The 137252-nt window shown below is 40.2% G+C and overlaps 5 protein-coding genes across 5 annotated transcripts; 2 read left to right on the forward strand and 3 right to left on the reverse strand.

Moving 5' to 3' along the window:
• The first annotated feature begins 3053 nt into the window (after positions 1–3053).
• LOC146628833 (patatin-like phospholipase domain-containing protein 7) lies at positions 3054–7645 on the forward strand. The gene is made up of 3 exons (XM_085358896.1): positions 3054–3138; positions 3295–3443; positions 7484–7645. The coding sequence occupies exons 1-3, from the start codon at positions 3054–3056 to the stop codon at positions 7643–7645; spliced, it is 396 nt and encodes a 131-aa protein (XP_085215022.1).
• Positions 7646–36938: 29293 nt separating this feature from the next.
• On the forward strand, positions 36939–83514 carry nsmfa (NMDA receptor synaptonuclear signaling and neuronal migration factor a). Its single transcript, XM_085358114.1, has 14 exons — positions 36939–37009; positions 56465–56526; positions 56817–57752; positions 60222–60288; positions 67922–67974; positions 70972–71061; positions 74814–74944; positions 75694–75777; positions 75904–75937; positions 76751–76821; positions 77066–77145; positions 78893–78995; positions 81682–81757; positions 83417–83514. Exons 1-14 carry the CDS (start codon positions 36939–36941, stop codon positions 83512–83514), a joined length of 1956 nt encoding a protein of 651 aa, XP_085214240.1.
• Positions 83515–93122: 9608 nt separating this feature from the next.
• camkk2 (calcium/calmodulin-dependent protein kinase kinase 2) lies at positions 93123–117047 on the reverse strand. Its single transcript, XM_085358115.1, has 18 exons — positions 116805–117047; positions 110764–111076; positions 110222–110563; positions 102888–102935; positions 101819–101872; positions 100492–100543; positions 99903–100036; positions 99571–99607; positions 99415–99436; positions 99209–99297; positions 97467–97666; positions 97228–97281; positions 97069–97142; positions 96837–96924; positions 96363–96494; positions 94965–95068; positions 94774–94827; positions 93123–93866 (listed from the first exon to the last, which is right to left on the reverse strand). The coding sequence occupies exons 2-18, from the start codon at positions 110992–110994 to the stop codon at positions 93794–93796; spliced, it is 1788 nt and encodes a 595-aa protein (XP_085214241.1). The 5' UTR covers positions 110995–111076; positions 116805–117047; the 3' UTR covers positions 93123–93793.
• A 1593-nt stretch (positions 117048–118640) lies between these two features.
• snrpd3l (small nuclear ribonucleoprotein D3 polypeptide, like) lies at positions 118641–121038 on the reverse strand. The gene is made up of 4 exons (XM_085358116.1): positions 120950–121038; positions 120094–120234; positions 119250–119442; positions 118641–118795 (listed from the first exon to the last, which is right to left on the reverse strand). Exons 2-4 carry the CDS (start codon positions 120217–120219, stop codon positions 118731–118733), a joined length of 384 nt encoding a protein of 127 aa, XP_085214242.1. The 5' UTR covers positions 120220–120234; positions 120950–121038; the 3' UTR covers positions 118641–118730.
• Positions 121039–124582: 3544 nt separating this feature from the next.
• On the reverse strand, positions 124583–130164 carry adora2ab (adenosine A2a receptor b). The gene is made up of 4 exons (XM_085358117.1): positions 129869–130164; positions 129588–129719; positions 126005–126108; positions 124583–125541 (listed from the first exon to the last, which is right to left on the reverse strand). The coding sequence occupies exons 1-4, from the start codon at positions 130063–130065 to the stop codon at positions 124583–124585; spliced, it is 1392 nt and encodes a 463-aa protein (XP_085214243.1). The 5' UTR covers positions 130066–130164.
• Between the last annotated feature and the right edge of the window lie 7088 nt (positions 130165–137252).

Here is a 137252-nt window from a genome sequence, read left to right on the forward strand (position 1 = left end):
GAGCATGAAGTATTTCACTATACAGACAGTGGAGGGCAAAATGTCCAAAATGCTTCAGCATGCTGAAGCATTAAGAGTTCCTTTCACTGGAATTAAGGCCGAGTCCAACTCCTGAAAAACAATCCCTCGCTATAATCCCCCTTCCCTCCATCCCTCCACTGCTCTACAGTCCAGTGTTGGCAATCCGTTACATCGTGCTTGGTGATGTAATGCTTAGATGCAGTTGCTCGGCCTTGGAAACTCATTGCATGAAGTTTGCTATGCACTGTTCTTGAGATAATCTGAAGGCCACATGAAATTTGAAGGCCTGTAGCAACTGACTTTGCAGAAATTTGGCAACCTCTGCATACTATACACCTCAACATCCACTGACCCTGTTTTGTGGTTTTCGTGGCAGTTCGAGTTGCTGTTCTTCCCAGTCACTTCCACTTTGTATAATAACACTAATATTTGTCTGTGCAATATTTGGTAGTGAGGAAATTTCATGACTGAACTAACATAAGTGGCATCCTATCACTGTAACATGCTGGAATTCAATGAGCTCCTGAGAGATACCCATTCTTTCACAGATGTTTGTAGAAGCAGTTTGCATGGATAGGTGTTTAATTTTTATACATTTGTGTCCATGGAAGTGATTGGAACACCTGAGCTTAATTATTCAGATGGTTGAGTGAATATTTATGGTAACATGGTGTATGTAGCATGCATTTCCTATTGATTGTGCTTAGTAACAAAGCCTAAAGAACATGAATAACTCAACTGCGTTTACTTTGTTGTAAAACATTTTAACGTGTAATACTCAAAAGTGTTGGGTCTGAAAATTAAAAAGAGTATAAAATCAAAACAATATAATAAAGAGATAAATGCAATTAAATGGAAAATATTCAGAATGAGTTTATGGCCAATTTCTATACAAACATGATGATATTGATCAAATCTGATTCTAAAGTATCTTCTAAATATTTTAACAGGACAGCTAAGTTTTTCTCATATTAAACTCTAAAATGGTATTTTCAACCTGTGTAAAGCAAAGTCACTTGGTTTCACTCACCCACCTCCCTGTTGGCTGGCGTGACTGGTTCCTGTCACAATGCTTCTAATAATACCTGGGTTAATGGATGCTATGGTTACTGTTACCTGGAGGAGAAAAGCTGTCATTGGAGCTTCTGTAATAGTGGCAATAAGATTGTGAGACAAATTTAGTATGGCCGTGTTGACGTCAGTTTTAGATGAAGGGTAGAAGGGTAGAGGTTATTCTTAGCCCCCCCCCCCCCCCACACACACACACACACACACACTTACTGCATCAGTAGGTCTGTGGACTAGCAAGACTCAAAATTAATTAACTTGAATTACGTACTTGTAAGTGAGCTTTTCTTGAAAATCTTAAAGTAAAATGCATTTAGTCATATATGATGTGCCACTGTAATATGTATGTTGTACACTATAAACCCTCTGTATGTGATGTCATGAAACATGGTTGGAAAAATGAGGATGAGAGACTGCAACAATGCCACGCAGACCCATGCCTTTACACACACACACACACACACACATACACACATGATTACTTTGATTCTCTTTTTTTTTTAACCAATTATTAATAAATTAAATAATAATTTGTGACCTCTGCCAGCAAATTTAAAAAAACAGGGTAAATAACTTAGTTAACAAAGATTCTGCAGTTTAATAAAACCAGTTCTGTGTGAAATTGGCAAGTTTGGTACTGGAAGCTTTCTGGTTTCTGTTTTTCTCCAAGTCATTTCTGAACCATCTTTGACTTCATGCAGGAAAGCGGTCCATGTGGAGAAGAACCTCAAAACAATGAGCTTTTTAAAAGAAACCTTTAAAGCACTGATAGACTGTAATTCATGCAGTGCTGAGCCTTTTTTTTTTAGAGAAACGAAAGCTCTTACAGGCAATGTGACATCAAGCATCAGTCGGGAGAATGGGGTGGGAGGGGGTGACTGTGGGATCCTCCTGCCACTCAATAATAATACTTGCTTAAACGTTTTGCTATATTAAAGAACATGGAATAAAAAAAACAGAGATGGTGGCAGATGGGCTAGTCTGAGACTCTGATAGTCAAACATCATCAGCCTTTTCTTTGTGACATAACGCATTAGGGATGTGATTGACCAGGAGATTTGTTCAATGAATGTGCAGCTGATAAATCTGAAAGGATTATGTTGGACAATGACATAATCATGGACCGTAACGTCAAAGGAGTTTTTAAAATGGTGCAGTCCGCTTGTGTAATCTGTCCCTCAGAGAACTGAGGCGATTTTTGAGAGCAAATTGATGTTTGGTATAGTGCTCATGACATGTATTTCATGTATAAAGTAGAAAAACATGCTCTCATTCAAGAACCGAGTTGGTATTTTTGTTTAAAATAATTCTCAAAAAAATATTTTAATCATTTGGGACTCATTTATCTGTACAATGATGAATATAATAACAGGAACCTACAGTTTTGATTCACTTAATGCAGTGAGGTCAACTTGATTACATGAAGTCATGGACTTATTAATATTACTAGTATAAGTATTACACACACACACACATGCACACCCCCCCTCCCCCTTTAACTGAGCTCTTGTTCAGTACATGACAGCAATTATCAGGTGTGTTATCAGGCAACAGTCTTCTTAGAGCAAGCATTTTTTGATGTAATAACTTCACATCATTATGTTGTTGAATAATAGTTCTGCCAAGGGGTTCAATGGTTAGACAAGCTGTGAATGGCTTGTACTGACTCTTGGGGATACAGAAGAAGAATGGCTGTTGTGAAAGAGAGGAGGGGTGTGAGGAAGAGAGCAGAACTTTAAGCAGTTTGCTGGTCTGGATCATTCAGAGGTGATTGTGTTACACATCACAGTGTTCCTCCGCAGTCAACATCACAGCGAATTGACCTCAAGATCAGGCTGTGCTCAGAGTGATGATCTTGCCTTGTTTTGCAGCCACAGTACCCTGGGCACCCTACAGTCCATGGATTGGTCAAACCTGTACTGAGGCCCCTTATGTGACAGCTAACACTTGCCTGAAACTGGGTCATGCAACATGGATTTCACCTTCGTCTGTGTCACCCAAAAGATGGACACCTGCTGATGGATGGAGGCTATATCAACAACCTGCCTGGTTTGTTACATTCAGTTTGTACCTTCCCTTATTAAGTATTAAAAGTAGCCGTACTTTGATGTAGTTGCTCAGCTGTTTGCTTATAGCAATATATTTTTAATTTTACCAGTACTGTATGCTGTTTGTCTTGATGTCTTCTTCCCCTGATTCTCCCAGCTGATGTTGCGCGCTCCATGGGGGCCAAAGTGGCAATAGCTATTGATGTGGGCAGCCGGGATGAAACCAATCTCACTAATTACAGCGACTCACTCTCGGGCTGGTGGCTGCTATGGAAACGCCTTAACCCCCTTGCTGAGAAGGTTAAGGTGATGGATTGATTAGGAGTAAAGACACACCATGCTGTGCAGCAATGTTTTTAATTCTATCAATATAAATCAGGATATTTTTGGAAATCATTTCAGTGATTTATAAGTTAATTTCCACAGGTGGCAGTAGCTAAAACATTATTAAAAAGCGATCTCTAGGTGTATTAGCTAATTGTAGGCCAATCTCCAACCTTCCTTTTTATCCCAGAAATTCTTAAAAGAGTAATTGTAAAACAGCTAATGGATCACCTGCAGAGGAGTGGTTTATTTCAAGAGTTTCAGTCAGGTTTCAGAGCTCATCGGAGTACAGAAACAGCTTTAGTGAAGGCCACAAATGATCTTCTTATGGCCTCTGACAGTGGACTCATTTCTGTGAGTGTCCTGCTAGACCTCAGTGCAGAGTTTGGTGCTGTTATCTATAATATTTCATTACAGCAATTAGAGCATGCTGTAGGTATTAAATGTACTGTGTAATATCTTTCTAACAGACTCCAATTTGTTCATGTAAATGGGGAGTCACACACTAAGGTTAATTATGGAGTTCCACAGGGTTCAGTGCTACGACCAATTCTGTTTATATTATGCATGCTTCCCTTAGGCAGCATCATTAGAAGGCATAGAATACATTTTCACTGATATGCAGATGACACCCACATTTATCTATCCATAAACCAAGATAACACACATGCAGATAGAGTTTATTGTACTCGGCCCTGAAAATCTAATTACATGCTTACTCGGGATGGCATTACTTTGGTTTTCAGTAACACTGAAGAATCTGCATGATGCTGAAAAACGAGTTAATGTGTTTATTACTTCTAGGCTGGACTACTATAATTCGTTATTATCAGGATGTCCTAAAAACACCTGAAAGGCCTTTTTTAAACACAGGGCTTAAATACACAGAGGGAGCAATTAGTGAATGAGAGACAGAAGGGAAAACACTGCTGGGGCAAATCAGGGCTAATGAGAGAGGGAATGCATAAACCGACACAGTAGCCTGAGACACAGACTTCAAAGTAAAACAGGAAGCAGATGCGAACTTGACAAGGGGATACAGCAGACAGGGGAGACAGCAACTAAGGAACACAGACAGAAGCCAAAAGACTAAAACTGTAACATAAACCACACAGAGAACCCAAACTCAGAATAACCCTACAACCCAATAGACAAAGAAAGCTAAAAATATAATAAACCAAATCAAAAAACCAAAAACACAAAACCACTGGGTCAACGATCCAGGCCCCTAACAGAGTAGGCTTAAAATTGTACTTTTTGATAAAGCATATAGTTAGGGTTGGAGCAGGTGACCCTGAATACTCTCTTAGTTATCCTGCAATAGGTCTAGGCTGCTGGGGGATTCCCATGATGCACTCAGTGTTTCTTCTTTAGTCACCTTTTTTCACTCAATATGTGTTAATAGACCTCTCTGCATTTAACCATGAGATATTATTAATATCTTAATATCTAATATTAAAGTGTGGCCTTACTTTAAGTTTGATTCCATAAAAAGTGACAAAAACATTAGCGTCCATTAGCATTGTGCGTGGGAAGAAAACATCTTTTTACAGCGAAAAAAAACCCTAAACTTCCAAGTAAGCGCCGAGTGCGCTACGACGTAATGGGAAATTCACAGAGAAACTGCCGTATCCTTCCACTGACCGCCGCGGCACACCTGCACCAGGGTAAACCTCCGCCTACCCAACTCCTGCTTTACAGGTGAAAATAGAGCAAAAGGACCGCTGAGTCTTTGATGTTATTTATTTTCTGCTGTGTTTTACTTGCATCTATTTGAAAGACTGAGTGTAAACACAAAAAATATATTTTATGTGCTGGAATGTGCAGAAAATAGGTTTAAATATTAAACAAATTTCTTCCAGTCAGAGAATGTTGCATATAATTAAATTTTTGCTTGATGCATAAAGTTAAAAGATTAAAATTAATAAAACTATAAAAGTTTTAAAAAGAGACTTTTCCATTTGATTACATTTTGTATGATGGATTATGCAGAAAAAGTGGAATTGGGCTGAAAGATCTATCGCTTTATCACCTATACAGGTTGTAAATCGTGTTTTTAAAAAGTAACTAAGTAATTAATTACTTTTGAAAATAAGTAATCAGTAAAGTAACAGGATTACTTTTTGGGGGAAGTAATCAGTAATTAGTTACTGATTACTTTTTTCAAGTAACTTGACCAACACTGTGCTGGACTCCCTTGGAATTCAAGGTCTGATCTTCAACACACTCACTCGCTCCTCAATCCAGCCTGGACACTCACTCTGATACTCTCCACGAAGCTTCTCACCTCTTTTTTTGCAGGTAGGGAAACATCCGCCATATCTTTACTCACCTATAGTTCTCTGCATCACCATTCTGATATTAACTGCCCTTTCCTCTGTTTCAGAGCTCTCCTTCAGAGATCCCGCTCCGCTCCTCTCTCCACCTTCTGTATATACATACATATCTCGTTCAGTCTGTTTAAATAAAGTCTTGTTAAGAACCAATTTCGCATTGAGTCTGCTTTTGGGTCTGCAACCTCGTACTGGCCTCCGGCCTTCGATAACAAGTAATTTGTACCACTTATTGGTATACCAGGTAGTCATGCTGCTCTAAGTTCAAAGTACACGCAATATTTATTACTGCAGAGCTTTACACAAGTCAGAGCTTTAAAAAGCCCCAGACATTTAACGACATTTTCACAGTAGTTCAGTTCCTGTTTGGACGTATATATGCTGAAGAAAATTGCAGTAGTGTCTTCTGTGCCAAAAATAATCAAGTTGGACATTTAATTAATAAGCAAAATATTAAATGCTGTAAATTTAAGGCTGATGAGTGTAACTCAGTAATAACAATGGAGGGAAAAACCTACTGTGGAATTACTGAAATATTAGTAAGTAGCCACATTCAAGTCTCACATGCCTGAAATCTACTGTATTGACAAAAAATGAATTTATAATTGCTCATATTACAAATCCCTTAAAAACAATATAATATAATATATAGATAATAGAGTATTTTTAGCTGAACCTCAGGCCTTCAGCCCCTTTTGCTGATAAAGTAATAACAATAAAAATAAAAAGGATGAAATTGTTTGCTCTTAACGTACACAAAAATAGATTTTTGTGTACCAGATTTGTTCCAAGCAATATCACAGAAAGACAAAACGCCTCCTAACCAAGAGATGACGAGAACGATGGAGACAGATGAGTTATTTACTCCCAGATTGAGCAACAACACAAGGATGAAGGGTAAAACAGCAGGACTCACACTGGCAACCTCCCCCTCCCTGATAACAAACAACAAAGGCAACAGAACAATTGCTGAAAACAGGATGGAGCCACTTTTATGATTGCAGATCTGAGGCCGTAATGTTTAAGACTAAATGGCTTCTGTTCTCATTCTTTTAAACAATAGGCGTCCCACACAGTTAATGAATGCATTTCTATTTTCAGATGCTACTGGAGAGTACAACAACCAGGGGATGCAATGCTTCTCCTTCTGTGATACATTTGATACTATTTATTTGTGTGGATGCACAAAATGCAGATCAAGACTTAAAAACATAACCAAGGTTTTGGGACTAGCCGAGCTTAAAAAAAAAAAAAAGGCAAAACCAGATGTGCTTCACTGAAAAGCTGAAATTGCACAAAAGTCTGCAGCAGATTTTTTTTTCATGCAGTTAGTTTCCATTATACTTTGCTGTAATTTCCAACACACAGCAATCTAGATCAGGTCAACTCCATTATAGTGTTTCTTGCAGCCGGCATGCTTTGCACACAGTTTGGAAGCGTATTCAAAGACAATAATTTTTTAAGCATAAGAACAGTTGTAGATTTCTCAAATAGCTTCAAACTTGTTTTTATTCCTGTTCTCTCTATTTATAATGCATTTGTCATCAAAGTCCACCCTGCATGACATTTCTAATGTTCTGACTTATGCACCTGCACACCCACGTGTATTTGTCACCATTCTACACTCCAAATATTCCAGTTTATTCACCCACAGTGTGCTTCCTGTCCCCCACTCTTTCCTTGCATCAGAAGAATCCGACTACCACACTGACTATGAAGAGGATGCACTGGAGAGTGCTCTCTCTGACATGGAGACGTATAGTCGCTATGGAGAGCACACCGAAGGGGAGGAGACGGCTGACACGGTGCGAACTTGTGGTAGTAAGATTAGAAACTGTGGGCTCTCTTTAAAGAGAAGAAGAGCAAGCAACCACAGTGAGGAATTTGTTTTTTACTCATGTCTAAAACAGGCTTTTCAGGATCCATTATAATTAATTGTATTGTTTTGCAACACAAATTTCCATTATTGCAAAGGTTTGTCTGGCTTACAATGACAACACACTTGATCAGTCCTCTCGGTAAAAGGATTTTCATAAATCACTTCTTGGGAAATCAGACCATCCTGCTGGCTACTATTCAAAGTCAGATTGAGGTTCATACTGGAGTCTGGCCAGTTCATGCTTTAAAAGTGATTAATATCATTAAAATTTTGAAATTAATTGGAAGCCATTGCAGGGGCACCTAGTTCAACTAAAGTGATATCATTTAGAAGTTGGGGCTTGAGAACATTGTATACTTTTGTGAATGGTGGCGTACTTAAAGTTTCTTAAACAGGTTAGCACAATGGAAACATTCTGTCTTTAATACATTTTACCCTCCAGACTCTACCTGCAAAACTAGTCATTTTGTCTTCTGTGACATCAAATGATCAGACCTTTAGAAAAAAAAATCTGTAGTATGAATTTCAAACCTACATGTTGTTAATAGAGCAGCTGCATGCCCAATCATTTCACATATTGATATGGATTATTTCTTATAGCTTCATTTGAGTCATCATCAGTGGAACATCCCTTGGACCAAAGGTGAAAACTGCATATTTGCTTTTATTTTTATTTGCGAAATTTCAGCTTGATTTTATACAGCCGAAGGGACCAAATTACAACATATCTTTTTCCATCCTCTCTCTTGACACACAAACAGTTTGGGGATGTTGTTCACAAATTTGAATGTCAATTTCTGAGATCTTTGCCTGACAAAGTTTTTTTTTTAACAGATGACCTAAACAAATCAGCACACTCAATTTTCACAAATTCTGTTGTTTTCCTTTGGAATTTCAATATTTACCTCTGTTCTTTGAACTTCAATTCTTTATTAAATGATTTGATTGAATTACTTGCAGCTAGTCTTAACAGTATTGCTGATACCTGAAATGAGGAATCACAAGTAGAAATGACCTCATTTTATGTGGAACTACGTAGACACAATCCAAAACTGGTCACTTTTTAAAATTCTTTTATTATGAGCACCACGAATACTATTTCACTTATATTTGGAGCAGCCCAGAAACTGGCATGCAAGAATTATAATGGGGTATTAAGGATGTGGAAAATGTTGTTCACCTGGCTGTTGATGTGAACTGAAATCACAACCTGAAAACTTCTCAAAGAATCTGGTTCTGGCTTCATAAATATCCACAAAGTATGAGTAACATGTGCAGAGCAGAAAGCTGGGCAACATAGGATTGACAAGTAATTTCTCAAACACTGCAGAACACCCTTCAGTCACCCTTCATGCAGTCATCTCATTTCCATTTCCACTACACTGAGAGGTTTTATGGCATACCTGCATTGTTTGACTTATGTCTACTTTTTTTTAAAACAAAATCTGAATTATATAAAAAGCTATTTTAAGTAGCCGTTATCTAGACTGTTAGCCAGTGTAATGCAAAAGTGTCCAGCCTTTTTAAATTGCTATCTGTAAATGGCTGACAGTGGTGTTATTGTGTCTGAAACTTTATGCCCTGGTCATGTCGGTTTGGAGCTTAAAATATTTTCATCCTTAAAAGGTCAGGTTGACTCTTGACCTAAAAAGGTTAAGCAGCACTGCTTGAAAGTTTTGCACACTCATGCCTGTGTAATGATCATCACCAGGAGCAGCTTGCCAAACAACACTAATTTAAAAATAGAAAGAGACCAAAACAAGCAGCATACTCTGCATCCATGGCTGTCAGCACAGTTTTGTCGTACCCTGTGTGCCAGGGACATGGATGGATTTAATGATTGCAATCCACTTCAAAGCACTAGTTTCCCCCTCGGCTGGTGAGAGAGCCTCCCCCCATCTGTTTTCTGGCTTGAGTCTATTGGACACAGACTGAGCAGCAGACAGTGTGGATCTGTCAAATGAACTCTGAAGCTCAACTTGTCTCTATAAAGTTTATGCACAGCAGCTATGACAGGAACATGTGCTTGCCCTAGTTTCACCTTTTTTTCCTCAAGTGATATGGAGGTTTGGTTGTTTGTTGGTCTTTTTAATTAAAGATATTCCGGTCATACAGATTTGTTGTATTTAGTATTTAAGGAGTAATAAATATGCATACCTATTTAAGTCAATAATATACTGTATGTTGCCATCCTGTGCTGTGTTAAGTCTGTGCTGTAGTTATAGCATAGCTTTAGCATGCAGCTTTCCCAAAATATAACTACACGTAAATACTATGCTGCATAAAGTGTATTGATTAGCACTAGCATTGATTATTATGGCTGTGAAACAACATGTGATAGGCTGACAGTGTAGACAGCTCAGCTCAGTTTAACAAGTGACTAACCTAATTGGTTATTGGTCGTTTTAAAGGGAAATGGATAAAGATTGTACGTCCTCACTTACTTGTAACAGGCTGGAGCCCAGAATAATTGTCTGACATGCCGGTTCATCAGTGGTCTAACTGAAATAATGCAAAAAAGTCATAATTCGCATCAGAAAAATTCAATTCAATTCAATTTTATTTATATAGTGTCAAATTACAACAGTTGCTTCAGGGCGCTTTATATTGTAAGACCCTACAATAATAGAAAGAAAACCACCTAAAGGGGAAAAACTTCCTTTTAACAGGAAGAAACCTCCAACAGAACCAGGCTCAGGGTGGGGCAGCCATGTACTGCGGGAGGGGGCCGCAGATTAATAATAACTACTGATTCAGTGCAGAGAGGTGTATAAAGACAAAGTGAGTGAAAAAGAAACACCCAATGGATCATGGATTCCTATGACTATACAGCCTAGGACAATTGCAGCGTAACTAAGGGAGGATTCGGGGTCACCTGATCCAGCCTCAATTATAAGCTTTATCAGAGAGGAACATTTCAAGCCTAATTTGAAAAGTGGAGATGGTGTTTGTCTCCCAAAATCAAGCTTTCTTATTAGATTATTTGAATTTCTTTAATATAAGAAAAAGCCCAGTTATATCATTAAATTGCTGTTGTTGAACTTCTAATTGTTTCGGGAGCATTTTCAGTATGAAACCAGAACTCCACCAAGACAGTTTTCTCTTCTTGCTTTTGTTTGCAGCAGATACAAACATAGATTGTGTGATGGTTTAAAGTTGGGGGGGGATGAAAACAAGCCCTTTCAGTGATACCTTTTCTGAACGTAAAAGACTTTCTACACTACCACAAACCCATCTTAAGAATCTCTTTACTTAAAATTGACCCATTGTTTATTAGCTGCACCCTACATCAATATAACAATATCTAACGGCGGCCCCCTCGGGCGTAAATCTAATCAGAACTTTACCAATGCAGCTTTGCTTTCTTCGTCTTTCATTTCCTTATAAACTCTGATGCTACACTGCCTGCAGCCTTACATTATGTGTACACGGCGAGAGAAACCTTGTGATAAACACTATGGGCTCTCATATGATGTTTGGTTAAATGTGGTCTGTACAACAGCTCGAGACAAGAAAACGTTTGCTGTTTACCAATGAGGTGATGGAGTTCGCTCTGATATTCTTTGTACCTAACCCTCTGCACAGGGAATCAATCTTTTCTGGCAGAGTGAACGTCTCATGGATGAAGTGCTGATGTAATGTGTGGAACTGTGCCATGAATTTAATGCAACCTTCGATGACCCACTTTGGGGGGGGTGGAATGTCCACTTGTGCCCTTATTTGGCACACATTCCCATCCCCCCCGGCTCGTCCTGAGCAGATTACTGTGACAGGTAGTGAGAGATTTGAAGAACCATTTATGGAAAAAATGGGACATTTATAACGTTAAACAGAGGGAGAGGTTGATTAATAGAAGGTCAAACACTGACATACTCTTCATCTCTCAGATTGCCGCTCCAGCCATCTATTTTCTCCCTCTAGCTTCATTGACTCCCCGTCTTCTTCCCCGTCCTGCACAGTTTTAGAAAACGGGGACAAAAAGGACCTAAACAGGTAAGTGGGTCACACCTTTTGTTGCAGTAGTGAAAGTACATCTGTGACGTGTTAATGCAAAAATAGACTGCCAACAAACAGAAAGGTTCCCTACATACACAGAAGTGTATCAGCAGGCCTTCTGAGACAGAAATAAAGTCTCACACAGTTAATAGAATCCCTAAAATAACCAGTGGAATAATAGAAATTTAACTATCCTTTTTTTTTTTTTCTGAGAAGTGAAATCATTAACTAAACAGCCAACCCTCTGGAGCTGCAGTGTGTATTTGGTATTAGTACATACATCTCATTTTCTTCTTACCGCTCTGTCGTGTACTTGCCTGCAGCAGCGGTCCGCTGATTCTGGCAGATTAAAAAGTAGACCAAAAAAAGGCAAAGTGATAACAAACAACTTCTAAATTGCTGGACTCATCTGAACTCCAAGCTGATGGACCAAGCTTTAGGTCAGGAATATATGTAAGTATTAACTTACATAACACAGCACAAGGGTATTTGTTATAAAAGTGCAAAAATTCATGCAAAATAAGATGATAACTTGGTAATCTGTATAGTCATTAGTTGTGAGCCTTTTTAAAATTTATTACAAAAATATGTGCAAATGAAAGATATGAAGAAATGGACAGATCAATAGACCTGACCTTAAAAGGTTTAACTTCCACAAACCATAACTAAAATTCTCATTACTGAGAAGGAGACTTTGTAAAATAAGCAGTGAACATGTCACTCGTTTCTGGATTCTAAGGTCATGGCATGTACAAAAGACGAAGGTTTTAATGTCAGTGACAGGATGTTTGATAAATGAGTAATCAGCTATTAACTGTATTATTCATGAATGTTGTGCTGATTAATCAATTATTTAATTTCAGTTTAAGTTCCAACTATATTTACTGAGCTATAAAACAGTTAATGAAGTATGTTAATTTCTGGGCTCTTCCAAAGCCCACACCACCAATGAATGAACCTGTTGATTGCACAGAGTCCAATACAGTTTATATTTATGTAACCACTATTAGCTTTGGTAAATACACCAATTCTACTAAGTATACTTGCATACAGTTTTTCAAGACTCTTGGCAGTTCCTTCTGAAGCTCTTGGAGAACTCATCACAGTTCATGCCTCTCATGTAACCCCAGATGTGACATCAAGGCACGCGCCATCTGCTGCGAGACTCCTTGTTCTTCTTGTGGCTGAAGTAAGTTCTTCATGACTGTGGAATATGTTGAGGGTATGTGTCAGATTGGATGGCTCACTGAGGGGATCGAATCATGAATATGGCATTGTTTTTTTTATTGAATTTAGGTTTTAATTTTCAGTGTCTAAAAATGCTTGCTGGTAAAACAAAGTAGTGTAACAACTGATGATTTTACATCACATTGTAATTCCAGGTTAGTTAGTAATTAGTTGTTATTTATGAAATTCTAGTATAGTTAGTTTGTTTTAAAACCTCCACTTGTTCTCCACTTGTTCTGCTTGTTTTAATCCCCTTTGTTCTGCTGTACCTAAGGGTAATAACTTTTATGTGCTGAAAATGAAACCCTAATTAAACCACAACTCAAAATTTCATGGTAAATGTTGGGATTTCATGATAAGTGTATTATAATATGAAGTGCTACTGAATGTTTTAGTAAAATGTGATCATATGGTCATTACTTCTGCTTCTTCCCTCCACCTCTCATGTTGTAGATGACTTAGATATACTGCTTGGGAAAGGCTGATACAAGCGGTTGCTGCAGGCTGACAGAGCTGTGAACTGGAGGGTGGTGAAGAGAGCTGATTACAGTAGAATGATTTCACCTGAAAGGCTTTATTCTATGATTGCTTCTAAGTTGTATTGTTGCAAAGTGGAAATGTTTAGAAACAACAGCACCTCAGATCTGATAAGGTTACATAGCAGGCTTTCTGAGTGCTTAGACACAATATGCAAAGTGCTAATGCTCTGCTGACTCAGTAACTGCAGAGTTTCAAATCTCGTCTGGCATTAACATCAGCACAAAAACTGTTAACCAGGTGCTTTATGCCATAGGTTTACATGGCTGAGCAGCTACTATAGGTATAATGAGTAGTGCCCAGTACCTTTGTCCATATAATGTAATTTGCTTTCCTATTGAAGTCTGGACAAAGTGTGTAAATATTCAGATATGAGAAGCTTAATATGCAATTTTATTTTAAATATTCACAGAAAACATGGTGAAATGTTACTGAAGCACTCGTGATTCTAACTGTGTCACCATGAACCACTCTCATATGCAGTCCATTATACCTCTTAGATGCCTTCACAATGCGGCAAAATTGGAAACTGCCTTTCTCTCTCTCACACACACACACACACACACACACACACACACACACACACACACACACACACACACACACACACACACACACACACACACGCTGATGATTGAAGCACTCACACATTCTGTCACCTGCCACAGATTAGTTGATTTCCAGAGACAAAATGTGTGTGAAATTTGCAGCCCACTTGTAAGAATTTAATTGTTAGTTAGCATGTCTGAAATATTTCTCTTACAGAGAAAGTGAGATTAGTTGCAAGTGGTGAAAAAGGATGCAAAAAATTTGGCAAAAACAAGAAAACATCACTGTACCTTACTGCAATGGAAAAGCAATGACAAAGAATAAGGATAGGCTCAACCTGATAAGAACAGAAACTAAGCATCATTTCTGAATAGAAATTGTATTTATTTGTCTGTTTGTTTATTTATTTATGTCCTCCTGTGGCAACAATTGATTTGTCTTATTTAAAGTCAACATTGTTTAATAAAGTATTAAACATTTCTGAGCAAAAGCATAAGATACAGAATTTAACAAATTGGCCTCATATGAGAATACAAAGTCTCAAAGAGTTAAAAGGACTCCCCATCAAAGCTGTTAAAGAAATGTACAAAATGGAGAAAACAACTTGAGACTGCAAAATCATTGAAGTGATAATTACTTCAGACTGGGATCAAGGAGGCATGAAGCAAAGTGTTTCATCAGAGTACAACTGAAATGTCCAGCCTGCACCCCAGTACAATGTGTAATTACAACATAAGAAGCGAGCTTAGACTACTCTAACACAGCATGCATGAATAATAATGTGAGACGGACGTTTTTTCTTTTCTTTTCTTTTCTTTTCATGAGAATCCAAAGACTCGGTGGCACTTTAACCTCCTAAGACCCGAACTCTTCCACGGCATGCATTTTTGATTTGTCTTTGATATTTGGGCATATTGGGGCCCGATGAATGTAAAAACAAAGAATTACCAGATTTTTTTTTTTTACCTTATTTTTGTTTTTAAGAAAAATGAGAGCCACATATGAGGATATTCGTTTAAAATTTTGATAGAACAGTAGCAGCATAATGTCCTCGTAAGTGGATATCAGGCCTTTGTAGAGCAAAATTTAGTATTTTGGTCTAAATAACCCAAAACGTGATGTCTACATATGTGGACGCCAGGTCCTAGGAGGTTAAAGAAATACCCACTGGGTTACTGCTTACAAAACTACTCGCTATATGACTCGTTTTTCCTTTCCTTTAAAACTTCCAAATGTTACCTCATTGTTCTATTGCATTTAATAATAAACTACTAATTAAAAATTAGACTACATAAAACTTCCATCCATCCGTTCTCTTCTGGTTATCCTTACCAGGATAGGGCGAGAGGCGGAGTACACCCTGGACAGGTGACCAATCTGACGCAGGGCTCACACAGAGAGGTAGACGTCCATTCTATGGGCAATGTAGAATCACCAATTACTAGTTAACCTGATCCCAGTTAACCTGATCCCACTCCTTCTTGCTGTGAGGCAACATTTCTAATCAAGATGCCACCAATTAATACAACACTTTGATTAAACTCTGAATGGTAGTGACCAGGATTAACTCCTGCCAAATAGATTAAACTAACCAATGGAATTAATTGCTTCATAATCATGGAAAATACAAAGCTGGAACGATCAAATGAGTCAAAAATGATCTTTTATTCATGCACAAATTTGATCTGTTTTTGCAAATAACAACAAAAAAACAACTTTGACACAAAGCTTTGTTCATTTGTTTATTTATTTTTTTGGCCACGCGATTTGTTTGGCATTGAAACGAACCCACAAGCAGGAGAACTATGTTTATTAAAAATGAACAAGCACCGAACAAGTGACGGGCCATTAAGCCATTATTTCTAATTACTTTCATGCAAAATTTGTCACCAGTAATCAAAGATCTTTAATCATAGATCAATAGACATTAATATGCCCATTTAAGTCTCACCAAAACTAACATGAGACAATCAAAATCAGCTTGCAGAAAGGAAAGTGCAAGCACAAATAATATCCACTTTTGGCAAACTGTGTGTGAACGCAGGTCCTGTGTGTTGTATATGTGCAATATGTTAACAAGCACAAAGCATCCGAGGTCAGGATGAAAACAAAGATACACAGTCACAGCTGTTGGTTGATGTAGCATAAGGTCTGAGCAGAGCTGCTGCTTCTCTCAGTTCTGCCAGGCTAATAATATCCTGCTGAAGCTGCTGATTAGGAACACGAGGTGAGAGTACCTCACTGTCCACGCACGTCAGCGAGGTTTGCAGATTCTAAAAGTAGAAGAACTTTTCCCCAGATAGAAACACAGCCATGGGTTTTAAGTATTCTCGGCACAATAAAAAAAAAAACTCCCACGCATTTGCTAAAGTCGAAAAAGCAAATGCAGAAAGCAGTGACGTTAATAATGTATTTTTACAGCGTTTTTTATACCATAGCTGCTTACTGCTGTAAGTTGAAAATACTTAGATCTTGAGACATGCACTCTGACGTCATGACCACCATGGAGAAGTTTAAAAGAGAGGATATTATGTTCTCTTTTTTTCCCATGAGGATTTGTTTTTACAGTGGGACCAGATTTTCTGTACTAATCTTGGATTGATGGCAAAGAATCCCAGGCAGATCTGTAGTCCATTGCTTTCACTCAGATTTTAAGAGCTAATCCACATAATTTATACTGTCTGAACAGAAATCATAAGAAACACATCTAAAAGCATCATACACATCATCAGCCCATCCTCTGTTCTTTCTGTGAATTAATCAGGCCACCAAACTAACCACGAACTGTGAATTCAACAAGTAAAGGCACAGAAATCGGGAGGCGTACATTATAGACTGGAAACGATATATGAAAAAAGCAGGAAGTGACTAATGCAAAAAAAAATAAAAAATTTAAGGGTTTTTGCTCCATTAGGAAGAAAAGTTATTAACTCCCAGATTCAAAATGTCACGTCTAGTATTACATCCATTATTTCCTACATGCTCACTATCATTGAATGTGGCTTTAATGAACAAAGCAAGCACAGGTACCACATCATTGTCCTTCTCCACAAGCCTGGTGTGCGCATCAGTGTCGGGGTCTGCAGCAGTGCATCGTCTGTCAACACCAGGGTCTCCTATAGCTCAAAGACCCAGCTTACCCACGACCACTCATTTATCACTTCCCTCTTTCTCTGATAGCTTGCAGGTTCATTGAAGCTCCAGACGGGGCTCTCATCATGAGCTAACTCTCCTCTTTCTTTTAGTTATGAACTTGCAAAGCTCTTTCTCATTGGATTTTACACTGCTTCCTGTTTTCATCACTGGAAGCTGCCATATAAGATGTTTTAATCTCATTCACTAAGTACCCCAGCTCTTCCCTTTTATATTTGTACCTGTGTCAAACCTGAAATGCCATCATAGGTTTGACACAGGAGAACCTTCCTTCATGCAATAGTCTGTCATCTGTTGTTTGCCATCTCAGAAAGATCTGAGACATTTTGCCAGGTCTGCCCTCTGAGGCATTAGGCCACAGTGAGTGAGAAACCCAGTCAGGAAGTAATGACCTTTTCTCCACTGAGCAACGGGAAAGAGCAGAGAGCTGGGAAGCAAAGGGGTTTAATCGGATCAATGTGCCCTTTGTCATCTCACTGTCTGCCCTGTCAGTCTGTATGTCTGTCTACCCGTTTGTTGTTTGTTGGCTGAGTGTTTATATTTACTCTGCATGATCCATCTGCCTATCTGCTGGCTGTCTGTCTGCCCATCTTTCATTTTGCTTGATCTGTTTTGCTTGTGAAACCAGAACTGTCAAAGCAGCCCCATTTCTACGGTATCTTAAAATGTTTTTTGTATCTCTGCTCTGAAATGAGTCAGCCAACATACAGCATTGTGCAAAGGTTTTAAGGATTTTAAATGGTTAGAGTCACATCCATCACATAATGCCACCAGGGAGATGTTAATTTCAAATTTATTCTGCAATGTGATAACGACCCTGTACATAGAGTCCAGCAACAGATGGTGTGGCCCTTTATCTAACAGAACTGTTGCTGTTTTAAAGGCACAGGGTAAACTCACAGAGTACTGATTTGATTTCCAGTTTTCAGTAAAATCTTAACTGCAGTTTATGTGAAGTGTCTACAACAAGAGTAGCAACTCTGTGAAGCTGCTTTGACCTTATACTACTGTCAGCATGCTCAGAATCACAATGAAACATCTAATGTTTGCTAATTAAGACGCAAATGTTTAATTTAGCCTGATAATGGTGCTCAATTAATAAAAATCAGAGGCTCAGCTATTGCAGTTCAGGCTAAGGGGATGCTTATTTACACTGGCTACCCTCTTCATTAGCTGCTTGTTAATGCAAATATCTCATCAGCCAATCACATGTCAGCAACTCAGTACATTTAGGCGTGTAGATGTGGTCAAGATGATGTGATGAAATTTCAAACTGAGCATCGGAATAGGGAAGAAAGGTGCTTTCAGTGGCTCTGCATGTGGCTGTTTGTGTCCGAGTGACTAGTTTAAGTGTTTCAGCTGATCAGCTGTGATTTTCCTACAACCATTTCCAATCTTTACAGAAAATGGTCTGAAAAAGAGAAAATATCCAAAGGGTGGGTGTTCCCCGAAAGAAAACAACTTGTTGATTCCAGAGGTCTGAGGAAAGTGGCCAGACTGCTTCAAGCTGATAGGAATGCAATGGGAACTTAATGTTCATGTTGAACCTTTAAGGAGATGGGCTGCAGCAGCATAAGACCCCACTGGGTGCCTCTCCTATGAGCTAAGTACAGAAAACTGAGGCTCCACCAAAATTGGACAATTGAAACCTGAAAAGAATCTTCTTTTCTACTTCAACACTCGCATGGTAGAGTCAGAATTTTATATAACATAACAATATGAATCCATTCTGCCTCATATCTGTGATTGAGGCTCCTGGAGGCAATGTGGGATATTTATTTGGCACAGTTTGGGCCCCTCGGTACCAAACCAGAGCCTGCCTGACTACCCTGCTTACAGAAGGATAACACCACATGTCACAAAGCTCAAATCATTTCAAACTGTTGCCTTTAACGTAACAACTGGAGAGTCACATCATGAATGTCAACATATCTGCAGAAACTATGTGATGCCATCATGTCAGCATGGACCAAAATCTCTGAGGAATGTTTCCATCTGAATCTGTGCCACAAAGAGTTGAGGCACCTTGCTAGTGAGATGAGTCCATCTCTCATTAGTTTGCTTTTATTGTTGCTGGCGACTTCAACCACACCAACTTAAAGACAGTCCTCCCCAGATTCCACCAACATGTCTCCTGCCACACCAGAGGAGACAAGACTTTAGACCATGTGTATTCCAACCTGGCTGGAGCCTACAAAGCAACACCCCTCCCCCACATTGGACAATCGGACCATCTCTCCCTGTTCCTCACACCTCGGTATTCACCACTCATCCAACGTGTGAAACCTGCTGTGAGGACAATTAAAGTGTGGCCAGAGGGGACAGACGCAGTGCTCCAGGACAGATTTAAAAACACAGACTGGAATATGTTCACCCACACAGACCTGGACCAGTACGCCTCATCTGTACTGGATTACATCTCCAAAACCACAGACAGTGTCACCACCCAGAAACGGATCACCATGTACCCCAACCAGAAGCCTTGGATGAACCGGGATGTTCGTCTCCTCCTGAAGGCCCGCAACACTGCCTTTAGGTCAGGAGATGCACACGCCTACAGTACAGCCAGGGCTAATCTAAAGAAGGGCATCAAAAAAGCCAAACACCATTACAAAAAGAAGGTAGAAGAACACTTCTCCAACTCCAACCCCCGACGCATGTGGCAAGGACTCCAGACCATCACAGACTACAGGACCACCAAACCCTCCCCCGCATCCTCTGATGTCTCCTTCCTCAACGAGCTCAACAACTTTTATGCTCGTTTTGAGCGAGGGAACCCCACAACCACAACCAAAGCAGACATGACGCCAGACCACCAACCTATGACTCTCTCCCCCACCGATGTAGGAGCGGTGCTGAGCAGGATCAATGTCCACAAGGCTGCAGGCCCTGATGGCATCCCCGGGCGTGTTCTCAGAGCGTGTTCTGGGGAGCTTGCAGGAGTGCTCACAGACATATTCAATCTGTCCTTGGCCCACGCTGTGGTACCGGCCTGCTTCAAATCCACCTCCATCGTCCCGATACCCAAAAACTCCAACCCATCTTGCCTCAATGATTACTGCCCAGTAGCACTCACCCCCATCATCACTAAGTGCTTAGAGCGACTGGTCCTAGCACACTTCAAATCCTGTCTCCCCCCCACCCTGGACCCCCACCAATTCGCATACCGCCGGAACAGGAGCACAGAGGATGCAGTCTCCATCGCAATGCACTCTGTCCTCTCACACCTGGACAACAACAACACCTACGCCAGAATGCTGTTTATAGACTTCAGTTCAGCATTCAATACAATCCACCCCTCACAACTCATCAGGAAACTGACAGACCTGGGTATCAGTTCCCTCATCTGCAAATGGTTACTAGACTTCCTGACCAACCGCCCCCAACATGTCCGGCTGGATAACCGCTGCTCATCTACCATCACAATGAACACCGGTGTACCACAAGGCTGTGTGATGAGCCCTTTCCTCTACTCCCTCTTCACCCACGACTGCAGACCTGCTGATGGTTCCAACACCATCATTAAGTTTGCAGATGACACCACGGTGATTGGCCTCATCAGTGACAACGATGAGGCCGCCTACAGGGAGGAGGTGGATCGTCTGGCTGAGTGGTGCGACAGAAACAACCTGCTGCTTAACACCGAGAAGACCAAGGAGCTCATCGTGGACTACAGGAGGAATGCTGACCCACATCCACCCATCCACATTAAGGGGACGGCTGTGGAGCGTGTGAGCAGCTTCAAGTTCCTGGGAGTCCACATCTCCGAGGATCTCACCTGGACGACCAACTGCTCCAAGCTGGTCAAGAAGGCTCACCAGCGCCTCTTCTTCTTGAGGACTCTGAGGAAGAACCACCTGTCCTCAGACATCCTGGTGAACTTCTATCGCTGCACCATCGAGAGCATCCTGACCAACTGTATAACAGTCTGGTACGGGAACTGCTCTGCCTCGGACCGGAAGGCGTTGCAGAGGGTCGTGAAAACTGCCCAGCGCATCGCCGGAGCACCACTTCCTGCCATAAAAGACATCTACAGGAAGCGGTGTCTGAAAAGGGCTGGGAAAATCATCAAAGACCCCAGTCACCCATCACATGGACTCTTCACCCTCCTGCCCTCTGGGAGGCGCCACAGGAGCCTCCGGACTAAGACCACCAGGTACCGGAACAGCTTCTTCCCCACAGCTGTCAGACTCCTGAACTCTGCCTCCTGACATCTGACCCACGTTAAACTCATGGACTGAACATACACACACCCACAATGGACAACTGTACCCTCAAACACAATAATAACATGGACTGAACCACCACTCACAACCACTAGCACTTTATATAGCCTCTGTAGAAACTATCTACACCCTCACTTATCTTAACTGCACTACTGTATAGCTCTGTGTAAATAATCATTCTGTACATTTGATAATTTTTAACCCTACAACTGTTTACAACTTGCATAGTTCCCATTTCTGTATAGCTGTATATCCCAGATTCTGTAAAGTTATTTATTTCATATTCTGTATAGTTTTTCATATTTATATTCATATCCTGTACATAGCTTGTACTCACTACAGCCTGTACATACTTATAGTTATAGAATATTCACAACATACTTCATACCGTGTACATTATAACATACCATAATAGACCCATTTCTGTAATATACTCACATATCTATATTATTGCTAATATATATTGTAATATATCTATATCACTAAAGCACTTCTGGATGGATGCAAACTGCATTTCGTTGCCCTGTACCTGTGCATGTGCAATGACAATAAAGTTGAATTCTATTCTATTCTATTCTATTCTAAATTAAAAAATGTCAACCCCATGGTGGCACCACTGAAAACTTTTTTAAAACTAAGTTGAAAGACTTCAGACCCCAGGGGGTACCCTGCCTCTTGTCCTATGTCAGGTGGGAAGGGCTCCAGCTCCCCTGTGACCGCGAACTGGATGAATGAATAAATGGATTCAATGAGGAAATGATGGTTGGATACACTGATGTAACATGATAAAAGACTCTGTTTTTTAAAAGATTTTTTTTAACACAGTAAAAACACTGCTGTGGTTAGTGCATGCTTTGTCTACTACAAATATATCCAATTATGCAAGAAGCGTTTTTCATTTCTTTTTCAACAACAAGCCGTCTACATGCAGTGTAATGTGATATGTATGTTAACGTGTCATCTTGTGAGTGTTCTCTGTGTCATTTTAAATTCCTCTGTATCTGCTTTTCTCTCATGTTGTCTCTCCATCTGTCTCTGTTACAGGCATTAAATGATGGAAAGCTGCAGCACAGGGCAGACCGTGCTGTCTATGGGACAGACGGACTCTGTCTGGCACTTTGGCTTCACATTCAGTTTCACCAAGCTGCAGTAAATCACTGTTCTGTTCTGTGACACTGTTCTGTTGTTCCTGCAAAGGACAATTGTTCCTGACGTTCATAGTTTATAGAATAAACCATAGTGCGTTTGCAAATATGAAAAGGAAATCTGTTGTCAGCAGATAGGTAGTTATATCTTGACCTTGAAACTGACAACCTCAATATTTCTCTCTCCTTTTCTCTTTGCAAATAAATGCTGAAATTTGTCTGGGTAAACAGAGATGAACAGGCTTCTATCATTCATCGCTGAGCCTCTAGAAGGATAATGTGTAAGCCGGCCAAATCATTCATTTAACTGCCGTAAAGTCCACAACAACAGAACGACATACATTCATTCACGTATACCCCTATGCTACTGGAACTTATTTACATAACTCTTGCAAACTCTGCAGTTAAGTAAGTCTCCCTGGGGTTAGTGCTCTAAAAACTGGACTTAACACATGGATGGATAAAAGTGCATGGATAAATGGATGGTTGGAGTTGGGTGATCCGCTGACTTTTAAAGGGAAAAAAAAAAACCCATACCCGCTCCTACAGATGATACATCAACCTGTTGTCTTTTGTGATTACCCTAAAATATTTCAGTTTTCCCATGTTTTGCAGTCATATCCACAGGTCTACTCCACACCGTTTCTTCAACCTGCTTCTCCTTTACCTCTCAGAGAATCAAACCACTCTCTCCTCAGCCAACTGGAGAGCACAGGAATCTATTAAGCTCCATATGGGAAATATGTCACCGGAGAACCAGTGTTAGAAGTGATTTAGTAGAGAGGAAAGGGTGGAGAAGAGGAGAAATGGATGAGTAAGGTGTGCTGCAGTTCCAAGGTGAGACAAGGTGGAAATAGGCATGGGTGTCACGTAGGGAGAAGGACTTCCCACTTCTCTCTCTCTTGTATCTACACCACATATACAACCACACAAAGTGTAGTTGAATCTTAAGAGTCGACACGAATGCCATTATTCTCAGGGGTGATTCTGGACCAGTAATGAGATTGTAGGACTGCCCTGTTAGAGTTATATCACCCCTTACAACACCGTAAATCCCCCTGCTTACACTGCAACAGTCAGACTGAATAAAAGTGATCCATTTATTTTTCAACTGACTTGTCCACTGAAAATCCTGCAATTCTGTGCACGGGATTTAACAACATCTAAATCGCCATCGGATGAGAGTTGTGGGGTTGCTGATTATTCACAGGAAAATGCTGATCTTTCTGATGAAACCATAGCCATGCAGAGTTGTTGGAGGCGATAAACTGGCAAATAAAATGCATACCTTTATTGTTGCTACATGTTGGTTTTAGTGGCCTTCTCAGTTTCTGAGATTCAATTCAGTTTTATTTATATAGCGCCAAATCAGGGAGGGGACGAAGGCAAGACAAAAGTAATGCTGTAGGAGAAAGACAGAGATTAATAATAAGTTATGATTAAATGCAGAGCGGTGTATAAAGCATGGTGAGTGAAAAGGAAACAGTGCATCGTGGGGAGCCCCAAGCAGCCTAAACCTATTGCAGTATAGCTAAGGGAGGATTCAGGGTCACCTGATCCAGCCCTAAGTATAAGCTTTATCAAAAGGAACGTTTTAAGCCTAATTTTAAAAGTAGAGAGGGTGTCTGCCTACCAAATCTAAACTGTAAACTGGTTCCACAGAAGAGGGTCCTGAAAGCTGAAGGCTCTGCCTCCCATTCTACTTTTAAATACCCCAGAAACCAGAGCTAAGACAGCATGAAGTGCTCTATTGGGGTGATACAGTACTATGAGGTCTTAAAGATAAGGTTATCTGATTATTTAAGACCTTGTATGGAGGAGCAGAATTTTAAATTCGATTGAAAGCGTTTTATGAATGAGTGCATGTGGCTTGTACTGTAGTGTGGTCAGTAGGACTGGCAAAGTGGTACACGACTGCCAGTCAAAATGTATGAATTAACAGGCTGTCAAAGACCACTGCAGAGGAAGGTGTGACACTTTGACCTTCTAGCTGACGGAGCAATGCTCTGACACTTCTGCGCTTTGCAGTCTGAAAAAAAGAGAGTGCCTGTTTTAGTTCTGGAACACACAAATCAGAGGGTTGATAGTAATAGCCGCCTTAGTAAGATAAAGAGCCGCGCCATCACTGTCAACACCATCTAGAGCTGCGCTATGCAGTGCTCACACTGCTGCTAAAGTGATTCACTGTACCAAGAAAGAAGAAAGGAAGAAAATCTTTGTATGCAGCAAGTGTAGTGTCCACAGCATCTCTGAAACACTTAAAATCATGACTTGCCTGTAGGAATGGCAGCTATGACTGGTGCAAAATTCTCAATCCTGTCTCATTAGTAGGTGCGGGTGATGAGTAGCCTACTGACAAAACACATCGAGACCATAACTGACGGGTGGAGCATGATGTTTTAAATTTTGGCATTCCCTGTGTTGTGGTTCCTCACGTCATATGATTGAATAAAGGCCTTTAATCCTCCCCATCATATCCGGGATTCCATAGCTCATTTATTGCAGCAGTGTGAATGTCACAGGGGAGTGGGTGGATGATGTGTCCACGGGATTCCCGTTATGCATGGTGAATGCAATTACCATCCTGTGATGGAAGAGAAAGGACATTGAGAAATGGTGGGTGAGTCACTTGGAAAGAGACCACAGTTCGGCCCTCTAATGAAGCTCATGTCTACTGGTGATAGATAATAAGGGCTTGCCCTGACTCCCTGAGGAGGAAGTGGAGGGGGGCCTCTGTGTGTGACGCAAGCTCGCTTTTTGAGATGCTGTGTACACATGTAAGAACCTGATATACAGATCCCCTTTGTCAAAGCTAGTAAGAGTCTCTCTATCTTTTTATTTAATGTCTTATTTCATCAGTCAGTTTCATTTCCCCCACTGGTCCTATCTACCTCTATCTATTAAATTCCCGTCTCTCATCTGCCCACTTACTGTCCTCTATTTTAAAGCCTGTTCTCTTTTGTCTGTTTTTCTCCTTGGGCTCATTTAGGGTCAGCCATCTTTTTCCCAGACTCTGCCAAATGCTCTGTCTAGGTCATTCTGAACATTAGTATTCACAGCAGTCATTTTCCTCAGTTAGTTCTCCTTCAAGTCTGGATAGTGTCTGCTGTAAGCAGTATGAAGAGCTGCACAGACTTATTTTCTAAATTCAGGAAAATAAAATTATTCACTATATGAGAACATTAATATCCAGAAATCTTATGTAACTTTATTTTTTTGCAGTTTTGGTGATCATTCATGTAAGTTTTTAGTAAGAAGTCATGTGTGTTTCTGGAATTTTGAGATTCAACTTTTTAAAGGAGATGCAATCACAGCATTTTAACTTGGTTACTAGAGGTGGGAATCACCATACATCCCATGATACGATATTATCACAATATTTAACGCACGATACGATATTATTGCAATTTTTTAAAATATTTTGCGATATTCAGATTCTGTACATAAAGGTAAACTTTATCAATATTCATTTTATCTAATATCAAAGTCTCGCACTCAGTCTTTCTCTCATTTCAGTCAGTTTTATTGTTGACAAACTGAACGGTTTGTATTACAGTCTAGTCCAACTTAACTGAATGCAACCATCTGGTACAATTATAGCTATTCTGAACTATGCAATTTGTGAAAATGCAGCCCCTTCAGCAACTGAAGAATTTGAAAGTAAATTAAAACAAAATATAATTTTACATTAAATAAAAAAGTTTTAAACTTAATTAAAATAAAACATGTCTTAAATGAAAATAAGCAAACTGTCATGTTTATTGCTGCAATAAAAAAAAGTTAAACACATTTGGACAGTGAAGGAATGTCAGGATTCTTGCTCAGAAAAAGGATCAACATGCTCTGAAGTCAGAGCATGTTCCAGTCCACAAAAACTTTTTTTGTAACAAAATATCAATTTCTGCTGTCCCTGTATCGATACATTATTAGCAAACAAAATATCACGATACTACACAGTATCGATTTTTCCCCCCACCCCTATTGGTTACATGGTATCTCTGACTTGGTCAGCCAAAAAAGATGCATTTTCTTATTTTCATTTCCTTTTGTGTTTGCAGTTTCAGCCAGCCTCAAAGTGCAGAGATTGTCTGACCTGTCAGGTCCACACAAAAGTGATGTCAGACTGTGTTTCATGACTGTGCAAATCACATACTTTATACCTATTCTGCTGGATGATTTAATATAAACAGTGTCCCACATCCTCACTTTAAATTGAACAACTTTTTTTTTTAAGCCATTAAGATAATTTACATACTTCAATTACTGCTACTGGCAGTTTTTTCTGTCTAGCATGCAAGGATAACGCACAGAAAAAGTGAAAATTCTTCTGCTTACACTGTGCGAAGCTGAGAAAGTGCTCATAGTGCTTTAATGTTTGCCATTATGATGTTCTCACATGTGCTTCTGTGGCAGACACAGAGGGGGGAAATTTAGGCAGTTTATTTGTCTATGTTAGTTGTAGACTGTTAGATGAAAACGGGTACAAAAATGAGATACTCTACCAGACAAAATGTGTGATTCAGAGTTTTTCCAGAAAGGCTGTGATGCCTGTTGTGTGGTGGAACAATATATCAGACTTGGGTGACAAATAGTTACTCCATGCTACAAGAGCATTTTTTATATATGTGGAGGCTTCAGGATAAAATGTAACTGATTTTAAATACAACAGCACTTAATTTTAATAATAATAGTCAGACTGAACTGAGACCTGAGCTCTCAGTTTAACTTGATACACACACACACACACACACACACACACACACACACACACACACAAAGAGCAAAGTCCCTGCCCACGGATTGCACTATCCATCATCTGCCCATGAAAATCTCTTCTCCTCCACGGCACACTTCATTTCTGTGCCACACTTCCTGTCATTTTACTGCTGCCATCCATCTCTCCTTATCCCCTCCCTTTATCAGGTGAGCAAGGTCCTCACTATCACAGATATATGCAGCAGCTTCTCCAATGCCCTAGACTAGGAAATGTGTAGACTAGAGAGAAAGAAAAAAATATCCGACACACATGTATTTATTAACCCTTTTGTTTGTCTTATTAGTATCGTTCATGCAAATCATTGTAAGCATTGAGGCATCATTTTCTCCCTTTGCATTCCAGTGTGCTGTTACCTAAGCACCATCTTTATTTTTCCTTGACTCCAGACAGCCATCCTGCCTTCCTCAAGAGACAGGGCTTACTGTAAAAGCTTTTGGGGTTATTATGCCGAGAGATACAAAGTTTGTCTTCATAGAAGCATTGGCAAGATTTATGGGCGAGCCTATTAGCCTAAAGAGTTTTCAAAGGCATCTGCACCTTCCCCTAACAAAGAAACCCAAGGCAGCTCAGTCTATGCTAAACTGAGCGGTAGCAGCGATAATGGTGGTTTTAGCAGTATCATCATTTACATCTTTTTAATGTCCCATAATTCACCTGTTTACCAATTATTCTTCAAAGGAGTTAAACACCTTACATTCATGCTAGCTGCTCTGGAATACTGTAACTAGTGTCCCTTTGAAGTACAAGCTTACATCAGCATGCTTACACGCTCAGAATCACAATGCTAGCATGCTACATTTAGCTGGTTTTCGACATACTCTGCATGTTAAAATTGATGCTAACATCAGCAATAACTGACAACTGATTAGGTGGATGGAAACGGCAGTACTTTTGATTATACCTCCAAAGTGCTGGTATGCAAGGAGCTAGATGAAAATGCTAGATGGTAGAAATGCTAGAAGGAGCTAGATGGTTTTTCATTTCTGTCTGTCTTCACATATGTTGTTGGATATTTGGTGGTGATATAAAAAGGAAATGCAAACCTCACAGTGCTAGAGGAAATAGAATAGAGGATCCCTTTAATCTCTGATTCTAGTAATAAACAGGAGCAAAGTAGCGTGCCTACCAATATAACTATTCCGGTAATAATCTAAAAAATATCGGGGCTAGATGGCCGAATGGATGGATAGATGGACCTAACTAGTCCAAAATATTTTTTTTCTATTGATATGCTTATTTTTCTTAAATAAGTGCTCATAGATAAGCTGCTCTGAAGCACAGACCATATATGTTTGTACTAATCGATGTCTGTACCCATATGGAAAAGAAATAGTAAAAACTTATATGGGATTTACTCATGAAAGTGGCCACTTTCTCATTACTTTCATAGATTGTTTTAGTAAGTATCCAAAACATACAAGTTTCATTATATAAAATTTCAAGGGATCTTATATCTGTTTTCACTCTTATATGCTTTTCATACAAGTTTCACACAAGACAGATACAAACTTTGTAAGATTTATATGTATCTTTTCCATATGGGTAATCTTCATAACTGTAGATATTTCAGTCTGAACCAAAGTAGGTGACAAACCAACTTCCCCATACCTAGAGCTTAATGTAGCAAAAAAGCATGCAAATACAGAAGTGATTCTAATGATAGGATAATGGTAGGGTTAGCTTGCAAAAGAAATAGGATTAGCTTTGTTGGTGATCAGTATTTCCTTCCTTCCTTTCTTCTTTGTAATTAAAAATGTCTTGAAAGTATAACTAAAATGCCTGTGTTTAAATATCTGGATATATAGTATAGAAAACTGAAACTGAACAAAAAAGATTAACGCATAGCGTTAGCAACAGGTTTAACATGTTCTGACTAAGATGGTGGCTCAGTGTTCAAACCTTTCCTCATCGCCTCATAAAGTCTCAGAAAGGAAACAAAAAGTAATATTGCCATTTTAAGAGTTGAAAAATCATTTCCATCTTTTTAACTGTTTATCCAGCTTGGGTTTTAAATAATGTAATGCTCAATACAAATTATTAATTTGTCAAGTGTGAAGGAAAAGTCTAAATTTTAGCTTTCACAGTTGTATTCTAGTGCACAGACAGCTGTGTTTTTACAATTTAACATTTATAAACAATCAGATGTAATTCAACTTACTTAGGACAGGAAATGGTGGGTGACACAAGCTGTGGACTACTTTGTCATAAGGGTTTGTGCACCTGTCCACTCTAATGAGCACATGACATAATTGAATACTGTAACCAAAATACACTATCAAAGTTCATTATGACTGGGCAACACTGTCCTTTAATGTGAACTTTACCCTCCTTTCTCCCTCTCCTCACCCCCAACCAGTCACCGTAGATGGCTGGCCCCTGCCCAAATCTGATTCTGTCAGCGCTTTCTTCTTGTTAAAAGGGAGTTTTTCCTTCCCACTGTCACCAAGTGTTTTCTCACTGGAATTTGTCTGATTGTACGGAATTTCTCTGTATTTTTGCAGGATCTTTAGCTTACAATATACATTACCTTGGCATGACTATTATGGTGATTTGGTGCATCATAAATAGAATAGAAGTGAATTGAATAAATGAAACAATGTATGTGAAGATATATGAATTTTACAAGTTATTAATTTTCCTCTGAGTGCAGATTAGCCTGCACCAAGCAATATATATTTGTATCAGACATAAGTCTGCAAGCCAAGTCTATTCCGTGTATTTGATTTGAGTCCTACTGTACTGTCAAGGGGACATCCTGGTATTTCCATGTCATGGAATGGGATGGAAGAAGGCCAGACATTTGAGTTCGAAGGTGAATAACTCACAGGAGGACATATCAGCTTCTGAGGAAACTAAACAGGTACAAAGTGACAGCACCAACTTTCAATGTATAAGCTAGCTGAATTTTTTTTAATGTGTAGAAGAGGAATTAAGAGCATTTTCAGCTGAAATCACACACACACACACACACACACACACACACACACACACACACACACACACACACACACACACACACACACACACACACAAATATATAAATATATAGAAAACATAATAAGTAAGAGTTTAATTTCTTAAACTTTTAACGCAGTTTTATTTATAATTAACATTAGATTTGCCAAAATTGCATTAAATCGTGCCTCTCTTTGTCTTTGTGAATTAACTTTAGCCCCACCTGCTGAACTTGGCTGAAGCTGTTTTGAACATGAAACATGAAAACAGGCTAGTGCGTCCCACAACCAGCGGGGTTGCAGGTGCTCTGATTACATCAAACATAAAATAGGTAACCGGGTTTTTAAAGATGTCAGAGCACATTAACCAGAGGCAGGTGCTCCACTCTGAAGGCAACCCTAAAACTGAAACCCTACCAGATCTGAGGACATTTTTCAGCTATCTGCTCATAGCATGACCCAGATACCCGTGGATACTGGGTCCTCGTAGAACCTTATCACTAGTTCAATAAGATTCTTGAAGATAGGTATGGTGAGATCTCTCTTAAACAGTGTGCGACCAGGCTGCCCCAATCTGCCAAGACTTGGACTCAAAAAAGTTTAATTGGGTGGTGGTGGGCGATATCACAAGATCACGTGAGATTTTAAACCACTGGGGTTATAAAGGCAGAAAAGCATACATACACCACCTATATGCTTTTGCCATTTATTGTTGCTTAATCTGTCAAGGACAAAAATGTAAAGAACATTTTGTAACAAACTGCGGTGGTTACTCTGTTGCCACCCAGCAAGAGTTCGATTCCACCAACTGGCCGGGGCCTTTCTGTCTGGAGTTTGCATGTTTTCCCTGTGTTTGTGTGTCTCTAGGTTAGGTTAACTGATGATTCTAACTATGTAAACAGGCAGAGGAAGTGTGAATGTGGGTGCAAATGGTTTTCTGTCTCCCTGCGATAGACCTGTCCAGGGTGTGCCCCACCTCTTGCCCTACGAAAGCTGCTCCAGGCTCCTTAGGCTCCTAGAAAGCTGGTATGTTGACCTTTCACCTGGCCATCCTAAAAAAAGTATGACTCCCTGTACACATTACTGAGCAAAATCCTTTCTCACTCAGCCTTCTGTCATACCACACATGGTCACGTGTGTGTGAAATGGATGGTGTGACCTATCAACTTAGCTTAAGGTGATAACCAACACATTAGATCACATCATCAAGGTAGAACCGACATCCACTGCAAGGGAAAGAAGATAAAAAAAATAAAAGTAAGAGCTTTGATAAAAGAAATTGCTGTAGGATGTTTCTTTCATCCACAGTACCTACAGTTATCTAAAAGGGTCAAAATATCAACACACTTTTTCCCCCTGGGTCTTAGACGGTTAAAGCACATTTAGCTTTTAGAGTTTTAGTTCACTCTTAAGCTTTACTACATCACGCTATGCTGTCTACACATGCCTCCACCTTCACATCAAAATGTCCCCAGTGTCTCCAAAAATGGTGTATGCTTCACAATACTGATTTGAAATTTGCACCAAAGTATACAGAACATTGTATAGCATAACAAACTGCAGAGTTCGGTTCATTATCACTATTCAGACTTGCTCTATAGTCTTTGTAAATGATCCAACTGCTTTCCCTGTTGGTGTTTTTATCATCTGTTTTCCACACATTTCCTCACTGTCAGATGGACTGATAAAGTTTCAGTTAAAGGACTAATAGCATGTGAGAGTTTAATGCGCTTGGACTGTGTAACTTTGATCATGATAAAATGAAGCGAAACCGAATTTTATTGCCTTTGAAAGCTTCTGTGATCCACCAGAATGTAACAAGACAACGAGCGTACAGTAATGCCGATGGCCCTCTGAGGCCACTCCCAGCACTTTTAGCGGGCATAAGTATATCCAGCTGACAATGCTAGTTGAGCAGCTGAAGCTGACTGGGATTTCATCATATAGGAGGTATTTAAATATAAAACAAGGTATTCTAAAAATGTATTTTTTGACCTATGGGTTGCACCACAGCTACTATAACTCAGTGTTGCATGTGTCAGAGCTGGCCTGTGAAGAAATGGAAAATATGGCCTCAAAGTGTGACTCATCATAAAATACATGCATCACTTTTTCTTGTATCTCATGGCCAGGTGCATGTGCATCATTAGCTGATGGCAGCAAAATGCACTTGAAGGGTGGAGAAGGACAACAGCTTGACGCTCTTGGCAGTTCTCCTTGGGAACACTTTGTTGACTTTCCTTTGACATTACCACCTATCTAATCCTAGCAGCTCCATACTGTGGTGGTTAACATTCACTTGACAAGATCAAGCATCTTTGGGATGTACGTGGAACAAAACAAGCTTGATCGATGGACTCCCCACCCTATCTAAAAGAAGAACACAAACCTAAAGGAGCTTTAGGCACACAGGACACCTTATGAGGTTGATGTCTTGAGGAGTTAGAGGTGTTTTCGAAGCAACGAGAGGAAATTCACAATATTAGAGAGATTCTTTTAATATTGTGGCTGTGGAATTGTATGTGCTGTTTTTCATGGGTACACACCATGTAGTTATATATATTTTACCATCAATCACAGTTATCAACTTTATGAAAGTGCTGGAGAGAATCAGCAAAGTCATTAAGATTCAACTTCTGTGACCCTGTGCAAAATTTCTTGTCAATCAATATAATAGTCATTGATCTATTTCAGTCAACTGAACTGAACGGCTGATATTGCCAGGCTGTTTCTATTTAACAAAATGTGCACTTGTGAAAAATCTAATTTGAGACTGGAGCGTACGTTCAGCCCACACAAAGGGACTATCGGACCACTTGGCTGATTGCTGTTGTAAACATTGCAGACTCAAATATCGATCTGCTTTACAATCAATCAAACGGCGAGTGCTTGTCAGGGTCAGAGGAGACACTAATATCTTGCACAGATGTGGATTTATGGTTTGCGTGTCCCTCCCATCATTGATTTGTCGCCCCTCTCTTTTTTGTTTTTCAACATATTTGGTATCCCGCTGTGTTAGACTCATAGCTGCACCCCTTGGAAAATCCCTGCATCCATTTCCCATCGTCTTCTTACCACCTTTGCCATCTTTTTTCTGGTTTGTTCTTTTTTCATTCATTCACTCACTCCTTCGATAAATAAATGGCCTGTATTTGTATAGCGCTTTACTGGTCCCTAAGGACCCCAAAGCGCTTTACACATCCAGTCATCCATCCATTCATGATGGCAAGCTACATTGTAGCCACAGCCACCCTGGGGCGCACTGACAGAGGCGAGGCTGCCGGACACTGGCGCCACCGGGCCCTCTGACCACCACCAGTAGGCAACGGGTGAAGTGTCTTGCCAAAGGACACAACGACCGAGACTGCCCAAGCCAGGGCTCGAACCGGCAACCTACCGATTACAAGGCGAACGCCCAACTCTTGAGCCACGATTGCCACCGTAAAGAAAAGCACCTCTTGAGGTGCTGTAGGCCATTAAGTAGTAAATAATCCCAGGCAGCGCTGACTCTTGGCGCTTATGTGGGACGACTGCAAATGACCATGAGAGACAGAGGAGTGAATGAATGAAAAAAAAAGAGTTTCTCATACAAATTGGTATGAGAAACTCCTTTGTTCCTTTGTCCTCTTTTCATTCATTCGTCCACTCATCTTTCTCTCATGGTCATTTGCAGTCGTCCCACATGAGCTCCAAGCCTGTCATTAGAGCTACCTGGAATTATTTGCTGCTTAATGCCTCAATGAATGAAAAGGGAGCAAAAGAACAAATGAGTTTCTCATACGTTTGTTCTTTTTTCATTCATTCACTCCTCTTTCTCTCATGGTCATTTGCAGTCTTCCCACATAAGCTCCAAGAGTCAGAGCTGCCTGGAATTATTTACTGCTTAATGGCCTACAGCAGCTCACACAAGCCCAGAGGTGCTTTCCTTTATTTATCGATTTTCATTCCTTTTGTCTTACTGTGTGCTGTTCCCGAGAGTGGTTGCGTGTGCTGTGTGCAGGACAAGTCCACAACAAATAGATAAAAAGCCCAAGGACGTCCTGTACATCTGAGCTACTGGCGAAATGGCCCGTGGATTGAAAGATTGATTGAGTTCATGTTTGAAGGCTAATCGGCTGTTAGGCTGCTTGGTGATTCATCTGCTGCCTGTGCCTGTGCCTCTGCCTGTTTACGTAATTTACAGTATGCATGTGCCACACTATGCATGCATGTGTGCAAACACTGTGACAAACTGCTGTAAGAAATACTCTCACAGTGCCATAGTGTGAGATAGGTATTTTCTACTCTGTTAAATATTTCCTGGTTCCCATATAATATTGCAACCTACTGTGAAAAGAATTGCATTCAGGAGGAGATGCCAGCTTGTTGGTCTTATATTGTTTGTCATCCTATTTACGTTGCACTGAACTGTTGCCATCCTACAATCATCTCACTGAAAGGAATCAGGATTGTGCAATTGTTTTCCACAGAGGTTGTTGTCCAGAGACCCTTACTCTATGTCTATGTGCTTTACAAATTAGACTAAGTTCAAGTCTATTTTCAGTTGATCTGCATATCAGTGAGACACAGATTTTTGTATGTTTCTCTCTCTTTGCATCTTAAACCTTGACTTCATTGCCATGTCATTATATCACAGGTTAACATTTAATAGTAGAATATTGTGTTTTTTAGACAGTTCTTAAAGATGGACAAAAAGTGTCAGGGCTCTGTGTGTGGCAGGCGGAGGTGAGGATCCAAACGCAGGACTCGTGAAGCCAAATTTCAACAGAAAACCACAGCTTTATTGCTGGCAAAGCACAAAACATGAACAGACCAACAAACACTGAGAACCAGAAACACACAGGCACAATCTGATGGTACAACACAACAGAGAGCACAGGAACACACAGGGCTTATATACACAGGGAGGTAATCGGGGAATGAGAAACAGGAGGGAGACACAGCTGGGAGAAATTGGACTAACGAGACAGGGGAGCAGTAGAACTGAACACACTCACATGAGACACAGACCTTCACAATAAAACAGGAAATAAGTAACCACTAAACAAAGACGCAGACAGAGAGGCAGACAGAATATAACACATGCAACTCAAACAATACATGAAACAACAAATCCTTAAACACGGATAAACAGAAACAAGAAACTAATAATAATCTATCATCATCATCACCACAAGCCCTACAAGAGAATAAGAAAACAATCCATAATGCAAAAACACACCAAAATAACTGAAACACAGATTTATCATAAAACCCAACAAAGCACCAGAGAAACATAAAGAACAATCTATCATTCAAAAATAAACCAAACCATAACAACTCAAAATACTGGGTCAAACTGACCCAGAACCATGACAAAAAGGCCAATAGTATATATGAACAAAGTAAGATTCTTAATTGCTGGTATATTATCAAATCTATACATTCTATATCTAATATTTCCATTCATCATGAGAGAAGCTACACCCTGTACACCTCAGACTTTCAGTGTAACTCCAGGTCAGAAATATGATAATATTCTGCAGTATTAGTGATGGATGGTGGTCTGGAAGGAATCATCTGCTTCTGAATGTGAATGAGACCAGAGACGAGACCAGAGACATGGTGATCGTCTTCAGAAGGAAGACAACGGCTATCCTGGGAAAGCATGTTGATATGGTGAGGTAGTATGGCATCCACGTTGAACTGGAAGACCAACACAGTAAGTGAAGTGTATGCAAAAAAAGCAAGCTGACATCCATCAATGTCTACAGTAAATGATGGAGATTTTCAGTCACCCAGGACTTCAGGACTTGTAGCAAGTGCAGTGTACTTTGCTGTTGTCTGCCGTGGGAGCAGATAATATTATCATTATTATTTTTACTATTATTATTATTTCAACTGGTGTAACAAAAGAATTTCCCGAAAATGGGATAAATAAAGTATTTGGGGTATATACGAGTCCAATGGTCAACACAATTCAACTGCTGAATTTCAAAATCATCTAAATGTAAAAACAGAATAAGAAGAAATAGAACAAAGCACACGCTAAAGCTCCAGTGGTATTATTAATTGAAGAAATATTTACAGAGCGCTTGCCTCATCCTGTCTTTGGTTGAGTAGGAGCCAGTTACAGCGTTTGTGTATGTGTGTGTTAGAGGGGGTGGATGGGGCTTTCACCAAAATGACCCTTTATGTAACACCAGGAAATAAATAAGTAAAGATACAGAGATCACAGTCCCCAAAAAGGAGCATTAGATGAATGGCAGAGGTGGAGGTGGATGACACCACTGTTGCAGATACACGGCTCCCCGCCTCCACCTTTGCGAGCACGATGAGGACGATGGTGATATCGCCAACCCAACAATCCTCCCATTGCATTTTTTTTTATCAATGAGAGAGAGAGAGAGAGAGAAAGGGGGAGGGAGAGAGAGAGAGGGGGGGGGGGGGGGGTATTTTCAGCCTCACTCTGGCAGCTGTGCAGCTACCCCACGTACATGCTCATATCCGGAGAGAGACAGACAGAGTAAGAGAGAGAAAGAGAGAGAGAGAAGACTGACTTCCTTCTTTTTTGCTCTGCAGACGCGTGCGTGACCTATCTGCTCCCGGATTTCCCTGCAACTTTTTTATTTTTTCTTGCGATTTTTATACTGTTTTCATCGTCGCATTCCTCCTTCCTTTGGAATGAACTGTTTTCCTGCCTGCATCGTTTCCATGCCAGCATGGGAACTGCTGTGTCCAAGAGGAAGAATTTAAGAAACGATGCGATTTCTTCTGTGGCAGCAAAAGTTAGGTGAGTGACACTCGGAGCTCTCGGCTTATATCTCAGTGTTATAGTACCCTTAGGAAGTCTTGGCAGGTGTTTTAGCCTTCAGGTGCGAGCGACACGAAGTTCCCAGGTGTGACAGTTTTGCGTTTTGATGGATTACCACTGCGCTATCCTGGATATAGCCAGTCTGCCTTGTAATGCGCAGAGAGGCTCTTTGCGCTTTTGGTGGTTGCTGATTGTCCCGCGTCTAGCTCGGAACGTGCACTGGGGCAAATATCGATTAAAGATCTCCCAAAACTGAACCTGTTATCAGAAATCGATTACGTGATTAGGATGGCTTCATGCAATTTCCCCATATCTGTGTTTTATGTAATGTAAACCTGCTGCAAGATGTTTGCTCCTGGCGCGTCGGAGTGTTTCTGGATGTTGTGAATGAAGCATCATTGTATAACCAAAGTCATGCAGAGGCAAAATGGGACTGCCGTGACTCAGAGTGTCCCTGATACATTTTCCCAGTTTGCCACCTCTTATTAGCCGCTATTTAAAAAATAAAAAAAATCCTGCTATTTGATTGTTATTTCAGTTTAACCAAAAGCTGCTTTTCTGTCTGGCCGCAGAGAATCGAGAAAACAGTACAGCGATGAGACGGCAGCCTTCACTCCGGGGTGGGCAAATGAGCCAGCTGTCGATTAATCAGTCACGGCAATCGATTCTGTCGTTGCACTAATCACCTATCACGACCAGTCATTGGGTCAATCACAGAGGGCAGCACGGGAAACGTCCGTTAATTTTTGCAGGCTGGAAAAACAAGACTCAGACTGTTTGGCACGAGTCCAGCCCGTTAAAACCTATTAGGGACTCAGTCTGAGAGCCGTGCGTGTTTTAAACAGCCAGAACCGCATCCAGCTGTTGCAGCACTACGCAGAGGGAGTAAGGAGGCTGTATCAACGATGCTGCCTTCTTCCTCACATCTGCGAGGCTGCAGTTCGCTGGAAAGCACGTGTGCCTGTGTGTTTCATGTGTCCAGGCATCAAGCGCAGACAGGACGCTACAGTCCCACATGAGCTCGGAATACAAAGCAGCTCTCTGCTTCAGAGGGTGCCTCACAGCAGGGCCCAGTGTTTTTAATTCAGTCCGTGAATGACCTTGACTTGTTCAGACTATAGCGTTCACAGATGTGGGCTGATGTGTTGTTACGTCATTCTCTCAGGGTGTGTGTGCCTTCTTTACATTACACAACCATGCTTTTAGCGATGTTGCTTTTAGCGCAGTGTGTTTTTGTGTCTGTGTGCTGCCCTAAAACGAAGATGAGAATGTGATCCTCCTGCACGATTAGAAAATGGACCCAGAGGAGATCCTGAGCAGGTGTTCCACTGTGAGACCCTGTGTGCCCACCGCAGGGCTGCCACTCTTTTTCTTTCCCCCCTTTGCATCTACAAAGGGACTGCACAAACTGTTACATGTCTGACTCAACTGGTAGCCCCCCCCCCCCCCCCCCCCCCCCCACACACACACACACACACCACACATGCTCCCCTCCTTCTTCACTCACATAAGCACAAACACTCAATTTCAGAGCTTATTTATTTATTTTGACTAATAGAAGAATCCACCTCGCCTCCAGTATATGGGAAACAGAGTTGATTCACATCCAATATTTATCAGCCTTTCACCTGCACATAACCTCATGCATGAGGAAGTGAGAATTTAAAAGAATTTAATAAAAGCGCCCCATTTCCATCTCTCTACTTGCACATGCACACGGTTGCATGGATCCCATGTGTGTCTCTTCATACAGCTTTTCTTTTTTTTTGTTTGTTTGCTTGTCTGTTTTTAAGGTTATCTTTTGTGCATTTTGTGCTGATCTTGTATCATGTGCCATGCCAGAATAAGGGAAAGTTAAGCAGCGAGATGCAGATTTGTAACCGTGAGTGGGATTTAATACTTTCTCCCACTAAAATCTGTTTATTGTTAATTTATAGCAACGTCAAGGAAGGAGACTTTGCTTATACATTTTAAGTTACAGCAAATCAGACACGGTAACCTGGAGTTGGAGTCAACCATATGGCATGCCTTTATGTTCCTACATGCTGGAAATGATGCTAGTAGTGAGGCTAGGTCAGGGGTGGGCAACTCCAGGCCTCGAGTGCCGGTGTCCTGCAGGTTTTAGATCTCACCCTGAGTCAACACACCTGAATCAAATGATTAGTTCATTACCAGGCCTCTGGAGAACTTCAAGACATGTTGAGGTGTCATTTAGCCCTTTAAATCAGCTGTGTTGGATCAAGGACACATCTAAAACCTGCAGGACACCGGCCCTCGAGGCCTGGAGTTGCTCACCCCTGGGCTAGGTGCACTAACTGTTCTTATTTTTACCTTAAATCAAGTGATGCTGATCCTTTATGGTTTTCAGAAACTTATAGGCAAATGGCAATACATCTAAACTAAAGTCTGAGTCATTGGAAAAAGTAACTTTAAATATGCTTATTTTTAACTCTTTCTCCAACTCTTATACACTCCCCCACACATCTTTCTGAATTATAAATATCCCCCACTTTTCCTTTTACTATTTCCAAACCATCCCAGATGCCAGTCAGTCTATTTTGACTTCATTAAATGAAACTTCCAGGGGCCTTTTAAGAGCCAGGTATAAATGTCAAGCTTACTTAAACATCTAGCAAACTCACACACTTTTTGTAATACACATAATTATTTATTGTTTTTTATCCTTCCTTGCATACAGCATCAGCGTGATGGAAGAATATGAAATGCCACAAGCAGCGAAAGTTCTGGACTTTAACTTTAAGCTCACACTTGTTAACTAATAACAAGTGTGAGCTTGGTTGACAGTAAAACAATTCCCCACGGCCCCATTTATTAAAACCAAGAAAAGGATCTTTCTCTAACTTAATTATTTCTTCTTGGCAAAACCTGTCACTCTGCTAGTGCTTTACATTGTTCCCTTTAACTAGGAATGCCTTCCAAAGGACTGGCCAAATTAAAAGGTGACGTGGTGATAACAGAAGGACAAAAGAGTGATGACAAATGTTGCAAGGAACCACAATACAAATCATGTACAATATCCAAAATAAAAAACAAAAGAATCCATTGGCAGTGATACCTAAGTGGAGCTGATAATGTGTAACTATGGCGAAAGCTGTAATGCTTAAAGGTCATATGTTATTTTCATGTTATTCATTCCTTATGACTTATGAACTCATTCGTGATTTTTGGAGAATCACATTGTGATAAAAACCTACAAATTTCAAACTCATAGCACCAGAAATCAGTTACAGTTATCCTTAACAAACAATAGATGTTTGCAGTGTGTTTCTTGGCAGTCAGTGCAACAGCTGTTAAGACATTTTAGTCTGTACCAAAGTGGTGGACAGACTGGCATCCGTGTCCTCACAGCCATGCCATTAGCATAGCTAAAAAGAAGAAAAATGTGGTGAGTTTTTAATCTGTTAATAGGTGTGCCTGATTGGAAAGCATGCACAAAGATATTTTCCTCAAGTGATCTCTTTTGTCTTGAGATATGAGGAGGCGTTAGAGGTCTGAATGCTACTGAAGAGACACTGGCTTCTTGTACCCGATGCTCGACAGTGCCTGTGTCATCTTGTGCATGCTTATGGATTTCTGTTATGAAACAGGTCACACTCTCCTCTCCAGCAGCTTCGGTGAGGTAGCTAGTGACAGAGAGTGAGGAGGGAAAGAGAGAGGGGGACAGATTACCTCCTATGTACACACCAGAATTCTGCGACACTGAGCGAGGAAGGAAATGCTTTGATCTGTCGATCAGCCTAAGAGGAAGGCTGTGCTGTGGTTCGGCTGAAGGGCAGTGGACAACAGCTTTCACAGAGCTCTGAGAGTGTGGAAAATGGACTGAAAGATGAAAGACTTTTTTTCTTTTTTTTTCTTTTTTTTTTTTTTCCAGACTGATGCAAATGAAACATTGTGTTTTAGTTTGTGGAGGACAGTCAGGTGGCCTGCAGTCACTCTGTTATTGGGGGCCAGCGATGTTACATAAATGTTAGAATTTTTTTTTTTTTTTTGTAATTTCGATTTATTCAAACGCCATGGAAAGACTGCCTCCTAAATTTTATAAATCTGATTGTGTTTTGGGCAAAATCATGCTTCGTCGTGCTTTTGCTTATGTTTTTCTCATCCGCTATAAATTATGCACTCCGTGTTTTAAATGTATTCTTACTACTTTATTCATTCTCATTTGAGTGAAAGAAATTGCTATAATATCTACTGTATCTTAACCTCCTTTCCCTCCTGCTTTGTTCAATTTGTGTAATTTGTTCATTTAAAATGCTAAATGATTCACATTTTATTCATTACAGTCTGAATAATCATACACACTCCAGCAATGCTGTGTGATTGTTGGTCTGTGACTGCCATTCTGTATTTAATGTTTCTTAATGAATTAGGAAGCTTAATTTGCTTATTATGAAAGTTACAGGTTACAGGGGAATAGCACCAGAACAAGTTTGTACTGTAAATGGACCTCAAGTGAAAATTGTTCAGTATGCCAATAGATTGTAGTAGGGAATTGTGTTTGAGTATGCCTGCTTAATGTCATGCAATCTAGCACAGATTTCAACAGAATTTCCAGAAATTTTGTGAAAGAAAATGCAGTTTTATTTTGAAAAATTTGCCCCATTCTCAATGCTCTGCCTGTTCCAGAGCAGCTTATGTTAAAGATTTGGATTTCAAGCTTTTACTGTGCATACTTTGTCATGTGTTTGGGTCCTCTACTTCACTACTACTGAGTGAGGAACTCCGGTCTTATCCATCCCATGCTGTGGTGAACCTTTCTTTGAAAACATTTATATTTTTATTTTGGTTCACAGCTATTCTTGATCAATCCTTGTTTGGTGTTGGATGTATTCATGTAAGTGGAAGTTGGAAGAGAGGTGCCGTCAAATTAAACTATTTATGATCGATAGATTGCAGATAAACGAGATACAAATGGAACGTGCGTGAGCAAGGGTTTTTCTGTGCTCGATGTCACGTGATAATCCTGGGACTATTTTATAAGAGACTTCTGATTTTGTCTTTTTCGCTTAGCAGAAGATGATTTTAGTTGAATTGTGATTATTTATTTACTTGTTTTTTTTCCCATTTCCGTTCAAGTTTCCTTTTAATGTCATGGCTAAATGAGATACCGAAACATAACATAAGCTTCTGGTGATGTTTTTTGTCTTTTTATTATTATACTTGGTTTTTCTACTGTCACAAGTGAAAATATACAGTGGGAATAAGCTCTCTGTGCCCGCTCTATAAAAAAGATCAGCGTTAAATATGTGTTAGCTGCTGCAGAAAAACACTGCTGTGTGGGAATCAGTGTCATCATTCAACACCGTATGTGGTTGTGGTGCTTCAGCCTCTAGTGTACTGACATTTTAATCAGATCCCTCCTCAATGCTTGGTTCCCACATGTCCCATAAAGCATTGCACCTTTAAGACTGCAATTAACATTCCCATGTCCCTATTGAAGGGATATGGGAGTGTGCAACAAGTTCCTCAACAGGTTCTCATCACCTCGTGTGTGTGTGTGCGTGTGTGTGTGTGTGTGTGTGTGTGTGTGTGTGTGTGTTCTGTGAAACAATTCAATTAGTGCATCTGAGAGGAGGATATGATTAAGAGGCATTAAGGAATCTGTTTCCTTGGCAGCCGATTGCTTACGGTGGATGGAGAGACACCCAGAGGAGACATCAGCTCTGATGATATTCAGACCAGTGGGAACACTGCCAGAGGAGACCTTTCAGCCATGGCAGGGGATATGGTCACTGTGTTAAATGATATCAGAGTCCACAGAGGAACGAGGCACATTAGATATGGGTCAATAATATGAATGAAATGCTGCATCATTGCTGTAAAGAACAGTAAGCAAGTTCTTTAATCTTGTAGGTCCTTAGGGATCCATTTTATAGCCCTGCAGATAAAGGTCAGGTTTATAGCTTAAATATGAGAAAGAACACAATTGAAGGAAATTGTTTCGGTTAATGATCATAGATTTATTTTCTTCTATTTATCATCTTTGTTTTGGATTTTTGTTGGTTGTATTAATTTAACCCTTCATATCGATGTCATTTCGAGATGGAAAAATGAGAAAAGCCATTTTATTAAAGAACAAAGCACATAAGAAGTGTAAGAAGGTTAGAGATATCTCTCAATATTCATTCTATCCTTCAAAGCATTAAATGAATCTCATTAAAAAGCTAGCATTATGTTTCTAAACGATTAATTGGACCATTTGAAAACAGTTTGTAACAAATATACAGTGGGGCAAAAAAGTATTTAGTCAGCCACCGATTGTGCAAGTTCCCCCACCTAAAATGATGACAGAGGTCAGTAATTTGCACCAGAGGTACACTTCAACTGTGAGAGACAGAATGTGAAAAAAAAATCCATGAATCCACATGGTAGGATTTGTAAAGAATTTATTCGTAAATCAGGGTGGAAAATAAGTATTTGGTCAATAACAAAAATACAACTCAATACTTTGTAACATAACCTTTGTTGGCAATAACAGAGGTCAAACGTTTACTATAGGTCTTTACCAGGTTTGCACACACAGTAGCTGGTATTTTGGCCCATTCCTCCATGCAGATCTTCTCGAGAGCAGTGATGTTTTGGGGCTGTCGCCGAGCAACACGGACTTTCAACTCCCGCCACAGATTTTCTATGGGGTTGAGGTCTGGAGACTGGCTAGGCCACTCCAGGACTTTCAAATGCTTCTTACGGAGCCACTCCTTTGTTGCCCGGGCGGTGTGTTTTGGATCATTGTCATGTTGGAAGACCCAGCCTCGTTTCATCTTCAAAGTTCTCACTGATGGAAGGAGGTTTTGGCTCAAAATCTCACGATACATGGCCCCATTCATTCTGTCCTTAACACGGATCAGTCGTCCTGTCCCCTTGGCAGAAAAACAGCCCCATAGCATGATGTTTCCACCCCCATGCTTCACAGTAGGTATGGTGTTCTTGGGATGCAACTCAGTATTCTTCTTCCTCCAAACACGACGAGTTGAGTTTATACCAAAAAGTTCTACTTTGGTTTCATCTGACCACATGACATTCTCCCAATCCTCTGCTGTATCATCCATGTGCTCTCTGGCAAACTTCAGACGGGCCTGGACATGCACTGGCTTCAGCAGCGGAACACGTCTGGCACTGCGGGATTTGATTCCCTGCCGTTGTAGTGTGTTACTGATGGTGACCTTTGTTACTTTGGTCCCAGCTCTCTGCAGGTCATTCACCAGGTCCCCCCGTGTGGTTCTGGGATCTTTGCTCACCGTTCTCATGATCATTTTGACCCCACGGGATGAGATCTTGCGTGGAGCCCCAGATCGAGGGAGATTATCAGTGGTCTTGTATGTCTTCCATTTTCTGATGATTGCTCCCACAGTTGATTTTTTTCACACCAAGCTGCTTGCCTATTGTAGATTCACTCTTCCCAGTCTGGTGCAGGTCTACAATACTTTTCCTGGTGTCCTTCGAAAGCTCTTTGGTCTTGGCCCTGGCGGAGTTTGGAGTCTGACTGTTTGAGGCTGTGGACAGGTGTCTTTTATACAGATGATGAGTTCAAACAGGTGCCATCCATACAGGTAACGAGTGGGGGACAGAAAAGCTTCTTCCAGAAGACGTTACAGGTCTGTGAGAGCCAGAGATTTTCCTTTTTTGAGGTGACCAAATACTTATTTTCCACCCTGATTTACGAATAAATTCTTTACAAATCCTACCATGTGAATTCATGGATTTTTTTTTCACATTCTGTCTCTCACAGTTGAAGTGTACCTCTGGTGCAAATTACTGACCTCTGTCATCATTTTAAGTGGGGGAACTTGCACAATCGGTGGCTGACTAAATACTTTTTTGCCCCACTGTATGAAGACTCAGAAGTAGAGGACCCAAACACATGACAAAGTACGCACAGTAAAAGTCCAAAAGTCGAAATCCAAATATTTAATATAAGCTGAGATCACAAAAAATTGTCAGCAAAAAATAAAAAAATAGAAACAAGCAGAAACAAGAGGAATGCTAACTGGAGAACACTTAGTTACTACAGTAAGGCCAAAGCTGTGGTGTAGATAGTATACACAGGTGAGTAATTGGCTGATTGAGAACATGTATTTGGAAAAAACTCCCTAAGGATGGTAGTAATATCCAAAAGTCTGGGCCACCCCTCATTTTTTTATATTTTGTTTCCAGGGAGCCAGACTTTTTCTGAATCCACAAAAATGGCAAGGATAACACATGTGACAGGCATAAAATAATATGTTTGAATCAGCAAGGTGATTCCCAATGAGCTCTTAGCTGAAAACTTGGTGTTTCTCAGCATGGTGTGCAGTGTGTCCTGCAACAAAACTGAGGAAGCTGGAACAATGTTGGATAAAAGAAAAAGTGATAGGCCTAAAAAAAAAAAGACCCACTGTTCATCTGTATCTGACTGTCAGATACAGAGTGATAGCATCTGAGAGTCATGTCCTCAAGAAGTAGAAAACAATCCACCAAACACCTGACACTGGACCTGAGTAATACATCTGTCGCTGTAGCTAATCCAGATATTGTTCATTGAAGCCTCATCAGAAATGGTCTAGATGCAAGGATACCTCTCTCCAGAAGCTATTCTTAAGGAAGGGAAACAGGGAGGAAAGGCTTAGGTATGCTGGGTTACACAAAAACTGGACTAAATCAGTGGCAACAGATGTTATAGTGAATCCAAATTTGGGATTTCTGATTCAAATTATCATCGAAATGTACAGAGGACGTCAGGAGAGAGGTACAACAGTCAGTGATACCGGGGATATTATCAAAATTAAGAAGTGATCCACCATGAATTACCTCCTAGAAAGCATCTGATTGCCAAAGGCTACTTTTTTCTGCATGCCGGTGATCCCAGACACACTGCCAACCCAGTATGATCACATTGACACACTATCAGTCATGGATTGGCCTCCCCAGAGCCCAGACCTGAACGTTATTGAAGCAGTGTAGCGTCATTTTCAAAGATAACGAAGCAAGAGGCAGCCAACATCCAAAGAAGTGTTTGGAATGTCCTTCAAGAAGCCTGCAGAACTATTCTTCAAGATTGCTTGAAGAAATTAGAAGAAAGGTTGCCTTAGAAAATTCATGCTGTGTTGAAGAATAAAGGTGGTCATACGAAATATTGACTTTCAAGCTCATTAGCGCTGTACAGACTCAATTTGTCTCTTCTATACTGTATATCCATGTATGCTTGCACACGTTTTAACAAATTTCTGCACCTTTTTCCCATTTTCCTAGTAAAATATAGAAAAATAGGGGTGACTCAAGAGTTTTGCACCGCACTCTAATGTAACACTGTTTTTGCAAGTGTTACATTAGAGATGACAAAAACTCTCTGTTCCACACAATCTGTTTATTTAATTATATTACTGAAATACAGCCAGTTACTTGGAAGAGTGTGGATTGCTTGTTTGGCGCCTATCCAAGAGTGAGTGGACATTTTAACTATTGACAGGAGGAACCGAAGCAGGAAAACATTTGACTGACAGCCTTCATCACGTAGGTGTAAGTGCACCCTGAACAAAAAGAAACAAGCCGAGAAAAGAAAAGTCAAACAACAAGTGGATAACGTAGGACTATTATAGGCAGTACTGCTCCTCCAGCTGCACCCATTAGTAAGTGATTACACATTGTTCTCTCTAGATCCATGAAAAGTGCTGAGGTGTATCTTCCTGTTGTTGAGAGTCCTTTTATGTGCCTGAAGTGGTTAGTGGAGTTTCTGACAAAATGTATTCAAGAAGTGGAGTGTGTGTAAGTGGTGTCTGACTCATTCATCTGGTGTAATAAGTACACTACACACGACCTGCTTAGTTCTAGACACAAAGTACAAAAAAAAAATGCTCAGATTCACTCTGACCTGCTCACTCAGAAGAAATTGAAAAGATGACCAGATAATATGGAGCACCTTAAGGTTTCATGTTGTACCCACAGAAGTTTACATAACAGGAATAAAGCTGCTCTTGGAATTGTCTTTTTTAATTCAGAAAATGGCCCCAAAAAGTCCTTACAACAGCCTCCCTAAGTCATTAAGGGTGCATATGAAAGAGATTTTGATGAATGGATCACCAAAATGTCAGTCAGACCTTAACAAAGGAGATTACTGTTTGCCTCTCATTCCCTACGTAATGTTACAGGAACCATGACAACAAATGTCCCCTTTTCTCACCATAGTAGTAATTTTAACCCAAACCAACATGTTTAAACAATCCAAGCTAAGTATTTATTTTTAGTGCAGTTGCATTATGAAAAAGATTTATTGTTCTACTGAACAGAAGAATTGAATAATGAGATCAGAGTACTGGTGTCATGATACGTTGTGTGGCAGGCAGGAGAAGGACCCAATAGCAATATTCACAAACACGGGGATGAACTTAAGAAACACAGCTTTAATGCTGGCAGGACAGAATACAGGACATGCAAAACTAAACCGGAAAAACGTAAACTAATACTCGAAGGTAGACACAGGGAGATCCACACAACATGAGGGAGAACACGACGCCGAACAGAGGGAGACTCAGACAGAAATACACAGAGGGTAAACGAGGAAAGTGGGCACACACGGGGAACACAGGTGACACTGATAATCATAACGAGACAGGGCGGGGTGAACTGAACATGACATGTAGAGGCACAGAGGTTCCGACAGGAGGAGAGAGAGCACGGGGAAAACACAGACATAACGGGCTGGGGAAACATGAAACAACCACAAAGGGAGACGAGGGCTCATCAATACATAGAGGGCACACAGGGGGGAGAGAGCCATGAAGGGAAAACACTTAGGGAACAACACAACAGGGCAACTCAGAAGACATGGCCTAAATAAGGAACGAAATACAAAAATACAAAGAACTAAGAATACTGGGCCCACATGGCCCAGGACCATGACATCACCCCCCCCTAAAGGGCTGGCTCCCGACAGCCCAAACCCGAGAAACAAAAACAGAAAACAACCCACCCAGGGCGGGAGGCGGGGGACCAGGACGGAGGGACCAGAACGGGAAACAAAATAAACAACAGAAAACACGGGAGCACATGACCATAGTCAAAATAAAGTTCAGGGGGCCGACCCAGAGCCCACAGGCACCAGAGTTCACGGGTCACACGGTCGGGGGGCCGACCAGGCGGGTGGCACAGGTGGCAGAGCTGGTCCGGAGGCCGGCCGCGCGGAAGGCAGCGGCGGCGGCGAAGGAGACGACGGAGCAGTTCAGGGGGCCGGCCGCGCGGAAGGCAGCGGCGGCGACGAAGGAGACGACGGAGCAGTTCAGGGGGCCGGCCGCGCGCAAGGCAGCGGCGGCAGCGAAGGAGACGACGGAGCAGTTCAGGGGGCCGGCCGCGCGCAAGGCAGCGGCGGCGGCTCTCCAGTGTCAGGCGTACTGGCCGAGGCCCGGTGGGCACAGGACCAGTCGAGGCGGGACCAGTCAAGGCGGGACCAGGCGAAGCACAGGCTGAGGCTGCAGCAGACGAAGACTCTGAGGCTGCAGCAGACGAAGGCTCTGAGGCTGCAGCAGACGAAGGCTCTGAGGCTGCAGCAGACGAAGGCTCTGAGGCTGCAGCAGACGAAGGCTCTGAGGCTGCAGCTGACGAAGGCTCTGAGGCTGCAGCTGACGAAGCAGAAGGTGGCTGGATGGGCTCCTCGGGCCCTCCAGCTGATGTGGCATGGTGCTGGACGGGCTCCTCGGGCCCTCCAGCTGAGACAGGAGGCTGAACGGGCCCCTCGGACCCTCCAGCTGACGTGGCATGAGGCTGGTGCGGTTCTCCCGAACCCCCAGCTGACGAGGAAGGTTGCTGAACGGGCCCCTCGGACCCTCCAGCGGAGACAGGAGGCTGAACGGGCCCCTCGGACCCTCCAGCGGAGACAGGAGGCTGAACGGGCCCCTCGGACCCTCCAGCGGAGACAGGAGGCTGAACGGGCCCCTCGGACCCTCCAGCTGACGAGGTAGATGGCGGCGTGGGAGCCGCGGAGTCCTGGATGAGCTCATCCGAGCTCCCAGCAGGAGCTGATGCAGAGCCAGAGAGATTTGAGACCCCTGGCTGAATGTTAAGCTGACCAGCGGACCGTACTGCTATCGGGGACTGGGCTACAGGCGGCACTGGAGCTACTGGGGCCTGCGCTACAGGCGGCACTGGAGCTACTGGGGCCTGCGCTACAGGCGGCACTGGAGCTACTGGGGCCTGCGCTACAGGCGGCACTGGAGCTACTGGGGCCTGCGCTACAGGCGGCACTGGAGCTACTGGAGACTGAACTGGGGGTGACACTGGAGCTACTGGAGACTGAACTGAGGGTGGCTGCGAGAGAGCTAACTGAACTGAGGGTGGCTGCGAGGGAGCTAACTGAACTGAGGGTGGCTGCGAGGGAGCTAACTGAACTGAGGGTGGCTGCGAGGGAGCTAACTGAACTGAGGGTGGCTGCGAGGGAGCTAACTGAACTGAGGGTGGCTGCGAGGGAGCTAACTGAACTGAGGGTGGCTGCGAGGGAGCTAACTGAACTGAGGGTGGCTGCGAGGGAGCTGACTGAGCTGGCCTGGGAGGAGAAACACGAGCAGGAAAAGGAGCAGGCTCAGAAAAAACTGTCCGAGAAATGGCAGGCTCAGGGTCGACAAAAATAGCTCTATCAAAAATGAACCCGCCGTCCACTTCATGTTTTGTAGTCTTAGCATTGTCCGGTTTATGGCGGCGGGCACGCCGCCTCCTTCGAGCAGAGGAAGCTGGCGCAATGGGCGCTGATGGCGCCAACACAGAGGGTGACGTAGTGGTGAGTTCCCCGTTGTCCGCCCCCATCCTTGCCAGAAATGAGGCAGGCGAAAAATAGCCTAAGCGGATCGGAGACGGCGAGCGGCTGGTAGGCTGTGCAGCAGGTGAGAGGTCCTCCTCCGGGATGAGCCAGGGTTTCCACCGGAGCTCGTCCTCCCGATAAGCCCGTAACACCTGCTGCCGCTCTTCCTCGCCAAAGTCTATGGCTTCCGTTGCCTCCGTGCGCCACGCCGTGCGGCCAGACCGCGGTGAAGACGCGGAAGCCGGCGGGGTGCGGGCGGAAGGTGTGTCAGTGGCGAGCCTCACCGTTCCAACTCTGACCGCTACTGGCTCATGAGACAGCGGCGATGACACCCGTTCACGGGACGGAGGTGTGGGTGCTGAGGCGGCATTCAGGACCCTCTGGGCCAGCGCACGGGCACGAAGCTCCTCCTTAAGGGGGCCCAGGGAGTCAAACGCCTCGACGAGGTGGGGGAGCTGTCGCAACCGTGGCTCCCGCAACAAAACGGCGTCCACGGCCGCCAATCCTGTGGAAACCACACTTGGATCCGCGCATCCGATGATGCGATCCATAATGCGGCAGAGCCGGTTCAGCTCCTCCCCTACCTCCTCTGAAATGTCCGCTGAGTCCGACATGGTCGCGTCGTCCTGGAGGTCCGCGGAGGGGTTGTGAACTGCTGGGTCCATATCGTGGTCGTGTTCTTCTGTCATGATACGTTGTGTGGCAGGCAGGAGAAGGACCCAATAGCAATATTCACAAACACGGGGATGAACTTAAGAAACACAGCTTTAATGCTGGCAGGACAGAATACAGGACATGCAAAACTAAACCGGAAAAACGTAAACTAATACTCGAAGGTAGACACAGGGAGATCCACACAACATGAGGGAGAACACGACGCCGAACAGAGGGAGACTCAGACAGAAATACACAGAGGGTAAACGAGGAAAGTGGGCACACACGGGGAACACAGGTGACACTGATAATCATAACGAGACAGGGCGGGGTGAACTGAACATGACATGTAGAGGCACAGAGGTTCCGACAGGAGGAGAGAGAGCACGGGGAAAACACAGACATAACGGGCTGGGGAAACATGAAACAACCACAAAGGGAGACGAGGGCTCATCAATACATAGAGGGCACACAGGGGGGAGAGAGCCATGAAGGGAAAACACTTAGGGAACAACACAACAGGGCAACTCAGAAGACATGGCCTAAATAAGGAACGAAATACAAAAATACAAAGAACTAAGAATACTGGGCCCACATGGCCCAGGACCATGACAACTGGTGGGGTGCAAACAAGGCGATTTAGTCATTTACAATTGAGGACAGCTGAAGACAGGAGTTGGTGTCGTGTTCAAGGATGCATCATCATCTTATTAAACATAATTTGACCTTTGAAAATGCTGTTTCCAACATCATCTTTCAAACAACATGGACAACAAGTACTTAAAGAGCTGAAAATATTGAACAGACACAAAAGAATGGCCCATTAGTCCAGGCGATGCTGCATTTTCACGTATCTAGATTCAGTGTATGACAGTCAGTCATAGCTGACTGACGGGTGCTGCTTTCTGGTGTCATTTCGGCTTGCAGTGTGCCCCTTGATTTCTCTAGCCTGGTGTGAGGGGGCAGCCACACGGCCTGATTGGTGACATGATTGTATGAGTGGGTCAATCTTTGTAGCTGTTTCGGTGATACAATAGTGCAGGAGCACAGAGATTTGCAGGTGGTACTGAGAGGAATACTGCAACAGGCTGAAGATATAAGAGATTCAGTAGAAAACTTTGAAGAAAATCTCTGCAATCACTTTGATTTCTGTTTCAATTTTTGCTATTCCCACCCAAGTAATGATTTCTTTCTCTGAGTTGCCAGTCAATGGTTACAGGGTTGTCTTAGTGTGATAATTCGGACAAACAATTGCAAGTGCATCAACCATAATCACAGCTTAAGGTACCAAACGGTGATGTGCACAATCATAAATATGCAAGACATGGTTGATGCAACAGGGAAAACGGACACAAGTGATGCTTTTTGCTTACTTTTCAGCATTGCAGCTCACCAAGTAGGCAACAACATAGCAGGATGTCAACCGTTTTCATGTTGTTGTCTCCTAAGCTGCAGAGTCAATGAAAACAGATGCTCTGACGCTTACCTTAAGCATCTGTACTAATAAACAGTAGCGTACTACATTAGTTAGTATGACAATTGTTGAAATTTAAAGAGTTTTATTGTAAATTAAAAAAAACACTGATGTCCTTTTTCTATCCACCTGTCTTTCCTCAGGTTTAGTCTTCTTTCATTTTTAATATGGTCAAATTTTTCTACACTGCTCTTCCTCTCAGCTGTAATCACTTCCCTGCTCCTCAGAATCTCCCCTCCCTAACTTGTCTCTTTCCCCAAACCCCGGTCACATGGCTGAGAGCACGCAGGACGAATTTCATATCTAACTGTCAAGCTCTTCCTTTCCCTTCCCTTCATCATTTTTCACCGGAGACTATTTATCAGTTGCTACCTCACTGCCCCCGTGCTGTGCTCACGTATCACATATGAAGCTGGTGCAAAACTGTGAATATAAGACGGCACTGTAGAGAGAAAGGTTTTGTGTAGTGGATGATTGAGAGACGTTCTGCTCTATCCATTTCCAGCTCTGTTTCCTCTCATGTATAATGGATGATGCGTGCCTCTTGCACCGTTGTTTGCTGATTCTAATCAGAGTGCCCAGCCTGTTGAATTATAAAACAGGTGGGCCAAATGAAAATGTATCAGAGGTTCTGAGGGACACCTGCTGATTAAAGTATAGACTACATTTATCACAAGTGTCCTTAATTGTGATTATTGTTACTGCAGGCACACACAAACTAAAACATTTCTTTTTCTTAATGCCCTTAAGTACCATTAGACTCACATGTCCGTATGCAAGCACATGCACACGCAGCTTTATGCCCATTACAACTGAAGAAGTCGGGGGTTTCTGAGAAGAAGTTGCTGTAGCAGAACTGCAGCGGCATGGTGAGCTATTTTTAGAAATGTGGTGAAAGGAGCTGGTTGGTGACACAGCACGTGCAGAGCCTTAGTCCTCAACAACACCCCCAAACTCTCAAAGGTTTGGTTTACATTAGCTGCAGTCTTAACCATTGACAGTGAACAGTGTAGAAGCCAAAAGACTCTGCGGTCACACAAGAAACATTTAAAATTACCGGTTAATTTGTTCTGTGTGAGGTTTTTGTTTTGCAGTAAAAACTTGTTGAACTGAGGTCTGTTCATCTATCCATTCATTTTCTTCCATTTATGCAATTCAGGGTTTTGGTTTGTGCTAGAGCTTATCCCAGCTGTCATAGTGCAGACCAGCACGTGGCACAGGGAGAACACAGAAACTACAAACAGCTGGATTCAAATACAGTGCTAACAACCGCACCACCTTTCTGCAAATCCCCAGCGTGGAAAGGTTGGGTCAGAGGCATACACATACTACTGAGCCCTCATTGAGCTGAGAAAAAGTTCACGCTTCAAAATGTTTTTAGCAGTGAACAATACAAAAACATCTAGTGTGAATTTAATTGAGATAAAGATCAGCACTACAGCATCTGCAAACTCTTATCATATAAATTACCTGACCCTGAGACAGCCCTCAGTTATGCTGCAATAGGCCTAGGCTGCTGGAGGTTACCCATGATGCGCTGACTGTTTCTTCTTCACTTAACTCTTTTCAGTCTCTGTGTGTTTATACACCACTCTGCATTAAATTAAAACGAGTTCTTATTCATCTCTGGCTCTCTTCCACAGCATGACCTAGTCCTGTCTTCCTCCCCTCACCATCCCTGAGCCTGGTTCTGCTGGAGGTTTCTTCCTGTTAAAAGGGAGTTTTTCCTTCCCACTGTCGCCAAAGTGCTTGGTCACAGGGGGTCATATGATTGTTGGGCTTTTCTCTGTTGTCTTTGTATTATTGTAGGGTCTTTACCTTACAATATACGACACCTTGAGGCAACTGTTGTGATTTGACATTATATAAATAAAACTGAACTGATTTTATTTTAAAATTGTTAGTTATTATTAATCTCTGACTCTCTTCCACAGTGTGTGGAAGCCCGAGGTTTGTTCCTGTTGAAGGGGAGTTTTTCCTTCCAACTGTCACCAAGTGCTTGTTCATAGAGGGTTGTCTGATTGTTAGACCTAAACAGTATAAAGTGCCTTGATCTTGAATTAAATTGAACTGAATTAACTTCAATTAAATTTACTTACATTTACTTTTGGTCCATGCTCACCTTTAGTGGCTGAATGTCACATTAGTAGGGGCTGCCTCCAATATTCTTATATCATAAGATAAATATATGAAATAATGATGATATAATATATTTAAACATTTTCTCACATTAACACTCAGAAACCTATGCAATTCCAAATAGTGTACTACTTACATTTGGTTCAAAAAAGAGGCTCAGCATTAAAACATGTCTGTTTTTCTTATATGTTACCAGCACAGAAGAGGATTTAGTTCGTAGCACCCAAGGACCAAGGAGATAAGTGATCTATTTGAAAGACAATATCCCAGTACAGGGGATTGGGCTAAACATAACCATTAGGAAGATAACTTATGTCACTTTGGTTAAAGATGGGATTATATGTTGTTTTCTGCTCCCAGTTTTTTAATTGAGGCTCCCAATCTTGTGCTGATCAATGAGTAATGAGGTAATGAACACAAATGTTGTATTTCCCTTCTATCATGTGAAGTTTGGCCATTTAATGACACAATCTTCTTCTTTTGCATGGTTCTATTAGCAATATAATAGAGTACTATCAAAACCCACTGTATGTGGAAAATGTGCATTAATTTGTACAACCACGCTTTATATTTCTTTATTTATTCCAGTATTTGTACATCACAGCAATGGAAGGAGGCTGAAGGGACGTGGATCAGAACACATATTATCACAATTATATGGTTCTATGCTCGGGTCAAACTTAAGGACAAAATTGTTTTATAGTTTTTAAGGTTTACAGATATCTAGAGGTGAGAATATGTACAGGAATATTAACTTCTCTTACTGGACTGCTAGTTATTTCACTTACATTGCTTACATTTCAGTATGGCACATATGACAGGTTGTAGAATATGCCTATATGGACTGCTATAAACAGGTCAGGTTTTATCATTAAATGGAAAAGTCAGGTTTGTCAGTCAGGTTTGTTTTTGTGCATTGTCTCAAGAGGAGCCTTGAGGGTTAAAGGGGTGAAAGAGCACAGAGTGCACTAAGAATACAGAGCTGTGTCTCAATAAGAAACTGTGTGAGAGAAGTGTTTTCACTGCACTCCGGCTCTTTCTGTGATGGAGATTGTGTGAGTCAGTTTGTGTATGTGTGTGTATGCTTACTGTGCTGGACAGGCTTTAATAATTGACGGTGGTGCCGGGCGGAGGTGTACACCCACAGATTCTCCTGCATACAAGGGATTCTTCAGCACAGATACGTCAGCAGTTAGCTGTATTGGGAAAGCATAACCACTAGGAGCATTTGGGCTGCGGTGTTCAATTAGTACTAGTGTAACTAGTATGTTAGTATAACTGATATTGATATTGTGAACACATCAGATTATTATTAAAAATAAATATAATATGCATAATGCTTCCATTTTAGAGATAAACTCAGCATTTAAAGTCTGCATACAGTCAGCTGACAGTGTTCAAGTAAAATTAATACATTAAAAACATTAAGTGTTAAAATGGGCTGAATTATAGATCCCTTAATAGAGCAGTAGGTGGTTTCTTTTTCATCGAGCTTGCTGTTGGAAAGTTGAAACTATAAACAGCATATTTCAAGAGCTTAGCCGGTGGTTTGCTTGTATGGTAAAAACTACTACAGTGGTATTTTCTTCTTACACAGTAACTCATTGTAAGCATACAGTGTTTAACTCACTTCTCATGTCCTCTCCTCTGTCATTCCTTGTAGTTATCACTGCAGTACATTTCTCCAGAGTACCTATACTGACACTGAAAGAACATCTTTGTCTCTCTCATCCCTTTTCCATTACACAGAATCACTAGAGGAACATTAGCAGGTCAGTGTCAATCAACCGTGAGATCTGGGACTATTATTTTTAAAGGAGAAGCCCTCCTTGGTATTTAATTTTTGCTATATGTGGCTAAATGTGTATCTGTAAAGTGTTGTAACCTGCAAAGAGTTGTGAGTAAAAGATTAACCTGTTAGCATCTATTTTTGCTTCTACCAGCACATTAACAATCTTGGTCTGTTGCTGTCAAGGTCAAGTATTCACAGATATAGTAAGTGCAGCCACAAAACAAAAAAATCCCAGCACACCCACAGTCTGCCATCTGCAATTACACCTATCAATGCAAACTGAGGACCCACTGAGAAATTAAGTCGCCCTAAAACAATCCTTCACTCTATCGCCTCCTGTTGTCTCAAACTCTGTCTCCCTCAGGCTGGGGTTGCCTGGAGCGAGGAGATAAAACTGCTCCATCTTAATCTGTGGGTGGCACAAGCCTACAAAGAAGGCAATTAGGATTATAATTTACAATTCCCTTGCCCTTCTCTCCTCTCTCTCCCCTTTCTCTTCTTTCCCACTCATACCTCCTTTCCACCCATGATTTAATGTCTTTATGTGTGTCGTGTATGTGTGTGTGTGTGTGTGTGTGTGTGTCCCCACAGAGCAGCGCGAGCATTTGGAGAGTACCTGTCCCACACACACCCTGAAAACCGAAACGGATCAGGTCAGCGTCTCTGCCATCCTGTCATTTGTCCATCCCTCTATCTCCCCTGTGTGTGTTCCTTTATGCTTTTAGTTCTTTTCTCACCTCATCCTCTGCTGAAATGCCAGGAAGCACTCATTGGTGTGTCACGATGACAGCTGATAACCGAAGAAAGATGATTATCCACTGTGCCAGCTTGTCATTTTTTTTCCCACTCTTTCTGTTTTCTTGCTCTTTAGCACCTTGGTATATTTCTCATTCTTTAGCACTTTTAGTTGTCTTTATAACCATCTTCGTTTTTCAAATTCTAGCTCATCTTCTGTGTGAAACCTTGGTGGGTCCTGACCCGGAGTCGCCAAGTGACACATTTGGCCCCAACAACAACAACCACCTCCATCCCTGTTCTGAAACTAAGGGCTGTGAGGACAAACAGGAGACCAGCCTAGTGACACAGCCACTGGGCTTACTCCAGCCAACCCCATCTTCTATCACACTTTCTAACAAGGCACCAGCACGATTGTCCCTCGAACGCAGCTTCTCAGTGGAGGAAGACCAGCAGAAGTGTGTGGAGTGTACACTGCAGCCTTCACGTGTGTACACCATCACCACCCAGCACGGTATGCTGATGAGCGCCGGCCAGGGCAGCAAGGAGAGCCTCGAACTGGACGTCCTAAAGGAGAAGTCGGGGAGCAGTGGGGTAGGATCTAGGGGTGGCTCGATCCAGCCTTCCAATTCCCCTTCCTCCGCCTCATCGTCTCCAACCCAGTACCATCGCGTAAGCAGTGGCCGTGGCACCAGCAGCTGTGGCAGCCACCATCACAGCAACCATCACCATAGTATGCACCATCATGGAAACCACCACCACCACAATGTCTCGAGCATGAATCCACCTTCCAGCAGCGGAGGAAGTAGCGCGGCAAGTGGAAGCAGCAGTAGCAACCAGCAGCCGCAGCTAACCGCTGCAGGCTCTCACTCTCATCATGCATCACACCACCACACCCACCATCATCATCACCTGTCTCAGCCTCCACTGCAGACCTCGGTCAGCGCCCACAACATTCGTAGCTGGGGCGAAGGTGGAAAAGGGGAGGCGGAGTGTAGCGGGTTGGCTTGTGAGTCGTGCAGTACTGCTCCCTCTCGAAGCCAGGGTTCCCTGGACCTGGAGAGTGCATCGAGAGAGGCAGGCAAGCAGCACCGACGCCTAGAGTGGATGTGGAGTGTGGACCGGATGACTGGGCTGGAGAGAGGTGAGAGGGTTCAGGACACAAAGGAAGGTAGAGGCTCAAAAGGCACAAACAAGTGGGGGGGAGGGTAGTGTAAGGTTCTCCATAAAGCCCTGTGGCTGGAATGGGTATGGGACCAGAGATGAAATAGATTTTGATCTTTTTTCAGTTTTATGTAGTTATTTCTAAATAAATTAAATACACTTTTAATTTGACATACGATGTATATAATTAAGTCAAACTAACAGAATCAATAGAGTATATTTTCTCTGTGAAGCAAATAATTATAATGGTAATTATTAATATTTTACATTTTTAGTAAACTTTAACAGTGATGATGTTTTGTATATAAACCAATAAGAATAGCTACTTAAACATTCACTTCAATTCAATACAGTTTTATTTGTATAGCACCAAATCACAACAACAGTTGCTTCATGGCACTTTATGCTGAAAGTTAAAGCCTCTTTATTAGTACAAAGAAGCAGAAAAAATAATAGAAAATGGCAAAAAGAAACTACAGTACAGTGCAAAACTCTTGAGCCACTCCTCATTCCTTAATATTTTGTTAGGGAAAATATAAAATTGGTGCAACAAGTTATAGAAACATGTGCAAACATACATGGCAATATGGTATATAAGGCAAAAATGTTTGTACAATTCTTGATATGACCGCCTTTATTCTTCAACGTAACCTGAACTCTCTTGGGAAAGCCTTCTTTGAATTCTTTAAGCAGTCTTCAGGAATAGTTCTCCAAGTTTCTTGAAAGACATTCAAAGCTCTTCTTTGGATGTCGGCTGCCTTTTGTTCCGTTCTCTGTCAAGATGATCCCACTGTGTGTCAGTAATGTTGAGGTCCGGGCTCCGGGGGGCAATCCATGACTGATAGTGTTTCATTGTGTGCTTTTCTATCCAGACATTCAGGTATACAGTTTGCAGGGTGTTGGCAGTGTGCTTGGGATCACTGTCATGCGGAACAATGAGGCCAATGCCAATTAGCTTTCCAGATGGTATTGCACTGTGGCTAAAAATGGACTGGATTTCAGAATTCCATCAATTTTGATAAGATCTCCAACACTGGCTGAAATGAAGCCCCAAACCATGACAGAGCCCCCACCGTGTTTTGCAGATGGCTGTAGACACTCCTCTTCTGTCTGATTTTAACTTTTTTCCCCTGCCTGTTTCCATGACTTTAAAATACTGTTGATCTGATTTAGATAGGGCTTTTCTTTTTTTTTTTTTTTTTTTTTAGGCCTCCTATTGCCTATGATGTTCTCCACTTGTCCAGTTTCTTAAATTTTCAATGACACGCTGCAAATTTTCAACAAATTACACTTGTCTCGGTGTACAAAATACTATTTGTAGATCCAATGAAAGAAATGGAAACCAACATGGTCTTTTTGGCAGGCTTCTTGTAATAAAGTGCCTAAAGATTGAAGTTAAAGTTATCTGAATAAAATTGTCTGTTATGTGCAGCTCTGGTTCATTACTTAGGTGCCTTTTAATGTTGGGGTGATAAATAGATCAATGTTAAGTGGCTTAACAAACAACAATAAAGCATTCCTCTGAAATGATCAGGTATAAGCACTGGACTGAAACAAGAGAGAACTATTGTTCAAGACCGCTCTAAAAATTACAATGAATTCTTGGAAGCAAAACATAAAGAAAATGAGGATTGGCTCGAGACTTCTCCACAAAAATTCATCTTTTTAATTCATGACGTTTAAAGGACGGCACAGTGGTGCAGCGGTTAGCACTGTGGCCTCACAGTAAGAAGCTTCTTGTCTTCCCTTTCATGTAGAGACTTGATGTTCCCCCTGTGCCTACATGGGTTTGTATCCAAAGTCCAAAGACATGCTTGTTAAGTTAATTGGTGATTCCAGCTTGGTGTGTGGTTTGATGAATAGTTAAGAAAATGGACGAGTGAATGAAGGATGTTATAGTGATGAAAAATAGTGCAAATGTAGGTTATAAAATCACTAGTAAAACACACCTTTGGTAGTTTTCACGAAAATCTTCTCCATCAGATTACTTTTTTTTAAACTTAAGATTCCATATAAACTCTATTTATAATACCTGAGTATAAAACAAGTAACAAATAAGCCCTTCATAAAATGTCAAGAAATAACACTTATTGCTATCAGTGTTTATCAGTCTAAGGAAACAAAACAAAAATAACGGATGCCTGCATTAAAATAAGCTAATATTATATTTATTACTTCAAATCTATTTCTTCTCAGGTCTGGAGGGGATCGAGAGTTTGATGTTGTAACGTGGTGATCTGTATTTTTGACTCTTCGTCTGCCCGTCTCTTTCCTCTGCTGTCTCTTCCTTTGTGTCTCCCTCTCTCCATTTGTGGAGTGCTGGACTGTGAAGTGCTGGTGCTGGTTTTGTGATTTCATATTTCCAATAAATTTACTACGACATTTGCCAATATGGTCTATTTTTCTCTGTCTATTAAACTCGGAAACCTCATTTTCTCTCTAATTGCAGAGGACACCAACTGGTTCCCCAAGGAAAATATGTTCACCTTTCAAACTGCTACAACAACCATGCAGGCGTGAGTGTCCAGTTCCTGTGCACACACGTACACAAACATGCACAGTCACAATTATGCCAGATCTGCTGTTTGAAAGGTCAGAGTAAACGTACCATGGCAATGTCTTATACAACTGCCTAGAAACAGACCATTACTGGCATACTTAACATTAAGGATTTTCTAATTGATTTATTATCTTCTAGGCTGCCATTGACTTCCCCGTGAGCAAGTTTAAAAATCAACTTGCAAACTATTATAAGTTTTGCTTAAGGAGGACATCCATCATAGTGACTATTTTGTTAATTCTCACATTTCCTTTTGGTTAAAATGTAATCAGCTACAAGTTTTTCTTCAAAGAAGAATAAAAGAAATGCTTAGACTGATCACTCTCATCTCATATGCATCATCATATTTATCGTTGTCCATATTACTAGTCTACACGAAAACCTGAAAACACCCCTTTTGAGGGCCGTAAAATCAATGCTGCATGTGCATTCGAGCTGGAATATTAGTCAGCACGTTTGAATAAAAACGCGTGCACCTATTTGTGTAAGTGCATGAATTTATCTCTCAAAAACACCTGCAGTTGCAGAATATTTCTACTGTCACAACTTCTGATTAAAATATGCAGAATCTCCCACCGTTTCCAGCAAACTGTTTCTCCCCTTCACTGTCATTTTACCTCTTTTTAAGTCATTCACTTTGTGTTTTCGCCTTTCACCTTGTATTAGATGCTTGTTGCACCATCTGTTGAGCCCAAAGTCACACTCAACCACATATCCCGCAAAAGCTGTTTGATTCTATAATTAAATGCAAACCTACGGCACTAATATGGCTTTACTTTATTAGTTTTTACACATGGAGATTAAACATAAACTTCCTCTGTCTCATTCTGATTCTGTTCTTTGCCTCTCTGAGACTCAGTGCTCTCTGGTGCCTTAACTGTTTCTTCTTCTTTCTTGCTTCTCTTCTTGCATGCTAATTAATCTTGGGACCATCAAACAGGATCTCGTGAGTATTGTTCCCTGCCTGATTTCTTTTTTCCTCATCTAAATCCCTCGTCCTTAACTGCTGTTCCTTAACTTAGATGCTATCATTTAACCTTCATCATCGGGCTGCTTGTTGCGCTGAGTTAAAGAAAATAAATCATTACAAGAGAGAACCAAGCAGGATGTAGCGCAGTGCTCTCAAATAATATGAAAACTGAAATACATTTAATATTGCGTGTTTAGCTCTCTGAACAACTATAAAGCGCAGTCAGCACAAATAATGTTAATTCATGTAAAAACTCAAAATGGCTAAAAATGTGACAGAAGGGAAGTCCGGTGTAATCCAGTGCTGCTGAGTAAGCCTGCCAAGCTCAAGTACAGAAAATGTCTGTGGGTTGGCTGACCTAAACCCTGGCAGCTCACATGCGCCCTGCAGTTTTACCAGTTTGGCACGCACACACTCGTCTAGGTCACAGCAATAGAGGGACTTTGGCCATTTAAGATATTTGTGTTAGTTATGTTGGTGCTCTAATCCTTCTTCACAGCCTTCCTAATTATCACTAAATCTGTGCTGGCTGACTTCAGCCATGTTTGGAACTAAATGTGTCTGAGAGATTTCATAAGTACAAGAACAAGTATTTATAGTGCAAAAATTCAATCCAAGTGTCTTCCAGTAAAATGCAACTTTTGGCTGTATTCAGTAAGTTCCATAAAACTTTGATAGATAAATAGCCTGTAAGAAATGTGCGGTGTGCAAAAGCTTCCTAACTAGCTTCAGCGATAAGATAAATGCTAACATATTAACACTGCTTAACCAAGCCAGAACCTTAACATTTCATACTACATACCCCTTCCTGCTGCAACACACTGTGACTAACTAAGCCCAGCTAACCCGAGCTGCTACTTAACACTGAAAACATGTCAGGTTTTTATTAAACAGTCCACTCTTCAGTTGTAAGCACAAAGGTATTCAGTCCTGATGTCAGTATTTGTTATAAAAATATAAAAACCCCAAATTAACTGATTGTACTAAACAGTATGTATGATTAAATATATCATCATTTGAGAGAGAAAGTTTTCAAAGATATCTGTGTAGTCTATGAAAATCTATGTACACCCTTACTGTTTCCATAGAAATCAAGGAGGTAAGTAGCAGGAAAGTGCTGTTAATCACAATTAGATTAATCAGTTAATTAGACTTGTTAGCGTGTTACATGTCAAAGTTCATGAAAGTACAATTAGAAAAAGATTGAACTAGTATGGCTTGTTGGAAGAGTTGCCATGGCAGCAGGCCTAGGTTTGACTCTTGAGATGTTTTGCCATAATGCACAGTGGCACGTGGCACATGTTGGTGAAAACCAAACACAACATACCAGCAAAAACACCTCATAGCAACTGTCAAGCATGGTGGTGCAGGGAAGATGATTTTTGCAACAGGACCTGGGCATCTTGCACTCACTGAGTTGACCATGAACTCATCAGTAAACCAGTTTTCTAGATGTTAGGCCACGTGTCCTAGAGCTAAACCTTAGCCAAATTCATGCAACAAGATAATCATCCCAGGCAAAGTAAGTAGCAATGTTGTGGTAGCACTTTAGAGAGCTGTGCAAAAACAAATGGCTGGTAACCATAACGAACTAAAGCAACCTCGCAAAGAAGAATGGGCCAAAATTCCTCCACAACTCCTTTGAGTCATTGGGGTGTACTTAGCTTTTAAAAGGGCAGCATAGAGACCTTTGAAAACTTTCATTTTCATGTGACTCTGTGCTATTTCTAAAAACCTGTAAATAACATATCCAAGATCAACTCTGTTGTTTTGTATTATCAATACTTGACTAGGTAAACTAGCTAAAATTGGAGATACTTCTGACCAGTTTTATGGCTGAGGTGCCATGAAGTGCCAGTCTGGTGGAAGTGGATTAACACAATATTGTTTTGGGGTTTGTTTTTTTGTTTTCTTAAAATGGGATTTCTTTCCCAAACATAGAAAGTAAAGCCACACCTCTTCATTAAATGGGCATGTTATTTGAGGGGGATTTTACTCATTCATTTTTATTTACTCGAGCAGAATGTGAAGTGCCCACAGTGGGGTATCACTGGTTAAAGGTAGTCTAGCTAAAACTCTGATTTGGACAAATGTTAATCAGTTTCACAGAATTGTTGGGTCACACTTTCAAATGACAATTAAGACTGTTGAAGACATAATCGCACATTGAAAGTGGTACATTTCACACCACGTTTGTACTTTGACACATGGAAGTCCAGTGTGAGCCCAGTGGTATGACTTTCTGCTAGTCAGAACACACTCAAGTTTCTCAGTAGTTCATATGAACGAATGGCATGCCTCCACAAAAAGAAAAATCCTTCTTTTCTAAGAGGTCTTGCTAGGGGAAGATAGTTTTAATGTCAAGAAATGTTTCCATTAAAAATTGATGTACCTCATGTTGTGAATAAATACCCAAAGTACTGAAGAACGTGCATGTATTTGAGTGTAGCTGCTTTTTGAGTTCACATACCTGCAAGAGCTGATTTAAGTATAGTGTATACTCCAAACTCAACATAACATTAAAATGCAAAGAAGGGTGCACTAGAAGCAAAGCGGAACTGATTCTGGGATGGTACAAAAAGTAAAAAAGTATAAAATTCCCCCCAAAACAAACTATTTCTTTAAGAATTGAAAAGTGTAACACTTGAAAAGTCACTTAAGGTGACAAGATACTCATTTCTATGGGATGATGGATTATTATAGATGCAAACTGGCACATGGGGTTATTTACCTTGCTGGTCTTTTTAGTCAAAGCTATCTGCTGTCTACCTACAACAGCATCCTCTTTATAGCCCAAAAACCCCTGCAGCTCAAAGCCGTGGCATCAGCCTCCCTGCACTGTCCTACCCCTCACTATGCCAGCATTCTCCCTCTCTCATCCCTTTAATACTGTGCCACATCATGGCAGGGCTTTCCGGGGATTTGTGCAGAGAAAAAGGAGAGAGAGGGAGCAGGAGTCAGCAGAAGTCATCCAGAGGTACGAAGCATCCCCCCCCCCCCCCCCCCCCCCTCCTCAGGCACAGTTTTTGGCGCTCATTTCTGGCTATGGTTCTGTTATTGCTTATTTACAGCCATATCTAATCTGTGTAAGCCAAATAGTTGGAACATGGCACACGAGGTGTGAGGACATCAGGTTTTAAAAGAACCAGAAAAGGATCGCCTCACAATGCCCCAATTTCAAAGCCAGAATGAATCAAACTTTTATTCCAGTGTAAGGCTGGAAAATTGAAGATATGCTACATGGACAACTTATTTTTGTTTTTGTAGATAAGTTGTATGCAATTTGTCTGAATTAATTTGAGAAATATTTTGTATAGTTGCAAGCACCTAAGCATTTAAATCTGTAGTACACCACAGGCTGCTTTATTAGAGCTACATTTTAAATATGATGATATTGTTTTTATAAATATGTGTTTATTTACCTCAAAAATTTTGATTCTGCAACATGGAGAAATGACTTTAGTTGCAAGTTCAGAACCTGTTTCACCCGGGCCCTGATACTCTGTCACACAGGGGCAGATGGCGTCTGCGACACGAGGCAGTACATCTCGATTCCTTTGACATCTGAGTGTTATCCATCTGCAGTGCCAATGTCATTAAAGCTGCGTGTTGTTTCATCGAAATGTGTGATTTGAGCACAAGGGAAAATAAACTGCAGAACAAACTTTTGGGGGCAGTTTACCTCTAAAACACACAAAAATCCATCCTGTGTCTGTCTCAAAGTGTTATTCTAAAAATATGGATTTTAGCACATTGAGGCTTTCTTTACCCTAAGGCTGTCAAAATATTAAAATGCATGTTTATTTTCTTTCTCCATTGTGGCTTTTTATCCACTCTAACTGGGTATTTGAACAACAGAAACAGATCAAAAACAAAACCAACCTCAAAGTGAATGCATTAGAAAATGCCTGCTTTGTGGACAGGGAACGTTATATATTTTATAAATGAGACATGAAATCTCTTGATGACACAATACTCTTTGTGATTGACTTTGTTCTTCATCATTTCCTTTCTGTAACTCTGAAACAGCTCAGTGAAAGCTTCTGTATGGAGATGTTGCAGTGGTGCTGGCTTAAGAATGGGATTTATTGTATTTTCTTGCCCACGGTGAACTCTAAATAATCATCCATATCACAGTCTGCTGATATAAACAGAATTTAAAAATGTATTCACATTAGGGTAAATCTGGTCTCTACCACAGCACAAAAGAATTATTCGTATAACAAGGCAATTTTCACGCAGGGTTTCTGTTAAAAACCAGTGAAAGCAGTGGATTCAATGCAAATTTTTCCACTTTGTTTGTTATATTATGAGATAATAATAATGAAGATAAAACTATAAACAAAAGCAAGGAAAAGTGAAGGAACCATTTCAATGCCTAATCACTCCAATTTTTACTTTCACTCTTGAATTCTCTCAGTTATTACAGCTGCTTTGTGGCTTGTTTACGTGGGCTTTTTTATACCGTTCCTTATTTTCTCTATATTTTTTGTTTCGTTAAGCAGACAGATCGATAGATAGACATCTGAGACGGTTCTAAACGCTCTGTTTTCTTTCTACTACTAGCTCTGAATATGTGTATAACATGGCCACACAGCCACAGGTGTCTGAGCAGAGCAGTCTGACCCATCTTCTTTTTATAAGAGACAGCGAATCTGATTTTTATTGCGTGAAATTCTCCACATTCACTTTCACTATTAACTGAACTAAAACTGCATCATTATTATGTGTTATAGCAAAAATATCAAAAATATATAGACGTTAAAAATGCCATAAGAGTCTAGTGTTACTTCCAAAACACAGGGAAAAACAAAGCCAGGAAGTCCTTTCCATAATCATTACTAAAAAAAAGTGTTCACTTTATATCTGTGATTTTCATCCCTGTTGTCTGCACAAAATTAAGACACTGCAGGTGTGATAGCATCTATTCATTTTCCACTTATTTAACTAGGTGGTGTGATTATGTTTCTGCTCATTTAATCAGCAATTTAGTCTGCAAATTTTACAGTTTACTACTGCAATAATGAACCACATATCATTTTAATAATCTAGGACTAAAGGAAACAAAATAGTTTTTCTGTGATAAGTATATGCACTATATTTAATTTCTAATTTAGACCATGTTACACTAGATCTAGATGATGAAGTTAGCTGTACAAACATGCAAAATCAAACCATGAATAAGTTATTCTCCTGACATTATTAAAGAAGTAAATCAAGGGAAAGAAGACTCTAAAGACTTCTTTCCCCTTTCTGCTGCTTCTATATTTATAGGCTTTACCAACAGACAATCACGCATATATTTCCCCACACACAACCACACGCTGAGACCATTAATAATGAGTGTTGACTGGTAGCTTAGTGAATCAACACTGAGTGTAGAGGGGACATGGGAGGAGCTCAGAAAGATAAAAGGATGTTTATCTGGGACTCTTGCATAGAACATTATGTCAGGATCAGGCAGCAAGTCACCCACAAAGTCTACACAAACCATAATACTTTGCTGCCATTAAGAAGATTAAACGCTTCCAAACAGTGCATGGTAATGCAACATCTCCAATATTTACTTACTCATAGGCTAGTATGAACATTTATGTGTGTATGATCTGGTTTTAGATGGGTCAAAACCAACACCAGTCACACATTATGTTTCAGTGTACAAGACAGTTTAAATATCAAATATGTGTATCTCTGGTTATTTAATATGACATTTGATTGACAACTCATTTGGCAAATTCTTTGAAAGCCACACTCTGACTCATACCACAGTTTTTATAATATATAAAGCACGCGTTTATGTCCTTTATCTATAGTTTCATGAAAGTATGTACCTTTTTAAGCATTTTATGGTGAACCTTTTAAAATAGATGCATAACTATCATCCTTCTTTCTTTTCAGTGTTAGGGTTAGCAATGTCCCTGCTGTGTGTACTATGCAAGTGTGTTGCCCATTTAGTTCAGTATTACCTGAAATATCTGAGTTTCTTGTCTTTTCATGTGCTATAATTTTAGTCTGATTTGTGTTTTTATTTATTTGATTTTTTGCTTTAAACTTGTTAACAAACTCCACCACTAATATTGATAAACCGGACTGAGTAAAAACCATTTTTGCACCAATCACACACTGGTTGCAGAGGAGGAGTATTTCCTAAAGACTTTAGACATGGTCAATATATGTCATGGACATTATTCCATAAATTGTTCACTAGGTCTATGCTAACTTGACCAAAAAAAGCTACTTCTGAAGCTTTAATGTCTTGTTCAGATGAGAGCTGAGCAGGGTTTCCCTTCTGACTGCTGTTGCATTATAATCTTGTGCGTTTCAACAATCTAAAAAAAAAAAGCATAAAAAGAGGTATTGTCACCATGTGGTAGCCCACATTACTCCCACAGCACTGTTTTGACCACTCACGCTGACAAGTAAATGAATATATATTTACCTAATTAGCTCTTTTTTCAAACCTCTGTTATAAATAGATGCGTGACACTAATGTGTGTGTTTTTGTGTGTTGCCTGACTTTTTTTCTCCCCACCCACCGCTTCCCCTTTCTCTTCTTTACATTTTGGTCCTTCCTCTGTCCTCTGTTATCCCTCCTCCGCTTTGATTTTGCTACCCACAGGAACTTCCGGAAGCATCTTCGGATGGTGGGCAGCAGAAGGCTTAAAGCACAGAGTGAGTCAGATGTGTGTGGTTGATATGTTTGCTCAAATTGACTGTGATGTTCTTCACCCCGCCATCACAAGTGTTTTGTTTTCCTGTTTATTTTGGCGTGTTCTCGCCTGTGTGTGTGGCACCAAGCACTGCTGCTGCTTTGCTGGGATTTTTTTTTTTTTAAATCAGCATATTGTCTCTCTTTGAAGATTATATATTGATCAGTGTGTGTTTGATAAGTCAGCGATATGACTGTGCATGTGTATTTATGTGTGTGTGTGTCTCTGTGCACAGTACGTGCTTTCTAGTTGCAGCACTTTAAATGTTTGTTTTTTTGGTTGTTTTTGTCGTAAAGCACAAACAAAAATAAATTACATACTTTTAAAAAGGCAAAAAATGAGGCAATGGGTTGCGGTGATTGAAAAGTGTGTGTTTTTCTTTTTAAAAATAGTGAGCGGGGCATCACTGAGACGGGTCTGTGAGACAAATGAGATCTTAGAGTCCTGTGACTGCAACCTTTCAAGAAACTTGATAGATTGGATTGACTCATCCAGAGTTTTATTGTCTTTTATGATTTTAGAAAATATGGAAGTACAAAGAAAACACGTACAGTGTGCTCTGCTAAAAATGGTGATCTTTTTATTTCTGTCAGCACTCATAAATCCATGTGAACGTTCAAAATTAATACAGCCATCTTTCTTAAATGAAAATCAAAGAATCTTTAAAGTCTCTGTTGAAGCCATTACTAAAACCTAAACATGACACCATCTCCTGATTCTTTCACTGTAGAAATATATGACATCCCCAAATCTTGATGCTGATGTCTGTAAGGGAAAGTGATCTCACATTCCTACAGTACTGTGCAAAAGTCTTGAGCTATCCCTCATTTCTTTATATTTTGCTCAGAAAATAGGAAAAAGGCGCAACGATTTATTGAAATATGTGCAAATATGTTTCCATTTATATATAAGGCAAAAACAGAGTATTTGATGTGACCACCTTTATTCTTCAACACATAGTGAGCTGCTTAGGAAAACTTTCTTGTAATTTCTTTAAGTAGTCTTCAGGAATAGTTCTCCAGCTTTCGTAAAGGACATTCAAAGCTTTTCTTTGGATGTTGGTTTGCTTTTGTTCCATTCTCTATCAAGTTGATCCCACACTGCTTCAATAACGTTGACATCCGGGCTGATACTATTCCACTGTGTGTGTTTTTCTAACTAGTTATGCTTTTACCGCACTGGCAGTGTGTTTTAGATCGCTATCATGCTGAAAAATGAAGCTGTTGCCAGTGAGATGCTTCCCGGATTGTACTCCATGTTGGCTCAAAATCTGATCATCATACTTTTCGGTGTTCATAGCTCCATCAATTTTCCCCAACAACCCCTCACCTCCTTCACACAGATTGACAATGGAAGCAAAAAATAAATAAATGTAGGGTGGCTCAAGTTCTCTCTCTTCATGGACACATGAGCGTTTTGTTAGGGCCAAGCTAACCTGAGTATAGTTAGTTAACCTGCAGTTTGGTTCTGACTTAAAAAATACACAAAGCTGTATTTGTTGTGCTAAGAATATAGAATAGGACACGTTTAAATCATTACATTAAAAAAGTTGAGCCTCTGAATTTCCTTATAAAAGAAAAGATGAAGACGTTGATGTGAGAAGCAACATGAACAAAGTCAGGATTAGGGATGGGTATCGTTTAGGTTTTATCCGATACCGGTGCCAAACCAGTACTTTTGAAACGGTGCCGTTTGTTAGCCTTTTCTGCAGCTATGGGGCATATATGATATCATTCTTGGCTGGAAGCAGTGCTTAAACAATGGAAAAACCACAAACTTTGGCCAAACACCTCTCATGTTTAACTGTTTTCCACTTTTTCTTTGGTCATTTTAGCCTTTTTGGCCAGGGTGAAGGGAGTATCTGCCATCAAACAAGAGGACAGCCGCATGTAGCTATGATGATGTTTGCTAGTTCAGCTTACATGCATTAATGTAATAACGTGGTTAGCCTACTCAACGTAAATTACACACGAACAACATTAAGCTACTCACGCAGAGAAGAACTGCTGCTGCTGCCATCATCATCCGTCATCATTTCTGCTACACTGGCAGGGCTAGGGGCCAGGACTCTACTCCTCCAGTTTTTGGGGGATGTTGCTAACTCCGGTCCGAGGCACCACACCCGCAGTAGATGTGCACAGCGTGAGGTCTTGCAGCAAGCTATCAAATACGGCACATTTCTCGGCTTTTTAAAAAAACGCTATGCGTCGCCAGGTGTTTCATCGGATTTGAGGTGTTACCTCCTTTGAGAGTTTCACAGTATCACAGTATCAGCTTAAAGCACTTGTTGCAGGCTGCTGAGTTTGCATATTTTGCTGTGAAGTACAGCCAGACTTTTGACCGCTTCGCCTTGGGTATTTTTAATCTGTAGCTCTGCTCTACAAGAACGTACGTACCTGGCCCCGCCTACTATCCTCGGAAATCTAAAATGATTGGCGAGAATCTAAAGTGTATCACAGCTCAGGAAAGAAAAGCACCGAAATAAAGCACTGAAATGTGCGCTGCTTTTCGGTCTGGTTACTACCGTTTATGTCAGAACCGATACCGGTACCCATCCCTAGTCAGGACCCATCGTCCTGAAAATCCACACAAGCCAAAAAATATGATGCCCTGAGGACCACTGTTGATTAACTGTATCAAACACTTTCATGTAGTCTAAAGATATTCTAAGAGCACAGTGATTACTGTTCAAAGCAGAACAGATTTTATCGCAGAGTAGCTCAGTGAAGCTGGTAGGATATAGAAACTGGAGCGAGGAGAGGATGACTGTTTGTCTACTGTACAGTACGTGTTTGTTCGTTTGTACATGTAGGCAGTTTGTGCAGAGGAGAGATGCCATCGTATTTACACTACATTTGTGCACTTCCTCCATCCACCTTTGCGCTTTCATGTGTTGAAGATGGTGAGTGTATAGCAGAAACAGCCAGTTTGCAGGTTTCTCTCTCCCCGCCTGCACTAGCATTCGCTGAACGTAGATCGAAGAGTTTCAGCCGTTCCTGGAGTGATCCCACCCCTGTCAAGAATGACTCTCCTCATGAACCCAGAGAGAGTGAGTTTACGCAGTCTCACACATGTGCACACAACGACAAACAAACAGACACCAACAAAGAGTTGCTGACAGCTGCAGGGAGCAAACGCAAATAGTTAGAGAGAAAATGTTGTTTTTCAAGCTAACCAGATTACAAACACTTAAATAGGGAGGTTTTAACATTCTCTCATCGGGCTTCCAGAGTCAAGTTTTTTAACATATAAGGAAATCTGTGCTAAAATTACTTACCCCACCTTGATAATGGGGGGGGGAACCTTTGCAAACCAAGCTTTCAGCGTAGCTTCAAGTCTGACCCTTTGGGTCACAGAGATTACTTCTGCATATACTACATTTAAGCAACATTTAATATGGACATCCACCTTGTAGTTGGATAAGAAAAATAAGGACAAACCTAATAGGTGACTTTTAATTTGTATGTAGCAAAATTTGCAGTCGTGAATGTTGGGACGTTGACATAAAACTTTGCATTTAAGCAAAGTGAGATGAGCACAAAAACATTCCCTTTTAAAAAGGTTTTAAACCTCGTAGACAAATATTATTAGCACATGCTTGCAAGCAGCGAATGTTTTGCTTGATAAATTTTGTCAGTTTCTATTTCTAGCATTTACAAAACAAAACAAAAAAAGCCTGACCTGGTTCTGTAAGAGTCCATATTTTAAATTAAGTCACGCTGCTTCCCAGCACCATCAGCTGGCAACAACATAAATTAAATATCAACCTGACATCCATATGCAAGAGTGTCTATTACAGATGTTAACCACAAATTAAGTCTGACAGGACAACAGAAATGAAAATTGTGAGAATAAATTTCGGTCAGTGCATTACGTGTGCGGTCAGAAATCATCCATGCGTCCCTTTGAGCAATCACATTTTGACTGTCAGATTGATTACAGCTTGAGTTGGCTTCGTGCCCTGTCATTAATGAATTTCCACACTCAGGTGACTCACAAGAAGTTGAAAGCCACTTAGCATTTCTCATGAAACACTAAAGGTCTGCTATTCAACACTTTGACATAAGAGTATGAGTTGACTGAGGCTAAATCAGACGTATCCTTGTGTTACTTGTATTTTATTAGGAAGTCGCATTGAGATCACAATCTCTCAACCCAAAACATCTAAATAATAATTCTACAAATAAAACATAAAATATAAATCCACAACATTGTCCATAATGTCAAAATACCCATAACATAAAACATTAAATGGCTTCTCAAAAGAAACGCCCACAAGTCTTCTTCACTGCTTTCCTTATTATGTTTTTGAATGCATCAGTAGGTAGTGGCATGTTAAATGGAGGTCTTTCTGTAAAGTATTCCCTGTACAAGGTGCATAGGAACGAAACGCTGTTTTCCCAGATCTGCCAGATCTCATCAAAAAGCAAGCATCTAAAGGAGAGTAGCTGCTATTTAATAGCAGTGAAAGTTCTCTTTCTGTCGAGTGTGACTACACATTTAATCCCTGGATATTAAAATGAATTTTCAACAGTATGTCTCAGTTTCTCTACATGATAAAGAAGTGCTGTATAGGAAAGAGTAAATCAGAATAAATCAAAGTAATCCATCAGCACTACTCTTTGGGCTTAAGTTGTAAAGAAAATAAATGTGTAAATTTGAGGGGTGTAATTATAAAACAGAAGAAAGAAAGGTAAAAAAAAAAAAAAACAGTTTTTCCTTTACTCAGTTACTTTGATGTAGTATGAATGTTGTAAAAGCTGTAAAAACAAAGAAAATACAATTGTAAGTCCATGCGATGGGCCAAATTGGAGCTTTTGCTGGGCCAATTCTAGGCCCTTTGCCTTATGTTTGACACACCAATATAGAACTAAAACAGCTTTAACAGAAAATAAACTAGCGCTGCTTTCTTTGAGTGGTCAGTGATGGCCAACCCACCAAATCCTTAAGAATGCAGTCAGAGACTTTGCATTTGCAATAAAATGTAGAGAAATAAATAAATAAGACCCTACTAAATGATATTACAGTATTAAAGTCTTTATAAAAATCCCCAAATAATCATTTTTACCACAATCATCTCAAGATTTCCAGTATTCAGAACTGAAAAGCGACCTAATAAGATCCACATAAGGTTATCATTGTTTCATTGTTTGTAGTCAGTTGAAAATGAAAGTCACATTTCATGGACAGTACGTGTCACAGTGCTGTCGCGCTCTCTCTCTCTCCCTTGAAATAAGATGACATTTTGTTGCTGCAGTCTTACAGCTCACTTCCTGATTTTGGCAGTTCAAGGCCAACTAACACAGGAAAATCAAATCTGTGGACACTCGTAGAATCGCACGTTCACACGTACAAACTGACTGTCTCTGCTGTCGACTCTGACCCTGTTCATCTGTCTGTGTATGGCCGTGGGTCTTTTTCAACTTTGTGATGCTCTCTCTTTCTGTGAGTACGTCCTCAAAAATGGTGTGTGTCTTAAGTCAAGCCCTGTCAGCTGTCATACGCCTACAACTGTTGTAGGCGTATGTGTCTCAGTGTTTCTGGAAGGCTTTGAATCATTCTAAACTGCATTCATCGTCTTTCTGTCTTCCATAGTCTAATGAAAGATTAACGAGTTGTTTATTGCAGCTTAAAAGTGTGGTTGAGCCCATATTTTTCGCTTTTTTTTGTTGTGGGGAAGAGTGGTGTTAAATCACAGGCGGTTTCCTGGAGACTTTGATGTCAGTCTTGTTTATCATTTCCTCAGTTTTCACGCTGTTTCATTTCAATAGTCTCATACCATACCAACTGGTCACACATCAAAGAAACACGGCTCAGGAGCGAGCATATTCGTGTCTCTCATTAGTGCAGTTAACGTAAATTTCACATCAAACCATGTCAACAAAACAACAAGCAACATAGACAAAACACACACAAGCCTGACTTGATGTCCAACGAATGTCCACTGGTACAAAAATCTCAGATGTAATAAACCAAGCCAAATATTGGGACCTACAAAGGTTTCAGCCACAACATGGGTGGATCAGTGTGAACGAGCCTAAGTGTTTCTGTATTAATAAATATGGAAGATTTTAACCTTCCGAGAAAAGATGTGAGTGAGCATCATTACAGTTATTAACTATTAACCCCTTGTTACTATAGTATAATCTGAAATCACATAAATAAATCCCTCTGTTTGTGAACAGGCAGGTAATTATTTGGCCAACAAACATTACAGCATTGCATTATTCAATACTGTGTTTCACATTTCAGTGGTAACACAGGTCCAATATAGAATTTAATAGAATGAAAGGTTAATATGCTCATTTTTGGACATTGATCAGAAGAGACATGTAACAGCACTGGCCACCAAACATTTGTACGTGGATATTTAGTCAACGGTTTTAGAACTAATTAAACATATGGATAATTATTGTACTCGATATGTGTCCTGTAACATGTCCCTGCTTTACAATAACCGGTCTCCAGACTAAGTTTGATTTTTCTAGCCCATTTTTTGTAGTTGACACCTGAAATCTTGCTGCTATGCTTCCCATCAGTCATTTTCTTTTTTTTCCCCATTGTTTTTGCTACTCTCTGCTTTTTCCTATTCCACCTGCCATTTTTGTATGCCATTGCCATCATTAACAGCTCCATCCTTTCTCTCTCCCCCGCACTCACCTTGCTTCACTTCCTGGACACATCCATCCTTCATTCCCCGAGTTTCTCTTTCTCTGTCACCTTTCTTGCCTCTCACCCAACTTCCAACAACTTGCTTACACTCTATTATCTCAGACCTTCTTTATCTTACATTTTCTGCAGGTGGAGACCTGCAGACCTCTTGTGGCACTCTGGATGAAGGAGGTCTCGACGACAATATAGACTGGGAGGAGGAAAGGGAGATGGAGAGGCTGGCATGTGAGGGAGATGACTTTATACCTCCCAAAATCATGGTAAGAGATCCATAAGGGAACGTTATATGGGTGCATCATCCTTGGTTATTGTTTTCTGTCCTGTTGGTTTTGTTCACAAGGAACTGAATTAGTTATTTTAACCATGTAACTGCCTACATGCTTATTGGTACTGAAACAACAAGCCGTTTGAAACTTTTCTTTGATAGCTTGATCAGTGTTGACATGATCACATCACAATGTTGCTGTAGATTGAATGGCTGCACATCTTTGATGCAAATCTCCCATATCGCCACCACATCCCAAATGTGCTTATTTGGGTTGATGATTTTTGGCTGTGGAGGCCATTTGAGTGAAATGAAGTCACTGCCCTGTTCAAGAAACCAGCTTGAGATGATTTGAGCTGTAGCCATCATCAACATGAGTACGCCTTGGTCATAAAGTGATGGCTATGGTCAGCAACAATAATCGGATAGGCTGATTGGCCTGCCTTGTGATTGGCTGATTAGAAACAATTGAAGAGGAATACAAAGTAGCCAGTGAATGTACATTAAAATTATTATAATCATTCTTGTTTTGTTTTTATTCTCTAGTAATTAAGACATATACAAAATCTACATCTTTATTACATCTGTAGAATATTACCTAGGGCATAGTTGTAATAAAATATAAGCGTACGATAAGAAATTCTGCCTTTTCCTCTTTTCTCTTTGTATTAATTCTTGTACTTTTCCATCTTACATCGAAACTAACAAGTTTCCGCTCCTCTGCTGTTTCTGCTTCATGTTTAGCTGATCTCTTCTAAGGTCCCCAAGGCCGAGTACATTCCCACCATAATCCGTAGGGACGACCCCTCCATCATTCCCATCCTCTATGTGAGTGGAATGCACCGAAACATACAGTAGACAAGAACTACAGAAAGTCACACTAAAATATACACATATATCAACCATGCAAACTGCCTTTGCTAAGATGTTTTGTGTAATTTTCATTTTCTTCAGGACCATGAACATGCAACTTTTGATGATATTTTGGGTGAGTATTTCTGTGGGGTGCGTGTTCTTCTCTGCCATTTTCACCTTCACTATTTCTTCTTTATTATTTTTTAATTCTCACTTTCTTTCTACAATCAAAACTTCACTAATGGAATATAAAACTATGTGTATGAAATACATCTACTGCCAAACATTTTTGAGCCTGAAAGTAAATGTTTAACAAGTGACATGATGAATAATGAAATTTGTATAGATACAAAAGACTTACATAACATCCTGTCAGAATAAACAGAATAAAACATGAGGTCAATTCCTTCCTGTGAAATAGAAAACAGGCATCTTTACTTTATAGTGTTGCCTGTGGAGTTAAAGGTCACACAAATATCTTGTGGATAAACCTTACTTGCTTTCAAATCTCTAGAAATTAACTTAGATTTGGCTAATGTGGCTTATTTATTTAGAAACTGTTTAGTGCTGCAATGGATTTCTCCCCTCTGAACACTGAGGCATTTACAGTCACATTCTCCAGAGTTTCCTAATGTAATAATGATCTCTGCATTGATTAGAGCTCTCATATAGAAGGTACAAGGATGCCCATGGATGTTTTTACAGATACATACAGATTTTCATTTGCCTGAAGAACACAGTGTTGAGTTCAATTTAAATTACATCTTCTGTTTGTGTCTCCGCTGTCTATTACTACACCTGTAGTTGAACTCACCCTCCTGGGATTTTCTTTGTGTTCTTCCTCTCTTCCTACATTCTTACACGTCGCTTCGCTTTTCTTTTTTCTCTCCCTCTCTCGGTCCCTGTCATTCACATCAATCCCTCCCTTTCCCCCTCTTGCTCACAGAGGAAATAGACAAGAAGCTCACAGCTTACAGGAGAGGAAGCAAGTTCTGGAGGATGCTCATCTTTTGTCAAGTGAGGAACAAGAATTTTATTCCTATTAAAATTGAATATTTTACTTATTAACTGTCCTACCCTAAAGCACGCATTTATGTATTGTACATAGTGTATTTTTCCACAACGATATCCCTTTTTGAATGAAATTATTTCTGAAAATGAATTTCATGGATAGTAAAGGGACGATGAATAATATGCATGTATTTGGTTTAGCTTGGCTTCGGTTTGAGGATCTATAACATACTGTATACTTTTTTTGCAGGGAGGCCCTGGTCATCTGTATTTACTGAAGAATAAAGTGGCAACGTTTGCTAAGGTGGAAAAAGAGGAGGACATGAGCCAGTAAGCTAGTTCTGGACATTAGGGTCCATCTCTCCTTAATGAATATTAGTTTATGCCACAGTAATGTAGAATAGTGCAACAATTCCTATTTATTTACCACATCTTATAAAGCATGGCCATAAGCCAGTGCATGCTTTTTTCTTTTAACCTTTATTTAATGGTTAAATACATTTTATCTCCATAAATTGTTGAACAAAGGAACAGTTTCTTTAGTTTTGCCTCTGTACACGACAACAATTAAGTGCAGACTATCAGTTTTAATTCAGGAGTTTTTACCCAAAAAACGTATTAAATTTTTTAGGAATTTGTTCTCCGTTTTCAGAGGATCAAAATTAACGGGACAAACCAACATAAGTTCTAATATAAGGATTGTTTTCAGTACTTTGACGGGAAGTCATTGATTGTCTCTCAGACAGTGTACAGGACATCACCAAATACTGTTTCCTCACTTCGATTTGTTCTGTTACTTGTTGCATGTTTGTGGGTCTCTTTGCCTTCAGGTTTGTATCTTATAACTGAAAACCTGCTATTGAGTAGAGATCAGGTGACTGATTTGGCCATTGAAGAATATCTGATAGCTTTGGGAAACTTTTGCGTTGCCTTTGCAGTATATTTTGGGTCATTATCCATTTGCAATGTGAAGCACCATCTGATCAGTTTTGCAGCATTTGGCTGAATCTGAGCAGAGAGTATAGGCCTGTATACTTCAGAATTTATCCCACTGCTTCTGTCAGCAGTCACATCATCAATAAACACTATTGGCCCGGCTCCACTGGCAGCCATATATGCCATATAATTGCCTCCTCCATGTTTGACAGATAATGTGGTATGCTCTGGATCATAAGTTATTCCTTGCTTCTACATACTTTTCACTTCCCATCATTCTGCTAGAAGTTAATCTTGTTTTTAATCCGTCCAAAGAATTTTTTCACCACTGTGCGAGCTCTTTCCAGAGGTTTCTGGCCAAAACCAGCTCTTGAATGTAACCAGTAGTTGACACCTTGTTGTAAACCCTCTGTATTTCCATTCATGAAGGCAGTGACAAGTGCTGGCTATGAAACTGGTTGTCAATTAATTTTCCAATTAATGTTGAGCCTCTGAAAATGGAGGCACTGTGTATAAAAATGACTGTAATTTCTAAATAGTTAATGCAATACATTTGTAAAAACCCTTAAATTAAAGCTGTAAAGTTTGTACTTCAATTACATTGACTGTTTGATTTAAAATTGTACTCCACTGAATACAGTGGCAAAACTATAATGACTGTTCCAACAAATGATGGGCCTAACTGCACTTACATAAATACAGAAAACATGACAAACAGCTAACCATTGCCATTGCTCTTAAGCAATGCAAATGAAAAAAGCACATAGAGCTCATGATAAGTTAATAACTTTCATTGTGTGTTTAAGGTTCATATAACAAGTATATGTAAATGCTCTTTTAATACTCTTTCTTTGAATGCTCTCCCACTTGACCAAATCAGCGATGTTCCTCTGGGACCATGCAGCACTCTCTCTACAATTTTTTGCATTTATGTGCACCATCTATTGTTATTCTTCTTGTACAGGGGAACATTTTGACTTGATCACATTTGTTTGTTATACAAATCATGTCTTGAATCTGGCTTGTCTGAATGTTGCATTTGATTTTAAATGCTTGCCCATTTTACTTTGCATTTTTCAGCCTGTCTGTGTTCTTTATTAAAGCATTATCCCATGTAACTGTACTCTTTGAATTTGTTCAGATTCTGGAGGAGACTCAGTCGCTTCATGAGTAAAGTCAATCCAGAACCAAACCTGATCCACATAATGGGATGCTATGTCCTGGGTAACCCCAATGGCGAGAAGGTATTTAGATCACTACTACACAAACTCACAGCAAAATGAGTGCAGTAATTGTAGAAACAAATCAATATTATCCATGCTTTCCTCACTTCTAATTAGCAGGTTTACTCGTATAGGCTAGAATACTGTAGAAACGCCCAAATATTCATCTAATACTCAGTCACAGTTTTAATCATTTGTATTGGAATCCATCACAACAGCTCTTACAAATGTATCATTTAAATTTATGTGAATGTAAATGTAAATTACATTTATTTGAATATGTAAAATTTTACTATTGAGCGATAGCAATCTCCACTGACAATGCTGATTTTTAGAAGAACAGAGGATTGGAGATGCTATTGGAGGAAGTCCATCAGCTCTCCAGCAACATTAACTTTTATTGAACTTTGGTCAGGTGGTTTTCTTTATGATTTACAGACAGTAGATAGTAGATAAGAATGTTGAATAAATTAATATTTCACATTGTTACTTATTGAGTGAATAGTCTTGCTAGTAGCAGGTAGTTAGTACCGGTAGTCTTACTAGTCAGCTTAAAGTTTTACTGAAATAACGTGAAATTCTTGCTCCTTAAAGCACATGGGTTGTTAGCTTAGTAACTAATGTCTAATGTGATCAAACAGTTAGTTGTACAAAAAGCACCTTAAAAAACATAACATTACTTAATCACTAATATGTGAGGTCTAGTCCTTTTGTGTATTTAAATACATGCCAAGAGTATTGAAGGAGTCTGTGAAGATAAAGTGAAAGTTCTAAGAACTAGTTCAGCCCAATCACCACTTGTCGACATCAAGGATGTTGCAGAATTCCTTCAGGTATAAGATAAAAACTATGCAACAACGACACTCATCGCATGATTGCAACATCAGTAAAAATCGGCAAACAGCAAATATCGGACGATATATCAGTCAGCTCTGTTATATATAGCTATCAAGCTATTAATGTTATCAATATACGAATGATGTGATAATGCACAACACTTCTGTTAGTGTGAATTTTGGTGAAAAGAAATGCGTAAGATGCAGTGCTCATCAGTAAATCCCAGGCACATCGTGTTAAAGTAGAACCGATCATAGTTATATATATAAATGAGTTCTATATATAAATAGCACTGATTTCATAACTTGGGATGGTTTGTTTCTTACCATTACAGTCACTCCTGCCCAATCTTGTCTCTTCTCCCTCTCTCTGTACTCATTTTCTGTTTGCCGCCCACTGCTTTCATATCTGCTCCTTGTGTCTGTTTATATGCCTCTTTGTCTGATCAGTGTGCAGCCCCGCTGGCTTTCTTGTTTTCTCCTCATCTCCTCTTCCACCTGTGCAGCTATTATCTCATTCTGAGTAATGTTAATGGATAGAGCTGAATAACACAAATGCTGAATGATACCGCACCCCTCTAGCTGATGTGAACAACTAAGACACAAAGCCAGCCATATACACACATATCTCCTCCTCCCTAATAAATAATCACATAAATAATTATTTACACACACACACACACAAATAGACACACACACATACACAAATACAAACATGATGGCATGCACAGATGCAGACACAGATATAAACTCTAACCAGCGGTGTTAGTCTGACCTAACTGTCTGTTCCAGTCATGTCTGCCAAAATGCTTAGTGGATCTCTCCAGTGTTGGACAGTCTGCACAGCGGTGAAATATACACCCTGACAAACAAACAGACAAATATGAACATTGCTTTCACCAGTGTGTGAATTCAAAACAACACAAAGTCCTTTTTTCCAGGGGTTTGGTATAGTTTTGAGATCTGCATTTGCTTCCTGTCTCAGTGTTTCTCTGTTTAAACACTGCCAACATCAGTTGAACACTTTTATTCATTATGCTCTATGATGCTATGAGAGCCTCCAACCTAGCAGCATGGATTTGCTGACACAAAAACATTGATGAGGCTGGGCAGTGATGATGGTTGATGGGAAGGTGGTCAGGTTTTTCCACACAAAACTGTTCATATGTTTGGCAAATCAGAATTAACATCTCATTTACTGTTTTCTGTTCTGTAGCCACTGAACAGCACATCATCCATGCTGCCTGTTTATCCAAAGTTTTAATGGAATTATCTTGGCTCCCGTTTCAGTCCCTTTGTAAACAGCTACATATTTTCCTAGATGCTTCACTCCAGACTGCACAACGCAAACACTTAGAAAAAAACAGAAGTATTTGTAACACATAAATACACCGCATGGCTTCAGTTAGCCACAACACAGGATTTGCACGACAAAATCACATGATAAAGTGATAACACATCATAAAGTGGAAAAGAAATGCTTTTCTTGCTCTTTAAGTTTCTTGCCTGAATTTGGTCATGAAGGATCTCCCGTGTTAGAAAAAGAGAGATTCTCTTTTTCTGAAACAGACAGCAGCACATTGGTGCTATAAGGTAATTAAGGTGGCGACTAGTGATTGTTTTCTTGTTCAGTAATCCATCAGTTGTGATCAAAAATTCAAAAATCTCGTGTAAATTTAAAGCTGGGAATTGATGTTTGTCTTTCTGAGTGTGCATTTGTGTCTTTGGCCATATGAAGCTGAATTTATTGCAATCCTCCTGTTGTTTTTCTGTGTTTGTGAGCTTGTCAGGCGATGCAGACGACCCCTCTGCAAGTGTAGTCAAGTGAAATGCGATTAATTGGTGTTTGCTCTCTTATCTCAACTCAACAGCTGTTCCAGAAGCTGAAGAATCTGATGAGGCCTTATTCTGTTGAGTTCGAGTCACCGCTGGAGCTGTCTGCACAGGGTAGGTCCACACAAACATCCCAACGCACTCAAACGTGTGCTGTAGAGGGACTTGCGCACACACAGAAGTGTGCGATACGTCTGGTAAATATGAAATGATACGGACACGTGCCATCTGTCCTGCTTTAACAACTGCACAAGGAATTTACTCAAACAGCTGTTCCCTCATTTTAAAAATCTGATTTATTTTCACAGTCATCTCCTTTTTGTTTAATTTCTTCTTTAATAATCACTTGCGTTTTATTTATAATCTTCCTCTTCTGTTAGGGTGGCTTCTTGATGTTTTGGTGTTAAAGTGATGTTTAATGCAACTCATTTTTTTAGATTTCCTACTCCAAACTTTGCACAGCACCCAGTCCAGTGCTGTTACTGAGCACTTGGAGACCTGCACATCTCCTTTCTAGCCTCATGTGGGAGTACGGATGTACAGTATTCAGTATCACAATCAGTATTAAAAACAAGCCTGTTCTCATCTCCAGGAACATTTAGAGCGTTTTACTTGCACCCAGTTCCAGATTTCCTTTACATTTGTTCTAAAAAGGCATCAGCATCGGCATATACAAATGTAGAGTACCCTAAAGCAAAGACAAAGAAATGGTTCTACAGCAGAAATCAAAGTTGTGTCCTTGATTGCATTTTGATTATTAGCAAACTCTTAAACTCCAAGTTTTAATGTCTAAGAGCAGCAAATTCTTTTCAGATTGTTGTTTACCACAATTACTGATAGCAAGAAAATCAGCAACAAACAAAGGCTGAGATATAGATTCTCTTTATCTAAACAAATCAAAAACAATGAAAGCATCTGTCATTACACTTCTCCTGCCTCCTTAAAGCCCACTGCTCTGAAAATCCACACCTCTCATTTATCAAACAGGATTTGCTTTTCTGACTAAGGTTCATTTTTATAGTACCGGTAGTATAATGCTGTGTAGAAGTCGTGAGCTTTCCCTCATTTCCTCCTATTTTACTTCCAACGAGCCAGACTTTCTTATCATTTTTAAAGTGGCCCTGAGCAATAATTCTCGAGAGACATCTCTGGCTCTTCAGTTATTCCCACTATTTGCAAAAACCTTATTAGAAGTGGCTTAATGGAAGTGAGACTGCCAAGAAGCCATACTTAAAGAAGGAGGAACAATACAAAAGATTGAAGTATGCAAAATTACACAAGCACTGGATCGAAAAGTCAGTGGAGTGATGAATCCAAATGTGAAATTTTTGTTTCAGATTGTCATTAACAGTAAAGAGGTTGTTAGACGAGGTACAACAGTGAGCGTCTACAGCTATCTATAAAAACACGGTGGAGGCACCGTCATGGTTTGAACTGACTTTTCAGCCACTGCTGTTGGGGATTTTGTCATAATTGATAGAATTATGAATGGAAAAAGGTAGCATTTGTAGAAAGGGTATGAACGGCAGCAGCTTCCTTTCTCAGCATGACCGTGGCCCCGCACACACTGCAGATACTGTCAAAGCATACCTGGCTAGAGAAACACGCAATCCACCTATTTCCTATTTTCATAGGAAACCCAAACCTTATTCTATCCAGATGGACCCCATAAAGATACCTGGCACCCAGTTTTCTAACCCCAAAACAGATATCTTTCTTATAGTATGTTAAACTTCATGTCTTTGTTTTAATGATCCTATCCTATCTACTCAGGCAAAGAGATGATCGAGGCGTACTTTGACTTCCGCCTCTACCGCCTTTGGAAGACGAGGCAACACTCCAAGCTGTTGGACTATGAGGATTTTTTGTGACAAAGACATCTGGATCAATGGTGCAGCGGAGCCCTCCAGTGCCACGAGGAACCTGTTAAAACTGATCCAGCATTTGAACATTGCTCAGCTGTAGTGCTCGGCCCGCCGACTCGACACAAACAGTCATACCCGCGTTCACCCTTGAGAGGCTGGGAGAAGAGGGAAGGCAATAGTAGACCAAGGGGCTGAAGATGAATTAAATTATGCTGTGCCTCCGCTCTTCCTCGTTTTCAAAAAGAAAGGTCACCGACTAACAGGGAAAAAAAGGCCAAATCAACATAAAAGGGGGGGGGGGAGCGAGAGAGAGCTGGATTTGTTTGCATCATGGCAAACAAATCTGTCTGCCTCTTGAGTTTGAAAGCAAAATCCATATGTCAAATGTGTACAAAAGAAATACCATTAGAGTCACACTCCTCTGTTGCAAGGACTTCATTTTTGAAGCTGATGATGCGCGTCAGAAAACTTCCTGAAATTCATTCTGTCATACTGTGGTTCTGTGTTTTGACTGGACCTCCCAAATAATCTCAGACCCCAGAGTAAAATACTAAATAAACCATACGTTGATGTGTGTATATATCACATTAATATATTAGCATAGCTTCAGTCATGCAAATTACTCTATTACAAGAGAAATAATGCATCATTTATTTTTGATGTGCATTGTTGTGCAATTTCATATGGAAATACTTTGGAATAACTCAGGTTTTAGCCATGAAGTAATTAACCTGTTTGTCTATCAAGATATTGTAATCTTCATCGCCATTGCTTGGAATGAATGTATTATCTCTCCAGAGATGCGTCTTTGGTTTGAGGAACTATTCTCATTGGGGGGAAAGTACAATGTTCGAACATCGTGTGGGTGTGGGTGTTTTCCTTGTAAAACAAAAAAAACAACAAAACAAAACAAAAAAACATGCAGATGTGTGTATTTTCTCTTACTGTTCATCCGGTAAAGGAAAAAATATCATTCCCTCAATTATCTTTCTGTCACATACATCCAAACACAAAGACAGTCTAGTATCCTTCATGATGTCAAGAGGGATGTAAGAGCCATGCAAGTGCTCCTACCGCTGTAGTGTAGGAGTTTTCCTATTGATCCTTCCTGCTCATTTGCAGAAGGTCTGGGCCACTTAGCGGGCCCTTGTCAACAGTGCTGGCTGCACTCGCTATCTGCCAAACACACTTGGCTTCTCTTAATGGCAGCCAACCAGGCTTCCGCTGCCTCTCGCTTCGCTGGGCTGTGATCCAGTCCGAGGACCGGAGCTTTCCCGAATTTGCCAGGAGTTTAAATTGTTAACATCTATTTGCTTCTCCTTCCAGGTGCCAGTGAGTTTCTAAGGCTGGCCCAAGTGACCTGAGCAGTCTCAAACAGATTAAGGAGGGTCAAAGCACTCACACAAAAATACAGTACACACACACACACACACACACAAATGCTAGGGCTGGGACAGTAGTTTAAGAAACCATTAAATCAGGACTAAGTTAAAAAGCCATTTCACAGATACAGTACCACATCTGAAGGTCAGCTCGCTCGTAATGAGGAGGAGTGCTCCTGTGAAAATATTTTATAATGTCTTCTGTGGCTCAGGGGGAACATTTTTAGAAAGAAGCTTATATGAGAGAGCTTGCATTACAAACTGGTGCTGCTGTGTTTGAGGGCTGTGGGAGTTTGTATAGAGAGGAAAGCTGCATTAGGGGAAGTGTAGGATTCAGGGTGTTTGGGCATGAATGAAGATCAAACACATGTTTGAAGTAATCAGTTCAGAAGTCGTGGTCATTCCAAAGGTTGACAGACTTTAAAAATGTATTAAAAACAGCTGATTTAATCTCAGTCTGTTAAGTGCCCAAGTCCCTAAAATCTACGTTTCCCATAGCAGCTTTACATAATAAAAAGCAGCAACTCTTGCAAAGCACAAAAATCTCAATTCCCAATTTTTATTTTTATTTTTTGCCATTTAAAGCAGGTAGATTTTGCAAAAGGCTCAGAATATTGAGGTTTTGTGCTTCCTGAGTGCTGCATCAGAGGAAGCGATTGTTGCGAATGTGTTCACGATCTCGAAGGTGCTACACGATGTGCCGTCAAGTCACAGGTCGTCGTTCAGCTCCAGTACGGCGAGAATTCAAAGTGATCGAAACAGTGGAACTTCAAGACTGGTTGCTGAGTGTAGGTGCAGAAAAACTGCAGTCAGCACGGTGAAACCCTTCGGCTTAGAGTGGTCAAGTGGTCCTAGCCCTGCGTAACACAGACACATGCAAATAAACACACGCCAGGCAAAGCTTTTCTACATCAGTGTGTGGTAAATACTTTTCCATTTGTCATTTATTTGCGTTAATATTTGAGCATTGTGAGCAGAACTATTTTTTTTTTTTTGTGTGTGTGTTAAACTCAACCAATCTCACTGGAGTGCTTTTTACAGGCTTAACATTGGTTTTTATTTGCATTTGCCCTCTCTGACTTCGAAATGCTGGCCTACAGTTTGTCTGGCACAGACAAGTGCTCTCTCAGCCTGAGTCACGCAGTACATGTTTTCACTACAGATATAAAATTCCACACTTATGCAACCTGTCATTTTCCTGAGCCATTTTTAATTCCAGCAAAAGCATTACGCTGCCAAATTCTTGGAGAAGTTGTCCTAAACAGCTCTAGGGTTTAATGGAATATTATTTGATGGGTGAATTCAAAAACACCAAAGCAAAAAAGAAAAATATCACTATAATTTAAAATATTCTGAATTCACTGAACTCTGACTCAGGAGTTTGAGAGCACTTTCCTCTGCTTTCAAACAAATAAATAAATGAACAAAAACTAACATTTCACCAGAAATCTAATTAAAGATGCAAATGTGTCTACTTGTGATGCACTGTTTGCCTTTTTTGATAGAAATTTCGGCAGAAAGATATTCGATAGTTATTTAAAGGCTCCTAAACCTAAAACAAACAATACAGCCATGTTTCTTGTGATGGTGTCTCACAAACACAATCCAGCATTTCATTCCCATTTATAATCCTTAAACTTCACAGTGTCAACGTTACTGGACTATCACATTTGCAGAAGACATTGTGATGAGTGAGAGCAGGGGGCGAATGGAAGAGAGCCTGGAGAGGTGGCGGTATGTTCTGGAAAGAAGAGGAATGAAAGTGTGAATGAGACATGGACAGCTGGACAGAAGGAGCAGAAGTAGTGCTCGTGGACAAGTTTATATAACTGGGGTCAATCATCTAAAGCAATGGACAGTGCACGAGAGGTGAAAATTAGAGTGCAGGCATGGCGGAGGAGATGGAGATGAGTGTTGGGGGTGATTTATGACAGAGGGACAGTAAGAGTGAAAAGGAAGGTTTAAAAGATGACAGACTTGCAATGATGTATGTTTTGGAAATCATGGCTCTGAAAACAAAAGGAGGCTGGAGTTATCAGAGTTGAAGATGATCAGATTTTCAGGTTGGAAATGAGTGTGAATGAATGGTCAGGTTAGTTTTAGCGAGACAAAGGTTGAGAGGCAAGGCTCAGATTGTTTGACCATGTGCAGAGGAGGGATAGTGGATATACTGGCAACAGATGTTAAAGATAAAAAGATCACAGAGGAGGTTCATGGATGGAGTGAAGGAAGACATGCAGAGCTGTTATTGTGACAGGGCGAGGATGCTAGGGATAGGCTGAGATGGAGACAGATGAGGGGATGCTGCGACGAACCCTGAGGGAAGTAGCTGAAAGAAGAAGATTAGAAGTTAACTTCATAGGAGATAAAGTAGGATTATGTGGGAAAAAGTCTCAGTGAAATGCCTCGAGACCAAGATTAATATACAACACTCAGCCCAAATGGAGTCACTTTTCTTTCTATGCTGTAGACTGATTAATGGAAAATCCAAGTATAATAGAGGAAAAAATGACATACGGCCTTGCATGACATGCAGATGGGTTGTTACATGGGAGTGCCAGGAAATCTCCATTTGGAAATTCCTTGGCAAAAACAGAGCACTGACAGGTGATTAGATGAACCATCAGTCTATCGCTGTATCATCGACTAACTTCCACCAATTTTAAATCAATGAACCAGAGTACTTAGAGGGAAGCAGGAGGAGTTTCCTGGCCTGAAAAAGCAAGCCACTGTCGAAGTACAAAATATATAAGGAACTAAAGGCTAACTGTAAAAGCAGTAGCTCTTGTCTTTGCACTTCAGACTACAAAAGAAGAATCCAACAGCAAAATCAAGGCATCAAAAGTGAAAACTAATTGGTGGCAAATGGGGAAGAGAAAACAAAAGTCAAAGTCTGAGTAGCTTTGAAAGTTAAAACTCAGTCAATCAAGTTTGCTGTCCAAAAGGTATGCCATAAAAAAGCCCTGCTGTTCTAACCGTAGCTCCCAAACAAGCCTTGCTATCACTTCAGCGTCAGTGCCTGATTAGTATGTGCTTTGAAGTGGAAAAAGAAATTTTGTTACATACCGCAAAAGCTGAATTATTTTGCCTACACATTATCACAACACGCACAAAATTGCAGATAAGGTATTCCTCACTCTCAAAAAGAAGTTTTAAGGTAGTTTATCTCCCTGTTCCTGAAACACCTCGGGTCCCTAATCTTGCCTTTAACACAATCTGCCTTCTGTACACTGCTTTTCCACTTCTATCTCTCTTTTTCTTCGCACTCTTTGAGCTTGAGTGGAGCATTTGCATTGAGTTTGATATGCAAAACAGGGTTTGCAAACATCACAGACAACTAATACTCAACAACAACCTATGTAGCACCAGTCTAAAAGTCCACTTCTTTCCCAGGCCAGCACTGCCTTTCACATATTTCCCTTTTACCTTTAAGTTTCATGCAAAAATTACGGTCAGTTTATTCAAAAAAGCATAACGCAGATGTCTCATGATCATATACATTTGTATTGCCCCAAAGATAATGTAGCACAGTATTTTTGTGTTGTTGTAATCTTCAGACATGCACCTTTTAATATTGCAGCACAATTCTATAATTTATAGCACATTTTTCTTTGGACCACTTAGATATGGGTCGTGGAACCCTAGGGAACCCCTGACATCACTTTGAGAAACAGTGTTTTATGGCACGATTCAAACAGTCCTTTAATCTTTCCAAGAGTTGCTCTGGCTGCAAGTTCAATTCAGTTGGTGTGCCAGAGATGCAGAGATTGCAACCAGCCTCAATTTAGGAAACTAAAGAAAGTGAACAAAGAGGTTGGGAGCAAACATCTCTCATGGAGAAGTAGGTCTCTTATGAATGCCTTTTATTGTATTGAGTGTTTTGTTCGTTGGTGTTTTTCTTTTACCTCCAGCATGTTAACAATTAATAGAGTGTTACTCAGAGTAAAGCGAAGGCCCAGATTCTGTCTCATTCAGCACTTCTCATTTGCTGATATAGGCGTTTTAGGCTTCCTTATGTGCCCCGTGGGGAGTGCAACACACCAACCAGTTCAAGACCTGCAAAAGCCTCTAAGCTGCATTTACACAGTTTGTCATACAGCAAGCATTATACTGTGCTGCAGCGAATTTGTGATCCATTTCAAAACTGCCCTTTGGATACTTATGCATTTATGTTTTGAAGTTCACGACTGCTTGTAGAACGGTCGAAGTTTCACATTTCTTTCTTCTTTTGATATCAACAGTAAAATGTTTTCTAATCATAGTATAAGCAGAAACAATTGATTCTTCTGTTGTTCTAGTTTAATATTTTGTATTTTTAATGTTAAATTGAGACTTTTAGCTAACATTGATCCGAGTGTAAACATCAACAAAATCAGAGATGAGCGTTTAAATAGAAACCTCCCTCGTGAATGAATTTTCACCACCACCTCAGTCGTGACAAACAACTTTCCAAAATAAAGTTTGTCTTTTCACGTGGGCAACTGCAATACAATTAAATTCACACAAGAGGTCAGTGTGACACTTTATTTCCCTAAATGTTTTAAAGCCTCCACTGGAGTTTAGATTCTGAAGGTGAGTTTACACGATAGTGAAACAAGGGTCAGTAACAACAACTAAGTCGATGTCAGGTTTATGATCTGTAATGGAAACATAACTAAAAAAGTTTCACAAAAACTGCAGGTTTGGGCATATATGAATTCTGAAATCAGAGTTATTCATTAATCATATGAATGATGCATCTCTAACTCTGTAAAAGATATCAAATTTTCACACTGGACATTTTCTAAATGGACGCTGGTCTCCAAGCATGGTTAAGTCCAGCAGCTAATTTTACCACTGTGAACAACTACAGAGGATTGTAAATCAGACTGAACAAAAGCATTCACTGTTGAGGAATTGTATCCATTTCTATACAAAGACTCCCAATTTTTAGAGGCTAACAAACATCGTTTTAAATATAAGTATAGTTGGTTACTTGGTTATAGTTGGTTAACGTATACTTGGTTGCTGATTGTTTGTGGGCTCGATCAGGTGACTGATTTGTCTGTTGAAAAATGTTCCATTTCCTTTGCCTTTAGACACTCTTTTGCAGTTTGCTTTGGGTCATTATCCATTCCACTGTCAGATCAGTTTTGCAGCAAGTGACTGAATCTGAGCAGAGAGTATAGCTCTGTACACTTCACAGTTCATCCTGTTACTTCTATCAACATTCACATCATCAATAAACACTAGTGGAAAACAATCCCTTCACGTGCACTGACTCTAATCGGACCTCACATAAAGAGTTACCATAGACAGAAAGGGAAGTTCAATACTTGGAATCAACTGCAGGTCTTTTATCCTCTTAATTTGTCATGAAATATCAAGGCAGCTGGCTTCGCCAGGCCATTAATCTAATCTTTAATTTAATGCCTCAAATTAACGTTCACATCTTGATTTTTTGATCTGAAATATGCTTTGGTGGCGGTGTACAGAGAAAATCACTTATCAAAGTGACTTCTTCGTCTGTCATCTAGCATTACGGTCAATGAAAATGTTTTGTAAACGGTCTTGGACACTTTTAAACCGTAAATCCTGCATAGAATTCCTGAAGAAGTGCCATTTGATCATTTAGCATTTCTTGTTGACATGTTCTTTACGAGGTCAGATTTGTGTTGTTTTATCTTTAGTCTTTTTTTGACAAATAAAGCAGGACAAATTACTTTCAGGATTCACATGCAGATTTCCTATTAACTAAACCCCATTTTTGAAAAATAACCGTCCACGAGCGTGCTGAGCACATGAAATGTGTATACGTGAATTGCTGAATTAAAGCACGACAGTGTTTAAGTGTTTGTAAGGATATGGTAGATGCAGAAATGTTGCTCCCGCTGTGCATTACACACATACAAAGAGCACAATGTGATATTACCGTAAGCCTCTCAAGAATCACAGTATGTTCTGGTGCACAGCACAGACTAGTGGTCTACCTCCGCAACTGCATCAATAACTCAATCCACAACATCACAGAAAGGCAATTATACTTTATTCAAATTATGAACAAGGTACAGGTATGTAGAGAATATTTACTTTAAAGGTCCCATTTGATGTAAAGGACCTCTCATGCTATGACAATACAGTGGTATGTGTTCAGTAGTTAGCATGCATTTAGGAGGAAAAGAGCCCACCCCCCCCAAAAGCTCTTAATAAAATTAATTACACTACAGAATGCAAAATTGTGTGAACAATAAAGGTTAATCACTTAGCCTGACCATTCTGGCAACAATGGGCAGGTCTATTGAAACCAGCTACAAGTTTAAATACTGTATAAAATATTTATCATACAGTTGTTTTTGTGACTTGCACCCCACATTCACACTCAAACAGTAGCTCACTTTACTCTTGTTGGTTATGGAAAATATTCACACCAAAGGAAATGCATCTGTCTTCTTATGTTCATGACAACAAATTAATCTGACAGTTAACAGCAACTTACAGTAGGTGCACTATGTTACAACTATGTGGTAACAGTCCACAATCCAGAGCAAACTGAAGATAAACGTTATTATTTGTTGGATATCTTCACCGAAATTACACTTCAAAACTAATTTTAACCTTATTGGAAGTCTAAAACCAAAGTGCATGTCCCTACGCTCTAAGGTGGATATCTTTTTTGGGGGGAAAAAAAAGATACATGAGCAAAACTAATTAACCACATACAGCCCTCTCGATTCAACTCGGTGGGTGTGGACGGTGTACATGACAGGTATCTGACAGGGCGTACCGTTGCACCATAAAGTTACACCATGTGCATAGTACTCGTCTTAAAAAACAGACATACAGTACAGTTCAGAGTGACATGCAAGAAGAAGTACGTACAAAAAGATTCCAGTCCCTTTCTCATACATTCAACACGTTAGTGCTGAAGTAATTAGTGTGTGGAAGCATTGAATGTAATAACTACTTTCAATATCGTGCTAATACGCTAAGTTAACTAAAGACACACTGATGAGGGAAACAATGATGGCTCAACAAAATGTACAAAAGTGTGGGAGGAAAAAGAAATACTGGCAGTGGCCAGTGGTACCCCTCAGCCTCCTACTAGATGCACCTGTGGTCTGAATTTCAAAATCCTACGTCATCTTGTTCTCGAGTTATCACATTTACATTTCAGAAAACTTGACCTCTGACCTTGAGGTCAAGATCACTGAGATTTAAACCCGTCAGAGATTTTTAGTAGCTACAATCTGAAACTCCTACGTCGCTTCATTCTCAAGTTATCGCATTAATAAACTTGAGCGTCCTGGCAGGGTGACGACAACCCCCATCAGCCTTTTACTGCTGAGGCATAAATAACTTAATGCTTTAGGACCGAAAATGAAGCTCGTTAATAAATAAAAAAAACCAAAAACAAACCTACTTTAAAAGTTGAAATATTTGCAGAGTTGTCTACAGCCCAGACCAAACATGAGAAATGTTTCTAAGTTCAACACTTCGACAATATGCCATGCATAGATTTGTACAAAAAGTCTGCATTTGCACTATGCTTCCATTTTAGACTCACTTCAGCAGCCATTTCTAATAGATCAGCATTATTTATTTATTTATTTCAATTTATCATAGTTTACAAAATGACTTTGAAATGTGCAGTTTTAACATAATATCGGTACCTCCTACAATACAAAAACAAACAAAACTAGTAAAAACATTCACAAGTTTTTTGTTGTTGTTGTTTTAAGCTTGAGGTTCAATTGTGATTTTCTGTTTAATTTGTCTGCATACAGACCTCAACTTGGAGAAGTGAAACAAATACGTGAACACAGTGAAATCATGTGACGCTCGGGATCCGACCACAAAGCCCGTTTTTGTCTAAACAGACCAATTTACAGCTTCAACAACACGTTTAACCTACAGAATCATTTAGAACTAACACGTTGTGTTTTCCCCCAAACACATCAGGTAGTAGCTCACCTTCACCTTCACGCAGGATTTATAGCAAACACCTAAAAATCACATAATTGTACATCTTAAAAAGATTCACCAGAAGCACTAGATCTTTAAAACAAGGAAAGAGGAAGGATGACTTTTTTATGCCCTCTTGTATGCAGCAATGAATGTTATTATTCACAAAGCACTATATCAACTGTATTAAAGCTTTCTGAAAGCTATTGATTGTAGTAAATGAGAAAAAAAAACAAAAGTAATGGCTGTACAACAATGTAACTGTTTAGAAATAGCTTATACAGTGTTTGCATTGGGAAAGTAAACACATGCATTCGGTGAAGTAAACATTTTTTCACTCTCCTTTTTTTCCCCATTTTGGGTAAATTCTATAGATACTTCACTCTAAAATGTGTTACCAAACTGGGCACTGCTACCACGAAGCAGAGTGAACCAGACAATCGTTTTTAAGAAAACTGCTTATTTAATTGTTGGTGGTGATGGTGAAGACAACCATCCTGCCCCCCACCCAAAACCCCCCTCCAAATATTCCTTCGTCCCGTATACCTGAAACACAAGTGGCTAGACTATGATAAAACCCGAAACTGTACAGCTGAAGCCTGAGACAAAGCATGCTAGGACTATAAGAGCATGCAGGGTAGGAGAAGGAGTGGGCCAGGCAGAAGGGGGCGAAGGTTGAAAGTAAAGGAGGATGCTCCACCCTTGGATGGTTTCCATGTTACAGTTTAAGTCCCATAACCTTAAATTAAACTGTGTAAGAGGACAGGACAGAATAAAAGCTTAGAAAGTGATCATCAAAGTGCCTTAGAGCATTATTTCCTCCCTTTTGTTAGTGTCTGCCACACTCGACCACCTCCCAAGAAATGATGTGTGGGCTGCAAGTATAAAACTGTGAGTAAAGGGGTTTTGTGCTGTGTGATTGCAGGCAGCCAGATGCCAGCGTGCATATTAAACCTCCCGCATCAGGAAAGAGTCTCATCCTCTCCCACGTAGGGCAGGTTCATACTTCTCATCCCGTCACCGCTTTCCTGTTTCCTAAGTAACACAGCAGAGAGGCAGCGTTAGTTATAGCAGTGCTGTAGGCTCGCTGTCATTCCTATTTCACTGAACAGAGAAAATAATCAGATACTATTAAGCCCTGTTTACTAAGTCAAAGCAACCATTTAGCTGTTACATGGCAGAGTACACCGAGTTCATTTCTACAGCAGATACGGTGAAAGAGAGCCCCAGGAAAGGTTGAAAAAACAAAAACTGGTGAAAGCGGGGAAACAATATCTTAAAAAAGTAAAGATGGCATTAATTTACAGACATGTCCTTTCATTAAATGTCAAGACTGCTTCATGCAAGGGAAAGTAAAAACACATGAAGATAAATGGATGCTCTTGGCCCATGATGAACTGAGTGTGGACAAAAATGCTTTTTATTATGACTTGACTTTTAAAATGCTTCTTTAATTTGTTTTGTTTTGTGGGTCAACCCAGAAAAAAACCTAATAACCTAATGAACCCTCTGTGATAAAGGACATCGTTCTGTGTATCAGCTGGTCACCCGCTGTTCGCGTAGTTTTGTTTACACTCAGTAGCTTATGTGCGTCCTAATTTATCTTCCATTATATGAATGCCTATTTGAATGACATATTTACAGTATTTCCCCGCTACACAGTTCATACTACACCAAAAGCACCCTCAGACACAGATAACGACAGGAAATTGGATTGCAGGTACTGAAGGTTCTTAAGTGAAGCTCAACATTCCCTAACAAGGCTTCTCCAGACATCCCCAAACCACCAGAGGTTAGTTAACAAATGTGATGCACAGGAGTATTTGACCATCACCACCATACTGGGAGACAGCTGCTTATATCATGCCAGCGGGTCTTAAAATATTCTCTTGACCACTTAAACAGCATTACAGCAGGCAAGAACTATGCCAGCATTATTTACCTTTTTTGGTTACAATGAATGTAGCAGTATCTCACACTGCCTGCTCTGCCTTTCCTACAGGGCAGGAGAAGGGGGAGAGAAATAACACCAACAGTCTTTCAGACAAACTACTCGGCAAGCCTCGGCTGGCTCTGCTGCTGCCTTTTTCTTTAGAGTTTAGAAACTGTAGTGTTTTTGTAAACAGTGCTTACGTGAGGGTTTGCCCTGGAGGACACAAACTGCTGCGGTCCTCCTTCCGGCCCCAGTCAAAGGGGTTTCCGAAGGATCGCTTCCTGAGCATAGTTCTTACCAGGATCTTCAAAAAAGTAAACAGTACTTAGTAATGTAAAGATGAAAAGCTTCAATTTTATACATTTTAAAAATGTCCTTCATTTTAGAGCCCTAACAATGAGAACACAGCTAAAGAACTGATTTCTCCTAGATGTTATTGTCCTACAAAACAGTATGCAGTACTCATCAAAAACCACTATATCATTAATATGTAATTCATATTTAAGAAAATGTTTCTGCTGTGATAACAGATGGCAATGTCGTGGTAGATCTGATGAATTTGGAAGTCAGATGTATTTTCCATTTGTGACTTTTAACTTTTTTTAAGTTAAAAGTCAAACAAAAATGTTAAACAACATTAATTAATGCAGCTAAAGAAAATCTTTTTTTTTAAAAAATGAGTCATGCATCTGCTGTAGCTCAAAGTGTTGAAAGAGGAACTGAGTAGGTGCAGTGCCTCAGCTGTGGGATGGTGCAATGTGACTGAAATTCTTTTTCGTCTTTCGGCTGCTCCCCTTAGGGGTCGCCACAGCGGATCATCTGCCTCCATCTCACCCTATCCCTAGCTTCCTCTTCTGTCACACCAACGCTCAACATGTCCTCCTACATTACATCCATAAACCTTCCCTGAGGTCTTCCGCTTTTCCTCCTGCCTGGCAGCTCCATCTTTAACATCCTTTGTCCAATATATTCACTATCCCCCTCTGCACGTGTCCAAACCATCCCAGCCTTTCCTCTCTAACTCTGTCTCCAAACCACTCAACCTGAGCTCTGCCTCTGATGTGCTTATTCCTATTCCCGGTCTCTCCTAGGGAAAATCTCGAATTTAACTCTGCAAACCATACATCATAGCAGGTCTCACTAGCGTCTTATAAACCTGCCCTTTCCCTCCTGCTGCTATCCTTCTGTCACAAATCACCCATGATATTTATCTCCCACATCACCCTGCCTGCACGGTCTTCTTCGCCTGCACTTTAGATGGTTGACCCCAAGTATTTAAACTTATCTACCTTCACTACCTCTACTCTTTGCAACTTTGCTGGGTTCCATTTCATAAGTTGCTAAAACACTCTGTTGTACTAAGTAATTAAGCTAATTTATACTAATGCAAATTTGCTAAGAAATAATCTTTTGCTCCTGATGGAGCATTCGTTCTCTCTGGTACTTTTTATTACTCTTTCATTGTAGCCGAGTTGCCCATAAATGATACCCAAATGTGATATTTCCTGTTATGACACCAAGAGAAAAGCAAATTAGGGTCTGAAGTGACTGTAATGTTTTTAATGCTTTTGTGAGACAAACATTGTTCACAAACTCACCACTGTTGCCAGGCTGGGGATGTGTTTAACAGAATTCTCCACTTCCTCCTCGGTTACTTCAATAAGCATACAGCAGTTATCGTCCTCAGGGGGAAGTGGCTCAGCACCATGCCTTGTCACCCATGGGTGTACCTGGACACAAGCACAAGGCAAACAAAGGAGTTCTTTGAGTAATCAGATTATGTGCCACACATATAAACTTAGACAGTGTCTTTGGAGGCACAACAGTAAAAATTTACTCAGGCTGAATCTAAGTGCAAAATTATACTTGTTAGATCAACGTAAGCTATTCATTCATATCTATAAATATATGTAAACTGCTATAGATTATACTTCACAAACAGTTGATTTATGAATTTAATGACATAAAAGACTGTAATGTCCAAACAAAAGAACAATAATCCTTTTGACATTTTGTGTGTGTGTGATATTTAAACATGACACACGGCCACCGGCAGCTACCCGTGTGTTTACCTTAATCTGTGGGATCGTTATCCTGGTCTCTGGATTCTTGTCCAGCATTTTCAATAACAAATCCTTGAGATCATCTGATATGTCGGCACTGTTGTAACAAAAACTAATTAGACAACTGAGTAAATATGTTATTGAGAAAGTGCCAAAATTGTGTATTTAATTTAATAAATATGCTATTTATACAATAAACACTGGGAACAGCCATCTGTTAAAAGAGCAAGGCAGAACTTACTGTTCTGGTAACACCACGGGTTGTGTCTTGATTTTTTGATGAAGACTGAGAATGCGCTCATCCATAAATGGACACTGTGAATACAAAAAAAGTGTGTCGATTTTAGCAGGATCACTAGTACCAAAAAAATGTTAATGTTTTTACCATTCCCCAACTCACCTCTCCAAAGACAAAGCAATACAGTGTCACTCCCATGGCCCAAACATCCAAAGCCTTAGCAGAAAAGCAAAACAGGTTTAATTTGATGTGAAAATGATTGTTGGGTAGCTGAGATTCAAAATTTCATAAATGTTTGGAAAGCAGGAACATTTTAATGGAAAAAGAAAATCAAAAACAAAAGTTCTTGCATTTCTGAAAGTCATCCCAAGAGGGCACTAGTTAGCCGAATACTGCTTCACCTTTCCAGAGAAGTTCTTTCTGGTCTCAGAGAGCGTTTCAGGAGCAAGAAAAGCAGGAGTTCCAACTGTGCTGGTCAACAGGGCGTCAGCTCCCTCAAACTGGTTACTAACTCCAAAGTCTGCAATCTTGATGTGTCCATCTTCTCCCACCAGCAGATTCGACGGTTTGACGTCTCTGTGGATGATCCTCTGGTAATGTACTATTAACAGAAAAAACGAACAAACTTTATTATCGCAATCGGGTCACATTCGTAGTATTCACTTTATGGCAGAATTAAGATGTTCTAATGGTGAAAAACGGCTTGACCATTTTTTTTAAATGGCTTGGACTCGTGAAGAAAAATCTCTGGTAGTGTAGTTAGACAGCCAGCAAGACGTTTGGTAAATGATGATAAATTATGTCCACACTACCTGGTTAAGATGTGAAAATGAGAGTTAAGTGTGCCTTAATTATTTAAACTGTTTTTAACTAATCTACCTGCACCATGACTAAAACAAGCCTACTTTCCTTTCCAAATGACTCCAGACTGTTTTTGTGTCCATCCCTGCTTGCACTGATATGCATTAAGAGCCGCTGAAATTATGTGAAATGAACTTTGTGGAGTGTTGCTAGAGTCAAGAGCAGCTCAGACGAAGGCCTTGTGTAAATGGCAGGGAAGAGCTGTAGGAGGACAGCACTTGATTGTACAATCAGAGCTTCATCTTCTTACCACAATCATAATTCTAATGGAAAGCATTAGCAGACTTTTATCTCTATAAGGACATGCTGATACTATGCAACATCACTGTAATGAGCTAATTTTTAAACAAAACTATTAGTATGGGAAAAACATCTCTGGCTGATATTTTTCTCCAAAGAGAAGACTGAATTAAAGAAATGACGCAACACAATTTCAGATCTATGGTCTAAGCTGTATTTGTGCTATTATTAGTTCACCTGGTCAGAAAAACCTGGGCTACCAGAATGCAAAGGTGATGTCATATGAATATATACAAAGTTATATGAGCAAGGAAAAAATAAAATGAAAAACTGAATCTCAGAATTTTGTCCAAACAATAATGAAAAAGATATTCAGCTTTTGAAATTGGTGCCTCTAAATCTGACAAGTATACACTCACCAACCACTTTGTTAGGTACACCTGATAACCTGCTCGTTAACACAAACATTTAATCAGCCGATGGCAACAACCCAGTACTGTTTAGCAATGTAGACATGGTCAAGAAGACCCGCTGAAGGTCCAACCGAAGAATGGAGTCCGGAGACGAAAAGTGATCTGAGTTTAAACGTGGCCTGGTCGTTGGTGCCAGATGGGCTGGTCTAAATATTTCAGAAACCAATGATCTACTTGGATTTCTTCCACACACCTTTATTAATCGCCTTGTTGAATCTATGTCATGAAGAATAAGATTAGTTCTGAAGGCATGAAGGGGTCCAACCAAGTATTAGTAAGGTGTACCTAATAAAGTGTCCACTGAGTGCTTTATTTTGTACAAACTGAAAAAAACAACATTTCAAGACTAGAACAACTGTCACAGTCGGCGTGACCAAGGTAAACTTGTTTAATGAGCCATTTTGATGTTGTACACAGTGCTGGCCATCTTGGTGGGTTAACAACATAAAATCTGTTGAGTAAAATTAATTCACTTTGCAAGTCAGATTAAATCTATCTACACATGCGTAATAAACACTAATGTAGTCACAGGGTAGGTGGAAGAGTAGCAGGAGGTTTTGAAAACTCACAGTACTCGATTCCCCTGAGAAGATCCTGGAAGTAAAAACGTGCCTGGTCCTCGCTGAAAGGCTTATCGGTCGGCACCTCCATCACAGCCCTAGATACACACGGTACAACATCAACAGGTACACACACAAACACACTCAATTACCAATCATAACTAATGAGACTGGGCTCATTCCAGTGTCACAATCATATAAGAGGCTTAGCTTACCCTTGCTTCACCAGCTCAAACACTGTAACAGAAAACAAAGGAGGTTAGTGAGGACAAGCAAACTAAAAAAAAACAAAACACATCTTTTAAAGATGAGGTTAAAATTGACTTTGTTTTATGCTTGCTGTGATGTGTTGTTGTCTGGCCACAACATACCCATGTACAGATGGTCCTCACCGGGGTCATCCAAAACCTGGCACCACATTGAAGAGGAATGGAAATGTGTGAACACAGATACACAACAGATCATCTTTTGATCTTTTGTACCAGGCAAAGTTAAATATACCTTCGGTGGAATTTCTAATAAGAATACATAGAGTAGAAAGATAGCTTTACAGTCTAACACAATTTATGTACATTTTAAGGTTCTTCAAAATGCCATTGCTGTTTCCTTTCCTTTCTTAACTTGTTTAAAATTAGCGTAATACCAATAAGTAATCCTTAAGAGATCAAATGAAAATATCCACATGTTTTACAAGATTACTCACTTCTACTAGTTTGACTACATTAGGGTGGTCAAGCTTTTTAAGGATGGCAATCTCTTGATAGACTCGCTCCAGCGGCCCTTTAGGTTGGGCAGGCCCCTCGGGAGCGGCTCTTGCCCCACGAGGAGGAGGTCTCCCTGATGGAGGAAACAGGGGACAATATGGGAAGGGTAGAGGGACAGGATAAAGATAGAGTCAAATCCTAAGTATTGGTATGTTCTGTTAACATTAACATTATCATTACAGACATTACAGATGCTCTGCTCTGGCCCTGAATCTAAGAAACTTGGAAAGAAGCTGACTTTTTGAAGATGTTTCATCTCTCATCCGAGAAGCTTTTTAACACCTTGGCCATGTGATGAGACACATGATCAACAGCAGGTCAACAACCCTCTTAAGGGAGAACTTCCACTCGGGTTTAAATACCTGGGACGCTCCACCATTGGTTTTGAGAACTGAAGAAGCTCCTCAGATGAGAAGTGACACGTCTTCAAGAAACTTAAAGAAGTCCAGTCGCTTTTCTTTCCAAGCTCTTTAGATTACCATGAACTGGATGACTGAGACCTTACACAGAAATATGGCCCTTACTTACGTGGGAAACCTGCCTGCCTCATCAGCCTCTTCTTGGAAAGCACCTTCATCGCCTACAGCACAGAGAGGGAAACTTAGTTGGGTTGCAACAGGTTAAGAGAAACAGAAAGAGTCCAGCAGCCAAGAAAGCCAAAGAAAAGATAAACAGCAGCATGCTTACAGGTTTCTTACACTTGCACCCTAAACCTAGAAATTCTGTAGCTTGAAAATGCTTGGTGTGTTTGTCACTGCTGTCACTGTAGACAGCTTTCCTCAATCGTGGTGTGAAATGATTGAAATCTGAGCCGTAACAGACACATTTTCTGCACATTTACATTAAACAGCATTTCAACTGCACTACACCGTCTATCAAGTTTGGTATTTAAGTGGTTACATGTCATAAAGAAAGCCCAACTCCATTCACTACACAGTGTTTTCAAACATCAAATTTCGTCTGGAGGTGCCGACAGGGGTTAACGAGAAGTCTGGGTGGCAGGGTGGAGTCATGTGCCTCAGCTGACCCGATAGCGATTGAGAGCGCAACCTCTCTGACCCAGAGGAAAGGAAGAAAGCTGACTACAAGTTGGGCAGACGATAAGAGCACAACAGCTGAGAGATGCCCTGCGATGCGGATACACGCAAGTCTCCCACCTGTGAGCTTTGGGAGCTCTTATCCATGTCTGCATTCCAAGATGTGTGGAAGTGGACCAACAGTTTCTTGTGATTTCCCTTGCGTAAACATTGTTGACATACTGTTGAATTGTACTTTCTTTTTCTTTTATTTGAGAGCCAGTTCTTGACTGTGCAGACACTGACACAACTGTATCTATCCCTGGTCTAGACAGATCTTTCTGACCAATGTCTCTCTCTCCACCAGATTATGTCTTCAAAAACTGCCAAGGTTGACAGGAATTTGTATCAGACTTGAAGAGAAAGCATGGTGTGTAACAGCGGCATTGTTTGGTGAATATTTCCCTATTCTTTAATAACTTAAATGCCCTCAGTTATTATGTCAATGATATAATCACTGAATGCGACACGAGGCCTTTGTCACTCGGGAGGAATATTAAAATAATCCCTTTGTCGTTGTCAATCGCTATCATGCAGCTTAATGTGAACTGCAGCAATAATCAAGAACGGCAAAAACACAAAAGCCTGAAATGATGTGTTATTACATTAGTCGACGAGCTCAATTATCTGGAGACATGTTCACATGCAGAGGCTCCACATCAAATCACACCAGTAAATATTACAAGAGGGGTTGATTATTGCAAAGTTAACCAGCGGTCGCCTGACCTGTGATAAGGAAATAAATCACATCTGGACTCGCATGTGCATTACAAACTCACATAGTATGTGTTGTCATCCTCATTGTAAGCCAACTTGACAACACCATAGGAGCCCTGTCCGGAAACAAGCAAAAAAGAAAACATGAGGGAAAAATCTGAATAAATAAATATATATATGTGCTGTCAGCGTTACTCTCGTTAAAATGACGTTAACCCCATAACCACATTAATGCGGCAAATCTCCATTAGCGAGTTAGCGCGGATCGCCCCGTCATTTTAACGAGATTAACGCTGACAGCACTAATATATATATATTAAGCAGTTAGTTCTTAATGTGACACTAAAAGTGTAACGCAAATGCAAAGGAATACATAGATACACACAGGAATAAATACACAAACACACAAGGGAATTGAGTGGGCTGCTTCAAAATGAGAACAGAGAAATTTCAAATCATCGCTCCTCTCTCTCTTTCATTTTTGATTTCAGGCTAATTAAGGAAACTGGATCTGGTTTATGCTATCAAGCTTCCCTGCCCACACACAGGAAATTCAGGATAAAAAGTAGGCCTAATTACAAGCCTGTGTGTACGAACAAAAACAAACAGAGAGAGAGAGAGAGAGAGAGGGCAGTGTCGGTTCCTGCTGGGGGAGCAGATTGCAGATTGGAGAGACAGCACACAGCTCATCCTACAGTCCCGGAGATAAACTGATAACACAAGTTTCTCCAACAATTCAAAGAGGCTTTAACTGTCTCCACTGTGCTCAAAAGCGCACACATTAAAAGGTCTACCTACATACGGAAATACACACACATTCTGCCTTAACGATGCCCACAATCTAAAACATTCATATAGGCACACACACCCACTCACTCATACACACACACTCTCCAAGCCTTGCACAACCCTTAGAGAGTGCTATTTTTACCAGCCTCTCATCCATCTTCCAACTCTCCCATGGCCTCGTGGTTTACACAGAGTTTGGGAAATGAGGACAGCCGGGAAGGAGGATATCAGAGACTGTCCTTGATGATGTGTGCTACTTGACAGACATGCAGTAGGCGGACGGGAGGAGAAAATGGAAGAGTCAGTGAAAGGGAGCAATCAGTGAGCTGTCTCTCATGGTACCTTTCCAATCTCATCTTTCAGCTTGTACTGGTTGAGTTGAACACAGTCCTTTAAGAGGGAGCGAGAGAGGGGAAAAAAGAAAACAATCGTCACATCATCATGAGTATTCCTACAAAATCTGCCTGAATGTTGTCTTGAACCTCAAATTTGCCTTTGACACTTTCTCTCCATTAACATTTTTTAATACATTTCTTCATACCAGCCACTGATTTGCTGCCCTCTAAATCAGGACAATTACTCATTTTTTATGCAATCCAGTTTAAATCAAATTTCACTTCTAATCAATAATAAATTCAACTGTAATCAACAGGACTCATCAAAGACAAGAATGGATAAATCACAAAGAAAAATGTATATATATTTGAAAACTATCTTTTCAAAACTCCCAAGGACACCTTAAAGTACCGGTACACAATGACAGAATCACAGTAAATTATGGTAGAGCTGCTAATCTAAACATTTTTCCATTTTTTTGTTTTGAACAACAGAGAGGAGCTGACAGATGTGTGAAGGCTTTTCAGTCAAATGCATTGTTAAAGTAGAATGATAAGTGAAAGGGTTAATCTAACATCATGTAGATCTCATGTAGATATCGTCAAGATTTAGGCAGTTGTACTACTCTTCCTGATACTTCTCTTCGCCATTGTCATTAAGAGCTTGGTGTGTGTGTTTGTGCTAGGATATTTTGAAGAGCGTCAAAAAGACAGCTTAGCAGTACAAAGGCTGTGAGAGAGAAAAAAGGAGTAAGAATAGGGAAAAATTCAATAGATTTTCTTCAGTATGAAGGGCAGAGCTAATAAAGTTGGAGCTTATTGATATTACAGTCTTGGCTCCCATTCCAAAGGCTGTCCCACACATCATTAAAACACATTTCTAAATGTCATTTATTTGACTGCTCCTCTCTAGACTGCAAGACATATCTGCAGGATATCTCTAAATATTTCACCTAATTAACCTTTATCACTTTCAATATGTAATTCTGAGAAAGCAAAATGTCTCTTCAGCCTGCTGCTCTGAAAAATCCTAACTACAACTACATGTAACAGCTACACAGCTACATCTACTTGGACTATAAAACCTTACCTTTGTGTCCACAAAGCTTGCTCTTTATCACTTTGCTGCTGATTTTAAGACAAATGCACATGTAGTTCTTACTGTCAGACAGCTGTGGTATTACTTATGACATACTAACATGTGTGGGGCACTTTAGTGCCTCGCTCTGTGTCATTAGTTAGGTTATCCATGTGTAATGGTTTATGCAATACACAATGCTGAAGGGAATACAATGAGTCACATGGTGCAAAAATTACATAATAACCAAAATATTATGGCATATGCTGCAACCTCATTATAACTCATACTGACTTAGCACTCGTGGTAGATATTAAACTACTGCTACCAATATGGCTAACACTTATTATATAGCACGATTAATTTGATTTAGCTATATTTTCTCCATTTAACGCAGGCTGAAACACATTGCAAGCTACAAAATCCTTATACCATTAAAACTGAAACTAGGGGGCGCTAGCGAGCCAGCAATGGAGTAGGACGTGTTTCTGAAGGCTCCCGCTAACAGAGTTTCAGAAATAGTTTTTTTTCAACCTACAAAGTCTCATTTTATGTCACAGGGGAAGCTAACAGTTTTATATACTATATTAAAGCTTCACTCGAGACAAAATGGCATCGAACCTAAGGAAATACAAGTACACCGGAGGAACTGCGGCTAGGCCCGGCGCATCCTCGGGCGAGAATACCAATGGTGGCCCAAGGGCGGCGCCCGGCTCAGCGACCACTGAGGAACGGGCTCAGCAGAGCGATGGGCGCTTTGTGGACACTGATGCCCTGAAATTAGAGCTTCTTCAATCCATTAAAGATGATATCAGCGTGGTGTTAAAAGAAGAACTCAGGAATGCACTGAAAGAAGATTTTGATAACATTAGGGCTGACGTGCAAGAAGTGAGAAATGAGATTGCTAACAATACGGCGGCAGCGCGCGCTGAAATGGATGGAGTTAAGGCCACGGTGAAAGAAGTAGAGGACGGGCTGTCAATGTGGAGCGATGAGGTGGTCACCTTGCAATCTACGGTGAAGACTTTGAGGAAGGAGCTATCTGACCTGAAAGATAAATGTGATGACATGGAAGGCAGGATGCGGAGATCCAATATCCGTATCATGGGGGTCCCGGAGGGCCCGGATTCGAGCTCCACCACGGCCGTATCCGCGCTACTACGTGAAGCGCTGGGTATGGATAAAGATGTTATTGTCGACCGCTCACACAGGAGTCTGGCCCCGAGAAGGCCGGGTGGTAACCCGCGGGCCATCATAGCCAAGCTTCATTACTACCAGGACTGTGTGGAAATTCTACGCCGTGCCAGGACCCAAGCTCCGCTGAGGTTCAATGGACAACCGATTGCAATATTCCCGGATTTTACGACCTCGGTGGCCCGAGCTCGGGCTGCTTTTACAGAAGTCCGGAAACTTCTCCGTGAGCAGGAAGGTATCCGTTTTGGGATCAGGTTCCCAGCGCGACTTTGTATCACGCACAACGGGGAGGAGAAAGAATTTCTGGATGCGGCGAAGGCAATGGAATATGTTAAAGAACATATTATCAACGTTTGAGGAGGCTGCGCCTGTCGCTCTATGTGGGAGCGCCAGTGCTACGGTTGGTTGTCTCAGTTACGGCTGAGTGTACATGACTGTTTGTTGTAGCGTTCGCACGGTGATGAAAAGCTTGAAGAGACACTTCTTGTTCAGACATTTAAACTTATTTCATAAACACATTTTGGTTCATTTTATTTCATGGCAATACCATTGGGTTTAGAAAAGTTCTATACTTTGTTTGGATGTCGATATATGTATGTGTATATATATATATATTTTCTTTTTCTTTTTCTATTTTATTGACTATTTTTCTTTGTAGGATATGTTATGTCAAGCGGCCAGCGGGAGCCTAAGAGTCTGGCTTATAGTAACCCAAACAAGCACTAGGCTATATGTGTGGATCTGTTTGCAGGGGGTTTGGCAGTCACCATGTTCGATCTGGTGTAATTGCTCATTGTGTTCTTGGTTTGGGCTTCAGCCAGATATGTTTATTTTACTTATCAATGTGTTTTTTGTTTTTCCCTTTTTTTTTTTTTCTTTTTTTTTCCTTCTTCTTCCTCCCCTCTCTTTCCTCTTCTCCTATGCCTGTTGTGCATCTGGAGCTTTCATATTTTACTATTTGAGCAGGGATGAGCACAGCGCAATCATTTAGTGATCGGGTGGTAAATTTTGTAAGCTGGAATGTAAAATCACTCAACCATCCAGTCAAGCGGAAAAAGGTTATTACTCATTTACAACGACTTAGAACGGATATAGCATTTCTCCAGGAAACGCATCTGCGTACCTCTGATCATCTTCGAATCAAGTCTGGATAGGTAGGCCAGATATATCACTCTAAATTTAATTCTAAAGCTCGGGGGACAGCAATATTGATAAGCAAAACTTTACCATTTATAGCCACAACTGTAGATGAAGACCCTGCAGGCCATTTTGTTGTAGTTGTAGGACATTTATATGGTTTCCCCTTGATTTTAGCGAATGTCTATGCCCCTAACTGGGACGATCATAGTTTTTTCACTAATGTCTTTGCACGGCTTCCCAACATGGCAACGCATAATATTATTCTTGGTGGGGACCTAAATTGCTCATTATCTGCTATGGACCGCAGCTCGCACAAATGCACGCCTATTTCAAAATCAGCACGTGTTATACAGCGTTTTCTTCATAACTACGGGTTAGCTGATGTATGGAGATTTCGTAACCCAACTTCAAGTCAATATTCTTTTTTTTCTAATGTCCATAAAACATATACTCGTATAGATTATTTCTTTCTGGACAAAAAACTCCTCCCTTTGGTGACAGACTGTGATTACAAGGCCATGGTGATTTCAGATCATTCACCTGTTGTTCTTTCACTGCGTATTCCCAATGCCTACTCCAATTATCGGCCATGGAGGTTCAACCCAGTATTGTTAGCAGACGAAGAGTTTGTTAATTATATTAGGTCTCAAATAGATTTCTTTCTTGCCATCAATCAAACTCCAGAGATGTCACCATCAACTGTTTGGGAATCTCTAAAAGCATATCTGAGAGGCCAGATAATCTCATTCTGTGCGAACAAAAGGAAGAGGGATACTGAGCAACTCTCTCTATTGGCTGACGAAATTACTAAACTAGACGCTGTATATAGCCATTCCCCTGACCCGGTATTATATAAACGTAGGCTGAAATTACAAACTGAATATAATCTTCTATCTACAAAACAGGCTGAGTATCTAATTTCGAAGTTGCGTAGCTACTCGTATGAGCATGGAGAAAAAAACAGGCAAGCTGCTAGCTCATCAGCTACGACAAAGAACAGCTAATCAAGCTATCCCTGAGATCCGGAATGACCAGGGAATAAGATGCACGGATAACCAAGGTATAAATAATAGTTTTTTTAGATACTATCAGACTTTATACAGCTCCCCCCCGGCTAAGGATGACCTGGCTCTAGAAAATTTCTTTGAGAAACTTGATATCCCTTCCTTAGGAGAAGATGCGGCCACCAGTTTGGAGGAGCCCATTTCTGATGCTGAAATTGAAATGGCCATACGGAGTATGCAGTCTGGAAAATCACCTGGCCCCGACGGGTATCCTTCCGATTTTTTTAAGAAGTTTTCTAACCAATTGAATCCATTGTTAAAATCGACTTTTGAAGAATCTTTCCTCTCACAATCCTTGCCTCCAACAATGCGTCAGGCAGTGATCTCCCTAATTCTAAAAAAGGATAAGGATCATTTAGATTGTGGCTCATACCGTCCAATATCTCTGCTGAACACCGACACCAAAATCCTTGCTAAAGTGTTGGCCCGCCGTTTAGAGAAACATCTGCCCTCCATTATCTCACCTAATCAGACAGGCTTTATCAAAAACAGGTACTCGTTTTTTAATATTAGACGTTTATTAAATATAATCTATAGCCACGTCAAAGGTACTGTATTGGAAACTGTTATTTCACTTGATGCTGAGAAAGCGTTTGATCGGGTGAGATGGGACTTTCTTTTCCATACGCTTGAAAAATTTGGCCTCGGGAGTAATTTTGTATCCTGGATAAAAGTATTGTACTGTGACCCTGTAGCGGCCATTCGGACCAACAATAGTCTGTCCCCCTTTTTTCAGCTTCAGCGTGGCACACGACAGGGGTGCCCTTTGTCACCTCTCCTTTTTGCCATCGCAATTGAACCGCTAGCTATTGCTCTAAGACACTGTGTTGAGGTTGAGGGAATACGTCGTGGGGATATCGAGCATAAAGTCTCTCTTTATGCCGACGACATGCTCTTGTTTATTTCCAACCCTTCAAATAGCCTCCCTAAACTTTTAGATGTACTTAAGGAATTCGGGACAATTTCCGGATATAAGGTGAATTTCGGGAAAAGTGAGGCAATGCCTTTAGGTACAATAACCGGGGAACTTTCGTCTATTTTAGCACCTTTCAAGCTCAGCTATAACAAGTTCAAATACTTGGGCATTTGGATTACGCAGAATCATAGAGACTTGTATAAAACTAATTATCTTCCTTTATTGTCTAAACTAAAGGAGGATTTTGGAAAGTGGGAGTCCTTGCCTCTTTCGCTGGGTGGTAGATTAAATATCATTAAGATGACTATATTCCCTAAATTTCTATATCTTTTTCAGTGTCTTCCAATTTTTTTAACCAAGTCTTTTTTTAATAATCTAAATAGTCAAATCTCCTCCTTCATTTGGAACAAAAAACCACCTAGGCTGAAACAGAGTGTATTACAAAGACCGCGGAGCGCAGGAGGCTTGGCACTCCCAAATTTTCTGTTTTATTACTGGGCAGCTAATATAAGAGCATTATTGTACTGGATGAAAGACCATGATAATTTATCATCATCATGGGTAACACTGGAGCGGCTATCGGTGAGTCAATCCTCCCTGGTGTCTTTGCTGTGTGCCAGATTACCTCTGGCGAGACCGATCTCCAGCTTCACCACGAATCCTCTTGTTGTCCACTCACTGAAGTTATGGTATCAGCTCAGACGGCACTTTAAACAGACTGAACTCTCTCTTAATGCACCACCGCATAGACACTGCATGTTCTCCCCATCCTTGACGGACGAGGCATTTAACATATGGACAAAGCTGGGAATAACGTCAATGGCTGCTCTTTTCACGGACAATATCTTTTCCTCATTTGAACAGCTGGTGAACAAGTTCAAGATCCCTCAGTCATACTTTTTCAGGTATCTACAACTCAGGAATTTTGTTGCTTCTAATACTGACTGCTTTCCGTCCTGTCCACCACCATCCCTTTTGGATGATATTTTTGATTTTAAGCCAAATGCTAAGCGGGTTATAAGTGATGTTTATGAGCTGTTGAGTAATTTTAGGCTGTCCACATTGCAATCACTTAGGGAACGATGGGGAAGTGATCTTGGCCAACGGATTACAGATGAGACTTGGCACAAGATAATCAATAGCATTTCTTCATCATCTATTTGCCTTAAACATGTGGTGATTCAGTTCAAAGTTGTTCACCGTCTCCATTGGTCTAAAACTAGACTGAGCAAAATCAAGGATGGGTTTGACCCCACATGTGACCGGTGCAAACGAGAGCCTGCTTCCCTATTTCACATGTTCTGGGCGTGTCCAAAACTGGGTAGCTTTTGGAAAAGCATATTTGAAACCATATCCAACATATTTGGTGTTCCAATTGCACCCTGCCCGTTTATAGCTATTTTTGGAGTGACGCCTTGTGATGCCAGTCTTTCCAAATCACACTCTGATCTTCTGGCCTTCTGCACTCTTTTGGCCCGTAGAATGATATTATTGAAATGGAAAGAGCCACTTCCACCTGTATATGGGCAATGGGTTAAGGATGTCATGTACTATACTCAGCTGGAAAAGATCCGCTACACTGTAAAAGGTTCGGTTCGGCGGTTCTATGACACATGGCAACCTTTTCTTACTTACTTTGAAAGATTAAGTCCGGATACTATTGCTTAATGTGCGTGTGAGTGGGTTTTTTTTTTTTTTTTTTTCTCTTGCTGTTGTTCATTTATTTTATTATTTACTTTGTATCTGTAACTTTATTTTATTTTATGTTATTTTGTCTCTCCTTTCCTCTCTGGCTGGGTTTTAGTTACACTGTTCTGGGGGGGTGGGGGCACAACTGTCTGTTAATTTTGCCATAATTGTTGTTGGAAGCAATTCTTTGTTCAATAAAAAGACCTTGATCAAAAAAAAAAAAAAACTGAAACTAAATTAGCTTTAATGCTTAATCATACCTGGAGGTCTGTGATGGAAACACTGTGGGACTCCACAGTGGGCCGGCGGGGCAGGCGTGGAGAAGAATGAGGTGACGTGATGGGGGAGTACGGTAACGATGGATAAATATAGCGCCCATTAAGTCCCGGTGAGCTACAGGGTGAGGTTGCTGTTTGTGAGCGCTCCTGCAGAGAGAGTTTCCTGTCTGAAAAGTTTAACCTTCCCCTTTGCTCTTGGCTTCCGGGTAGTAGAGCTTCTGGCCGACCAACTGTATGAGACAGAAGGTCACAGGATGGAGTCCGGAAAGGTGCTGCCACAGAGGAAGCTGGCTCCGGCGTCTCTGAACTGTCCATTTCTTCTACCTGACATGAGATGGATTTGAATGGTTTATACTTCTCTTACTTACTAATCATCCACTTCATATCCTCTATTCACCTGCACCTTGATGTACTTACGGTTCTACTAGACAAAGATTGTTATATGTAAAATCCTGCTAAACCTTACACTTCATACAGTAGACATCAACATCTCTAGCATGAACCCTTGCCTTTGTTGCTCTTACCTCTTCCTCCCCAGCCTCTCCAGGCGGTCGGCTGGGTTCATACTCTGTTACGACAATTAGGGACTCCATTGGATCCGGCGAGGGTGTCTCAGAGTGGGTGTTTAAAGGTGGGGCAGGACAGCTGCACAGTAGATCAGGCAAGGGCTGAGAGGGTTGCATTGGATTTGCATGACTGCTGCAAGAGGCTGGAGGCTCAGCAGATGGCCAAGGGGTTACATGACAAGGAAACATGGTGCCTCTTCACAAAGACTGCCAACCAGTGCTCCATCAGATGGGAACGTATGGGGAATGTCTCTTAATCTATGACAGCAAACTAAAAAATGAGAAAGTGCATGTGATTAATACTTCACACCCTTACAACTTCTGTGTTATTTTCTTTTTTATTATGACCATCTCCTAGAGTATGCTGCAGATAGTCCGTTCTTACACTATCCCAGAGGTTGTACTCTGAACCTTGTAACCTTTAATCTATAATTATGTCTGCAATCATGCAAATGATTCACGGTGATTGCTTGTTAAGATTCAAAACCACTCAACTTTCAAGATATTTTCACTACGTTCAAGTATATTTATATTTATTTATATAAATATTAGAGATGGCACGATACCACTTTTTTATGTAAGATAAGATAAGATAAGATAACCTTTATTAGTCCCACACGTGGGAAATTTGTTTTGTCACAGCAGGAGTGGACAGTGCAAAAGTTATGAGGCAAAAATTAGAATACAATAAGAATAAATACAGTACACAACTGTACAGAATAGAATAAAATAAAATACTATATACAGTAGAATAAAATAAAATAAATATACAATAAGATAAAAATAGAATACAAATACTATATACAACTGAGTAAAAATACAACGATGACAGAAAGGATTATTGCACTTAGTATTATTATGTCTGATACCAATACTGATATCATAAATTTGGATATCTGCCGATACCGATATAAATCCAATATAGGGTATTTCATAATCAATAAAATGTTTTTTTAAATATTTTGCTGCATTTTGTATAAGTTCATACTCAAGTTTAAAAAAAAAACCAAAACACTAAAGCTATTTTTTTTTTACCTATATGCAAAAAAATATTAAAAAAAATTTTAAAATGCACATAAGTCAATAATTTTTCTACAATAATTAAATAGATTCAACATCTTTATTCAACAGAATTGCAAATGAAAAAGTACTGCAGCTTTCTAGGTTATAAATTTGACTTAATAGTTACTATATACAATAATGGATTTCTATACATTTTACATCAGACGAAAACTTTGACTGTAAGATTCAGATAATTATTTATTAAAAGCTAGAAATGACAATTAGAAGGAAAAGTATGTCTTTGTGCCCCCTTTTCCCTGTTCATGCCCTATCGGCCCCGCTGGCTAAGCTTTGCTAGATCCGCCCCTGCACACTTACCAGCCGTCAGCTACATAGAAAAAGATCCTGGTGTAGAAAGTAATATTAAATAAATTCTAACAACAGATTATCAAGCTTAAACGTTCTGCTGTTGTTTATCCGCTGGTTTCCTCTTTCTGGCGCAAAGTGGGCGATAAACAAACAAGAGAGACGGTAGTCGTGACAGAAAAGCTGATCAGCTGATCATTGATCAGTTTCATGATTGAAGTAGCAACAGGAGAGGGAGGGAGAGAAGAGGCAGTCGCTCCATATATTGGTTGTTAAGCTTAACGTGGGAATGCTTTACGAACATTCAGAGATGAACTTACACACTTGCTTTACTTCTCTAGGATAGCTTTCTCCGAGATGAAATGCTGGTTTATGAGCACGTAGCGAGGCTCCAGATGCTCAACCAGACCCCGGACAAGTCTCGCACGCCACAGCCGCTCTATCACGAGATGCACACTGCTCCGACGTGCTAAGGTTATGAGCTAGGTTACACTATGTCACTAGTTTTGTGAGGTGCTTTGTGATATTTAATGGATCAGATTACATTTTTTATTTCTCTCCGATATCCCATCCAGTAATTTAGATCAGTATCGGACCAATACCGATACGTAATATCGGATCGGTCCATCTCTAATAAATATATATATATTCAATAAATTGGATTTGGATTTAGGGGAATAAATATATTAAAAAATGAATACAACCTAATAACACATAGTACACAAATATCCTTATTATCTTTATTGAGGTGCAAAGCAATACATCTACACATTATCTCATCATCAGCAAATATTAATTAAACCAATAGCAATATAATGTGTTTGTAAAAGATGCAATTTCCTATTCACACAGTCCCTTTTGCCAGAGTTCTCCTAGTAACATCTGCACAGTCACCTGGACTACTAGACATTACTCTTACACTTCACCTGTGATTTGGGTGAAGCCAGATTAAACAAACTACTAAACTTCAGTTCCACTATTAATAATTTTAGCTTGATGCACAGTAAGCCAACTTCACTGAAAAGGTGCATACTTCCCCTGTTTTTGAACTGGTGCCATACAACTTTAAACTGTGAACTGGGAGCCGAAATTAAGAAAAACAGAGGTTGACTGTTTCTTTTCAGCCAAGAATAATTTAGGGCTGGCATAAATCCTGTGACAAAGTATGGTAAAATTTACATGTAAGGTTCAATTATCCACAGAGCCTGAGCAGCACGACCCAACTTGTGGGTGTAATGAAAACGTGTGGGATAAACAATCAGGGATGCTGTTCACTGGCTCTGAAACATAAGCAGATAGGGCTGCTTCCATAAGAAACATCCATGGTGCAGAAATTTTCCTACACGTTCTGTTAGGTGATAATTAATTCAGGCAAACGCGTCTAGTATCGCAAACTACAGATACAATGCATCTATAAACGCATGGGTGCAGTCTGCTTTTGATGTTGGGCACACAGTAGCGTGGTGGTTAATTTTTATCTGTGAAGCATCTAACCAAAACCATTTCTTGCATAATTAAAAGAGGCTAATTTCCATCTTGAAATCCACTCAGTTTATTATTTGCCTATTACGTGACAGAGAAATGGAGACAGGAGAAAAGAGAAGAGGAAAAAGAAACAGACAGATCCCCTATATTTTCTGTCATGGTTTTGACAGGATTGTGGCACTGTCGGTGTGTGGGAGCTGAGTAAACCTCACAGATACAGAGAAAAACAACAACAAAGGGAAGCCATAAGGCAAGCAAGACAGTGGGAGATCCAGCCAAGCTAAGAGCGAGAACCATGTGTGGGAAGAAACACCCACTCCAGGTGGGCTCTCTTCTTTCACTGCCAACCTATATATATACAGTACTATTGTAATGTAAACTGACAAAAGAGGAAAAGAAATGCTGCACATTACAGAATAACAGTTTAATAAGAAGGAACTGAAATTGCTGGGTGTTTTAACTGCCAAGTCTATTTAGCCACTTAAATTACCCCCTTGTGATTTTTTTAAATGTTTTTTTAACTGTTATGTTAAAACATTTTCAAAACCAGAAACATTTTCATTTCAATTTTGCTGTAGAGGATAAATGTTGCTTATTTGCGTCTTTCTCAAGTCAATTTAACACCTCTGGCTTTCATGACCTCTGAAAACTTCTGACATGTTATTAAAAGCAGATACTTTTTGGTTGGTTTTAATTCATTAAAACAAAAGTATTCCGACTAGAAGTGAGTGTTAACTTACCCAGTTTGACCTACAGATACACAGATGACACAAAACAAGGCCTGTTTCCATAAAAACAAAAGGGTGTTTATGCAGTATCATCAGTTGATGATGGCATAAACTCCTAACGTGACATTGTAACTGTTAGTCAGACAAGACAATATTACTGCAAATCTCATTTCCTACCTAGAAGGGCTGGGTTTTCAGCAGGAGATGTACTTGAATGCTGAAATCACGATGATTCGGTTTGATACAATATTTTGCATCCACTATTTGCTAAAGTCATTTTTGAAACTGCAAACTCCCAATTCCCTCGCACTAAAGATAAATACGCTACCTCAAAGGTCACCAAGTTTCTGTGACACAAGAGAACTGCACAGACTTCAATTTCATTTTTGTACAAAAACACTGTGCATCATTAATGACTGAACTGCTGGCTAAAGCCCAAAACTTCCCTGATCCCTGCGGATCACAGCAGCACGACGAAGAACAAGGAGTCAGATTTGAGCCTCGAGAAACACCAACAGATGCTGCCTAGCTCCAGATGCCATACCGTGCCTTTTACCATAACAAAAATCATGTGACCTGCCTGTCACTATCTAAGCGGGAGAGGATGGGAGGGGAAGAGAGGACTTATCACAACTTGCAGGGGGTCCAAGCCATGTAGAGCATTAATAACAACACAGGCACTGTGTTATGGAAATACCAGTACAACACAGGGCCATCTGGAGCAGAGGAGGATCCCCAGCTTCATTAAAAGATCAACAGGGTTACACTGTCAGCGATGTCCGGCACCGTGCAAGAGATAAGCTCCTGTAAATGGAGGAATTATTGTCCTTGATCAACTTAGCTGCAGTGTTGCCACATAATCACAGCACAATTTAGGGAGAATCCGAAAAACTCATTTGGTGACCCAGACATTAAATTGAATTTATTTATTTCAATTTTATTTATATAGCAAGCTGCATTTTATTGCAAGATAAAGACAATCCAACAGAGAGAAACCCACCAATCTGAGGGTCCTCGATACGAAAGCACTTGACAATGGTGGAGAAAAAGATCTACCTTTTAACAGCCCTCCAGTGGATTCATGGAGGGGCAGCAATGCAAACTCCACAAAGACTCTGTGATAATATGTATCAGTCATGCCCTACGTTACAATGGCACAAATCAAATATCAGCCATTTGAATCAGCTGTGTTGGATCAAGGACACATCTAAAACCTGCAGGACACCAGCCCTCGAGGCCTGGAGTTGCCCACCCCTGTGTTAAACGGTTTTAATGATATGACACAAGAGGCCCCCGCCACAGAGGGGACAGAGATAGTAAGGGATATTTAAAGGATTAAGAAAACTGGGATTAACAGGTTAATGGGATTAATTAATGGGTAAAATATGTTAAACCTATTAAATTGGATTTTAATTTTCTTATTGTTTTGTTTTTACTCTAACTTATTTATTTGTGTATTATTTAAAGTGTGCACCTTATCTCTCTTCACCTCTCTATTGGACAAACTTAATTTGTACACATATTGTACTAGTTCTGTTACCAGGCTTCAAAACATAAATTGCTGAATGAAAACAAAGAATTTCAATAATAATAATTATTATTATTATAATTATAATTATAAAAATAATATGGTACAAGTAAATTTAAAGGGCATTTTCCAGAATGAAGGTCCAGCACATTAAATGTGTTTCGACACATTTCTACTCTGTATCTACTGAAAGGTTAAGGCTAACCTTATAAAATAACCACAAAACCTACTATATCAAAGTTAAAGTTCAATTTATTCCTGTAGAGTGATGCCAGGAGTTAAATGTGTCAAATATATATACTTTAAATGGTTTTCCAAAACAAAAAATAACATAATGATAACTAAAATAAAAAACATCGGGGACTCTGTGCCATCAGAGGCTTTCTCTCCTCAAGAATATGTCAGCGCAACTTCCCAAAATGGTAACATTAGATGTTACCAGAGCCCAACATGAAGATTTGAGACTAAACCGAGACTCTGCAATTTCACAAACACACAAACAATCTTTGAGATAACCGACAAACAATAACACATGCAACTGGCACCACCGGATTTCGTGTTACTTACACCCACAGATAAGAGCTGCTACATCGACTGTAAATGTCAAAGCGGTTAAGCTGCTCCGGTGTTGTTTGGGCGTTCACAAAGTCACCGCCGTCTCAAGTCTAAGCTAACTTAGCTCTGAGCTTCTAAGCCAACCAGCTCAGCTAACGTTAGCAGCTGCCTCATCTGGCAAGATACAGATGTTGTGGATGAAGGAGTCAGTGGTGCTAGTACGTCCCAGTAACGTTCATGCTACAGCCGCTGGCAAAGATGCAGGAAGCAATCGTTTAAAAAAAGAAAAAGAAAATTGTATATATACTGTGTGATTTAACAAACAAAAACCTTACCTTGGCGTGTTATTTAGGCCTACAAGTGAGAAATGTAAGACTCCCCCTCCTTCCTCGTCTGCTGTGTGAGTAGCTTCTGCCCTGCGACAGCTAGCTAGCTGTTTGAGAAACGGAGACTGTAACAGACTGAGAACCGATGTTTTGACGGACCAATCCAGCTGAGCACGCAGGTCCCGTGCTTCACATGGAGGAATTGATAACTGCAGGCATTTAACGCAACGCTTTTATATGCTAACAAACAACCTAAGCTACTTCCGCTGAAGGCTACGATGCCCTTTTGCCTTCTTTTATTTCACGAGTTTTAAATATAACATTCACGGTTCCTGGTCGTTTCTGCCTCAACTGCTTTATGACCTAGTGGCACCATCTTGTGGTGTACTGGAGAGTTGGACCTAGTAAAATAAACTGGCCTTGGCTCTTTAATGATGGGCACATTTTATTTAGAGGTCTAACATAATAAGACTATTATATTTAGGATGGCTGTGATGGCTACCAGGACACTACAGCCAAGCCACTCTCATTACACGTCCTTTGTGTCTATGTGGTTTTGCATCTGATAGCCATTATCTTTAAATCATTGAGCTTCCTGCACTGTCTCCACAGTACATACTGTATATTATTGTAACAGATCTTGCTTGCTCTGCATTTGGTATAAAATGCTCTCTAGATTTTTGATTTAATTTAAAACAATTCAGGAAAACTAGGGGAAAAAGGTAAATTTTGTTGCAAATTTCAGACTTAGAAATCCTGAATGATGATTCATGGTCATAACTAGTTAATTTACAATCCAAAACATTGTGGGTTTGTTTGTTTTTTTTAAAGGGTACACTTATGCATAAAAAAATGTGATAAACAATCCCTCTAACACAAAGCTGGTGTCAAGTAATCCAGGGTTCTGCCCATTCACATGAAAGAGATGAAGATAAAACTAAAAAAAAAAAAATTTAAGATATTAAACACAGAACGCAGACTGGAATCAGCAGTCAGTTTCTGAAACAAGAAGCGCTATACAGTAGTTAAGTATTAAAGGCTCTGCATAAATGTGTGAGCACTTTGAGTGTTTTGGTTAACAACACTTGAAAATGATATGCGAGATAACAGACTTATGAATATCACATTTCTAGTATCGAAACAGGGGAGAATCTCATGGATTATAATTGAGCATTTCATTAATGTTTAAAGGGGTTTTACTTGGCCTTTTTAGATGCAGAGTAAGCAAAAAAATAAATAAAAAAAATTCATATGTAGGCTTAGGCTACATGCACATTTTATGCAAGGTTAGCAACTATAGTACAGCCATCCTGTTTTATGGTTCTATATTAATGCTCAAAGAGCAATAAAGCTGTTGAAAAAAAAAAAAAAAAAAAAAAAGTTGTCTGCAGCCAACACAAAAGAGGTAGCATTTAAGAATCAATGCCGTACTTACTACTGATGCCTACTATGGGGAAAAAGACTGTATGGTGCTGAAATCCATTAAATGCTGCCATCTGCAGAGGGCCAAGGACTCCTCTGGGACTAGTAAAATTAGTTTCCAAAGAATTGATTGGTTAGTATGTGGTGATTTTATGCCCGATTTTATCTGGTCCACAGCAGAAGGCAACATACTCAGGTAACCTTTTATAGTACAGAAAACCCAGGGTTAACACTGAAACTACTTGGATAAGGCTAAACACCGCATTCCTAGTACATTACTTATTAAATACATTTGAAAAAAAGGCAGGTGGCACAAGTGAATCTCTTGTAAATGGGAAAAGAAAAACAGAACAAAAACATCAGGACACATCAAATTGAAAAAGTTTTATTTTAATTAAAAGAAATTAAAGCAACAGACTGCAAAGTACGAGATTTCAAATGATATCCAACGTATCAAATTCAAGGGGAAAACAAAAACTATACAATGCAAAAATGTTAATGTAGCTGGAGCAATTATCGCCTCTTCTGGAAGATGTTTCCCCTTCCCATTCCACCACGCCCTCGTCCTCTTGCAGCCACTGGAGAGCACAAAAAACAAAGATGGCATACTATCAGTTTTTAACGTAGAGTACCTCACTGAATCAGAAATACACCAACGGTTCAGTAACTTTAATAATACATTCAGTACTTTGGTTGCGAGAAGTACAGTGAAGTCTAATTTTGTATCCTTAACACCCACTTGGCAAAATATCAGTTCCATCTTAAAGGGGATGTGAAGACAAATTGAACAACAATGAAACATTTAAATCAGTGTTTTTGACAGATCCCCACACCTATGACAAGACTGTACTTATTAAACAAGGAACAGAGCAACACTGGACAGAAAGCACTTTTCTCATGGTAGGATTTAGTTATGCTGCACAAACACAAAAAGGCAATCAATGTATGCAATGAGTATAAAATCACCATCAGTTGCGCCCACTACTGAACATACTTGACAGGTGTATCAATCTACTGCAAATTTTCACTCACCTTGTGCTTTAAGAATAGCTGCCTTGCCCCTTCCTGCACCAGATCCCTGGTTCTTATTCTTCATACTCTTCAGCATAGGAGCATTTTTTAACATATCGGGTAAAATCAGAAAGCGGATTTTGCTGCCACGGATGTAAACTTGCTCCAGCTGTGCCACGCGGCCATCCCGATAAGTCACTGTGATATTAGACATCTGTAAGAAACAAAGATCATTCTTTCAACAAATGTAATCAAACTGCTCTTTAGTGTTTTATTCAAATCAACAGTAGTTATCTAAACTTTACAAAGCCATAAAAGGAACCGTTTTTTACCATCTGATCCGGGACCGATTTTTAATTAACTGGCTTTTACTAATGCAGCTACCAGATTGGGGTCTCCAGTACTTGATTAGCACAATTCACTCTTAATTTGACACCAACAGGTGGAAAGCTTGGAAACCTTTAAACAACTATGGGGAAAAAAATAAAACACAAAAAAACAGAAATAAATGTTATAATTAAAATAAAAACACCACAAATTGAACATTCAGAACAGAGAGACACAGAACAAAGACACTATTATTTGTAATGAAAATTCCTTTGAGCCTCATTAAGCTTTTCTATCTGTTTTGCCACACAAGACATTACGCCATTTATGGGCATGTACCTGAAAATAAAGTAAACAAAACTTGTTCAAATTATCGAGCAGCCTATTAAAGACTAAACTGTTGATTACTCTAATGAAGGCAGAAAAGAAAAAAAAAAACCATAAAAACAATACAGTACCAACACTTTGGTTGATGGGACCCCAGGAGGGAGGAGCAACACCATCCACATTCACTTTACACTCTTTATCATGTACTGACCTGGCAGTTCATGTTGTCCTCTGCTTCAATCAGCTTGCCTCTGTAAACCTCTCCAGTGTTGGTCTCACAGGTCACAATGTGTCCTTCTGCCTCATGCAGGACCTTGATTGGAACGCCGATGGACATTTTTCAAGAATGTTTCTGGAAAACAAAATTTAGCAGAAGAAATGTTACACTGTGCACATTCATAGGCTGTAAGCTCCTGCAAACGCATTTTATTTTATTTTTTTACCATCAAACATCAGACTCAAAATTATATTTAGCCATAAAGTTTGGTTACAGTTAACTGGCTTGTTAATTTTGGGATGCGTTTAGTTACAGAAACACCAGGGAAGCAATCACTTGTCCACACATTATCCTCGCCAATTTATTTTTCACTCGAGTACTGCCTGTGTAACGACAATCAGCTCTCTTATACCGTTTAAAGAGTTGCTGGGAGTTGATATATAACAATCAGTGACCCTCGTTAAGATGGGATAAGCAGGCTACAGTTAACTTCTGATCAATAAAGCGAATCTCTCAGTCAAATCATTGAATATCGAAGCTGCGAGAGGAATTAGCCTTCATTAGCGAGCTAGGCTAATGTACAATAATATATCCTGGTTGCATACAATAATGTAATCCAATTAATGCCATGTGTAACAAACCAAACTTAAAATTACACAAATACGATTTCAACATTAACGTTTGCCTCTTTATTGCAGTAACAAGTTATTAGTTCGGCAAATAGACGGAGCCATATTGGCTCCTGAATGAACGCGCTTGATTCAAACGTCCAAGAAACAAACAACGCTGCTAATGAGCACGGAAAAAAAATTACGGTCTCAGTTGAATTACGAGTATTTTTGTTTCTTACCTGGAGTCTATCGTAAAAGCTAGTTTCTTTGTTATTGCTTCTTCGTTTGACGTTGCAACGTGCGCCAGACGCGGTTCCCTACCTTTTGAGCCCTTTTTCCGCTTTCCCACAATCCACCGGCGGGTCAATCGAATGCTTCCTGCGATGCTCCGCAGTGCATTGTGGGATCTGTATTTTTATGGCTTTACGGGTTCACAAGGAATTTGGCGAAAAAAATGATACATCAAATGATCATCAGTAGATCTTTTATACATGCCGTTTATTGTATTTTTTTATTATTATTATTCCATAATATGTCATTGTTTGTCATATAAGTTGCAGGAACTACTCTCTTTTTATTTGATAGGTTATTTTTTTCCAGTTTATTGATTGCTTGTCTCTAGATTGATGGCTGGATGTTTTGTATTGTTTTATCTTTAGACTCAAGGGACAACTAGTGGGAATCTGAATAAAGAATAAAGAATGAGCAGACATTCTTATCTGTCTCTCATCAGCTGTCTATGAATCAAGATCTAGGCAAACCAATGACCAAACAAACCTTAATTATGTTAAAATAGCTGTTGAGCTGACTATAAATAAAAATAAAGTTGCATAGTTGCATACTATTGTTAGTAGCGAAGGCTATCGTATGTGGGAAATTCCCTCCCGAAATTACACTTTTACACCTACCATTCACTTCGCAGAACAGCATCACAGTAGCTCCCTGGTGCAGGCCCTGGTGCACAACTGAGCAGTTGGATAGATTCACCAGAGTCTCCAGCTTGAGAAATAGTTTGTTCTCAGATTCTCTGGTAACTTTTAAGAATCACCAAAACACAAGTTTTAACATTAACAGTAAGGAGGGTAACCCGTTTAGCCAGGTTGCAAAGAAAAAGTCACACCAGAAGAACTAAGATTTGAAGAAAAAAACAACAACAATAAGAACAACAACAAAAAAAACCCATGGGGTAAGAAGAATCACATGTACTAACAAATTTAAGTTTGAGGCGTTTAAAAAGAAGAACATTTGTGAGGTGTAGAACAAAGGATGCAGTACTTGTAATGGTTATGCGGTGCATTGGTGGAGGCGGGTAATTTATGAGGCTGACTGAAATCATCAGCCAGAGAGGGAATGCACAGAGTATGACTCTTTAAATAAACACTGTGGTCTCTGCTACAATAAATCTTTTGTTACTGAGTTTCTGATCATTTGCATTTCTTTCTAAAAGATAGCTTAATCATTTTGCATGCTGGTGTCACACATGTGTAATTTATGGCAGCATGACACACTATAAATGTACACACTGGATTGTTTTCCTCCAGGTCATCATACCACAATGGTCCCTTATCTTTTTTATTTTTTATGACTCAGGTATGTAATATCCATAACCAAATCATTTTGATAACCCTTCTCATGCTTATCAAAATATCATAACATGCAACAACAACAAAAAACATTAAAATGAAATGGTTTCACCCATTTTAATTCCCTTCTTGCATGATTACAATGTGTAATAAACGCAAATACATTTAAGTTTTTGAATAAACACAGTGCAAGTTAGATACGTACCCGTATTCCTGGGTACTCTCTCTGGGATTGCTTTAGGGCACATAAAAGCTGGTTAATGTAGGTCTTTGCCACAGTGGAAGAGCTTTTTAATGAGAGAAGGGAAAGCATTATGGGATAATAAAAGACACCATCAAATGAACCTTCATTTGATTTCCATTGCATTAGGCTTATTGACTGGCGTCAGTGCCAGGCTGCTCTGTAAACATTTCTTACAGAGTGGTCTGTGGTCATGTGTATGTACTTTACCTATGTATGTGTGTCCTTTTCATAGTGTTATGCAAGCAAGTCTTACACTAAAAGCATCTACAATACAGGCATATGGGGTCATATCTGTACAGGCAAACAAGCTCTTTGTTTTGGATGGTTAGTGAACAACAGTGAACATGTGTTGCCCGGCACTGATCAAATCGCTGATCACAACAGCAGCAAAACAAACAGAGTTTTAGTTGTAAGGCCTGTGATGTCATCACACTTCTCACTTATAGAGTTACAACTGAGGAAGTGGAGACTGTCAGAAAACAAATACAGCACCTTACACAACAGAATCTGTTACATCCCACATCAGATCTGCACACTGTTAGACATCTCCACATATGATACCACATATTTTAAATACTTCAAGGTTTTTCTACAGAAAAAATCCTAGATGTGCAGGAACCTCTATCCAACTGATCGTGGCTCAAGAAGTTCGCCTTGTTGGGAGTTCGCCTTGACCGAGACTGTTCGAGCCGGGGCTCGAACAGTCTCGGTCGTTGTGTCCTTGGGCAAGACACTTCACCCGTTGCCTACTAGTGGTGGTCAAAGGGCCCGGTGGCGCCAGTGTCCGGCAGTCTCGCCTCCGTCAGTGCGAGTGTGTGGCTGGGCCAGTGTCCAGCCACCAGGGTGGATGTGGCTACAACGTAGCTTGCAATCACCATGTGTGTGTGTGAATGGACTGGACGTGTAAAGCTCTTTGGGGTCCTTAGGGACTATTAAAAAAAGCACTATACAAATACCAACCTCTAATAAAGCTCTGGGCTTCCTCAGAGGAATAGCACCTAGCTACTGGTACACGTATGTGGATGATCCTCAGACTTCAGAGTAGCCACACCCTCAGACAAAAACTGGTCCATCCTAAGAACAAAACTCCCAAACATAATGCCAGATTTATAGGAGGAGTAAAGGAGGTCTTCTATTGCCATCTCTTATGTAGCAGGTTTGTAGAGAAACTCATGAGAATTTCTTCTCATGATATTATAGTGCACTTCAGACCCAGCCACACCCTTAGAGAAAAACTGGTTGATCTCAAGGACCAAACACAAACTGAGCAACATAGCGTATACTTCGCAGTGCATCAAGGAGAAACCAAGCAGTCACTTGTGAATGACCATCATTGAACGGAGGTGGTGACACCAGCTATCAGCCACCTACAATGCAGTCTTGAGATCCTTTCCCAGGTGCTTTAACCCCTACTCATACCTTCCCTGAGATGACCTCAATAGGGGCACAGTCTCTGAGTGGTTTCCCCCACAACCCCTGACGATGGTCATGACCAACATCTTTTTCACACTTTGGCTCATCTGATGACTCGCATGATCAATATTGGGTTAACAACCACCTCCAAGTGGAACAACCCACACTAGGGGGCAGTAGGTCACATCCTGTCATGTGACCTATTGAGGTCACTTCAGCCAAGGTGTTTTTGAAACAGAAGAAGCCTGTTGGATGAGAAGTGAAACATCTTCACAACTTAAAGTCTAGTTTCCTTCTTTTTTCACGCTCTTCAGAGTATCATAACCTGGATGAGTGACAAAGTTCAGTTCAGTGCTGCAGCACAAAAACACCACATAATTGTGACATATTTAAAGATATTTAATTTTGATGGCATACAAACAACACAGATAGCAAAAACCTGCACATTACAAAAAGTATATTATCTTTAAACATTAAAGTGCACATTAAAAAAAGAAACTCCAAACTAAAAAAATAAAATTTTACATTAAAAAAACAGATTTGCTGTCGAGGCTGATTTGCTGAAATTTCACGTTTGCAGAACATTCCGTGTGTTCTGAGAGCAAGATATTTGAAATAACTAAATGTCTTTGTCATGATATTTCTGTGATTTTTGAAGAAAGGGAACAGTCATTCTGTTTTAATGGGAATGCCTGAACATTTACAAAAGTAATGCAGCTTCCTCTGTCTTTCAACTCCAAAATATCTGTTGCTCCTCCCAGATTTGTGGCGGACGTTGCTGCTTCCTGTGCAGAAGATGCCAAAATACCTGGCTGATGCTGGACTTCTGATGGGGTGCCAGTTGCTTTTTGGTGTCCGTTGGGTGTATTACTGTTAGGTACAGAATCTAAAATCTCATGAGAGGCATTTGATGTAGTTTTCTCAGCACCGGAATCTGGAACATAACTATTTACCATTGTGCCACATGATAAATCCTCTTTACTCGTACGGGCAGATGTCTGCATGATACTAGTGCTCCTTACACCTCTGCCATCAGCACTTTCAACCCCGAACACATGCCCATCCCTCTTCCCCAGGATGTGCTGATAGAGAATCTTGCGAAAGGTATGTCTGAATTCTCGAAGGCGGTAGGCGTAGATAAAGGGATTCACCACAGAGTTGGCATGGGAGAGAATGATTGCAATGTTCATCACCCAGATGTGTGGGCGCTCACAGTCCTGGCAAATATGGTTGATGCAATTGATAATATGCACAGGAAGCCAGCACAGAGCAAACAAACCAACGATAATAGCCAGCGATTTTGCAGCGTGTACTTCCTTCTGCAGAATCGAACGAGATGAGCCAGAAGATGGAGTTTTCTGTCCAGGAGCAGGTACGTGTGCAACTTTGAGGCTCATCATTCGAAGCTGTCGGCGAGCTGCCATGAAGATATGGATATAGATGACCAACATTATCACCAAGGGCACCAGCACGCAGCCAAAGAAATTGAAATAGACCATATAGTCAAGGGGAACCACTCTCTCAAACAAGCAATGAGTCATTCCTTCAGGGCAGCCTTGGCTTTTGGTGGCAGTTGTAGTGGAGTTCCAACCTGTGTAAAGAAAACTGTGATTTATTGCCATTTTCATCCAAAAGCAAAATTATAGGGTTTCAGCTCAGCTCAGTTTTCCTCAACAATCTCCTCAGCAGTTAGGACCACTTAAACATGCTTAAATATGCAACTTAAACATGAAAACATGAATAAATAAATGTATGCATGTCTCTCTTGCCACTGCCAGTGCAGATAAGAACACAAGACCTTTCTAGAAATACATTGTTGATGCATTTATCCATTTACACTATACAATGCAATAGAATTGTTGTAATAAGCAGTGGGAAGATATACAGACAGAAGCGGGGCATCCTCCCTTACACAAGAATAATGTTTGCTTGTTTGCATCAAAATACCTCCTCTGCATGATTTTGACTATGTAAAGGAAGGTCGTTTCATGTTTCACACAGCATCAATTAAAAGCATTGACTCTGTGTGGGAATTGGCAAAAATCTTTCCCCACCTGTGTTCCAGCCAAACATCGGTGTCAGGCCGATGCCCACTGAAAGAACCCAGCACAGTGCAATGATGCCCTTTGCCCTCTTCCCTGTCACCAGACTGTTGTACCTAAAAGTTTGAACAGAACACAAACATGCATTATATATGCAGCCAGTTGCTTTATCTACTCTGTCAGTGATAGCATTCCCTCGAGACAAAGTCAATACAGTTTAAATGAAGAGAAAATGATTTGTGCGCTGAAGCATTAACACTTTATTCATTTAATAAGCGAAAGCAGGACTTCAATTGGCCCGCTTTAAAATGCACTTACAGTAATCTGATTATCTCTGCAGTGCTGATGCCCATTTGTAGCTATGGTAATTAAAGACAGCACTAATCAAGTGTTCAAAAATCCCTTAAAAAAATAAGGATTTCTTAAAATTAAAAATATATTGATTTCATTAGGGCATTGAATTTTTTGTACAACACTCCCGTTGTGTTACATAAGTGTAAATGAAACTGCTGTTGTTGTAAAGGACATTTCCATTTAGGTCAAGTTACTAAATGAAAATCACATAGTGGATGCTAATATCAAATAATTTTCATGCTGACATGTCACATTTGAGTGATATATTTTAGCTTTAAAGGTAAAGTACTGTGAAAAAGTCTGGAGCTACTGCTGATTTCTTTATATTTTGCTTAGAAAGCTTGAATTCAAGAACATAAAGTTGTCAAATACAAATACATTTATATATGTATTTCTAATGAGGTCAGCTACAAAAATAACTGTTCCCATAGGCCAGGTTTTGCCTACTAATGCTCTGCACCAGAACCAAACCTACAAAACCTTAATGAAGGTGTGGACATGTATTTATTGTGGCCGGCCTTGTTATGCATGTTTCTGTTTCACAGCAAAAAAAAAAAAAAAAACTCTTGAAGGATATTTAAGTGACTCATACAAATATGATTTATCAAGTTTTGCTGCAGCCAGTTAAGTCTAAATTTAACACTGGAAAAAAAGCTTGTGTTGTTTTAGTTGTGGGATTTATGATAGTTGGTGTTCATTTATTTGGAATGAGAGAGGGAAATGTCATCAGAAAGATAACACAGCACTGTAAACGCAGTGTAAAAGTTATGTCCTGTCCTGTACCTCTTCCCTTTCCCAGTCCTCACCCTGCACGTTTAGAGTCCAGTCCCTTTCTGCATTTCATTATTAATACTAGTATTTAGTATGTTGTATTTTTCAACTGCATTTTAAATTTTCAGTCACAAAGAAATGGTAATTAAAACATGATTAAAATGTCTCTACACATGCAATCGTCAAAAAATAAAACTGGAAATAAGGAAGAATTTGAACTGGTACAATTATATTAAGCCTGAAAGTCAATACTTGGTATCATTACCTTTATTCTTTATTCTTAGTTAAACTTTCTTGTAATTTCTTGAAGTAGGCTTTGGGAATAATTCTCCAGGCTTCTTGAAGGACATTCAAGGGTCTTTTTTGATAGTGTTGCATTCTATCCAGGTATGCTTTTACTGCATTGGCAGTGGGTTTGGGATTGTTGCCATGCTGAAAACTTAGACTAGTACCAATCAGATGCCTTCCAGATGGTACTGCATGGTGGATCAAAGTCTCATGGTATGTCTCTTGTTCGTAGTTCGGTGTCCAGCACCACTGGCAGTGCAACCCATGACAAAGCCTCTATGTTTCTTACAGATGGCTGTAGACTCTCAATGTTCTACTGCTCGCCTGACCTCCTCCATACATGTTGAAAACAACTTAAACCAAAAACTTTCGATTTGGATTCACCATTCGATAACCTTCTTGGGTAATTTGGCATATCTCAGCCCTTTTTCCCTGTTTCTTGACAGCCATTCTCCCACTGAGATCATTTTGGATGAGGCTTCAGTGAACAACAGATGGGTCAACTGAATGGCCAGAGAAATCTCTCAGGTTCTGTGTCAGGTTCTGGGTCTTTGCTCTGTTTTTTGATATTTCTTGAGGACATGACTTTCAGATACTGTTCATCTGCTGTAAATACATTTTTTGGCCTGCCACTTCTTCTACCTTTGACTTATGTCTGTGCTGCCTTTGGCATTTTTCACAGATCAGATTCAACTAAAGAAGTGGAAACAAATTATGTATTTTTCAATAGACTGCTAGAAACAAAGTGTCTAAAGATATGGCTGAAAATGTCTTCAGTAAGGGTTGATTTTATTGGCTCAGTGTTTAGCTCTCTCGGATCTGGATTTACTGACCAATAGCTGTCCTTACAGCAATGCACAGTGTGGTCAAGTCTCTAATGTTTTGTGAAACCACTTAGTGGATCCTTGATTACTGTGGTCTATGCCGAGCACCACACTCAGTCAGTAAATGAAGATTTTAAGAGGACCTCAAGTCTCTTTGCTATACTTCTCCGGATGCTTACCGGATGCCCGTGGTGGCTGTAATTACTTAAATCTTTAAAACAGATACTAATTAAATCTGGTTCTATTATGTGTTGACACAACACTGGTTTAGCTCCCGAGTTAGGTGCCGTTTTCTATGTTTCAATGATTAATTGTTATGAAAATGGTCAAGTACAACAACTGTTTGAAAACTGAGTGAAAAAGCAGCCATTGTCCAAAGAAAGACCAGAAAGCCTGGTAAAAATACTGCTCAAGACCGCTTTGAAAGAAATTACAAACAAGTCCCCAGGAGGACCCAGGACACGCTGGGGAGATTACATCTCTCAACTAGTTTGGGAACGCCTTGGCATTCCTACTCCCATTTGAGCACAAAGAGGTGACTCCGGAGAGGGAGGTCTGGGCTTCTCTGATTAGTTGTCACGCCGCCTCAGGTAAGTGGTAGAAAATGAATGGATGGATAAAAGCATTGGAAATATAAAGAAAGAGGGTTTGCTCATGTCTTTGCACAGCACTGTATTGAAATCTTCATATGCACAACTTTTGATGCAGGAAAAGAATTAATTCAGAAACCTGATTAAGGAAATAGAAGTTTGAAAATCACTATGAATTATCAGTATACCCAGCATCACCTTGCATACACTGACTTAACTGTCTGTGTATTTTTGACTGAGATGTTGCATGGCCAACCTGGTAGCACTAGGCTTCGTAAAGCCTCCTAATAACTACATGATTAGTTGTTCTCTGGTCATTGGTGCTGGGGCTGTGTCACATAAAGACACAATCAAACTGTTATGCAACCGCTTATGCAAATGCGTCACCTGCTTTGGATTATGGCTCGGTGGTGTGTCAACAGATGTGTTGCAGAAACAAGGAGCTTTGTTTTAAGCTTCTAAATAAATGATCCATTAAAGAGCAATACTATTTGAATGCTGCTGATTTACATGAATGCTAATCATGAAAGCTTTAAGTAGATTTAACCAGTTCACCTTCAACAACACTAACTCAATTAAGCCTGTCGAGCGATGGAGCAATGTTTGTCCGCAGCTGGACAAATTAGCCTTCAGTTAAAAATAGGATCTCTCTATAATTTAATGCCCTTTGCTACACCACTGCAGTGCATGTGAACATTTGACATCTGCTGCTGATTCTGCAGCTGGAATGTATGATATCTCAGTTGAAGTTTCATTACTTTCTCTCACCTGAGTGGGTTTTTGATTGCGATGTAGCGGTCCACAGCAATAGCCAGCAGACTAAAGATGGAGCTCTGAGTGAGCACGAGGACGAAGCAAGCGATGAACAGGCAGCCGTAGAAATTTGCACAGAAACCAGTACTGAAAACATCACAGATTCAAAAAGGGTGTTTATCACTACAAACCCTGCCAAAAAAAAGCAACAGTACATTGTGACAGATCTTGTAGTAAAGGATGCAGGTAACACAAAATTTGTCTCATTTCCAAACTGAATAAGAAGGAAACAATACCTAATAGCGATAGCGAAGGGAATCGCCAGCAGTCCCACAGCAATATCAGCGATTGCCAGTGACACTACAAAGAAGTTGGTGATGCTCTGCAGGTTGGAGTTGAGGCAGACAGACCAGCAGACCAGGACATTCCCAGCCACAGACAGGCAAGCAATCACCAGCTCCAGGCCAATATAGACCAGACTGCTATTCGGCATGGTTGTTTTATTCCACGTTTTTGCTTTCTTTGTGCCGTCATCCCACACACTCAGCTGCTTCACATGTTTTTAGACTAAATACCTGCTCGCCAAACCACATGGTATGACTGAACAACAGAGCGACTGTGTCACAAAAGGACAGCCAAGGCAGGAAGTTCCCACCACAAGCCAGTGCACTTTGAGGTCTTCTCGCACCCTTTGGCGTCACAAACCCTGCGTCAGTCTGTTTGTCTTCCTCTTTCTTTTTGTGTCTTAAAAAAATAACAATCTCTGTTCTGTTGGGTAAACTTGGTCACAGGTGGCAGTAGAATGCACAGGAGGGAAGTTTCCACAGTGGCTGCAAAATTAAGAGCAGTGTTCTGGAGAGAAAGAAAGAGAACACAGTATCTCTGTAAAAACAGATTGCAGGCCGTACACATACACATACAGGATTTGAAAAAAAAAGAAACGAAAAAAAAAAAAGCCATTTATCTCTAGAAGACAAGGGGGCAGGTGTTTTTTTTAACCATACAGGGCCAAAGCAGACAGCCCAACAATGGACCTTTTATTTTAGGAAAGATTTCCCAAAACCCTTCTACGTGCTAATCATTCCCCAGACTGGCATGGTTTCCTATGAAGTCACTGATAATAACGCAAAATAAACCACCCATAAATTTCAAAGAAATTGTTCTATTACTGGATTTTCTTTGCTGGGCGTTTTACTACATTTCTCGACTCTGTATGTTAGGTCTATTATAGGAACACATTACAAAATGATAACCTTCAAAAATAGACCTGTATTCAGTTTGCTGAGGTAAACCACAGGGTAGTGAGAAGGAGAAACAGGTCAAGGATGCACTAAGCCTGGAAAGCAGGTAGTGCATTATTGTTCTAATAACTAAACTCGTTGTAGAAGTTCGTGTGGAAGCCTGCTTGGAATTTTAATGAGATATTGCAGATTAGTGTGTTGAACCTTTTTTTCTTCTTTGTAAAATGTTAAAACACTATGTGTGGGGTGAACAAGTACTGGTCCAACCCAACGGGCTTAATCATTTCCGGACTGAGTTTATAAAAAGACTGATAATGCTTGTGGCTGGAGGCCACAAGACTAATTTTGCATAAAGCCCAGAGAAAGTAGGGAAACCACCTAGCTCAGCTTTGTCTAAGACCAACAATATGCCTTACAGATTAAAAAGCTCACTTATTAAACTACTTTATCTCATTTCCTTAATCAATGCACAAACCAATACAAAATTAAATGAAAGGTGTGTTGGTTGTACTCTCAGCTTTCTTTTCCAATGGATTCTGGGAACTGTGGTGCATTAAGTAAAATACATGAGATCTTATAACTTGGACCCCACATTCCTAGGACAAACGTAATTGGAGATGTTTGAAAATAATTCTCAGGTGGCTTTGTGTCTTGTCACTATAAGTGTCTAAGTCCTGTTGTAATTCTTCATGGCATCAATCTAACAAGCTGCTGGAAATATTCTTCAAAGATTTTGGCCTATGTTGACACAATAGCATCACACAGTTGTTACAGATTTGTTGTTTGAAAATCCATGATGTATATATCCTGTTCCGCCACATCCCAAATATGATCTATTGGAGTGAGATCAGGAGACCGTGGAGGCCAACTGAGTGCTGCAAGCTCAGTTGTGTTCCAGAAATGCATTGTCCTAATGGGAGAAAAAAACTGGCTCAGATAAACTGCTCAGTCTCTCTTCCACTCGACCTGACATCAACCTATTGATGAGCTTTGTGTTTTGGTTAGGTTGAGGTTAATAAATCATTTTATATTTAAGTAAACTTCTTGCATGAATTCCCTCCTTGTCATCTACTTTGAACCAGTTCGTGTTAACCTACTAACTTAGCTTGTGGTTTGCCAAATGCTTATCTAAGTTGAACTGGGTCTTGAGTACAGCTAAAGTAGTTGTGGTATTTATCATTGTGACAAATATTCTATTGAGTTCTACACAAGACAGCATTAGTTTGGATTTGTTGTTGTTATTATGTGGTTGATGATGGAAGAGACCAGCATTAGTATTGTACTTGGCTGTTTTATATATATATATATATATATATATATATATATATATATATATATATATATATATATATATATGTGTGTGTGTGTGTGTATATATACACACACACACATACATATATATATGTGTGTGTGTATATATACACATATATATATAGTAAATGGAAAATGGTAAATGGCCTGTATTTGTATAGTGCTTTACTTAGTCCCTAAGGACCCCAAAGCGCTTTACACGTTCAGTCATCCACCCATTCACACACACATACATATATAGGTAAGTAAGTAAGGCACAGGAGTGCATGCATCCTCCTTTGTATGCTTAATTGTCTGATCTCAATAACAGACCAAACATGTTTTCTCTTCAGTGTGACAGAATGTGGTTGAAGACAATGTCTTTGGAGAATTTCCCTGTTTTCCAGGAAGCTCCCAGTTTCTGGTTGCTTTTTGGTGCTGGTAGAATTGCATAAATACCCACCACAAGTATCTGTCTGAAGACCAGGGTTAAGACGAGGGTTAAGATTAACTTATACTGAATAACTAGGATTAGGGAGCATAAACTCTGTGACTGGTGCTTCACTATTGTATTTTTTCTTGTGGGTTTCTGGCCTTACTAAACACATGGCTGGACTGATCTTGTGGTGTAACTATGTTGCAAAGTTAACCTTGAATAGTGTTGCGAAATATTTAGCTTAGTAATTTTTGTCTGGTAGCTTTGCGGTAGACCCCATTAACTGCTTTGATTTGCTGTGAGCTTTGTTGTAGCTTGGTTCCCTCTTCGTTGGTGTCTTGGACATTTTGGTTAGCGTGGAAGTTTTTGTTTGTAGGAACCTTGTTGTGTGTTACTGTGGTTGATGCTCATACTTTAATTCCAGCTTTGGTTGTCTATTGCTGGAGTTTTGGCAATGCAATGTTGTGTTGGTGTGTATGTGGTGTTGGGCAGTTCTGATGAGATCTGGTGCTCATTTAGGTAGCAACGATTAGATTTTCACTTGCTGTTCCTAGGGTAATTGATTTTTTTGCTTTGTTTTGTCTCCCCCTTGTTGAATCAATTTGCAAGGATAGATTTGCTATCTAGAGCAGATACTACTTGGACTACACAGTCACGTGGTTATCGTTTGTGGGCCTGGTTGTGTGGTTGCCATTTTAATAAATGGAGATGTTTTAATCTTGCCTTCTGTTATTGCTTTTTCTCTTTCCAGAATAATTCGAAATGCCAACAAGGAGCCTTCATGTTTTTTGTTTGTGTTTGGTTTTGTTTTGTTGTTGTTGTTTGTTTTTTTTGTTTTGTTTTTTTATTTTGGGGGGGGGGGGGGGGGTAAACTAGTAAACTACTTGGTTGAACTCCCTCCTTGTCTCCTACTTTAAGCCAGTTTGTGATAACTATGGCATTTAACGATGTGTAGTTGCCACTAAGGAGGCCAACATGTGCCAAGAAAATATCAGTGGACCACTATTAGCAGCCTGATAAAAAGCAGGAAGGATCCACGCTTCCATGCTGTTTGCACTAAAATTCTGAAACTACCATCCAAATGTTGCATTAGAAATCTAGACTTATCAGACCAGGCAATGCTTTCCAATCTTCTATTCTCCAATTTTGGCAAGTCTGTGCAAACTGTAGCCTCAGTTTCCTGTTTGACAGGTTCAGAGATGCTCTTCTGCATACCTTGTCGTGTAAGAGGTGGTTATCTGAGTTACTATTTCCTTCCTATCAACCCAAAGCAGTGTTGCCATTCTTCTCTGATCTCTAACACCAACAAGGCATTGACTACATGTGACATTGCAAGCCAATTAAATAACATTTGTTCCCCATTCTGATGCTTGGTTTCATGGTTACCTGACAAAATACATTGAAGAGCTGGTATTTGTAATGTAATATGAATTGTCATGGTGGAGGCTTTCATCAGCAGAAAAATCTGTGAAACTCATTAAAACCCATTTAAACATCCACAAATCTCCTTCACATTTCCAGGCCAGTCCCAGCCTTATGTTTGGCACCTGTATTTTAGATGATCTCAAGTTGTTGTCGTTTCATAGTATTCTCTTAAATCCCTCCAGTGAGAATAAACTAAAAGTAATATTACACTGAGGAATATTCTTCAGAGACTCAGCAACAGCTTCTTAGTACTCACCCCCTCTGCATTAAATTCTAAACTTTCCCTTTACCCTTAAGTGTGGGCTGGCTGATTGGAAGCTCAAGGGTGTAACTGCTGTTGGAACATGCTAATGACGCCTTCTTAGTTTACCTGATCAAAACATTGATATGACTAAATCTGACTTTCTTTCAAGATTTTTCCTGAAAAAAAAGAACTATAGTAGACTTACAATACACTGATAACCAGCATGTTCCTTTGCCTGAGATTATATTTTTGAGGTATGTTCAATTTCTGTGAGCAGATCATGACATGGTCCTACCAAGCCTTTTTTTTAGGTTAATAATAAAACATGTTCGGTCATTTTTATTGATTACATCTTTATTATACCAAAACTATTCTGAGAGAACAGTGGAAGTTACTGAATACAGTGAAAGCAAACTTGATACAACCAACTTCCTGGTCTAGATACGAGATAAGATTTGACGATTTGATAAGATTTGAAGTGTTTCTTAGTACAAGACTTATTCACACAAATTCCTATAAGCACCCTGTTTAATGCTTGATAGTTTTTAATGTAAAATTCACAGTCTGGTGGATGCACTGGGGGCAACTCGGGGTTCAGTGTCTTGTCAAGGTCTTGTCAAGGCATGTCTTTTGTCCTGCCTTCCTTCTCCCACCACAACTGGTCATGGCAGATGGCCGCCCTTCCCTGAGCCTGGTTTTTCCTCCCCACTGTTGCCAAAGTGCTTGGTCATAGGGGCTCATTTGGTTGTTGGGTTTTTCTCTGTATGTATTATTGTAGGGTCTGCCTTACAATATAAAGCACCTTGAGGTGACTCTTGTTGTGCTTTGGCGCTTTATAAATAAAATGGAATTGAATTGAAAATTGAAAAGGATTTTTTGACACGCATGCTAGAAGGGTCAGGGATCAAACCACTGACCTACAAAAAAGATGATGAACTCCTTCACCTCCTGAGTCACAGCCACCTAATCCACAACAAAAACACCCTAAACAAAAAATAATTAAGAAAATAAATATACGTAGGAGTATTGGCATCAACCGAAATGTTATTTTTTTGGGTTTTTTTGCATGTGTAAAAGTGTAAAAGGTATGAGCTATCCATCGTCATAAGCTGCTTTGATCTCCTTGCGTCAGTAAGACATAAAATACTTCTGTTCATACTTAATGCCTTTTAGGACTGTGACTCAATTTCAGTATTAAACGTAAAGTAATCTGAAAAATGTTGATATTATTGTAATATTTGTGAGAGGTTTTTTAAAGTTTCAGTTTTAAGTTTCAGCTTAATTTCATTGCAGTGTATTGAGTAATATCAAAGAACTGCAATGCCGTGCATGGAAAATAAGATTTTTCCCTTTCAGTGCTGAGCTATATTGTGTGAATTTGATTTCAATATAGATGGATTTTCCATACTCTACTTACACTAAGTAGCGATATCCTGTGTGTTGCAGTTAATCCCCAGGCATTATCATAAATAGATATTTTATTGCTATATGCATCTGTGCTGTATGCTCTGTAGATGTGCTCTCACAGCCAGCAAAACATATAAAGTGAAATAACAGCTGTTTATTGTCCCTAAAGACATTCATGAATGTTTAAATACAGTTTCAGATGCACATTTCATACTCTGCTGATCACATATGTGCAGCTCTACTTGCATTAATCCTGGCAGTACACTGGACCAAAGTCCGACTTTTCCCTCTTTTATTCTCCTACTGGAGCTTTCTTAGAAGCAAAAGGAATTTAAAAACCAGGCTTGGTCCAGCAGATTTACAAAACTGAAGCAAGAGACTGCATGAGCATGGAAAACTTTCAGAGTTTGATTGAGAAAACTAAATTGGACTTTTAGTTTAGAGACTATAACATAAGATATACATTCTGAGTTTACCTAATACTTTTCCAGTACATTGCTTTAACCTTCCCCTTCACTTTACCATTATGGTCATAGCTGTACATATATATAGATTCTCATAGCAGCCTTGGAGGAAGTGATAAGAAAATACACATCCTGCTGGAGGGGATCTGCCAGAGTCCTGCCAATCAATGTGCAAGTTCACCAAAAGTCAAACAAATATAAGAAAATTTGGTTTTGTTACTCCTGGCAGCACTGTGGGTATGAGGGAATGAGGAATGAGGGAAGAACTGATCTGACAACATACTGGGAATTCCTGACAGCAGGAACAGACAGGACAACGGAGAGGTAAACAATGTGCAGGGCAACCGAAAAGCTTCAAAACGGTGTAATATAATATTTGCCCTGTGACGGAAAAATACGTACTAACTACATGAACTGAGGTACAGTGAATGCACTGCTTCATCTTATTATAACAAGTTTACTACATTACTACATTTTTTTCAAACTTCAGCCGCGTTAAAAAACAATTTTCAGTAAAACGTCCCCACTCCATTGCAATAAAACTTTAATATATAAAATAATGACACTTTGATTTACTGGTTGAAGAATAAGGAGTAATCCAAGCGTGTCAGACGTACCGATGTTATTTGAGTGGGCGTTTACCCGGGAGACACCTGTTCCTCTGTCAACTTACAACTTCGACTTACTAATTATGTCTGAATAGGAAGAAAGCTATTAGTTATTTCTTACCTTATTTTTAGAGCGATTGGGAGGGGGGGGGGGCGTCCTTTTTCCTCCACGTGTTCAGATGATCACTGTTCCCGCAGTAAATTCAAATTTAATAAATTAAAAGCGCTGAAAAAAAAGATCAAAAAAGGGGGGAAGAATTTAAACCGGCAGACGAGGCAGTGCGTATGTTTGACAGGAGAGGTCTGAAGGTGAGCACCGACTCGATGCAACAGGAAAACGCTCACCCGCAGCTTCTCGAGTGTGTAGGCTGATTATACTGCTTAAGTTGTGGGGACATAAATCTGTTTAGTCATACTCTTTTGGGTCCCGCCTTCTTTTTGAGAGCAAAGCCAAAGCCGTTGCTATGAGCCACTAATTTTTCGAGTGTGGACTGAACTCTGGTTAAAGTCAAGAAAATGATATATTTAGGTAAGGTTTGGAGTTGGAAAGGCTTGGAAATAAATT

This window comes from Diplotaxodon limnothrissa, linkage group LG7 (assembly GCF_057381915.1).
Source record: "Diplotaxodon limnothrissa isolate DT_005_m linkage group LG7, D_limnothrissa_male_GT1.1, whole genome shotgun sequence".
Classification (NCBI taxonomy): domain Eukaryota; kingdom Metazoa; phylum Chordata; class Actinopteri; order Cichliformes; family Cichlidae; genus Diplotaxodon; species Diplotaxodon limnothrissa.

What these genes read in the sequence shown, in the direction of transcription:
- LOC146628833 (XM_085358896.1), top strand. Translation starts at nt 3,054, where the DNA reads ATGCAACATGGATTTCACCTTCGTCTGTGTCACCCAAAAGATGGACAC. An exon ending in CTATATCAACAACCTGCCTG is followed by an intron (nt 3,139 to 3,294) that starts GTTTGTTACATT and finishes TGATTCTCCCAG; the next exon opens with CTGATGTTGCGCGCTCCATG. An exon ending in CCCTTGCTGAGAAGGTTAAG is followed by an intron (nt 3,444 to 7,483) that starts GTGATGGATTGA and finishes TCCTTGCATCAG; the next exon opens with AAGAATCCGACTACCACACT.
- nsmfa (XM_085358114.1), top strand. Translation starts at nt 36,939, where the DNA reads ATGGGAACTGCTGTGTCCAAGAGGAAGAATTTAAGAAACGATGCGATT. An exon ending in TTATACCTCCCAAAATCATG is followed by an intron (nt 74,945 to 75,693) that starts GTAAGAGATCCA and finishes CTTCATGTTTAG; the next exon opens with CTGATCTCTTCTAAGGTCCC. An exon ending in AACTTTTGATGATATTTTGG is followed by an intron (nt 75,938 to 76,750) that starts GTGAGTATTTCT and finishes TCTTGCTCACAG; the next exon opens with AGGAAATAGACAAGAAGCTC.
- camkk2 (XM_085358115.1), bottom strand. Translation starts at nt 110,994, where the DNA reads ATGTTTCCTTGTCATGTAACCCCTTGGCCATCTGCTGAGCCTCCAGCC. An exon ending in GAGAGGCTGGGGAGGAAGAG is followed by an intron (nt 110,564 to 110,763) that starts GTAAGAGCAACA and finishes ATCTCATGTCAG; the next exon opens with GTAGAAGAAATGGACAGTTC. An exon ending in TTTCCATCACAGACCTCCAG is followed by an intron (nt 102,936 to 110,221) that starts GTATGATTAAGC and finishes TCCCTCTTAAAG; the next exon opens with GACTGTGTTCAACTCAACCA.
- snrpd3l (XM_085358116.1), bottom strand. Translation starts at nt 120,219, where the DNA reads ATGTCCATCGGCGTTCCAATCAAGGTCCTGCATGAGGCAGAAGGACAC. An exon ending in AGGACAACATGAACTGCCAG is followed by an intron (nt 119,443 to 120,093) that starts GTCAGTACATGA and finishes TGTTTCTTACAG; the next exon opens with ATGTCTAATATCACAGTGAC. An exon ending in AGCTATTCTTAAAGCACAAG is followed by an intron (nt 118,796 to 119,249) that starts GTGAGTGAAAAT and finishes TGTGCTCTCCAG; the next exon opens with TGGCTGCAAGAGGACGAGGG.
- adora2ab (XM_085358117.1), bottom strand. Translation starts at nt 130,065, where the DNA reads ATGCCGAATAGCAGTCTGGTCTATATTGGCCTGGAGCTGGTGATTGCT. An exon ending in GCAATCAAAAACCCACTCAG is followed by an intron (nt 126,109 to 129,587) that starts GTGAGAGAAAGT and finishes TCAAACTTTTAG; the next exon opens with GTACAACAGTCTGGTGACAG. An exon ending in GATGTTTGGCTGGAACACAG is followed by an intron (nt 125,542 to 126,004) that starts GTGGGGAAAGAT and finishes TTCTTTACACAG; the next exon opens with GTTGGAACTCCACTACAACT.